Here is a 128905-nt window from a genome sequence, read left to right on the forward strand (position 1 = left end):
TCGGCATATGTGACAATACCCTGTATCTTGATAAAACGTTTAGCTATATAAACAGTAAATAAGTATATATAAAATATACATAATACCACGTGTTGTGTTTTATTGTATGCGTCATTTGAACAGACTGAATTCTCTATATCTAGGACTGCAAAAATAGGGCACTGATTTCGACTGGCTAATAGTTCTATACTTTTAAGGCAAACCAAAATAATCTGAGATATTTTGTTTGTTAACGGGTTTATATGCTTGCAACAACTAAATCATACGACAACAAATTACAATTGGATGTCATATAACGTCATTGTCCACGGATACAGGAACCACAGAAGGGCTCCATCTAAGGTACAGGGAGAATACTAGAGTAGCAATGCCCAGAGCGAGTAGATCAACGGTGCTTGTGTATTTACTGTAAAGCTCGAAACCCAACAAATTGAACCGACCCAAAAATCTGCTGGAGAAAAAAAACAGAAAGTGGGTAAGACAGCTAATTTTCCTTTCACTGCCGTTTCGCAGGCATTGCTAAAGTACAAGAAGGCGAAAAAATCATATATACGTTCATCTTATTGTACCGTCACCGACGTTTATTAAGCCTTACTGTCTTAATTCTGAGATCTCTGTGTGAAGTATGAAAACTCACGAACTCCTCAAAGCAAGATCTATCACAGCCAGTATATGCTTAAATGTGTTATCAATTTCTTTATTAAATGATTTTATTTATTTAGCATATCAATCCTTCTTAAGCAATTATTTTGTTCTGTTGTTCCTGAACTCGCTTTACTACGTTATAGACCTTTCTCATTTTGGGGTAGACCTTGCACGGAGCAAGGAGACCGATACCTCGACAAATAAATACATGGGTCATTTCAAAATAATTTTATATGGAACGTAGCGTATAGGGTATGTCAGAGATACTGCTTTCTCTGGGATAGAATATCAAGTCTATCTTTTCCCTAAACAACTACCACCATCTATTTTCATTGTCTGATGGAGAGTTGGGTTGTACAAATTCTACGTCATATTAAAACAACAAGAATGTCTGAAATAAAGCCACATGAGACTGAGTTGTCTCTTGAGAAACGTGTTTTAGAAAATCGCGCATTAGGAAATTAAAGTATATCATACATTTGAACGTGTTCCTCTAAAGATCTCAGCGCGCTCTTTTTAATTGAGTTTGTCTAAAAAAGACCGGCGTGTGTTTTTATAACTAGACTAGAACTGCAATATAGAAATACATTTTCGAGATAAATAGGTGAAAATCAGAATATTTACGAGAATTTTGGACTATATCAATATGTATTTGCAACTATTTGTCGAAGGTGACAGCTTAACATTATTTGATTTGTTCTAATGTAGGAACAACTTTGCTGTTTCCTGACCGACCCACTAAAAATGGAATCTATTAAAACAAAAACAAAAATATTTTGATGAAAAAATGGACTGAAACATCGCTGAAAGTTATCGTTTTCAAAAGATCATCTCTACATAGTGACATAACCATTATGTGAAAATTTCATTGAATTCTGCTGGTTGATTGCGAAAGGGTGGAGTGAAATAAAGGTTTTGAGATGTTCCCTGAATTTACTACTCTCGGTGTCCGTCTCTGACTCCGTGCTAGGTCTGCCTCAAAATAAGAAATGTCTAGTAAAAGGACGATAATCAACTGTACATACGTAGAGGCCGGAAGACAAAAGGCTAGTTAGCTTAAGTACAACTTCGTGCACAACTTAAATGATCAGAAAAAATTTAAGATCAATAAAAAAACTTCAGTCGCATGTATGTGCACAATAATTGACCATCCGAGGGTAAAGAAATATATGAAATGTTTGAGAATTTTCAGAAATTACTCAAATAATCATTAGTTTGCATTAACGACACGTTCAGCTGATCAGCCCTTAAACATGTCGTTAAATGTAATTTTAAAATCGTGTAAAAGGTAGACTAGTTTTACTAATTTATAGGACGTTCAATTGACATCAACAATAACATATCTCTAAAACTGCCATGGGCCTCTTGTATCTTATATTGAATCAAAACAAGTTCAAAGAACATCTGTGACATTTTCAGTCAGTACAAAAACGTGCCTTGATTTTTGAACAGAAAATAAGGAAATAAAATTGATCCATCATTGGAAAATGTACGATATGTGATGAGATTGTCGGCTTTAATCATGATAGGTAAATAAGCAGATAACGCATAGTCAATACACAAGGACAAAATGTACCGCTTCGTCAATACACAAGGACAAATGTACCGTGTCGTAAATAAACAATAACAAAATGTACCGCATCGTCAAAACACAAGGACAAATGTACCGTGTCGTAAATGCACAAGGACAAAATGTACCGCATCGGCACAACACAAGGACAAAATGTACTGTGTCGTAAATACACAAGGACAAAATGAACCGCATCGTCACAACACAAGGACAAAATGTACTGTGTCGTAAATACACAATAACAAAATGTTCCGCAGCGTCAATACATAAGGACAAATGTATCGTGTCGTAAATACACATGGACAAAATGTACCGCATCGCGTAAATACACAAGGACAAAATGTACCTCATCGTCAATACACAAGGACAAATGTACCGTGACGTAAATAAACAATAACAAAATGTACCGCATCGTCACAACACAAGGACAAAATGTACCGTGTCGTAAATACACAAGGACAAAATGTACCGCATCGTCACAACACAAGGACAAAATGTACTGCATCGTAAATAAACAATAACAAAATATACCGCATCGTCACTACACAAGTACAAATGTACCGCATCGTCAATACACAAGGACAAAATGTACCATTTCGTAAATAAACAATAACAAAATGTACCGCATCGTCAAAACACAAGGACAAATGTACCGTGTCTTAAATACACAAGTACAAAATGTACCGTGTCGTCAATACACAAGGACAAAATGTACCGCATCGTCAATACACAAGGACAAATGTACCGTGTCGTAAATACACAATAACAAAATGTACCGCATCGTCACTACACAAGGACAAAATGTTCCGCTTCGTCACTACACAAGGACAAAATGTACCGTGTCGTAAATACACAATAACAAAATGTACCACTTCGTCACTACACAAGAAGAAAATGTACAGAAAATGTACCGCATCGTCACAACACAAGGACAAAATGTACCGTGTCGTAAATACACAATAACAAAATGTACCGCATCGTCACAACACAGGGACAAAATGTACCATGTCGTAAAAACACAAGGACAAAATGTACCGCATCGTAAATACACATAAACAAAATGTACCGTGTCGTAAATGCACAAGGACAAAATGTACCGCATCGTCACAACACAAGGACAAATGTAATGTGTCGTAAGTACACAAGGACAAAATGTACCATGTCGTAAATAAACAATAACAAAATGTTCCGCATCGTCAAAACACAAGGACAAATGTACCGTGTCGTAAATTCACAATAACAAAATGTACCGCATCGTCACAACACAGGGACAAAATGTACCATGTCGTAAAAACACAAGGACAAAATGTACCGCATCGTAAATACACATAAACAAAATGTACCGTGTCGTAAATGCACAAGGACAAAATGTACCGCATCGTCACTACACAAGGACAAAATGTACCGTGTCGTAAATACACAATAACAAAATGTACCACTTCGTCACTACACAAGAAGAAAATGTACAGAAAATGTACCGCATCGTCACAACACAAGGACAAAATGTACTGTGTCGTAAATACACAATAACAAAATGTACCGCATCGTCACAACACAGGGACAAAATGTACCATGTCGTAAATACACAAGGACAAAATGTACCGCATCGTAAATACACATAAACAAAATGTACCGTGTCGTAAATGCACAAGGACAAAATGTACCGCATCGTCAATACACAAGGACAAATGTAATGTGTCGTAAGTACACAAGGACAAAATGTACCATGTCGTAAATACACAAGGACAAAATGTACCGTGTCGTAAATACACAAAGACAAAATGTACCATGTCGTAAATACACAAGGACAAAATGTACCTCATCGTCAATACACAAGGACAAATGTACCGTGTCGTAAATACACAATAACACAATGTACCGCATCATCAAAACACAAGGACAAAATGTACCGCTTCTTCAATTCACAAGGACAAAATGTACAGAAAATGTACCGTATCGTCACAACACAAGGACAAAATGTACCGTGCCGTAAATACACAATAACAAAATGTACCGTGTCGTAAATACACAATAACCAAATGTTCCGCATCGTCAATACACAAGGACAAATGTACCGCATCGTAAATACACCAGGACAAAATGTACCGTGTCGTCAAAACACAAGGACAAAATGTACCGCATCGTAAATACACATGGACAAAATGTACCGTGTCGTCAATACACAGGGACAAATGTACCGTGTCGTAAATAAACAATAACAAAATGTACCGCATCGTCAATACACAAGGACAAATGTACCGCATCATCAATACACAAGGACAAAATGTACCATGTCGTAAATAAACAATAACAAAATATACCGCATCGTCAAAACCCAAGGACAAATGTACCGTGTCGTAAATACACAAGTACAAAATGTGCCGTGTCGTCAATACACAAGGACAAACTGTACCGCAAAGTCACAACACAAAGACAAAATGTACCGTGTCGTAAATACACAATAACAAAATGTACCGTGTCGTAAATACACAAGGACAAAATTTACTGCATCGTAAATACACATGGACAAAATGTACCGTGCCGTCAAAACACAAGGACAAAATGAACCGTGTCGTAAATACACAATAACAAAATGTTCCGCATCGTCAATACATAAGGACAAATGTATCGTGTCGTAAATACACATGGACAAAATGTACCGCATCGTCAAAACACAAGGACAAAATGAACCATGTCGTAAATACACAATAACAAAGTGTTCCGCGTCGTCAATACATAAGGACAAATGTATCGTGTCGTAAATACACCTGGACGAAATGTACCGCATCATCACTACACAAGGACAAAATGTACCATGTCGTAAATACACAGGGACAAAATGTACCACATCGTCACTACACAAGGACAAAATGTACCGCATCATCACTACACAAGGACAAAATCTACCATGTCGTAAATACACAGGGACAAAATGTACCACATCGGCACTACACAAGTACAAAATGTACCGCATCATCCCTACACAAGGCCAAAATGTACCATGTCGTACACAAGGACAAATGTACCGTGTCGTAAATACACAATAACACAATGTACCGTATCATCAATACACAAGGACAAAATGAACCGCATCATCACTACACCGCATCGTCAAAACACAAGGACAAAATGTACCATGTCGTAAATACACAAGGACAAAATGTACCATGTCGTCATTACACAACGACAAAATGTACCGTGTCGTTAATACACAAGGACAAAATGTACCATGTCGTAAATACACAAGGACAAAATGTACCGCATCGTCAATACACAAGGACAAATGTACCGTGTCGTAAATACACAATAACACAATGTACCGTATCATCAATACACAAGGACAAAATGTACCGCTTCGTCAATTCACAAGGACAAAATGTACAGAAAATGTACCGTATCGTCACAACACAAGGACAAAATGTATCGTGTCGTAAATACACAATAACAAAATGTACCGCATCGTCAATACACAAGGACAAAATGTACCATGTTGAAATACACAATAACAAAATGTTCCGCATCGTCAATACATAAGGACAAATGTATTGTGTCGTAAAAACACATGGACAAAATGTACCGCTTTTTCTCTACACAAGCACAAAATGTACCGTGTCGTAAATACACAGGAACAAAATGTACCGCATCGTCACTACACAACGACAAAATGTACCATGTCGTAAATCCACAAGGACGAAATGTACCACATCGTAACTACACATGGACAAAATGTACCGCATCGTCACTACACAAGGACAAATGTACCATGTCGTAAATACACAAGGACAAAAAATGTACCACATCGTCACTACACAAGGACAAAATGTACTGCATCATCACTACATAAGGACAAAATGTACCATGTCGTAAATACACAAGGACGAAATGTACCACATCGTCACTACACATGGACAAAATGTACCGCATCATCACTACACAAGGACAAAATATACCATGTCGTAAATACACAAGGACAAAATGTTCCGCATCGTCAATACATAAGGACAAATGTATCGTGTCGTAAATACACATGGACAAAATGTACCGCTTTTTCACTACTCAAGGACAAAATGTACCGTGTCGTAAATACACAAGGACAAAATGTAACGCATCGTCACTACACAAGGACAAAATGTACCATGTAGTAAATACACAAGGACAAAATGTACCATGTCGTTAATACACAAGGACAAATGTACCATGTCGTAAATACACAAGGACAAAATGTACCTTGTCGTTAATACACAAGGACAAAATGTACCGCATCATCACTACACAAGGACAAATGTGCCATGTCGTAAATACCCAAGGACAAAATGTACCGTGTCGTAAATACACAAGGACAAAATGTACCACATCGTCACTACACAAGGACAAAATGTACCGCATCATCACTACATAAGGACATAATGTACCATGTCGTAAATACACAAGGACAAAATGTACCACATCGTCACTACACAAGGATTAAATGTACCATGTCGTAAATACACAAGGACAAAATGTACCACATCATCACAACACATGGACAAAATGTACCGCATCATGACTACACAAGGACAAAATTTACCATGTCGTAAATACACAATAACAAAATGTTCCGCATCGTCAATACATAAGGACAAATGTATCGTGTCGTAAATACACATGGACAAAATGTACCGTATCATCACTACACAAGGACAAAATGTACCATTTCGTAAATACACAAGGACAAAATGTACCGCATCGTCAATACACAAGGACAAAATGTACCATGTCGTAAATACACAAGGACAAAATGTACCGTGTCGTTAATACACAAGGACAAAATGTACCATGTCGTAAAAACACAAGGACAAAATGTACCATGTCGTCACTACACAAGGACAAAATGTACCGTGTCGTAAATACACAAGGACAAAATGTACCATGTCGTAAATACACAAGGACAAAATGTACCGCATCGTCAATACACAAGGACAAATGTACCGTGTCGTAAATACACAATAACACAATGTACCGCATCATCAATACACAGGGACAAAATGTACCGCTTCGTCAATTCACAAGGACAAAATGTACAGAAAATGTACCGTATCGTCACAACACAAGGACAAAATGTACCGTGTCGTAAATACACAATAACAAAATGTACCGCATCGTCAATACACAAGGACAAATGTACCGTGTCGTAAATACACAATAACACAATGTGCCGCATCATCAATACACAGGGACAAAATGTACCGCTTCGTCAATTCACAAGGACAAATGTACCATGTCGTAAATACACAAGGACAAAATGTACCGTATATCACTAAGCTAGGACAAATGTTACCTCATAGTAAATACACAAAGACAAACGTTATCACATGGTCAATAATTAAAGTAAAGTATACTTCATAGTCAGCAAACAAGAGCAAAATATTAGCTCATTGTCGATACAAAATGTGCGCTATTATCAATTCACAATGACAAAATATATCACGCCATCATTAATTACACAAGGACAAAATCTACCAATGGACGAGGAGAAATTCAAATACATGGTCCAAACTGCCAATATACATAGACGAATCTGAACTCATTGTAGATACAAAAGTACCACATCGTCAACACAGAAGTTCAAAATGCGAAATTTTGTTTATACAAAGTGTACTACATCGTCAACGAACAAAGACAAAGTGTACCACATCGCCAATACACCGTGACTAAATACGAACCCGTAATAGAAATAATGGGACAGGAATCAAGGAGACACCAAATCAAAGAGCATACATTACAACGACCCATGAAAACGGAGGTGGATTTAATATTTCGAAGGGGAGGCTTTTACTGTACTTAAAAAACAAGATATTCCGAAGGGTGAGCGTATCCTGTACAATAGTTATCTAGAATTTAAACGGGTGCGCGTTTCCCTGTACGAGAGAAACTGTGTTTTCCAAAGTGAAAACATTTCCTAGACTAGAGCAATAGAGCGACTAGGTGCTCTGATGGGTACACGTTTTCAGTACTTTATAAACTAAGTGTTCTTAGTGGTACGCGTTCCTGTATTAGAGAAACCAGGTGTTCCGAAGGGTTCGCGTTTCCTGTACTAGAGAAACCAGGTGTTCCGAAGGGTTTGCGTTCCCTGTACTAGAGTAACTAGGTGTTCCAACAAGATTATTGACATTGCTACCTAGACACATCACTGTTTGAGTACAGACAGTTAACACTTATTATGACGTACATCAGAGATCATATAAGTGAAAATATTTGATCTATTTTTCAAAGGCATCAGGAGCCCAACACTTGTTAATGAAGGTGTTGCGGACGAGTTTGAAATGTTTCCAGAGCCGCGGGTATCGATTGTGATGACTCCTGTGAAATCAGTATGTCGGTCACAAACGATCTGATGGACATGTTCTTCATTACGACAGGTATTGTTTCTGTGTTTCTCTAACATTGTCGTATCGACTATAATAAAGGATCCCCTTACCACTACCAAGAACTGTGACTAACTACTGTTAACAGGTTTTTTCTGACATAACAATAGCTTTTATCATTTCCAAAACAAAAACAAAGCAATACCTTGTAGCACTTTTGAAATAGTTTCGGTTGTAAAATTCAGCGAACACTGGACTTCCGGCTGATACCTACTACATTGTACATGTATTTCTCTAACAGACTGAGCAACCAGGTTGATACAGTTATATCTAAACGGAAGTAGGGGGAGGTAACTATATAGCAAAAACACAATGTAATGGGGCAGGGATCCTTTATTGAAGTCACATTCTTATCATTCGGTATACCAAGTTTATCATTATAAGGGAATACTTGCACTCTAATGAGAACTATTTTTAGAGTTTGGTAATGAAGTACAGGTCTATATTGTATTGAACTCCAATAACTTAACAAACATGTCAAACAACAGTTAATTTCAGTTTCAAAGATCATCAGTTTTATCGTCATTTTGACCTGATGGTGATATCTTGAGATCCAAAGAACATGTAGGTTTTTACTTTATTTTACGTTGAAATTATTTCGAAAATATATCAGATAGATAGATGCTACGAACAATATAGTGTATCTCATTTCACGTTAGTAAACACTCAAGGCTAGCAACATTGTCGTTCGATATCACGAGATTCTATAAAGGCACAAAGATAAACATCATACGCGTTATTCATATCAGAATATGTAACGTACATAACAGCTCTTCCTGCCATTGATTTCATATACACAAACAATATACTATGAAGTGCCATGCATAAGCCATAGAAAATGAGCCTGATCGTCGTACGTTATCATTAATCACCAAGCATCGGCAGATGGTCTATAAACCCGACTTAAAACGCTTGGCTGCAGACAACAACATATGGTGACTATTTTATTTGTTTGTATTAGTTTATTCCTTTCTGGTTGGAAAATATGTACATAACATGTATTTTGCGATGAAACAATGGCAGTACCTGTAAACCTGTATATACGTGTACTATCATATATCTACGCAAACCATGTATACTGTCAAGTGTCCCTTTCAACTCTGTTGGGTCGGTAACTCACGGAACATATTACTGAGGTAAAACTTTCCCAAAACACTGGAAAGTTCATTAGCTCTAACTAATTCTTCAACAGGAGAGAAGTAACTTCACGCAGTAGATAATCCACGTTTTTTGTTTTCTTGCAAATTGTGCGACAAAAACTCCATTCCTCCAAAATATAAGCACTATACAGCAGCCATTCAATTAAAATTATTTCTTATTTTATGTTAATTATTATGAAATATTCTAGTAATATAAGCACCCCAAGAATTTCACCGTATTATCATTGCCTGGTAATACAGGTCTGTCAGTCCGTCATTATCTTTTCTTTTTTAAAGATTTCTCCCAAAGAAACATACGGCACACAGTCAACAATTAATTCAAATTTATAGACCAAGTTTCAAGGTCATGTGGATTAAGTGTATTAAATACGTCCGACAACTTCATCTACATTACTGTGAAGCAGAGAGTCATGGATGTTTTACTGTAGATTCTTTGTGAAAAGTGAAGCATCCCCTTCGGAACTATGATGACTATACTCATGCTATTTATTTGGTAGCTTGCTAGAGATTATAGTTATGAAGCTTGTGGAATCATTAATCGACGACCCTCTTGACCAACTTACAAATGACTATCAATTCTATTCAAATAAAAGACATGTATTACTTTCTAGGCGGTATAGTTTAAATATGTTAAACGTTTAAACAAAGTAAAACATCCTCTATGGAACTCCGATGACTATGCTCATGGTATTTGCCTAGTACATGTAGCTTGCGGGAGATGATAGTTATGTAGTTTGTGGAGTCGTTAATTGGTGACCGGCTTGACCAACTTACAAAGTCACAGACGTCAAATGTGTGAAAACTTCACATATATCTTCTAGACTGCTTTACAGGGAGTCGTCAAAGTATCTTACATACTATGTCCAAATAACCGACATTCAACTGCATGTATTTTATAAGTACTTTACACACTTCTATACATTGATTCTATTTGATAGAAAAAATATATGTTTAAATATCCGTACCCTATTACTTCTTCTACTTCTTCTAAATGGTACTGACCAACTTCAACAATTTGAAGATAAAATGTCAGACGAGGAGTGAAACATGGAAAGAGATTGTTTTTAAAAGATACGAGATGGTCTAATTTGCGTTTGAAAGGTGACGGTAGAGGGCTGATTTGAATAATTCCGTTGTGCTAGTACTTTTATCAATATACCGTTTGTGGTAACATTATTGTATTAAGCTGTATTTCACTTTCTGAGTTTGTGAAACAATCACAACTTGCATTCAGTGATAATCTGGTAATACTGGTTCTGCTTTCATTACAGGAGATGATTCTCATCCTATTCTGTATTATGTGGAGGGCGTGTCATACCTTTTTCTAGAGTGAATTCGGACATTTCCGGTTTGCCATCTCCAGTGTGGTTGATGACACTTTCCGTTCCCCCGATGTGCGATGTCCCATTAGAAATGCTTGTCCATTTGTCACCGGTGTCCGACATTTTGTTCTGGTGTTGCGGACCGTTGGACATCGCCCTGCACTCTCGTTCGTGATTCCCTGGTCACGGGACGCGGCACTAGTGTGAGTAGTACTCTTAGTCCATAATAAAGCTGACGGGCGTTACGGGTCCCCGTCCTGTATAGCAGCTGTACACAAAATTATCATCAAGATCCTCTTGAGTAATGTATTTGCATGTTATTAAGTTGTATGATGTTGGATTTTATCCTGAGAGCTTTGACATAGTATACGGGTTCACGCGTATATAGACAATTACACACAACATACATATATATATATACACATCTAACTGGGAACATGAAGTTCAATTACTTGTCGTATCAGCCTGCTCGCTCGAGCAGAACATTTAAAGTTTTACTTTTGGATAAGCGATAGTGTCCGAAATAACAGCGCTACCCAATATAGGTAATGTCATCCGTTGCCTCACAATTATCTTTTATTCTCGAATAGTTTCAGGTTCCTTCTATGTGCTGTTGCACGTAAGAGCAGTACGGCTTGGTGATTTAGTTACTTGTATTTTCTTGTTACTTGGAATTTTGACTTATTAAATGGAAATTCAACAGGGTACTAAATGGATATTTCGAGAAATAAACTCGAGCTATACAGGTGTATATTTTATTGCGTTATTCATGACAGAAATACTTAAGTAGGTATGCTACCTTCCTCCGACATGTATAGACACAACTCCTCCCGAAGTACTTCTACACATACAGAAGAGATCTTTTGTGAATTGTGATTTTAACATTCTTAGTAAATTGGCGAGGTTGGTTTGTTTGTTTTAGGAAAACACATGCACCCTACGTTTATACAAAATTGCATTCCTTTGACAAAGGATAATCTAAACATATTTGGTTAAAATCTCTCTATTCGTTCAAAAGGAGAAGGATATTAAAGTTTTACCTAAATCCCTCCCCCGCCCCCCTTACCGGCCCCGTCCTTTTACCCCGAGGGGCTACATACTCCATTTAAACAAAATTGAGACACTTTCTCCAAGATGCTCTACACAACAAATCCTCCCGTTCATGTAGAAGAAGATGTATCCTTATGTTTTTCCTAATTGGATAAAGTAAGCTAAACACAGGGAAGATGGGGGCGGGGCGATTTGACCGAGTAGTAAGATGTCTGACCATGTATGATCAGTAGCCCACCACCTTTGTCCTCTGATTCACAAACAGGTATGGCGGAAAACTGCCCGTATTTCCCTAAGTCGGCATTTTTGAAAACGGAAAAGAATATTGATGAGTAAATAATCTTTAGTAGCAAAAATGCATGGAATAGATATAAAACCAATTGAATATGAATTTTTGAACTGTTGAGATATTCGGTAATGTTGATATAATACTGCAAATATAGCCATATTCACTATATCTATGAAAGTGAAGGGGTTTCCCAGACTTAAAAAAATACTTTCAATTCTTTCCCATCCGAGGACCAACTTTTGAACAAACATTTTGATTCCGTGATGTAATATGCAAAAACAAATGGTATGACTGAAAAGAGGTCCTCCTTTGGGAAAGTGCTCAAAATAATGAAAAACTGGAATGATCAAGTTTTTAAAACTGCCACAGATGTTTCTTGGGTTAAAGCAGTTTGTGTTTCCCTTTTTGTCTATGTCCGATGTAGCCTAATGTATAACGCAGTTAGCTTGTGACCAGAAAATGTGAACAGTGTAGGTTCGAGTCCACATTCAGATTCACTTTTTTGTTTGTTTTACTTTTGTTTAATATTTAGGCATGTGATCATTTTCCTTAATCATGTGATAAATATTTTTCAAATCAATAGAACATTGTATTGATATTTTAATAACATACCTATTGATTTATCTTCTATGGAATCATGTCAACAAATCCCTGTATGCGTGTACAGTACAGCTACGACATCATTTTAAATGATATTTATGAATTGTTTTACCGTCCAATTGGCACTAGTATTTTTATTTATTATCTTAACGCAAACAAACGATGCCGAAATACAAAATATATGGGATTGCCGATTGGTACAAAGCAAAAAAAATGAAGTGTTATTATCGAAAAGATAATACCGAACATGCGGGAAAATTCATCGTCGAGGCCAGTCTCATTTGTTTTAAATGCAGGAAGACTGCAGCACAAAGTTAGGAGCGCAATACACGTGTAAGACAAGCTATTCGAAAACTATATGTCATTTTGTCATTCCGAGTTAAAAAAAAAATCAAAAAAATCAAGATGTGTGTTTTTAAAAAAAACAAGTAACAGCATGACGTAGCAGTAGTAATGAAAACTAAATGTACGAGCTTGTGTTTTATACAGCATAACGCGAAATACGCATGTATTAGTAGCCATGGCCTTGAATTCGTCTGTTTACAATAATCTATTCTTAGACACGGGATTCCGATCGAGCTACCTGTATAGAAATACCTGAGGACGCGTCATAACAGTGCACGATTGGAAGCGCGCACTATAGCGGATCATCGCTTTGGGGAAATAGGCATAGCAACCCGCCATAGCTCTTTTTGTCCGGCCTGTAGATAAAACAAGTACTCGACTTAATTTTATTTCATCTTGCAATAAATCATAAACCGCATAAACCATTAATTTCATCTTTTGATATGTTATGCAGACTAACCCTCCCCCTTTGTCTTTATCAACCCCTTTTTCCCAGGGAAAAGATGTCAAAGGTCAACTTTCGGGTTATCCGTAGATGTCAATATCAAATATGCTGTTTTGGGAAGTAAATAAATCCAGGTTCTTGATTATTGACCTGTAACATGCTGAGATTTATAGATTATCGCGAGCACATGGATAAAATCGAGAGGCCTCCGCAGGGGGACTCGAGATGTTATCTACTTGCGAGCGATGAGAAAAAATTTTCGAGCGACAAACACTGAAAATACTGTATGATAAACTATTTATCACTTATATACTACTTCCTCATATATTTCTCCATTTAAAAAAGTCAACTAAACACCATGTTTTCCAAATGATTTCTAAGCTCAATGGTCAACGACCGCCTGTGACAAATGTAAACAAATAGAAGTTGTGCGCGGAGAAATACAATTAACCTTAAAACTACACAGAACACTTATTTTTAAAACAATCCTGCCGTCATTGGCTTTTTCATATGTACATTTGCACCTGAAATGGTGTTGTTATTATGACAAAAATATTCCGTTACTTTGTATTGATATGTTTATGACGAGCTTTTTTCTTACGCGGATCACTTTTGTTTGGACCCTATTTCCGGTTCCGGACGTCATCTGGCGCGAGCAGAAATTCTTTTTGGAGAAGATACGTTCCCAAGGGCTTGGGAATGGGAAATCCGTTCTCAAGTTCTTCTCATGTTGTTCTCAAGTCGTTCTCAACTTCTTCTCATACTGACAACCAATGATAATGAATTTATCATGCTACCGGTAGGTGGTAATAGTAGATGTAAAATGCCGCTCTTAAGCCGACATTTTTCGTGTGGCATCGTGTGGTATTTTTGTATGTAACCTTGAATAGTTTCGTGTGGTATCGTAGGGTTCATATTTCGTGTGGTATCGTGGGGCTCATATTTCGTGTGGCATCGTGTGGTATTTTGTATATAACCTTGAATAGTTTCGTGTGGTATCGTGGGACTCATATTTCGTTTGTTAACGTGGGGCTCATATTTCGTGTGGTATCGTGGATCACATGTTTCGTATGGCATCGTGTGGTATATTGTATATAAATAGGAGTGACAGTGTTACAATGAAGCTTGACTAGTAGCGGAAACATAGTACAATTGAGACACCGCGTGAATCTTACAAGCTGTTACCTTAGAGGCGTGCATATAAAAATGAACCTATAACAATGTAGAACTGAAACCTGTAACCCCCCTCATACCGATACATATAGTTTATATACTAATGTCCATGTCATTATGGTATTTTGAAGTAGGGCGACTCTTTTACATACTAGTATTTAATTAAGTGAAACAACATATACACGACCGAAGTTATATAATCATCATATTTGATAGGAAATTGTTGAAAATGGATAATTTCAGCTGTGAACAGTTTTTTGTTAAAATGAAAGGTGCTATCTGTGTAACAATGGAAACAGAAGCTGCACAATTGGCCATGATCTCCATTCATAGTAACATAGAATATATTTTTTTTAATAGAAGTTATAGAAAGAAATTTAAGCGAAGAGAATTCGAAATTTGGAATGCCATTGATTGGAGTGACCTTATTGGAACCTAAATATATGTCCATCCAACAGGAAGGTGTCATATTAAATATCTGTTGCGACTATGAGAATAAGACAAAAACGACAAAGGTCAGAGTGCAGTTGTATGAAGAAGTCAGGGAAGTGATGAGATATGCCAGTTCATTTATCCTTGAACTGAACAACGAAATAATAAATGTGCCATCCATCGACAAGACACTGGTGTTCGCACACAACTAAGGTAATAGTAAGTTCCTCTACCTCAACTATCACCTATTGAAATACAATTGATACAACACTCAAATCTCGTAAATTTTTACCACAGGGATGACAATGTTACAATAGACATATAACAATATAGAACTTAAAACTTGTATCGCCCCTGGTTTACCCTTCATTCGAGCACATTAATTTACCGGCTTAAAATAAGTTTGACTACCTCTAAAAATGACGACCAACAAGTTATTCTGGGCAGAAGAATGTGATATCTGTACATATTTAAAGTATAACAGTAATATTATTAATTGTTCTGCTTGCAAAAAGGACCTGTGCTATGATTGCTACTTCAGTTTGAGATGCCCTGAGCGTCCCCGCGAATATATATATGTCCGAAGAAATGGCGACGGAGGCCAAAAATAACTTCAATGCTATATTTTATCTCGTCAACGGCTTCCGCTTTTTTGAACAGTATTTTTTAGTCAGTGACGAAGGGCAAAATATATGAGTATATGGAATTGGGGGATTTTTAGGAACGCTGGCAGATGTATGATCAAGCATTTGCTTGGAGTTACATTAATGATCAGATGTCAACATTAGCTCTCATAGGTAAGATGTAACAAGGTAAGCCAATACCATGTCTTTGTATTTAAGAGAGACTGCACATAATAACCGTCATAAAAGCTTTTGTTTGCCACATTATAGAGCTCCGTCAAAGAGTAATAAGATATTTGAATGACCACACCAACAATTCAGATATAAGAAACATTTACTTTTGACCGTCTATTGGTTTGCTGATGAGCATAGCAAAGTTAACAATTCAAGTGAAAACATCTCGACTACATAGCATATTTTAAATGGCTAAATAGTTTTTAGGTGTATATGCATTTACATTTTTGTGTCATTCTAGCATATTTTTTTTTTTTTTTAATTTCATGTAATCAAAAAAGAGGTTCTAGTTGATCACATATCAGACCATCATCTATTGTCAGAAAAATTGACCATTCACTGACTCTCAAAAACACAGTAGGCACAAAGTGCTATTGTCAGAAAATTGACCAATCATCTACTGTGAGAAAATTAACCATTCACTGACTGTCAACAACACAGTAACACAAAGCATGGACTAGGTTGCTAAATCATGTATTTTCACTAGGTGTATAAGGTTGACAGATGAACTAGAAAACATTTGATTTCGACCTTGGGGAATGTAAACAGCAAAGTATAACAATTCTATAAAAATACTGAAATTGAAATCAAGTGTCACAGCTAGTGAGTACTTATCTGCATTGTGCTGTTAGAAATAACACATCCAAATATTAAAATGTCTCGACACATCACCGTACCTGAGGAGTGTAATTCTTTCACGCATACCTTATTCAAAAGAGGAGGAAATGATGTGCTGAATGTGGAAATTGATATAATCAAAGAGACACAAACTATGAACGTAAAGGTGACCCTATGTCAAAAACTTGTAAATTTAGAAGAGGACAATTCTAACACAAGTGAATTCATGGAATGTTTTTCTATAGAGCAATCATATAAGTATTGAGGTAGGTAGATTTTAAAGTTATGCAATCATCATCAAATATACTTAAACTAGCAAACTATCTAAACTATGAAAAGTAAAACAAATATCTATAATACTGACACATGATGTAAATATTACAGTAGAAGGGATATAACTTTTTTAATAATATTGAAACATGGTGCGAAAAATGCAATGATAGCTTACAGATGAAGGGAGATAACTGGCTTTATAAAAGCAGAAACTTTATCATCATCACAGACGCATGTTAATTTAAGTAATGCAATCATTATCAGATATGTATTTAATAATATTGGCACATGGTGTGAAAAATGCAATGATAGATTGCAGTTGGTACTGACTTCATAAAATCAAAATCCTTATCAGCATCACAGACACATGTTAATTTCAGGTGATGATTTTAACAATTATTACACATAAAACATATAAGTACTAAGGTAGGTGGATTTTAAAGTAATACAGTCATTACACATCAACATCTATCTAATTAATAAAATATTTCTAACTATTTAATCAAATATTGACACATGATGTAAAAGTTTTAATGAGTTTTATCAAAAACACTCTTTATTTTAGTGCATGAAATGGAAAAGTCATAAATCTAGAAGGTCATTAATAACACTTGCAAAATTTAGGGAAATGTTTGCTTTTAAAGGGAAAGATGAAAGTTTTGAAATAAAAGATAACCTTATCAAATATAAAACAGACCTGAGCACCAACAATCATCAAATATCGAGAGTATTATCAAAAAAAATTAAACATCTAACTATCATTGGCACATATCATTTAAAAGTAGGAATTATCGAACGCATGTAAGCTAAACCTGAGCATTGTCTGAATTATATACATCAATCATTTAACAAAACTAACTACATAACAAATTATGGTATATAAAATACTTTTGGTCTTTTAAAATACTGTTTAACTTTCATACATGCAATGGAATTATATGGGAGGTATCAATTTAGGAATGTTCATTATCAAAGGGAGATAATATTTTCGATAATAAAAGCAAGTATTGAGGCAGATTTTAAAATATAAGAAAAGGAATTCTTTTGTCACAACCTGAATAAAAACAGAACCTGAACACCAATAATCATAAAATATCTTGAGTATTATCAAGATTTAACAAAACTAACTAGACATCAAATGACTTTCATAGGTATACACAAATATAAAACAGACCTAGGCACCAACAATCATCAAATATCTAGAGTATTGTAAAAAAAAATAAAAAAATCTAACTATCATTGGCACATGATATCATTTAAAAGTACATGTACTATTCGCTGTGCGATGCCGACTAAACTGTAACCGTGAGAATGTTCACCTGAATATAGCTTTTTACCAAACGACTCTGGGAAATAATCTCTGACAGGTATTTGCTAATGAAAGGTCCATGCGAAGGCCACATTTCTAATGGTCATTATTATCAAAACTCTGTCGGACTCGCTGCGTGATGCCAACTAAACTATAACCGTGAATACCAAACTTTTTTACTTTTTTTTTAAATGACCTAGGAAAAAAGACAGATTGTTACTTAAATTAAACGTGGTTGGAAAGCTGCACAAGAATAACGAGGAGAAAGCGTTAACCAATTTTGAATTTGAAATACAAATGCCGGTAAGTAATCATTAGATATCTGAAATAAAGGACTTTTGTTTCATTATAATTGTTATTTTAAAGTATGTTGTGTTTTATGATATGAATTTTGTCACATTGTCATTTTTGTAATAAAAGGTCAAGGAGAGGTTGACTATCACGTGATGTTGACAAGACGTGAAAGTTTAACCTGTAATTGGATTGTTACTGCTAACCAAAGGTCCCACATCGTGCTTCTGTACTAAATGCTGACTAGGCAATATGCAACCTATCACGTGATAACCTTAGTTCTATATGTTTGGCGATAAGAGTGGCTCTGTCGCAATTGGACATTTTTGGTGCCATGGCACAGGCTAATCTGTATGGTATACGAATATGAGTATTGAATATGAAAGGGATGATGGGAAACACGTCAGAAAGCTTGCTCTTAATGTTAACAGTACGCTAAGCGTGAATGTGACATATTTCGACAAAACGGACGAGTTTTATCTACACCTGAACAAAAAGAAAACCGATCAAGCATATTACCTCCCCCTGTCGTGGGGTGGAGGGTGGGGGGGGGGGGGGNTGGACGGATTGGAAACTCTAAAAAAGAAATTTGAAGAGCATTTGGCGTGCTTGAAGGATGGTGTAAGTAGTTAAATTATTGATCTTCATATTTTATGTAGTATTATGTCTCACATGCATGCATATATATAAAGACTAACTATTGTTTCATGCAGGTCAAACAGGAACAGGAATTGGTAAGTTGAAATTTATGTCACAATCTCCCATATTTTATTAATCATATCACATATTCTTACTAATCATCTGTAGTCTTTAGCTTATTAATCATAAAATGTATATCTTATTTTAGGCAGCGCCTGTTAAACAAGAAGTGGTATGATTAGTCTTTAACAAAGCATGCCTTATATCATCGATAATGACATTTTCCTTAAAAACACTAGACTTCTTCAAATTGATGAATAATGCCGTCTTTGGTTAAACCATGGAGAACGTTCGCAACAGGGTCAACATTAAACTCGCTCACACACCCCAAAAACAAAGTACTGCGTAAAACCTTCTTTTCAAAATTCTACGTTCCCGTGAAAAAAACTGAAATCATAGACATGGAAATCGATATAAAGACCGGCAAAGGAGACCCTGTTTCATTTCTTAAAGGACGAGCGACGGTTACACATCATTTTAAACAGTTTCCGTTTTTAGCATGAATTTTTCAAAGATGTACGTCCCTAACGTAGGGAAGTGGATAAAATATTACCAAGATGTGGCACAAGGTAATGAAAACAACGTGAACAGGAACGTTAAACAATGGGGTGATGGTCTATCACAGAATTCTAACGAATTGATCAAAACAGTAGCGAAGTAGAAAAGTCTTTACCAGCCCCAGACGTCGACGTTAACATGGTATCGCCAGCGCAGCAAGTCGTCGAACAGGTCAAATCTCAACTGAAAAAGCATTGGCGTTCGTCCAGTCGTCATTTGTCAGCAAAGCGTCGTCGTGTTCACACCTCCAGAAAGCAGATGAAAAGACGTAAATCGATTATAAGAAAGAAACAGAGCAGTTTTAAAAAGTCAACAAAAAAGTCTACTAAGAAGTCGCCTAAGAAGCGTCATACCAAGAAATCTAAAAAAAAAAAAGACGAGTAAAAGCCTCATATCGCAATGGCTACGCTAAACAAGGATTTTTTAGAGAAGCACAACAATCGGAATTGGCTCTGTTCGAACTAACGCCCCCCCCCCCCCCCCCCACCCANAAGTTATTTTTACCTGCTTTATTTTCACAAGTGGACGTTACCTTACAAGGAAAGACCGTCGTATCGACAACAAACCATTATGCCTACAAAGCCTACCTCCAAGTTTTAATGAAGTATGGCAAGGACGCCAAAACGTCGCAATTGTGTACTCTAGCTGTGGGAGCTAGACGTTGAAGGTAGCATGGACGCAGATAGTCCCAGAACGGGTTCTAATAATGCACTTCTCGATAGAGAAAAACGATTCGAAGGGGGAAGGGTGGTGGACATGGTAGGACCGCTCTACCACGATTCGTTCAAGATGGATAGGTATCTGTTAAACCAAGTTAACGTCAACATCAAACTGTACAGATTGAAACCTGAATTTTGTCTAATGTCGGGTAATGTCACGGCAGATTATAAGATTGTGTTTGAAGACATTCGACTGCGCGTGAGTAAAGCCAAAGTTTACCCCGCCGTCATATATGCTCAAAGTCAAGCTCTCGAACGGACTAATGTTAAATATCCATTTACCCAGACTCTCATCAAACAGATGACCATTCCAACAGGTTCCACCAGTTTCACCTATGACAATATAGTTCAGGGTTTGAGACCGAATGTAGTCGTGGTTGGATTTGTAAGTGCTACAGATGTATCGGGTAACTATGAACAAAACCCCTGTTTGTTTTCAATCTTACGACATTTCATCCATCGGACTTTACGCAGATGGTATACCCGTTGGTGGTAATCCCCTGAAGCTAAAGTACAGCGACAATGGAGGGCAGACTATCATCTTGAGTATGCTACAATCCACCGGTAAATGGCTGAGTGATAGCGGGTTTAATTTAGAGAGAGACGATATCGGACTGGGCTATTCCCTTTACACATTTAACCTAGAACCAACATTCAGAACGAGTCAGTATCTTACCTTACTCAAACAAGGAAATGTGAGACTGGAGGTAACATTTGGGACTGCGTTGACGGAAGCCGTTGCTTGTGTCATCTACTGTAAGTGCCCCGGCTATTTTAAAATCAACGCTGCAAGGGACATCGTATCACCGTGAACACTCGTCAGTTTCTTGATGTGATAAATTCAGATTCTGTAATGAGAAAAGTAGTCAGTGGAGTGTTTGCTCGAGATCAAATACCTCACAAGTCAAATGGTTTCCCCTGTGGCTTTATTGTCAACACGGACTCGAGTGATCGTCCTGGAAAACATTGGTTGGCTTTTTATATGGAATCGTCTACAGAAAGGTTTTTTTCGATAGCTATGGCCGCTCACCGGAATACTATTCATTCAAGGCAAATGCATACAGCGATAAGCGATTACAGAGTAATGTTTCAAATGTTTGTGGCCAATATTGTTTTTTTGTATTATCTATTGAACAGATGTAGAGGTATATCTATGAACTCTATCGTGAATCAGTTTGGAAATAACTATATAGAAAACGACCATTTCGTTTATGATTTCATATCAAATGCATTCCCATGTCATGTTAATTCTTGTGCTAATAATTGTGCTGCCATTAAAGTGTAAATAAATTCTTTAAATAGTCACATTTTGTGTGGTAATCTTCATTTTATATTCGAACGAGAGTCTAATCAAGTTCCACTCACCATGCTGAATCATGGTATGCGGGGCAAGCGGAAGCGGTAAGACATTTTTGACTAAACATATATTAGAACATGCTGGTGGTATGTTTAGCGAAGCGCCTATCAAGATCATTCTCTGTTACGATACATTGCAGCCAATGTTTGATCAATTACGTAGCAATCTTAAGGAAATAACATTTCATCAAGGACTGCCAAACGAGGACCAGTTTGAGGAATGGGGGGAAATCGGCGGTCACAAGTTACTAGTGATCGACGATTGTATAGCAGAAGGTGTAGACAGTCCACATTTAATGAAAATGTTTTGTGTAAAATCTCACCATCAACATTTCACAGTCATGTTTTTAGTACAAAACGTTTTTCAAAAGGGGAAGGTCATGCGAGCGCTCAGTCTAAACACAAAATAGTTCATCTTATTTAAGAATTATAAAGATCAGTAGCAAGTGGAAGCTCTCGGACGGCAAATATTTCCGAGACAAAATGCCTTTTTTAAAGAAGCATATCAGTTAGCAACATCACAAAGATTTGGTTACCTGTTAATTGACGTTTCACCTTCACCTCCTGACGTAAACATAGTCAGCATTTCATCTCCACTGCCTCCACTCCGAAGTAGCATCTTGCCGGGAGAGAATACGGTGTTGTATTATCCTAAAAAATGAAATGTTTGATCGAATTTTGGCTGACGTCCTCGGACAAGCAAAAGAAAGTGGTTTTGTTAACGTTAACCGATCAACAACTCAAGTTCCTGACAGAAATTATAGACAACATAGCAGCAGATAATATTGTGCTAACTACGGAGGATAAAAAGAAGCTGTCCAAACATAAATTAGGCATACGTAAAGTGTTAGACGAAGGAATAAGTCGACGTCAGAGATTGTTAGCATTGAACAAGATATTGCCCAAATTTTTTATGGACTACTTGAAATGGCAAGAGAATTAGTTTTGATACCAAAAGCAAAATACAAGCAACTGTTAATAAAGTCAGAATCAGACGAGACAACAGCAGACGACAAGAACAATAAAACTCACAACACTGAGGAAAATGCTAGCCCTGAGAAGACCAGCGGTCAAGAAGAGGTGACTGAAGAAAACAGTCAAGGAAAGGTCAAAACTGAAAAGCCCGACATTCAATTAAAAGGACATCACTGAAAAGCCTAGCGGTCAATCAAATGTCATCACTAAAAAGCCTAGTGGTCAAGAAAAGTTCACTGACGTTAGACGCAGTGCACGCCGGAACAAAGGTCAACACAAAGGTTGTCTCGTCCGCTTCTGTACGAGTTTTACTACAAATATCTCAAATCAAAATATAAAGACGGGATAAAGTTGTTATTTACAGACACCGACAGTTTTTGTTACCACGTGCTATGTGATGACATCTTACGTCGACATGTTACAGGACAGGCACTTGTTTGATTTATCAAATTATCCCCCGATGCATTTCTGTCACGATTCGACTAACAAAAAAATATCTTGCTATTTTAAAGACGAAACCGGAAACAAGCCCATTGCAGAGTTTGTAGGACTCCGCGCTAAAATGTATAGTTTTCGATATGCCATACCAGAAAGTTTTACATATTAAAGTACGAGAATCACTACCAATTCGTTCCAATAAAAGCAGGTCGCCAAAGGCATTGCCAAAACTACCATTAAGCGTGACTTACGTCACGAGATGTGCAGAGAATGTCTCTTTAGCAAACAAAACAAAATGTGTGAAATGCACTCCATTAGGAGCGATAGACACCAGTATACACCAGTACGTGTATAACATCAACAAATCTGGATTGTGTTCTTTTGACGACAAGCAGTGAATCCTACCAAATATCTGCGATAGCTATGCCTTCGGACATTACAAGGCAAAGACGACATTGTAAAGCTTGCATCAGTTTACTTGTATATAAAATGTACGTACGTTATAATAACTTTATTTAAGATTTAAACTAATTAGGTATTTGCAGAAATTGACAACTTGTTTTAAAATACCTGGTTTTAATTTCGTATGAAATATAAGTTTATTGACAAGATCTAATTATGTATTTTGAAATATTTGATTGTGAAATATAATTTTATTGGCAAGATCCAGTTATGTAATTTGAAATATTCGATTGTAAATATGTATGAAATATAATTTAATTAACATGATCTGTATATTTGAACATCATTTAGTTTAAAAAAAGGATTATATGCGAACAAATGAGTATACATTTAATATAATAAAATAATGTAACTACATATATGTGTTAGTGTTTCTAATGAATCATTTAGAGGACATTGTGTCAATTTTCATATTCAAAATATATATATATAACTCGATGAAATAACTTTATTTAAGATAAGGTCCGATTGTGTATTTGCAGAAATTGATACAAAAACATTCATTGTAATCCTATTTTAAAACAAAATGATTTTATGATGAAAATATAGTTTACTTAATTTAAGAAAAAGAAAAAAAAATGTCATTTACAAAAAATAATTATTGAATATCCACATAACAAAGATTGATTTTTACTTGGAAATATTATACATGACGTTTAGTATTTGAAATAGAACAGTTTAACAATACAATGGTCTAAAATCTAGGCTATGTGCTATGTATATATAACGATCTGAAAAATTTGTTTTTATTCTATATATATATATATATATATAAGTTCTTAACAGATTATATAACGGTGAATGAAATTATTAAAAGATTGCATAATTGTACATAAAATAATAAAAATGTTATAATAGATAACTTTGTTTTGCTTTTTTTATTTTCTTTTAAGGAGCATTGTGATGTATATCAGTAGAAAATATTGAAAAAAAAGCAAAACTATTTTAACATAAACGGTGAATCAGATGTTTTAATAAAAAAAACCTATCGATCAGATGTTTAAATATATATAAAAAAAACTGTTAATCAGATATTCCAATGATGCGATTACTATGGTCACAATGCTCCTTAAGAAATTAATAAAATACAAAGTCGTCAAGGTGTTGCTGCTGTTGTTGCGACAGCTGTTGTTGCGACAGTTGTTGTTGTGGCAGTTGTTGTTGTGGATGTTGTGACAGCTGTGGTAGTGGCTGTTGTGTTGCTCGCTGCGGTCGCTGGTAGGGGTGCATCCTGTATATAAACGTGTTAAAATGATGTGGGAAGTGAGACGAAAGAAGTCCAGAGCGATTAAATTATCAAGAAAACAAAAATACAAGTGTTTTTAAGGAAAATGTCATTATCAAGGATATAAGGCATGCTTTGTTAAAGACTAAACTAACCACTTCTTGTTTAACCGGCGCTGCCTAAAATAAGATACACATTTTATGATTAATAAGCTAAAGACTGCATATGATTAGTAAGAATATGTGATATGATTAATAAAATATGGGAGATTGTGACATAAATTTCAACTTACCAATTCCTGTTCCTGTTTGACCTGCATGAAACAATAGTTAGTCTTTATATATATGTATGCGACATAATACTACATAAAATATGAAGATAAATAATTTAACTACTTACACCATCCTTCAACCACGCCAAATGCTCTTCAAATTTCTGTTTTAGAGTTTCCAATCCGTCCACTTCGTCTATCCCCCCCACCCCCACCACCACCACCACCACCACGACAGGGGGAGGTAATATGCTTTATCGGTTTTCTTTTCGTTCAGGTGTAGATAAAACTCGTCCGTTTTGTCGAAATTTGTCACATTCACGCTTAGCGTACTGTTAACATTAAGAGCAAGCTTTCTGACGTGTTTCCCGTCACCCCTTTCATATTCAATCTTTTTGACTATACCATACATATTAGCCTGTGCCATGGCGCCAAAAATGTCCAAGTGCGACAGAGCCACTCTTGCCGCCAAACATATAGAACTAAGGTTATCACGTGATTGGTTGCATATGCCTTGTCAGCATTTAGTACAGTAGCACGATGTGGGACCTTTGGTTAGCAGTAACAATCCAATTACAGGTTAAACTTTCACGTCTAGTCAACATCACGTGATAGTCAACCTCTCCTTGACCTTTTATTACAAAAATGACGATGTGACAAAATTCATATCGTAAAACACAACATACAAAAATGTACTTTTATAACAATTATAATGAAACAAAAGTCCTTTGTTTCAGATATCTAATGATTACTTACCGGCATTTGTATTTCAAATTTAAAATTGGTTAATGCTTTCTCCTCGTTATTCTTGTGCGGCTTTACAACCACGTTTAGATTAAGTAACAATCTGTCTTTTTTATCGTTACGTTGCTTGATATAGCACATTCATCATTCAAATGTCTTTTGTGAACAAATCCTTTGGTGTCATTTTCGTTCAGAATTATATTCATGATGACAAACCAAGAGAGAATGTAGCGAAACAGAAGAAATGCGACGGTTAATTTTGATATTCACCTTTACTTGAGTTTGCCTCTCCAGGGCAATAAACATAATTACAGAAAAAACTTTTTTTTTTTTTTTTTTTTTTTTAAAGTTTGGTTTTNTTCAGCTGAACAATCTCACGGGCTCAGCTTAGTTGGCATCACGCAGCGAGTCCGACAGAGTTTTGATAATAATGACCATTGTAAATGTGGCCTTCGCATGAATCTTTTATCAGCAAATACCTGTCAGAGAATATTTCCCAGAGTCGTTTGGTAAAAAGCTTGATATTCAGGTGAACATTCTCACGGTTACAGTTTAGTCGGCATCGCACAGCGAGCCCGGTAGAGTTTTGATTATAATGACCATCAAAATATAACATTCGCGCGAACCTATAAATAACAAATACCCGCCCTAACCCTTGAGTCATTTGTTAAAAAGCTTGATATTCATGTTAAAGTTTTATATAGAATCAATGATATTCTGCTTTGAATTAGCATTATGTGATAAAGCGTGCTTTATTATGTCGAAATATACGCTCATATTCCGGGTGTATTACGACTAATATTCTCTCAAATCCTGAAATCCTTACGGTATACAGCCTTAAAACGTCCACTTCCAGTAATCCTGTCAATTACTGAAATCCTGATAGTATACTTCCCCAAAACGCCCACTTCCGGTATTTACGTAAGAGAAAAAAGGCAGTTAATGGCGCTAGAAGTCGTCAAATTCCTAGCGCTTTTAACGCTTATTTCCATGCCGTGCTCTTCAACTGAGATGGAATTGTTGCACTTTGCTGTTTACATTCCAAAAGGTCTAAATCAAATGTTTTCTATTTCATCTGTCAACCTTATAGTGAAAATACATGATTTAGCAACCTAGTCTATGCTTTGTGCCTACTGTGTTTTTGAGAGTCAGTGAATGGTCAATTTTCTCACAGTAGATGATTAGTCAATTTTCTGACAATAGCAAATGCTTTATAATACATCTGCCAGCGTTTGTGGTGGATCGTAAAAATCCCCAAATCCCATATATTCATATATTTTGCCCTCGTCATTGACTAAAAAATACTGTTCAAAAAAGCGGAAGCCGTTGGCGAGATAAAATATAGAACTGAAGTTATTTTTGGCCTCCGTCACCATTTCTTCGGACATATATATTCACGGGGACACTCAGGGCACCTCAAGCTGAAGTTTTTGCAAGCAGAACAATTAATAATATTACTGTTATACTTTAAATATGTACAGATATCACATTCTTCTGCCCAGAATAACTTGTTGGTCGTCATTTTTAGAGGTAGTCAAACTTATTTTAAGCCGGTAAATTAATGTGCTCGAATGAAGGGTAAAACAGGGGCGATACAAGTTTTAAGTTCTATATTGTTATATGTCTATTGTAACATTGTCATCCCTGTGGTAAAAAATTACGAGATTTGAGTGTTGTATCAATTGTATTTCAACAGGTGATACTTGAGGTAGAGGAAATTACTATTACCTTAGTTGTGTGCGAACACCAGTGTCTTGTCGATGGATGGCACATTTATTATTTCGTTGTTCAGTTCAAGGTTAAATGAACTGGCATATCTCATCACTTCCCTGACTTCTTCATACAACTGCACTCTGACCTTTGTCGTTTTTGTCTTATTCTCATAGTCGTAACAGATATTTAATATGACACCTTCCTGTTGGATGGACATAGATTTAGGTTCCAATAAGGTCACTCCAATCAATGGCATTCCAAATTTCGAATTCTCTTCGCTTAAATTTCTTTCTATAACTTCTAATAAAAAAATATATTCTGTGTTACTATGAATGGAGATCATGGCCAATTGTGCAGTTTCTGTTTCCATTGTTACACAGATAGCACCTTTCATTTTAACCAAAAAAAAATGTTCACAGCTGAAATTATCCATTTTCAACAATTTCCTATCAAATATGATGATTATATAACTTCGGTCGTGTATATGTTGTTTCACTTAATTGAATACTAGTTTGTAAAAGAGTCGCCCTACTTCAAAATACCATAATGACATGGACATTAGTATATAAACTATATGTATCGGTATGAGGGGGGTTACAGGTTTCAGTTCTACATTGTTATAGGTTCATTTTTACATGGACGCCTCTAAGGTAACAGTTTGTAAGATTCACGCAGTGTCTCAATTGTACTATGTTTCCGCTACTAGTCAAGCTTCATTGTAACACTGTCACTCCTATTTATATACAAAATACCACACGATGCCATACGAAACATGTGATCCACGATACCACACGAAACCATTCAAGGTTATATACAAAATACCACACGATGCCACACGAAATATGAGCCCCACGATACCACACGAAATATGAGCCCCACGATACCACACGAAACTATTCAAGGTTATATACAAAATACCACACGATGCCACACGAAATATGAGCCCCACGATTACAAACGAAATATGAGCCCCACGATACCACACGAAACTATTCAAGGTTATATACAAAATACCACACGATGCCACACGAAATATGAGCCCCACGATAACAAACGAAATATGAGCCCCACGATACAACACGAAACTATCCAAGGTTATATACAAATTACCACACGATGCCACACGAAATATGAGCCCCACGATACCACACGAAATATGAGCCCCACGATACAACACGAAACTATCCGAGGTTATATACAAATTACCACACGATGCCACACGAAATATGAGCCCCACGAAAACAAACGAAATATGAGCCCCACGATACCACACGAAACTATTCAAGGTTATATACAAAATACCACACGAAGCCATACGAAATATGAGCCCAACGATAACAAACGAAATATGAGCCCCACGATACCACACGAAACTATTCAAGGTTATACACAAAATACCACACGATGCCACACGAAATATGAGCCCCACGATATCACACGAAATATGAACCCTACGATACTACACGAATTTATTCAAGGTTATATACAAAATACCACACGATACCACACGAAATATGAGCCCCACGATAACAAACGAAATAAGAGCCCGACGATACCACACGAAACTATTCAAGGTTATATACAAAATACCACACGAAACCACACGAAATAAGAGCCCCACGATACCACACAAAATATGAGCCCCACGAGACCACACGACACTATTCAAGGTTATACACAAAATACCACACGATACCACACGAAACATGAACCCTACGATACTACGCGAAACTATTCAAGGTTTTATACAAAATACCCCACGATACCACACGAAATATGAACCCTACGATACTACACGAATCTATTCAAGGTTTTATACAAAATACCACACGATACCACACGAAATATGAGCCCCACGATACCACACGAAATATGAGACCCACGATACCACACGAAATATGAACCCTACGATACTACACGAAACTATTCAAGGTTTTATACAAAATACCACACGATACCACACGAAATATGATTCCCACGATACCACACGATGCCACACGATAAACGTCGGCTTTAGAGCGGCATCTCCTGGTAATATGAAATAAGCACTGCCTATAAGCGAGCGCACATAGTCTGGTAACCTTAACCTTTGTGATGATAGTATAGATCTCGGGCGCCCCAGCTAAGGGATTTAAGGTAACAAAACGAACAGAATCCCTCCTTAGGACATACATGTAGGTGCGCCAAATATTCTGATATGAAAATGAAATGAATGGTGGTTATAAAAATAATGGTATCTTAATTAAGAAAACCTGCCAGATATTTCATATAGGCCTTTTTGTTGTTACTGATTAACTATTATTTCAACACCTTTGGCAATACATATCACCTGATCCCTTAAGCACCAACATTTCTCGAGACAAAATGACAGAATTATGATCTACTGTGTAAAGAAAATATTTATTAACAAGGCAATGTATTGCAAGGCAATCTAGAGTCCCCCACCGGTACAAATTGCTATATTTAACAAACAGTACACTTATGTCTGGAAGCATAGGTCAGAGAGAGGTTATCGTGAGATACTTCCCTCTGCCATCCCAAGATGTCCTTGTAAATTACATCTGGTTACTCCGGATTGAATAGTATATAAGAAAAACATTTTCAAAAATGAAGGTGTAGTAGTGTCATTATTTGTCATTATTACTTTTAATATATTTGGTATTCAGCTATACGCGTTAGAATGTAACGGAAATCAGCCTTTCGTGTAATTTTGTACGTCACGCATTGCGGCAAAACTTTTAGCGCGCGCGCGCGGAAATAGCACGCGTAAATGCGAGTAAGGTACTGAGCGAATTTATTGTAAACCTGTTTGTCCAGTACATATTGTCTATGTATAGAATTCCTAGTGTTGAATGTAGGGTAATTTACCTGGTGCACTGGTCACTTTGAACAGAGCGGCCAGAGCGAGCACAGTGAACATTTTGTACTTACACCTATATCTTTACCTAGCCAGCATAGGAATTAGAAGAGGTAGCGGGCACTAGAGCCAAAAGCAATAAACGTAAGTAATCGTGTATAAATATAAGTCTAATTCATTATAGTATCTATTGAATAATATATTTAATTAACGTAATATTTTTATTAAAAGTAAAGTTAATATTTTGGAAGTCTTTGTAAATTTAGAAATTGGGCGTGGTCAATTTAGTAGACAAGTGATTTCGAAGAAGCAAGTTTTTAATATATATTGTTTCCTTTCATAGCATTCATTGAACGAGTAAGACCGAGGACTCGGCGGACTTTGTCTGAGAAAACCCTTTTCACATTGAAGGGGTGGGTATTTTAATATATTTGTAATTATGCTGTATTTCTATATAATATATAGATTGAATGTAACAGTTGTAATATATAGATTCAGCTATTGTAATTTATGTAACTGGCTACGGCCAGGTAGTTGTTTGACATATTTTAACTTATGCGATTGTATGAATGTTTCAATATGTATAGTAATATGATTTATTTCATGTTACAGGGTTTTTACTTACGTAAGAAATAACCCAGGAGTTGTCGTATATCCACGATAAAAGACGACTATTACAAAGGTCAAAGGTCAAGTCATACGTCACAGTAACCTAAACCTTGCACTTTGCACTCAGCCATCCCAAGATGTCATTGTGCACCAAACCTAGTTACTGCAAGTAAAATGGTATAGAAGAAATGCCCCAGGACAAACATTTTCAAATGTAAAGGTCAAAGGTCAAGTAATTGATCAGTTACCTAATAGTCTGTACACTCCATGGCCATCATCTCAAGATGTCCTTGTACACCAAACCTGGTTACTCCATGTGAAATAGTATAGAAGAAGAAGATAGTTAAGGAGGTCACAGTGAGGTCATAGTGACCTTCTTCTTGAACTCTGCACTCCGCCATCCAAAGATCAGAAGATGTGTAGATATGTCCCTGACACACTTTTCTGTCTTGGGGACGGACAGACAGATTGCAAACCTAGCCCCCCCCCCCGCACCCCATAAANATCAGTTCATGAAAAATCTACACGTTTGCCTAAATTACCTAGCCCGATGCCCTGAACTAGTAAAAACATGTCAATGTTTACTATGAAACATAATTAAAATGAAGTTGGGCTGGAAGGGGCTAGCGTGAGTGTTTTCCTAGGTGGTAACTGACCTGGGGGAAACTTTGGTACTTGTCTATAATAATAACAATAATTTGAGGTTCTTATATACCGCTTTATCACAACCTAGTTCATAGGTTGTCTCAACGCGGTTGACAAATTATAATCCGTGGTTATAGGGTCTTTGTAACCAGCCAATATATTTCTCAACTCCCTGGGGAGCATACAGCCGGTGCTGCCATTCCGGCGCTCACAGCTAGCATTCAACAATTCAACACTGCCCAACCACGTACCCATTTACAGCTGAGTAGACTGGAACAAGCGGAGTAAAGTATCTTGCTAAAAGATACAACACAGTGCTGTGCCTTGACTCGAACCCGCAAACCCATCGGTCACGGGTCCAGCGTCATACCACTAGACTACCGTGCCTCCGGATTGCCAGTAGGTGATTATGATTATCGTTTTAGGACACTGATTTCAACCATTTCAATGTTATAAGGTCACCATGCTGGGGTGACAGGACACTGGGAGCAATCACAGTTAGTATGTGTATCAATCTTTTTATGACCTGCAAAGAGCATGGTCATGCATTTCTAAGAACAGACAGACAAACAACAAAGAACTTATGATGTTACAGCATCCCTCATTTACAAGCTTTACATGGTATGTAGGTGATATGCAAAGGCAATAAAATTAGCTCAAAGATGATTCTAAATCAGTATTAAGTAGTTATGAAAGATGATTCTAAATCAATTTTTCAAAAGTAAATATATTATTCCCATTTGGTAGCTCTAAACCAGCATTCAAATTTTCAATATTCCAAAAAAGGAGAAGCACTAGCTGCAGTATCGATTTCAAGTTTTTGTAAATGAGTGTGTGGTCAGTTTAATGCTTCCTGTCTGTATATGATTCTTTGGGCGACAAAGAGTTTGTATATTTGTCCTTTATATCATGTCCGAGACCTGACCATGAAGTCTGACACCTAGTATAGTATATGAAGTCTGACACCTAGTATAGTATATGAAGTCTGACACCTAGTAGAGTGTATGAAGTCTGAAACCTAGTAGAGTACACTGTATATGAAGTCTGACACCTAGTAGAATATATGCAGTCTTACTCCTAGTATAGTATATGAAGTCTGACACCTAGTAGATTATATGCAGTCTGACACCTAGTATAGTATATGAAGTCTGACTCCTAGTAGAGTACACTGTGTATGAAGTCTGACACCTAGTATAGTATATGAAGTCTGACACCTATTATAGTATATGAAGTCTGACACCTAGTATAGTATATGAAGTCTGACTCCTAGTAGAGTACACTGTGTATGAAGTCTGACACCTAGTATAGTATATGAAGTCTGACTCCTAGTAGAGTACACTGTGTATGAAGTCTGACACCCAGTAGAGTGTATGAAGTCTGACACCTAGTAGAGGACACTGTATATGACGTCTGACACCTAGTAGAGTATATGCAGTCTGACACCAAGTAGAGTATATGCAGTCTGACACCTAGTAGAGTACACTGTGTATGAAGTCTGACACCTAGTATAGTATATGAAGTCTGACACCTAGTAGAATATATGCAATCTGACACCTAGTAGAGCATATGCAGTCTGACACCTAGTAGAGTATATGAAGTCTTACACCTAGTATAGTATATGAAGTCTGACACCTATTATAGTATATGAAGTCTGACACCTAGTATAGTATATGAAGTCTGACACCTAGTAGAATATATGCAATCTGACACCTAGTAGAGCATATGAAGTCTGACACCTAGTAGAGTACACTGTATATGACGTCTGACACCTAGTAGAGTATATGCAGTCTGACACCTAGTAGAGTATATAAGCCTGACTCCTAGTATAGTATATGAAGTCTGACACCTAGTAGAGAACACTGTGTATGAAGTCTGACACCTATTAGAGTGTATGAAGTCTGACACCTAGTATAGTATATGAAGTCTGACACCTAGTATAATATATGAAGTCTGACACCTAGTAGGGTATATGCAATCTGACACCTAGTAGAGCATATGCAATCTGACACCTAGTAGAGCATATGAATTCTGACACCTAGTAGAGTACACTGTATATGACGTCTGACACCTAGTAGAGTGTATGCAGTCAGACACCTACTAGAGTATATGAAGTCTGACACCTAGTATAATATATGAAGTCTGACACCTAGTAGGGTATATGAAGTCTGACACCTAGTAGAGTACACTGTATATGAAGTCTGACACCTAGTAGAGTATATGCAATCTGACACCTAGTAGAGCATATGCAGTCTGACACCTAGTAGAGTATATGAAGTCTGACACCTAGTAGAGTCTATGCAATCTGACACCTAGTAGAGCATATGCAGTCTGACACCTAGTGGAGTATATGAAGTCTGATACCTAGTAGAGTACACTGTGTATGAAGTTTGACACCTAGTAGAGTGTATGAAGTCTGACACCTAGTAGAGTACACTGTATATGAAGTCTGACACCTAGTATAGTATATGAAGTCTGACACCTAGTAGAATACACTGTATATGAAGTCTGACACCTAGTAGAGTATATGAAGTCTGACACCTAGTAGAATATATGCAGTCTGACACCTAGTAGAGTATATAAGTCTGACTCCTAGTATAGTATATGAAGTCTGACACCTAGTATAGTATATGAAGTCTGACACCTAGTATAGTATATGAAGCCTGACACCTAGTAGAGTACACTGTATATGAAGTCTGACACCTAGTAGAGTATATGCAGTCTGACACCTAGTATAGTATATGAAGTCTGACACCTAGTAGAATATATGCAGTCTGACTCCTAGTATAGTATATGAAGTCTGACACATAGTGGAGTATATGAAGTCTGACACCTAGTAGAGTATATGAAGTCTGACACCTAGTAGAATATATGCAGTCTGACACCTAGTATAGTATATGAAGTCTGACACCTAGTAGAGTATATGAAGTCTGACACCTAGTATAGTATATGAAGTCTGACACCTAGTAGAGTATATGAAGTCTGACACCTAGTATAGTATATGAAGTCTGACACCTAGTAGAGTATATGAAGTCTGACACCTAGTATAGTATATGAAGTCTGACACCTAGTAGAGTATATGAAGTCTGACACCTAGTATAGTATATGAAGTCTGACACCTAGTAGAGTATATGAAGTCTGACACCTAGTATAGTATATGAAGTCTGACACCTAGTAGAGTATATGAAGTCTGACACCTAGTATAGTATATGAAGTCTGACACCTAGTAGAGTATATGAAGTCTGACACCTAGTATAGTATATGAAGTCTGACACCTAGTAGAGTATATGAAGTCTGACACCTAGTATAGTATATGAAGTCTGACACCTAGTAGAGTATATGAAGTCTGACACCTAGTAGAGTATATGCAGTCTGACACCTAGTAGAGTATATGAAGTCTGACACCTAGTAGAGTACACTGTATATGAAGTCTGACACCTAGTAGAATATATGCAGTCTGACTCCTAGTATAGTATATGAAGTCTGACACCTAGTATAGTATATGAAGTCTGACACCTAGTAGATTATATGCAGTCTGACACCTAGTATAGTATATGAAGTCTGACACCTAGTAGAGTATATGAAGTCTGACACCTAGTATAATATATGAAGTCTGACACCTAGTATAGTATATGAAGTCTGACACCTAGTAGAGTATATGCAGTCTTTCGCCCAATTGCTTCTTCCTCATCAGTTCTGACCTTTCCTTACGACTCTCTATGTATACCGAGATGTGCGATTGTTTGCACAGTTGGAATTTCTTTGACATCCATTTTACAATTTAATTCCTTATATATGATTTTTTTTATATATTATGCAGACACTCTTGGTTGGATTGATAGCGTCTGTTTATGTGACTAAAATATTCCACATTTTCCAGCATCGAATCAACTTATTACATATGTAAGTAGAGTGTGATAATAGAGCAAGGTCATCAATCGTTGTTACCGGTTTTTGTCTCTTCAAATTTCGTCCAATTCGATGAGCAAGGGGTTGTTATATGCATATAGTTTGTAGTGTTTGGTAGACAAGACTTCGTCCCGACTAACCCCATGTTTGATATTAACTGGCTTTGAAATTGTATCCTTTCATTTCATCACGGTGGTCATATCCTAGTCATGTTTTTAAGGAGTACCATTCTACAGAGCCTATGTCATAAAAATAGAGATTCTGAAGTAAATACTGATGATCTACCACATCAAAAACTTTTCTTGTATCAAGAGTTGTAAAGAAATATTGGACAATCTTCAATAAAATTAAATCTAAAAACTAAACAAAAATTCAATAAAAAGTAGCTTCAGAGATGAATTATTTCCCTTTTTTTCTAGAGATCAAATACATTGTAATGAATGTTTGATACGTACAAAAATATCAGAAGATCGCAAATTTCAATCAGATTTATAAAATGTATGTTTATACGTTTGACTAAAAAAGTACTAATTTATTCGGAGTCCAACTACAAACACTTTGAAATAAAATGGAAGCTTACCGCATACAATTGTACGTTGCGTTACTCGACATGTGTTGTCGAGGATAGCCACTTATTAGAAGCGACCATTGAATTACGTGCTGAACGGTTTTCTGTTCTACAAATTCAGTACTTAAACGCGAATTAACACTTTTTGACTTTTTATTTTAAATGAATTGGTCGTGATAACATTGATTGCTAGATTAAAGGCCGAGAATCGGCACTACAACATGATATTTCAAAAGTGATATTTTCTCTCGATATGCCACAAATCTTATATGCTTATGCATGCTTCACTTCTCAAAAACGTTAATCAAGACCGATTGCCGGATGGAGTATCTGAACAAAATTATCCGACAGTCTCACTGAGCCAACGCAGACTGTCATGTTTGTGAAACCATACGTGGAGCTACCCTATCAGGATGTGTTTTCTCAACGTCAATGTGCAATCCATTATTAATTTGACCCCACAGTCCATCGATTTTACATCAACTAAAGCATCTTCTGCCGTCTAAAGCTGACAAGAAAAAAAAAGCCACGACCTGACCTAAACGCAAGCAAATGGTTCCGGCATAAACAAAAAGCACTGTATTCATCCGCAGCGAGCAGTCCAGCTTGGAAAATAAAGGCCTTTTTTTGGAAACTCCAGCTACCTCGATTATAAACACAAGTGGCTGTTTTGACGTTTGGAGGTTGCCATTAACGTCGAAAAGCATCTTTTAATTCGGAACATATTTTGCAAACTGTTGTTCATGAATTTTCGAAAAAAAACCCACTAAAAACTTCTTTTTTCGGATTTATGTTTTGGGGAGGGTGGATGAATAACTCAACAAGAAAATAAAGTCGGTTGTTTCACTTCTTAGCACGACACATACAGATTAGCAGCCCAAAGGGCCACCAATCCAAATATATACTCAAGCTAATAAGCTAATATTATTTCATCAGATTTCAAAATTTTGTTTTCAAAATTGTTAATTTGAACAGCGTTTAACCCAAGTCCGAAAAAAACTGAGCTGCTAGATAAACTAACCCTGGATAATATTGATATGTTCTATCTAGCAAAGTCTGAATATCGGTACCCTTCTTTTAGGAATGCATACATCAGAGCCGGATTGAAGATAATGGTTAGAGATATGTGGAATTGAAGTGTGTACTCGTGTTAAGTTTCCGCTCTAACTTGAGATATGTGGAAATGAAGTGTGTACTCGTGTAAGGTTTCAGCTCTAACTAGAGATATGTGGAAATGAAGTGTGTACTCGTGCTAGGTTTCAGCTCTAACTAGAGATATATGGAAATTAAGTGTGTACTCGTGTTAGGTTTCAGCTCTAACTAGCCATATGTGGAAATGAAGTGTGTACTCGTGTTAAGTTTCCGCTCTAACCTGAGATATGTGGAAATGAAGTGTGTACTCGGGTTAGGTTTCAGCTCTAACTAGAGATATATGGAAATAAAGTGTGTACTCGTGTTAGGTTTCAGCTCTAACTTGCGATATGTGGAAATGAAGTGTGTACTCGTGTAAGGTTTCAGCTCTAACTAGAGATATTTGGAAATGAAGTGTGTACTCGTGTTAGGTTTCAGCTCTAACTAGAGATATATGGAAATAAAGTGTGTACTCGTGTTAGGTTTCAGCTCTAACTTGAGATATGTGGAAATGAAGTGTGAACTCGTTTTAGGTTTCAGCTCTATCTATAGATATGTGGAAATGAAGTGTGAACTCGTTTTAGGTTTCAGCTCTATCTATAGATATGTGGAAATGAATTGTGTACTCGTGTTAGGCATCAGCTCTAACTAGAGAGATATGGAAATGAAGTGTGAACTCGTTTTAGGTTTCAGCTCTAACTAGGGATTTGTGAAAATGAAGTGTGTACTCGGGTTAGGTTTCAGCTCTAACTAGGGATTTGTGAAAATGAAGTGTGTATATGTGGAAATGAAGTGAGTACTCGTGTTAGGTATCAGCTCTAACTAGCGATATATGGAAATGAAGCGTGCACTCGTTTTAGGTTTCAGCTCTAACTAGAGATATGTGGAAATGAAGTGTGTACTCGTGTTAGGTATCAGCTCTAACTAGAGATATATGGAAATGAAGTGTGCACTCGTTTTAGGTTTCAGCTCTAACTATAGATATGTGGAAATGAAGTGTGTACTCGTGTTAAGTTTCAGCTCTAACTAGAGATATGTGGAAATGAAGTGTGTACTCGTGTAAGGTTTCCGCTCTGACTTGAGATATGTGGAAATGAAGTGTGTACTCGTGTTAGGTTTCAGCTCTGACTAGAGATATGTGGAAATGAAGTGTGTACGCGTGTTAGGTTTCAGCTCTAACTAGAGACATGTGGAAATGAAGTGTGTACTCGCGTTAGGTTTCAGCTCTAACTAGAGATTTTCAGCTCTAACTAGAGATATGTGGAAATGATGTGTGTACTCGTGTTATGTTTCAACTCTAACTAGAGATATGTGGAAATGAAGTGTGTACTCGTGTTATGTTTCAGCTCTAACTAGAGATATGTGGAAATGAAATGTGTACTCGTGTTAGGTGTCAGCTCTAACTAGAGATATGTGGAAATGAAGTGTGTACTCGTGTTAGGTTTCCGCTCTAACAAGAGATATATGGAAATGAAGTGTGTACTGGTGTTAGGTTTCAGCTCTAACTAGAGATATATGGAAATGAAGTGTGTACTCGTGTAAGGTTTCAGCTCTAACTAGAGATATATTGAAATGAAGTGTGTATTCGTGTTAGGTTTCAGCTCTAACTAGATATATGTGGAAATGAAGTGTGTTCTCGTGTTAGGTTTCCGCCCTAACAAGAGATATATGGAAATGAAGTGTGTACTCGTGGTAGGTTTCAGCTCTAACAAGAGATATGTGGAAATGAAGTGTGTACTCGTGTTATGTTTCAGCTCTAACTGGAGATACGTGGAAATGAAGTGTGTACTCGTGTTAGGTTTCAGCTCTAACAAGAGATATGTGAAAATGAAGTGTGTGCTCGTGTTATGTTTCAGCTCTAACTAGAGATATGTGGAAATGGAGTGTGTATTCGTGTTAGGTTTCAGCTCTAATTAGAGATATGTTGAAATGAAGTGTGTACTCGTGTTATGTTTCAGCTCTAACTAGAGATGTGTGGAAATGAAGTGTGTACTCGTGTTAGGTTTCCGCTCTAACTAGAGATATATGGAAATGAAGTGTGTACTCGTGTTAGGTTTCCGCTCTAACTAGAGATATATGGAAATGAAGTGTGTACTCATGTTAGGTTTCAGCTCTAACTAGAGATATATGGAAATGAAGTGTGTACTCATGTTAGGTTTCAGCTCTAACTAGAGATATATGGAAATGAAGTGTGTACTCATGTTAGGTTTCAGCTCTAACTAGAGATATGGGGAAATGAAGTGTGTACTCGTGTTAGGTTTCAGCTCTATCTAGAGATATGTTGAAATGAAGTGTGTACTCGTGTTAGGTTTCAGCTCTAACTAGAGATATGTGGAAATGAAGTGTGTGCTCGTGTTATGTTTAGCTCTAACTGGAGATATGTGGAAATGAAGTGTGTACTCGTGTTAGGTTTCAGCTCTAACTAGGGATTTGTGAAAATGAAGTGTGTACTCGTGTTATGTTTCAGCTCTAACTAGAGATATATGGAAATGAAGTGTGTACTCGTGTTAGGTTTCAGCTCTAACTAGAGATATGTGGAAATGAAGTGTGTACTCGTGTTAGGTTTCCGCTCTAACTAGTTGGTGTATACTATAGTGGGAACTAATATATAAAATACCCAAGAATAAACTCGCCTAGGAAGATGGCGAACCTCGGTATCGTACGGAGACAAGGTATTTTCTGTATATTTGAATACGGGATTATTTTTTTCCAAAACATCTCGGTCTTACTGCAGGTAACATGCCGAAATCCCCGATATTTCCCCGAGATTACCCCGAGATTTCCCCCTGGTTTCTTTACTAAACCTTGATGACATACAACAGTGACCTATATACAGAAAAATCATTCTACACAATGATTTGTCTCAAGAAAAAGGCTGTTTTTTATAATAAATAACCAGCAAAACATCATTTATTACTAGCTTCCCATGCATTCTAGTGCTTGAGGCCCTAATAGTTTGGTAATATGTCTCTAGTTGCACCCTTTGGTCCTTTAATCTGGGCAGTATTTCCAATCTGTTCTGCCTTTCATCGTAGCGTAGACCGTAACAATTGACGTCATGATGTCTTGGATTGACATGATGTCCATTTCTTATAAAAGGTTTATAACTGTAATGAAAATAAATAATAAGTATTATACAGTGAGTTTTTTTAGTATTTATGTGTATAGGAGTGTTGAGTGTCTATACAGCATACACAACCAACTAAGTAACCAGTGGAGAAGTACTCGTTTGCCTATGTCTATAAGAATATTGGAGATATTGCTGCTGTCTTTTTTCTGTCCATACACGACTTTCCTTTCCTTTGCAGAGTAAAATTGAAGAGTTCGACTTCGAGCAATATTTTCACTATGGGATAATAAACCGCAAACCAAATATTGTCAATTTCTTAGAAGTTCTTGATGAAACGGATGATTTGTTTAGTAAGCACTTCCGGTTTAGAGTGACTGTATTTGAGAGATTACTGGGAATGATCTATGAATATCTACAAAGGACTTTTAAAGGTAGATGCTTACGAGTCAAATCAAAGCTAAGACTTGTGGTATTCTTATTTGTACATTACTAACCAGGTGGCCAGAGAGAAATATCCAATCTCTTTGGCCTGAGTGAATGGCTGGTGAACACTATAATTAAGGAGGTTTCAGAAACCTGCACCACTACTAGTCGTACTTTAATGAGATTGCGTGATACTGGAGAACAAATAGATATCTCATGTTACTTATTACAATGGAAAATGTAATATTGAAGGGATAATTGGAGCCTCAGATGGTACTCACATTAGATTAATTCATCCTCCAGATGGAAAATAAGATTTATCACATTTTTACCAGTGAAATATTGAAAATTATTCATTATATAGAATTACATTTTTTTCTAATGAAAAATATCACTTTGCTGATTTGACCAATCAAAACACTGATTACAAACTATCAATGGAAAATCAACAAATGGCCCATCTGGTAAAAGCCTGGTTAGCTTAACGATACGCATGCCTCGAGAAAATCCGTCTGATTCATCAGCCCATTCAACTTCCCAGATGAATCATCTGTTACCTATCAAAGGAAAATTATTCTCTGGGGGAAACACAACTTTAAATTTCACAGTTATCTTTCAATTTTTGAAAGCCAGCAGACTATGCAGGTAAGCAATTCTTGATTGAAGAAAAATCTTGTCAAATGAAACACGGTGTCAGCGCGTCTCCATGTCCCAAGTAAGGCTTTAAGCTATTGGCAGAAAATATAAGAGAACCAGGGTCAAGTACAACTTACAGAGGTGGGGTTGATGTTTTATCATCAGGATAAAAAGTTGACAAAACATCCCTACTCCCCACAATTTTAGATTCGGCGCTTATCAACAACATTTACTGATCTGAGTTGATATGACGGTTTTTTTCTTCTAAATAATTAAATTATGATAGCAACTAGGCATACTTTATAACAAATATGAACTTAAAGAAATTAAGTAGCTTAAAGAATTTGATTATGAGTTTTTACATTTATTAAAATTTTGGCAGAGAGGACTATATTTTGTCGCATAGGGTTATCTAGACAAACAAGCGGTTAAAGGGACCAGATCAAGTATTGCCAGCTTGATGTGTCGTTTTGCGTTCCAGAGTAGGTGTTCGTAAAGAAAGTAATAAACAGAATATCTAACTGTGGCTTCAATAATACCAAACATATTCCACGAGTGTGGCTTATATTTTATATCGTTCACTCGTGGGCAGCACGATTGAAAGATGTCAAAATATTAGTCACATAAGCGAAATATATTTTGTATTACTGAGGACACTGTTAGATATCCTCTATACATTTATCCCAAAAGATACTCCTCCATACAACTGCAATTGGTGATTATCAACAATCTTCTTATATTTGATGCTTACCCTGGATGGCCAGGATCTTGTCATGATGCACTTGTCTTCAGAAATTCTTCTTCATTGTACCACGTGGTAGAGTCTGGTACAAGAAATCTCAAAGATTTTCGTAAAATAAGAGATCCCAGAGGGATCTTGGCGCCCACCATCGTACTATCGTCATCAGTTCTATGTCAGTTTGATCTGTTCTCTTCTATTTTCTTATCTGTTTGATCAATTTGCCTATTCGCCATCTTAATCAGTTTTTCCCTAAAACTTCCTCCTCAGCAGTGACTGCTCAGTGTTTAGGGTCATTTGATATGTGGAGCGAAGTGGAGAGACGGAAACTATTATCTTGGAACAAATTGTGTTTAGGTGGTGCTAAGTTTTTATGGAAAACACTTTCTATTATTAGACTATGCCAATTTATGTATGGTAGTTCATCAACTACTCAAATAGGATTTCTGCCTGATATATATAACATAATGGTTAAATTTAATATAGAGTCATTTATCAATGACTATGTTCTAAATATATTCGTACCACCGATGTTATGCTGGAAACGTTTCATTAATAGATTTGTATATGCTTTTTATTACATAAGGTGGGAAGATAAACTAAATACACGTGATGAGCATAAGAGATATACTGCTATCCATAGTGATCCGGGAATAAATCCAATATTGCAACTAAGCACTAAACAAATTTCTCAACAACATGTATGGGATCTAGTAGAGTTATTTAAGTACTCAATATCTTGTGAGGATGAAGTGGTTATGCATGTATGTAAGATATGTAAGAAAACAAGTAATGATATTGTGTTGCTTTTTAAATTAGAATGTCCAGGTTTATACTTAAGCCGTGATAAAATGATGGATGGTGTTGTAAATGCTATAGGAGTATTGTCATATGTACAGTTGTCAGAACTAAGCATTGAGGACCAGTGCAGTTTTTACTTGGCGATCATTCACATGTATACTTGACTGATATAGAGTGGGAAACACTAATGATTAATATGGCTGGAAATATCAAGGGAATGGTATGTGAGATGTAGAGGTCTCTATAATTAACGTATTGATGTATATATAAGTGTAGACGTATATACATGTATGTAAAAGTTGTATGAGGAATATATATTGTAGTGAACATTTTGTATTATGAATTATATAATGCAGTTATATGAATGTCAAATACGTCCATATTTAATACATTTACTTCTCAAAACTATGTTTATATATAAATTAAGATACATTTTGTAAAACTGTTTTGACATATGAAATCTCCCAAAGGAGGAAATAAAGAATGTCTGTCTGTCTGTCTATTCGCCATCTTAATCAGTTTTTTGGTCAACCTCAAAAGTTAACATGCACAACTAAGGACCAAGAGTAACCTAAATATTATGTCTGAGAAAGATTCCTCCAGTACATTCTGAGAAATAGCAATAACAAACAAACTGTAACAAAATGTAAGAAACAAGAGGAACCGTTATGTGAAATCTGAGAAAGATCCCTTCAATACCTTTTGAGCAATAATCAGTGCGATCACCTGCCGGTCATCTTGGTGTTGCAATCATCCCCCAAAAGCAAAATGCGGAACGAGGAACAACGGGGAACCATCATGTGAAATTTGAGAAAGACTCCTCCAGTACTCTCTGATAAATAGCGCTAACAAACTTTAACTCTCCAATTCAAGATGGATTGCTCACGGCCATTTTGGTTTTGTGATCTGTCCCAAAAAAAGATATGCATACCTAAGGACCATGGGGAACCTTTATGTGAAATATCACTAACAAGAATTGATCAAGGGTGGACGGAATGACGGACGGACGGACGGACCACGGACGCAGGGTGATTCGAATAGCCCACAATCTGATGGTGGTGTTGATAGCGCATATGTCAACAATCTGTGTTTATAGCGCAAATGTCAACAACCTGTGTTTATGGTGCAGATGTCAACAATCTGCGTTTATACCGCATTTAAAATCATTCTGTGTGTTTATAGCGCATTTATCAACTACAGTTGTATCTGTGTTTATAGCGCATATATCAATAAGCTGTGTTTATACCGCATAATAAACAATCTGTGTTTATACCGCATATATCAACAATCTGCATGTATAGCGCATTTATCATCATTCTGTGTGTTTATAGCGCATTTGTCAACTATCTGTGTTTGTACCGCATTTATCATCATTCTGTGTGTTTATAGCGTATTTGTCAACTATCTGTGTTTGTACCGCATATGTCATCTATCTGTGTTTATAGCGCATATATCAACAATCTGTGTTTATACCGCATATATCAACAATCTGCGTGTATAGCGCATTTATCATCATTCTGTGTGTTTATAGCGCATTTGTCAACTATCTGTGTTTGTACCGCATTTATCATCATTCTGTGTGTTTATAGCGCATTTGTCAACTACAGTTGTATCTGTGTTTATAGCGCATATATCAACAAACTGTGTTTATACCGCATAATAAACAATCTGTGTTTATACCGCATATGTCATCTATCTGTGTTTATAGCGCATATGTCAACTATCTGTGTTTATACCGCATATATCAACAATCTGTGTTTATACTGAATTTATCACCATTCTGTGTGTTTATAGCGCACTTGTCAACTATCTTTGTTTGAAGTGCATATGTCACCAATCAATGTATATCTTCGTAACAGATATATGTAATGAGCTAACTATTTCTGATGTATAAGAGTTGTTGAAAGATGTGCCGAAATTCCATTTACCTGCACTGGTTGATTTCCGAAACAAAGGTCACAATGTTTAATCGTTAACGACCAAAAGGACTGGAAACTCTCTTTAACCGTAAATCCTATTTTGTTTGCGATGTCATACAATGCTTTTTTGTTGCTGACTTCCAGAAAATGTAGGTTATGGCTTTACTTTCTATTTCCATAACGAGGCTCATACAACCATAATGAACGAGATAAAATAACGGATCATTAAACCTGTCTGATGCCGACGTTTCTACGGTTTTCGTATTATATTTCAAATTGATTTTATGCATTGTGTGCAGAATACATGCATCTTTCAACAAAATAATCAACAAAAGTCTTCCATGTATACTGTGAATGTTTTCAACCTTTCACAGCGATATAAATACTATTTCTAAATCAGTGCATGGTAGAATTAAGATAATTCCTAAGCTGTCTGCATAGCTGCTATATAGTTTACGCTGGTTTCTTAAGAACAGCATGCACTTTTCTAGACAGGTAAGTGCACTCCTAGGCGGGTTTTTATTTTGAAATACATGAACAGTTTATCGATACAATAAATTAGATATTGAGATCACAATTCAATGATGTAATTCGAATGATATTTCGTCTTCATGTTTGACTCCAATTTCGTCGCGAGGTTGAATACAATGTTTCGATGGATACAGTCTCTATAATTGAAAAAGTGAAAAAAAAGATGTTTTTCATTTGTTATTATCTTCTCGGGAGGGAACAGTGCTAGTCTGGTACTGCTTCCAGGTATAAAGCTCCTCCTACTGGATGCTCCAACAGTACACTCGTTCTACTGGATGCTCCAACAGTACACTCGTTCTACTGGATGCTCCAACAGTACACTCGTTCTACTGGATGCTCCAACAGTACACTCGTTCTACTGGATGCTCCAACAGTACACTCGTTCTACTGGATGCTCCAACAGTACACTCGTTCTACTGGATGCTCCAACAGTACACTCGTTCTACTGGATGCTCCAACAGTACACTCGTTCTACTGGATGCTCCAACAGTACACTCGTTCTACTGGATGCTCCAACAGTACACTCGTTCTACTGGATGCTCCAACAGTACACTCGTTCTACTGGATGCTCCAACAGTACACTCGTTCTACTGGATGCTCCAACAGTACACTCGTTCTACTGGATGCTCCAACAGTACACTCGTTCTACTGGATGCTCCAACAGTACACTCGTTCTACTGGATGCTCCAACAGTACACTCGTTCTACTGGATGCTCCAACAGTACACTCGTTCTACTGGATGCTCCAACAGTACACTCGTTCTACTGGATGCTCCAACAGTACACTCGTTCTACTGGATGCTCCAACAGTACACTCGTTCTACTGGATGCTCCAACAGTACACTCGTTCTACTGGATGCTCCAACAGTACACTCGTTCTACTGGATGCTCCAACAGTACACTCGTTCTACTGGATGCTCCAACAGTACACTCGTTCTACTGGATGCTCCAACAGTACACTCGTTCTACTGGATGCTCCAACAGTACACTCGTTCTACTGGATGCTCCAACAGTACACTCGTTCTACTGGATGCTCCAACAGTACACTCGTTCTACTGGATGCTCCAACAGTACACTCGTTCTACTGGATGCTCCAACAGTACACTCGTTCTACTGGATGCTCCAACAGTACACTCGTTCTACTGGATGCTCCAACAGTACACTCGTTCTACTGGATGCTCCAACAGTACACTCGTTCTACTGGATGCTCCAACAGTACACTCGTTCTACTGGATGCTCCAACAGTACACTCGTTCTACTGGATGCTCCAACAGTACACTCGTTCTACTGGATGCTCCAACAGTACACTCGTTCTACTGGATGCTCCAACAGTACACTCGTTCTACTGGATGCTCCAACAGTACACTCGTCGGAACAAGCTTGTATCCAAAGCCTTCCTAGGAACTTACATGTAACATATTGTCTATATCACAAAACTGACCTAAATAGGGTTACATGTTGGTAAAATAAGTCAAATGTTGTTTTTTATGGAAATCGTTTGATGGATATTGACGTCACGAGTGTGAGAGAGTAAATTCGTTTATAGATGTATACAAAGATTGTAAAAGGAATAAATTCTGTGTATGCTAGACTGTAGCTGGGACACCCTTCCGAGGTAGCCTAGCGCTATGATAGCATAGTTATTTCAGAAAAATAAATATATATATAAAAACCAACAAAATTATTCTTTATATATACAAATGTAGTACATGTATTATATATAGTACATGTATTATACATAGTACATGTATTACATAGAGTACATGTATGATATAGAGTACATGTCTTATATAGAGTACATTTATTATATATAGTACATGGATTATATAGAGTACATGTACTCTATACAATACATGTACTCTATACAATACATGTCCTCTATATAATACATGAACTACATTTGTATATATATAGTACATGGATTATATAGAGTACATTTATTATATAGAGTACATGCATTATATAGAGTACATGTCTTATATAGAGTACATTTATTATATATAGTACATATATTATATAGAGCACATGTATTATATAGCGTACATGTATTATATATAGTACATTTATTATATATAGTACATCTATTATATAGAGTACATTTATTATATATAGTACATATATTATATAGAGCACATATATTATATAGAGCACATATATTATATAGAGCACATGTATTATATATATTACATGTATTATATAGAGTACATGTATTATATAGAGTACATGTATTATAGCATGGCTGTTGAGATACCGACCTTAGTGCTTGTGATTAGCAATGATGGATTCTTTAACAATAAGTTAGGATGCAGGGTAGATCCACCGAGAGAGAGAGAGAGTGCGGGTTCTGTTTTAATGGGTATACATAGTTTTCATTATTTGCTCAAATGTTTATTGAAAATGTCAGCAGCTTATTGTCCTTTTCTGTCAATTTCAACAACGTGAAGCTTTCACGTTAAGACAGAACATTTTGTTGCCTCTTCCTACAAAGTTTGTCGATTAAATGTATATCCATGCACAAATGTTAGGTCGATACCACTCTCAAACTTGTAAATGAAGTGTCATGCCATAATTTAACAAAGTCTTTGATGATACTACAGACAAAACGTTCTGGCTTCCTTGGCTTTGTCAAGATGATTAACTATTTCATTGTGTACCTGTGTGATTAATTAATAACGGGGAAACAGTTGAATCCTTAGACAAACAACATGATTCTGAAAAACATTTTATCACGAGAGATATTTGAACATGAGTTTAAAAATAACTTTAAGTAGTTTGCTAGAATAAGGAGTGACAGAAATTGGTTCAGTAATTTGATTAGTCATTTATGACAACATTTCCCTCGTCCTTTTACGGGTGTAATATATGTATTTTACCATGGAGTAGTTTAATTGGATAGTAAATATAGAGGTCTAACAGGAGACTTGGAGACTTGGATAGGGGTGGGGTCAGGACCAGAAGGTTTGTTAGTATATATTAAGTGAGTGAAGTTGGTCACTGTTGTCCTGAGTATGTCGATTGGTGACCAGTGATCCCCTAACGACAGAGCCGGGGAGGGGCTATAGCGTTACAGTCGTACGTGCGTTCACCGATCAAGAATACTTCGAACGGGTTCCATATATCAGCGGTCAAAAGTCACAGACACCGCTACTATAAAGATATTTTTTCTCATCGCTCGAGCGACTTCATTTCGGCTAGATTTTGATAAAACATCACGTATGAGTCATACATGAACATACCTTGAACGAGTCATGTATCAACGGTAAATGGTCAAGGTCGCGGTCGCCGTTCCTACATATAGAGGGTTTTTTTCATCGCACTTGCGACTTCATTTCGGCAAAGATTTCGATCAAATGTAAGGACACCTCGAACGAGTTTGTGTTGCAGCGGTCAAGGTCAAGGTCAAGGTCATCGTTACTCTTTGTATTTTGTTTTCTTTTTACTCTGGCGATTTCTTTCCTACACGGACTTTGGTCAAACTTCAGTTATTGGTCAAACATGAAAATATCTAGAACGAGTTTGTATTTCAGCGGTCTATGGTCAAAGTCAAGGTCACCGTTACTATTCATAGATTTTTTCTTTTTATTGCTCCAGCGATTTCATTAATGCATAATATAATTTTGATCAAAGTCATATATTTGAACAAGATTGTGTTTCAGTTTCCTTAAGTCGAGTTCAATCTTGTCATTTCTATTTTTGGTCCCTGCAGGTAGGGCGTAAGAATTGTACCTGATGCCCCCATTGTATGATCGTAAGAGGCGACTAAACTTGGGATCTTACTTTTTCTCTTCTTTCTAAACAATTTTCTTCTTCCTAATGTCTCCCTTGATAATGCCTCAATTTTGGCCTTTAGTTGAGCGTTCGCCCCTTTGAGGAAGGCTTAGGGTTCTGTCCCCTGGCCGAGACATACCCGAATCTGTAACAATAGTAGTTTCTACTCCGGCTTAACGTTCAGCAATTTAGGAATTGAACGACTGGTTCGCCCGTTGTCAGTAAAATGTGACCGGGTGGGTGTCCTGCTGGGTGTCTTCGGCAGTATGTTTCAGTGAGGTAGCACTTTAAAGTCGGCATCAGTTCCGTGCTATCACAAGGAGACAAACACGAACATATCGCCGCCTTCCAAAACACACACGCATACACTACACGCATGCATCTTGCACACAGGGGAGACCGTCCTTAAATGACCATACCTGTTAATAGGACGTTAAACAATACTAAACCAAACCAAACCATTTCTATTTCTAAAACATCTTTTTCGTGACTCTAGAAAATGTATTCCTGCACGGAATTTGACAATATATATATATACTGGTTAAGTTTGAAAATGCCTCAAATGAGTTTGTGTTTCTGAATGTTTTTTATTTAGCTCCCTTTAGTGGTGAAGTATAAGAATACCTCAAACAATTTTGCACACTGTAGTGAGGTACTGTTAAATATAAAATCTTAAACCACACACGAGGGGATTTGTTTCGTTTGCGAATCCTTATATTGCCGTTGGGGAAGTCAAGGGTAAAATTATAAGCAGTCTTTTCATAAACATGTATTTATGTCATGCAACTATTAGACGTTTCAGCTTTATTTGTGGTATTTTGAGTTATCCATTAAAACCTGTAACAAAAAAGAGTGTTTTTCTTGAGACTGTTATTTAGCTTTAAAAAGCTGACGGTATCTTTGTCCTTATTTTTACTATTATAGTACCGTTAGCCACCCAAATATCACCATTAGGTACATGTGTCATAGTTGTTACTTTTTCATTGGACACGAATATAATTTAGTATAACCTCGTAGTTTGCAGGTTTCAGTCAAAAGACGTAGGTTACTCTATTCCACCCCTACATAGTCAATGATTTGACAAACAAACCCCCTTATAGTCACGTTTGGTTACAGTTTTACAGTAAGCACTGACTAACCAGAAGGTAAAACACGAGAGATGATCACAGCGGTATACTTAATCAAGTTAACGTATAGTATTATTAAAATAGCAAGCGGCGTTGAAGTAACGAAATAATTATGGCAGAATATTTACGTGGTTCCATATTTACAGCCGTTCAGGATAAATCTTTGCAACATTTCTTTGAAGTTCGGGCTGCTACCGTGTTTGTGTATGTGAATAAGCCGTTTCCACTCAGGTACAGCAGTTGACCTGACCCAATGTGTATACACTGTGTAGTTTAGACCAGGGGGGGGGATCGAAATGTATAAACCAGTCAAACAACAGCTTTTAAAAAGATATTTATTCGTAGATTAACAACAGTTTAATACATGAACATAATACGACCACCCCAGTTCTGCCCTTACCTCTAATACTCGTTCTATTACTCTTACATTCAACATACATTGCTTCAACAAGCTAAAGATAGCCTGCTATTCTCCTCTCCGGCTAATGACCGATTCCGACATCACATCTCCTTTTTTCTTACCCTATGTTCGTGTATTTTCTATTGGGTTGGTTGGCTCAGAAGGATCAACTTAATATTGTTACCTCCCTCAATCAATAAAACACGAAAGTGGCATACACATTTAACACTGATTCAGTAGCACTGATGTCTGATACAGTCTTCCTGTAATCGTGCCACACCATCTTCATCATCTCAGTGGACAAATGACAATATGAAATGCGTTAACATAAATCAAATATTACAAGCAATTATTGTTTTTATTATCGTACAAGAGTATTACAACAACATACATTTGTAAATTATTAAAATTCTGTGCAAGTGTGCCAATGTAGGCAATAAGACTGCCCATTTCCAGTTCAGATGGTTGCTATAAATAGCACCGAGTTGGTCTTTGTAACAGTAGTATTATAACTGTAACATTTCAACTGATTACACCGGATAATTGTATGGAGGACTGATATGACTGCTGACGATTAACAACTACAAAGACATCTAAGCAAAAATATCATAATAATTTCCTGATATACAAACATCAATAACAATATAACATTTACAACTATTAAGTCCTCAAAAAGACAGAATGGTCAGTGTAAATTTCAACACTGTGAAAAGTCATATTCAATACAGCGTTTGAAATATGTGAATTGAATACATTTAGTTTGACTTAAGTAACTGAAATAATATAAATCTAGGTTGGGTTATTCTGAATTTGTTTTAATGCTTTATTATTGAAGTTATGACAATTCAATCTTTTTCGTAACTAATTTGAATGTAACAAAGTGATAACTAACATAATGTACATAAGTCATTATAAAATGTTTCAGTAACGTATATAAACTGTATATAAATATAAATGTAAATCCGATAGTCTTTTGACCTCGATTGTTAAGATTTACACGTCATTTCGTAATAATTTAATCTCGCTTTTAACAAACCTTTTCATTGGCCTAAAATATTATGTTATCAGCCCATAACATAAAAAAATGACATCGCCGTTTTGTAACGTCGCTTTTGATTAGCTGATACAGCGGCGTAATAATTTCTAAGAGAAAAGAGTCCATCAATAAAAGTTGATTTCCACAGGGACCGTGTATAGTAGATTAAATTATAAGCGGTTTATGATGAGAGTATACTCCGGTTTTTTATGTTATCGCTCCATAACATAAAAAAAAAAAAAAAATGTACGACGAGAATGTTGATAAAATACCAAGCTTAATTAAAGACATCAGCCTGCATGCCTTGTAACGGAATTTGTTCCGTATCTGAAGTGAAGTTCACTTTTACCAAATTATTTATCTAAGTACGACTGTTAATTGGGTATCAATCATTGAATTGAAATTTACCACTTTACCATCTTACAAGGACATTGTTTCAGATATGTTTTCAGTCAATGCTATCCATTTTCTATGCGCTGATACAGGAAGGGCAGGTGAAGAAAGACGAACCTTCACCTCGGCTTGCACGATAAAACAATAGATTTTTAATTTTCCTATAATTCGTAGAGTGACTATTTATTAGTTAAATTTATTGCTTATGCTAAGAGAAAAACTACTTTATGTTATTCAGGTACAAGTTTTTATTTCGTTTTGTTTTTAGTTTTTTAAGGTAATATTTGTCTGGAGTAACCGTGTGAGAATTTTTAAATACTGATGCTCCAGGTTTCCATTCGGCACAGGGAGTCTACAATTCCTTCAAATGTGCAAATATTTCTACAGAAAATAATCGTATTTAATGGTTATTATTTAGTTTTTGTTAAAATGTATAAAACGTAGGTTGCTTGAAAGTTTGAAACATTTTATCTACAATCAGTATATACGTGCAAACATCATGAAACAAATCTCTGAAAATTGTCCTTTTTAAACAGATTGACATCAATGTATCTACATGTGGAACGTATTTCTTGCTATAAAGGAAACATGTCAGAGAACATGAGTAGCCTGAACGGTTTCGTGAATGAAAAACAGTAAAAGCACAGTTCATGTCGACTAATCAACGACCATGTCACCTCAAGCATGCTGTGCCATCGTGATGATATTAATGTCCTACACTCCACACATGTTTGTCGTAGCAGCGTGATCCGGAGGAGGCTGCATGCGAACGTGACTACTCGGCGACAAACTAGACGGTAATAACCAAGAGGTCCGCATTTCACCTTTTCCCTGTCGAATACAAAAGTTCAGTAATTACATAAAATACTATGACATGAAATCACGAGATGACAACACTAGTAGTTATTAACTCGTTGTTTGGTGGACATTTAATTAAGTCTCACCGATGCAGTTCGGTCGACTCTCTTCAATCTCTCACATGTACCAACACTTGCCACACTGTTAAATATCAGCAAAACTCCATTGTCAGCACTGTCAACATAATGCCTTTTAAATATGGCATTTAGTCAACTTACCCACATACTGTGTTTCTGTGTTTTGCAACCACATAGTCAGCAGTGTCTCATTAACAACGGTTTAGATAGAACAGCACCTCTGACTGTATGTAGTACATGTATGACGTATCTGGTTTTCACAAAACCATAGATGACAATACTAGTCATGTCTATACTTTATCTAGGAATTTCTTCATTGTTTTACTGTAATATTTTAATGAAGAATTTCCTTAAATTGGACAAGATCCAATATTGATAAAAAAAAAATACCCAATCGATAAACACAAACCGTTCTAAAAGCAACCATATTATCAAACTCAAGGGGAAGAGTGAAGACGTTATGTTCCTCCAGGGGGCTCTCTAGGATACAAAAACATGCATATGCCGTAAATCGAGAAATTTTTACGTAGGTTATTTCTTGCAAATTTCTCAAAAATATCCGTAATTTTAGTTTTACTAGTCTATTTTGTTGCGAATTGGAACTATGAGCAAAAATATAACTAACGTTAAAATATCGCAAGTTAAGCTTTTTGAGCGATTTGCACTTCATAGATTATCTGAGTGTTGCCATGCTCAGCAGCGTATTTTCCTACTTTAGCCCTACATCCTCTTTTTTAAACGAAATATGATCTGGTATTGACTCATTTATGCAGTCATAAATATGGTCGTTACATGTAGCTGTAATATCGTCGTCAAAATGGTTAAAACAGTGAAGGTCTGTTTAAAATTTGTACATAGTTGTAAAATGTACTGGTCAAACTTTTCGGCCATTTCGGACTATGCTATAGAATGCAATTTCTAAAAGATTAGATTGGTGCACTCACGGGTAAGACTAGTTGTTAGTCTTGACTCAGCGATCTTCTTTAGAAACGAGGACTCGCCGAGTTTTACAGGTAAATACTTAACCATCCTACAATACATAACTAGAACCTTATAGATTATCGCTGCAGGCTTAAACCTTTCCAGCTTCTGTAAACACAATTCAGGTGATCTGGTACTCTGACACGAAGTTAACGAATAAAGCTTATTAGAGGGTATTCTTTTACAGTCATTACATTTTTGCGAATATGAATCTTGTGCAAAATACGCAAAAAAAATTACTAAAGTAAAATATCCCAATTTAAGGTATATATCTTTAAGTTATGATGTCATAATTTGACATGAAATTAAGATAAGCTTAGTGACCATTTTCAGATATTAGAGGGTAAAGTTTGGGGACCAAAGTTGCAAATGGCTTCTTTTGGACAAAACCACATAATTTGTCAAACATAATTCACAATTTTGATGTCTATTGTTGTAATGAAGCAACAAATAATACAATTATATATTTGTTACTTCATGAGAGAGACCATTTAGAGTATAAATATAATTAAAATACACACAAATAAATATGAACAATATATATATTATTCTTCCTTTCAACAATTCAGATGATCCATTGATGAATTAAATTTTCGCGAAAATTGAGTAATTTCTTTCTTTATTAAATTTTTATTTATTTACGATTAAAATCCTTCACCACATAATGGAGTACTTTGAAAATTAGTCACTTTTGATATATTTATTTTGTGCTGTTCTTTAAACAGAAGGAAACATTTCGTCATTTACCAGGACTTATTCATTACGTTATGGTATCCTGCAGTAGTTACCTTGACATCCACAAACCCCCTCTCTTGTGTCTGAAAGCAAGGGAACCGGTGTAATGCTTCCACAGTATTAGAACTTAACTGTATCTTCTGAGCTACAAACAAAGTATAAGATCAATCAACATAGATATGGATTGAACGACGTATTTTGTTTTCTTTTCTTAGAATCTTACATCCCAGAGACAACAAACAATGGTCAATGGACATGGTAACATTCCAAGTCGTTCGTTTGGTGTCGCGTACGCGCAAGAGCTGAGGTCATGTGTACATCCTTGACACTCCTGGAAATACGGTCACTTTCCAACCCTGCACTCTGGAATATGTAATAGCAAAATTTAAGGCACGCGGTTAGCAATAAGATTCGTCTCGGGTAAAACAAAATGACCAATCGCTAGGCTGATACTTTTTCTTTGAGCAACACCCGACTTCAAAGCTGTAAATTTTACCGTTCTGCAACCGAGATATTCTTTTGTTGTACTTCAAGTTAGCGCAACCCCTGGAGTATCGAGGATGTAAGAAGACGGGTGCCGTAGTAGACACTGCCAAAATAAAGAGTAGGTTACATACACAATTCCCAAATTTTGCGATCGGGGAAAAAGATAAAATTTGCCTTCTGTGATGTCCATTATGCGGTCAAGAGGGAAGGAACACATATCAGTCGTATGAGATATGTTCCATCCGCTGTGGTATCGGCAGTCAAATCTGGGAAATACTATTTAAGACATAGTGAGCAAGTCTCCTATCATGGTTTATTCAGAGTGTTGCCCAAACGAAGAAGATACAACTTTATTTAGCCACAAAATTTCGCGCTAAGAATTGCAAAAGGGTTTATCGTATTTTCTGTCAGCATATTATAGGGATTAATGTGCCCCAAGCAAGTCATCCAATCCTCAGACAGAAAATGTTTAATGTAAGGCATGGAATGTCTTTTATTCACCTAAATATAAAAAAAAAATGCCGTACTGCCAATAACGACTTTACCGCACTTACCACCACTCTTCCTTAACTAGAACATGTTGGCTTTTAGTATTCACTTTCGCCGAATGAAAACTAAACTTATTCAAGATATACAGTTGGCACTCATGTTTGATTGACTGTTGCATCAATTCAATCGGAGCTCTAAGTAGACGATGTGCTTAACACTCCAATTCAAAAAAGCATGTTCCTGTTATATTTGCTTGCTTATAAAATAATAACTTCAAATCACATTTTTTGGCAACAACCATACAATTCATATTTTATCCTACATTCCAAAACAAAAACAATCAATACAGTGATCTTTACTATATTTTGATTGATATTCATTATACTGAATGCATTGATGATGTATCATCCCAAACAATATCATCGATGCAGGAGAATCTAGAGACGTGTCGGCCCCGTCTTAAGTGATTCAAAATAATACATTAATTTGAATTCTGCACATTGAAAAATTTGTTCAAATAACTTTTTTGGGATAAACTAAACATTAAATAAAAAGAGGTATGCTGTACATTGTACCTCAATTACTAGTAAAGGGTATGCTTTAGCGAATTCTTATGAGAAAAGGAATCACACATGCATTATTAAACACATAATCGATTTCAGTTTACAATATTATGGAAGTGCCTGGCACATATTCGTTAATTATCCTTATACTTCACTTACGTTTCCCCGTGGATTCCATGCGGGACGCTACGTTGACAGTATCCCCAAATAAGCAGAACCTCGGCATTTTGACGCCAACCACACCCGACACTACAGGGCCTGTAAGACAAAAACAATGTCCGGCTATCGTGACATCATCATCACACATATTAATTCGCATCCAGTATGTTAAGCGCTAGAATATAATGTAAACACAACTAACATGGGCAAAAAAGCTTGAGCAATCGTAATGCCCTCGCTGTTTGGTCATCACTCTTTGTCGCTGTTTGGTCATCACTCTTTGTCGCTGTTTGGTCATCACTCTTTGTCGCTGTTTGTTGTCGCTGTTTGGTCATCACTCTTTGGTTGTCCTGATTGCTGGGAGTGTTAATGCATACAATGTTTTTCTTTTTTTTAACTTCTGCATTCTTGTGAAAATGATTCGCAAACAAGCACCACGCCATGCTTTTATCATTATAAAAGTGTTAACAGTTTATCTTGCTAAACCGTAAAATAAACGTATGACGTCATCTTTGCTCAGTGCTTACTTCCAGTTTATGTCTTATCAGCGGACTGATATACTGTTTTCTCTCGTTTAAAGTTTGTGTATTATTTTGAGATTTATCGTAGCAAGACTATCGTACGTAAGGTAGCAGTGTGAAGTAGAGGGTTGTGGCCATACGTGATATTTTTGTTAAATGGCTAACCCCTGTATAATGATATGTGAAAAAATTATAAAAATAAAACTATACTAAAATTGGTATAAGCATGATGAAGTGGGCTATGTAAGCTTCACATTTGTAAAATAAAAGAATAAAATTTTGGTTCGAGCCCAAATTTTGGCCATAATCCGAAAGGGTGCCTACGCATGCAAAGCTAGCTTTACAGGAGGTAAAATTCTGTGTACTATGTTGATATTAAGGTTGGGCTGCACACATGAGTGTAGTGTTAATGACTGGCACAGAACAGACAGAAATTTTAGTGATATTATTATGCTTTCATTTTGTGTGTTAGCCAGGGTGCCCTCTACTTCCCTATCAGCTACAGCAGGTCTCAGCTTCGAAAGTACCGTTCTTTCCGGTCCTTGGTACTTGTGCTGTATGACATCCACCACGTTCTTTTGGGGCCTCCTGATCTTGACGGGAACAGTTTTAAAAGGCGAGAAATTTGGGTCTGATGAGCTGCCAGATCTTAGATCAACATTACATGCAGTAGGTAATACTAATTTGTGGTCCCTCATTCTTGCAGTAACAATTTTCATACTTCTTCTTTTGTGCCAGCTGTTTTTCCCCATCATTAATTTACTTCACAGTGTTGTTTATACTTGTTTATAGTGTGTTGCTATGAACAAGTAATATTATGATATCATTGAGCATTGATGACATCATAGATGCTGAATCTGATGACCTCCACAGCATTGATGACATCACAATACCTGTGATGTCATCAATAAAGAAACCCTTATCACAATAGAATCACCATACTTTTGTGCTATTTACATGCAAATAATGTCACAGAGTCTCATTTTACCCAAATAAGAATTTCAAACCTGAAACATGTAAGTTTGTTGACTTTTTTCATTTTCAAATTACCTCCCTTGGCATTGTTTTGAAAAATGGTGTTCATAGTGATTGGTGCTTTGTTTATGTAATTTACAGTGAATTCATGTGATATTCATATCAGACATGGGTTTAAAACTCTTACTTACTGTTTAAACTACTTCTTTGATCATATTTTGACTTATATAATTGCAGGAATCAGGAAGAAATTAGTGTAAAATAGCATTTTTTCATGAAAAATTCCCATTTTTAGGAAAGAAAATCAAAAGTGAAACCTATTTGTAGTGAAAATGCACTTTATTTTTTCAGAATTTAAAATACTGATAATAAACCTCTGTGGAAAGTGTGAGGGAAAAAATATGGCAGTGTAGCACACATAATTATTACAATCTAAAATACATTACAACTTGCACATCTTGTGCTAAATTTCAAAGCAAAATTGCTAAAAAGGCATGTCTTAGGAGAATGCATGTTACTCGATCACTATTATAGATGGAGTCAATATGGATATGTCATTGTGTTCATAATCTCATTTTCTAGACATCTAAAGGGTTTTCAGAGAAATTTCAGAACAAATAAGTGATGTATAAGGTAGGTGGGAGAGACTAGCTGTATCTCACAACTTATAATTGTTAAAGCCGAGTATGTGCAGTCTGTCTGTGAATTATGTTTTTTTCCTTGACTATACATTTGGAGGGGTGCCAATTTGGGCCTTACGGTGGTTTCACCGATACGTTTTTTTTTGTATATACCTACCTTGGGGTTATGCCACATGATATGACATGAAATTAAGGTCAACTTGGAGACTTATCGTTGAAAGCCACCAGAAGGCCCAAATTGGCAGCCCTCCTATGGGAATATCTGAATTCATCAATGTTACGGACTTCACTGTGTTATAGTAAGGGTCACGTGGCGCGTGTTTGTAGGGCACAGCGATAATCATGTGACGAGGCGCACATGTACAGGTGTACAAGCAATGTTGGTAATTGGAACTTTTGCTATAGTGGGAAAGCAAATTACCGGGAGGATACTGTATATACGAAAATCCAGAGTGCGGTGGGTAGGGATATTTAAAACACTATCCAGCAAAAATGCAGGTGTGCAGTTTAATTAAGAAGACTTACCTGTATTTACGCCGATACGAATGCTCAAACGGAGTGTTTTATTTGCAAGTTCTTGAACATCAAGTTTGTGTGTAGCATCCAAAAGATCGAGAGCTAAAAACGCAATCTCACTGACGTGGAGCTCGCCGTTTGTCTCCGGGATACCGGAAACGACCATGTATGCGTCGCCTTTTAGGGAATAAAGTTAATGACATATCAGAAAATATCATTCAGATATACACACATCACATTAACACAGATGAAGCGGTTATATTAAACAGTATTTCTTATGAATAAAGCCAATCAATTTTATGTAAATATTCAAATACGAATGAAACAGACACTGCATCAAGCGTTTAATTGTTGGTACATCATGAAAATTGGCGTATTTACTAATAAATTGCTTAATGTGAAAAGTCAACTGAAGGCATGCCAGTAAAGCCAATATTCCTTTCGAGTGGCATATACGCAGACGCTAACAGACAACTTCCGCTTTTCTGTTTGCTATACTAATTTGCATACAACCAAATTGTTTTTTCATATTGGCATTGCCAATTCTTTATAGTACAATTTGCTATAGAAGGTTAAAATCCTAGAACAATGTATTTATTTTCTCCCCGTTGGATGTTGCATTGCATCTTCAGCAGTATCAATTTATTTCCTATTTCCCCCTTATTCCAAACTGACCGGACATCAAAGTTAAGGAAATGACGGAACATTTAAAATCATTCCTTATAAGAAACCATTTAACTTCCTGCTTTAACTATATCCTGAGTTTTATAAGTATCAAATAACGCTACTCCTTGGAATGACAATATGATGTAGTTTACGCAACGTCAGACGAATATACAAGAACATACGTCGAGCAGTGTGGTTGATGTTATGATAAACTTTGTTTGTAAATATAGAAAACGAAGATTTGGGTTTGGTTTCATAACGTTTAATTGATATATACTAATGTATCAGAAGGAGGTACCTACCGATAGTTTCAACTTTGTATACGTCGTATTTTTCAAGTCTTGAGTCATATGTGTTGTACAGAAGATTCAGTAAATCTACGACCTGGAATGGTGTACACCCGGAACATATTGTGGTGAAACCAACAATATCAGAGAAACACACGGTCGCTGATTTGTACAGTCTGGGTTCGACTTTCTCGTTTCTCATCAGTTTCCTAGCCACAGAGACAGGCAGCATCCGGCACAGAAGATTCTCACTTCGCTTTCTCTCCTTTGATAGTGATGAAGCTTGGTCTTTGAATGACATCGCCACCAACTGGATCTCCTTTGTAAGTTTGAACACCACAAATAAAACGGTCGGGTACATTAGAATTGCACCAGTTAACAGTCCAAAGCTCAGTTTGTAGTTTAAACTCACTTCCTCCATTTCCTGTTGAAGCTTTATCAAAATATTCTGAAATGATTAGAGTACAGTAAATAGCACTTGTGGCATAGACATACAATTTTCTACAACAAAACTTGTTTACACATATATCGCTTGTTTACACCTACTTCACGTGTAAATAAGTCATGCTTCATTGCTCGATTGTGAATTTTGATATGAGGTCGAAGTTCATTGATAAATACAGGGAGGAGGGGGTGTATGGAAGGAGCTTTAATAATTCAATAATGGATTTACATGGAATAGTTTTGTGCAGTGGGCATTATAATGATGAAATTTCTAATCCTTATCGGTCATTATAGCTTTATACAAAATGTAATGCGCACACATATATCATGTAGATAAAACAAACTTTTATTTTTGCTGCAATGACTGTAAATGTTATGGTGTTATGGTGTGTTTATGATGATCGGGTGTGTTTATGGTGTTAGGGTGTGTTTATGGTGTTAGAATGTGTTTATGGTGTTAGAGTGTGTTAATGGTGTTAGGACGTGTTCATGGTGATAGGATGTGTTAATAGTGTTAGAATGTGTTTATGGTGTTAGAGTGTGTTAATGGTGTTAGGACGTGTTCATGATAATAGGGGTGTTTATGATGTTAGGATGTGTTCATGGTGTTAGAGTGTGTTAATGGTGTTATGGTGTGTTTATGATGATAGGGTGTGTTTATGATGTTAGGATGTGTTTATGTTGTTAGGGTGTGTTTATGGTGTTAGGGTGTGTTCATGGTGTTAGGGTGTGTTTATGGTGTTAGGGTGTGTTCATGGTGTTAGAGTGTTTAATGGTGTTAGGGTGTGTTCATGGTGTTAGGGTGTGTTCATGGTGTTAGGGTGTGTTTATGGTGATATGGTGTGTTTATGGTGTTTGGGTGTGTTTATGGTGATAGGGTGTGTTTATGGTGTTTGGGTGTGTTTATTGTGTTACATTGTAGTGTGTGTTTAAGGTGTTAGGGTGTATTGATTGTGTTATAGTGTGTTCATGGTGTTAGGACGTGTTAATGGTTTTAGGGTGTGTTTATGTTGTTAGGGTGTGTTTATGGTGTTAGGGTGTGTTTATGGTGTTGGATGTGTTTATGGTGTTAGAGTGAGTTTATGGTGTTTGGGTATGTTTTTGGTGTTAGGGTGTGTTTAAGGTGTTAGGGTGTATTGATTGTGTTATATTGTGTTCATGGTTATAGGACGTGTTAATGGTGTTAGAGTGTGTTTATGGTGTTATGGTGTGTTTATGTTGTTAGGGTGTGTTTATGGTGTTAGGGTGTGTTTATGGTGTTAGGGTGTGTTTATGGTGTTAGGGTGTGTTTATGGTGTTAGGGTGTGTTTATGGTGTTAGGGTGTGTTTATGGTGTTAGGGTGTGTTTATGGTGTTAGGGTGTGTTTATGGTGTTAGGGTGTGTTTATGGTGTTAGGGTGTGTTTATGGTGTTAGGGTGTGTTTATGGTGTTAGGGTGTGTTTATGGTGTTAGGGTGTGTTTATGGTGTTAGGGTGTGTTTATGGTGTTAGGGTGTGTTTATGGTGTTAGGGTGTGTTTATGGTGTTAGGGTGTGTTTATGGTGTTAGGGTGTGTTTATGGTGTTAGGGTGTGTTTATGGTGTTAGGGTGTGTTTATGGTGTTAGGGTGTGTTTATGGTGTTAGGGTGTGTTTATGGTGTTAGGGTGTGTTTATGGTGTTAGGGTGTGTTTATGGTGTTAGGGTGTGTTTATGGTGTTAGGGTGTGTTTATGGTGTTAGGGTGTGTTTAAGGTGTTAGGGTGTGTTTAAGGTGTTAGGGTGTGTTTAAGGTGTTAGGGTGTGTTTAAGGTGTTAGGGTGTGTTTAAGGTGTTAGGGTGTGTTTAAGGTGTTAGGGTGTGTTTATGGTGTTAGGGTGTGTTTATGGTGTTAGGGTGTGTTTAAGGTGTTAGGGTGTGTTTAAGGTGTTAGGGTGTGTTTAAGGTGTTTGTGTGTGTTTATGGTGTTAGGGTGTGTTTATGGTGTTAGGGTGTGTTTATGGTGTTAGCGTGTGTTTAAGGTGCTAGGGTGTGTTTAAGGTGTTAGGGTGTGTTTAAGGTGTTAGGGTTTGTTTATGGCGTTTGGGTGTGTTTATGGTGTTTCGGTATGTTTTTGGTGTTAGGGTGTGTTAATGGTGTTATGGTTTGTTTATGGTGTTTGGGTATGTTTATTATGTTACATTATAGTGTGTGTTTATTGTGTTAGGGTGTATTGATTGTGTTATACTGTGTTCATGGTGTTAGGACGTGTTCATGGTGTTAGGACGTGTTAATGGTGTTATGGTGTGTTTATGTTGTTAGGGTGTGTTTAAGGTGTTAGGGTGTGTTTAAGGTGTTAGGGTGTGTTTAAGGTGATAGGGTGTGTTTATGGTGTTTGTGTGTGTTTATGGTGTTAGGGTGTGTTTATGGTGTTAGGGTGTGTTTAAGGTGTTAGGGTGTGTTTAAGGTGTTAGGGTGTGTTTATGGTGTTTGGGTGTGTTTAAGGTGTTCGGGTGTGTTTATGGTGTTATGGTGTGTTAATGGTGTTAGAGTGTGTTTATGGTGTTAGAGTACATTTGGCTCGCTATTAGTCAAATTAGTCAAAACTTATTTTCGAATAAAACAACTATAGCCATATGAATATATTTTGACAATTCATGTCTTGATGAAAAATCCTGTCATCGCTTTTGCTATAGCATCTCAAAACAGCGGATATGTGATGTTTTCGGCAGGTTGTTTTTATTAAACAATCATGGGTATTCATATTGTTATATAAAATCTTCTACTAAAGCAAACACTGAGGAATAAGTAGTTCAATCCTCTTTGGGAAAGGTTATTATTATTATAGTAATTAAATTATTCATGGCCCATTCACACAGAAGACTCGTGCAATTATGACAAATAAAAGATCGAAAAGAGACGTTAAAAGAGATGAAATCAGATCAACTAAAACATAACAGACAAACGTCATATTGTAAAGTTAATATATACCATTTTGCCAGACCTACATTTTCAGGTAGTTTATAAATATAGAGATATATACTGTTTCTAAAAGAGATTTGCTATTTGTCATATTTATATAAACTATTTCGTGTTGGCAGAAGATCAATGTAATCTAATTACAGGTGTTCCATATTTGATAAATGGTTCGTGACACGGAAAATAGTGAAAATCATTAAAAGTTAACAACTTGGCAGTGCGATATCGAACCTTAGCGGAGTTGTTCTTATAGAAAATAGAAAGGGTAGACATACCAATTAGAGTAGGATAAAAGTTTCAATAACATTTTTGCTTTAAAAAAGAATTGAAAGTTCGAAGTTATTTTGGTACCATAATCAACCTGTGTGACTGTTACAAGATACCTTATTAATATTTCGTTGATTAATTCCAGCATAGTACCACATTATCATTTTGTTTTAAATAAATAAATAAATATACAATATTTGATAAAGCGCCCTATCTAGCTAACATAAGCCACTCTAAATTCGCAGGAACTGCCTTATCAAGCATATGCCACCTGGCTAATATCTCACTATGTGTGTATGTGTGTGTGTGTGCTGGAGATGTATTGTGTTCTGTTTGTAGTGGGACCGTGCTTCCAACGGTATAATTTATGGTGCCACCTCACCTGAATGCTACACTCAGATACCGCAACACCCATCCCAAACCATTATATACCCCACCTGGGTTGTTGGAGTTGTGTGGGCAGGAGAAAAACACTTTCTCTGAATATTCCATGCGTACGCCGACTTCGGGGATCGAACCCCGGCCGCGTGTTTGGAAGGCCGGAGTGTTAACCATTCTAAAAATACCAACTTCCGGTCAAGATGGCGGGAATGAACTGAATCCTACTGACCACTACAATCTCTTTGTTAATTCGATCTTTACCACCATGTTCAGAGGAACCCGGTTCTCCTGGAGAGCTACCAAAGAAGACACCAAATATATCATACACTGGTTCGATATAAATAAAATGAAAGCAAATCCTGACAAATTCCAAGCACTTGCAATAGGTAAAAAGACCTGGTCACAAAACATCGATCTCCACATCAAAACCATTTGTAGAAAAGCCTCACAACAACTAAATGTACTCTACATGATTAGAAAACACCTGAGCAGACTAAATAAACTCACAATTTTCCACACCTTCATACTATCACACTTTAATTTTTGCCCACTCTCCTGGCACCTCTGTTCGGAAACAAATGTTATAAAAAATTGAGAAAATTCAGTATAGGGCACTCAGATTTATTTATGCTGACTTCTCATGCAACTACGATGAACTTTTGGCCCGGGCAAAGATACCTACTTTGAAAATTAGAAGAATGAGGCAAATGGCTATAGAAACCTACAAAATCATACACAAAACCACACCGCCATATCTCCTCAATATTGTCACACCCAAGTCTCAAAATTACAGCTTCAGATATACAAACATTTTGGACATCCCACATGTTAAGACTACTACATACGGTAGTAAAAATCCTTCAAATATGCAGCAGCCTGTCTTTGGAATAATCTTCCTGAAAACTTAAGGACCACAACACATAACGGCAATTTTAAATCGTTAATATCTTCCTGTAATGGAACCCAATGTAAATGTGCAGCCTGCAAATAATAAATATCTCACCTTATTCTAACCTCATCTTCTCTTTTTCCAGCCTACGGTGTCTCCATTGAAAACTTTTAATTTCAAGCCTTGTTTTGATTTATTTAATTTAATTTAATTTATTGATAAATGGTATATGGACTTTGAGTGTTGTGAAACACTATACCTATTATCATAGTAATATATGAACAATATGTGTGTGATATTAGTAACTGATGTCTTAATGTATTGCATTTTATGTACCATGTATCTGTATAATAAAATTTATCTTATCTTATCTTACGACCAATCCGCCATGGAGGAATACACTAGATAGACACAATGGTCATACTTCTAACATGACAAAAATGCCGTGTTTACTTAGTGCACCCTGATTGATATGCGATATTGCACCATAAAAATACTTCGTATAAGAGAAGAGTCGGGTAACTTCGTTTAATCTGGTGTTCCTCTCGTTCTGAATGGTCACGTGACTGTTTTGGTCTCTTATCTTATTCGGTAATGGTCGTATGGAAACGTCTCAGAACTGAAGAAATTTATTATTTTTGGTGTCTTCCTTTTTTATTTACAGCTTCACACTAAGGAAATGACTCTCAATAACGGTTGGGGTTTCTTTACATACGTGAACACGATTGTACATAATTCGTTAATCCAGGTATGTAAATACTATACTTGTCATTATTCAACTGATCTCTTAACATATGACGAGCTCCTATATACATTACAAGAAATTGAATTAAATCAGCCCCCCCCCCTCCCGCTCCCCTCAGCCCATTCTTACTCAAAATTAGCAGTAATCGGTCAATTTTAACCATTAATAATAAACAACTGTTGTGATTTGTTTTTGTAATCCAGCGAATGTAGTAGTTAACAACTACAACCATGGTGGCTGCATACAGTGTTCAGCTTGTGACGTCACAGCCAAAGAGCGTCACATTCGCCAGAACTTACGATTTTCCTAACCAGTATATTTCGAAGTAGAATGACAGGTGAAAATCATTGGCTTTTACACGACAATATCTTTAATAGATATATACAATATATTTAGAGTACCCTTTAATGTAACCTGAGAGTGAAAAGAATAATATATCCTGCTATTCGTCTCTGTTACATTGCTTGTTCGGGGGAAAGAATAAGCCGCTGTGTCCCACTGCATAGCACATAAGCCGACAGAGGTCCAACCATCCACCCGCCCTTAAAATATGGGTTTTGTTTTGGTTTTATTTTGCTCAACGTCCTATTAACAACTCAGGTCATTTAAGAACGTGCCTCCATGTGTGTTGTGTAATCGTGCATGTGTGTATATGTGTCGGAGGGAGGGTATATTGGAATATTTGCCTCCATTTGTTGGCGTGGATCTGATACCGACTCTATAGTGCTACATTTGTATCGCACCAGGAAACCATACTGAAGGCACCCAGCACAGCATTCCGCCAGGTCACATGTACTAACAACGGGTGAACCAGTTGTTGCCACTACCTTAATACAGAAGCTGGGTATCATAATTGCCATTTTAAGGACGTTGGCATGTACTGGCCCCGGGACAGAACCCATTGCCTTCCTCACCTTGGCGACCGTTTAACATTAACAAGTCCAAAGTGAGGTATTGCCAATCAAGGCGATAGGAAGTAAAAGGATGAAATTTAAAAAGATCCCAAATATTGTAATGGATGCATCTGTTTTATTTAAGGCAAAATGGAGGGCACAAAAGCAAATTCCCAATTCTGCAGGGGTTTCCCACATCAGTCGCTTCTTACGATAAATTAAGTTGGTAACAGCAGGTGTATTCCTTTCTCGATCCCCCACCTGCTTGGGTATTTCTGCTGAGATATCTGCTTTAAGACCTAGTTGACTGCTGGGCTGGATGCCTTGACAGGTATGTTATTTCAGTGTGTTAGCACTTTAATATTGGCATCAGATCCACACTATCACAAGGAAGCAAATGCAACAGCACACTCTGCCTCCAACATACACATGTACATTATACAAATGGAAGTACGCCCTTAAACGAAATAAGCAATTAATATGAAGCTACACCCATTCGACAAATCAAACAAAAAGCTTCTTAGAAAATAGACTTAGATGAGTTTTGATATCTTGTTTATGAAAAGGAAGATTACATATACGTGCTAACGCTATCAATCAACCATTCTAAACCGAATTATTCACCACGAGACGGGCAACGTGAGAAGGAGTTACAATAAAATTGTATAGATATATCCTTTTACACAGAGAATGACAGAATGTACGACGTAGTACATAAGTACACAAAAGCTCTTATCCTTATATATTGACAATAATTGCCATTTTGAAAACCTTCAATAAATGACTATTTGATATATTGGCTTGATAGAGTCTGCCAACCGTCATCATAATACCTTTAATGTTGCGAGGGCGTTAAACCCAGACAGACAATGTTAGTACGGCTGTACGCAAAAGGTCAATATAATGTAACGACACATGATATTGATTAAATATCATGTTTAATTAACCATGCTCGTGTATGTTAATTCCTCGGTCAACAAATTTTCTGGGTATTTGATTTAGCATTATCTCTGGTGATCGCAACTATATCGAAATTAAATTGCCCGCTCAGTCAACAGGAGGATCAAATTCTTCTACGAATGCTTTCAACCAAATAAGATTGATATCAATTTTATAGGAGAGGTCGTTTTAATCAATTTGACAAAATTATCTTTTTTTGGCCCTGTCCCTAGGCCACACAATGTGTACGATACTAAATATCAACAACCTTAAGTCTAGTTTAGTAAATTATCAATAAGCGTTTCCGAATAGGTCGTTTACAAATATTAATGGCGGACTGAAGACGGATTATACGGTACGGCATGAGCTAAGCTTGGTACCTCTGACCGGGTGACCACAAAAAACCCTAGTTAGGGCCAATTCAAAAAAGCTTCTTTTGGTTATTGTTTTACCCGGTGTTCAACAGTTTCGACCAATGCATGGTCGCGTTGTTTCGATAAATTGTAATATGATATGGTAAATCAATCATTTTATTGGTCTTGTAACTGTGCTGTCATGTCTGACGTGACAACCAGTAACTTGCAAATCTATAGATACGTAATGATAAAATAAACTGATTAAAAATACCGCCTTTAAGTTCCACTAACAAGCGAACGGCTGTGGTTATTCTAGGTAGCTTCATCTTGTCATGACAAAACCAAACAAATGCCATGATTTAGTGATGTAAAGGGGAACCAACCTGGTGATCATCTTGCTGTCCACGCAACACTGAATTGCAGTAGGGCAGATCGTGCAAGGAAAGAAGTGAGCTTCCGGGAATTCCACGAAATTTCAATACCAGATTTCAACAATGATATCCAGTCTTCTTTCACCCTTCAATCTACTGAAGGCGGGGTTGATGATCTTGTTGAAGCATACACATCTGGTATAGAAGCTCTTATACAGAAACACGCACCTCTGCAAACTAAGGTGATAAATGTGAGACAGAATGCCCCGTGGTATAATGAAAATCTTCGCGTAGAAAAACAGAACCGTAGAAAAGCAGAGACAGTGGCGACGGACCAAATTAACCGTTAACCAGAAAGGTGAACTTATCCTACCAAGCTGTAATACTGAGGATATCTCTGTCATGACTGCTTTCATTGAATTTGATGGGGAACCATTGACAAAGCTCTCACCAACAACCCAGGACGAGTTGCGCAATATCATCATGACCACGTAATCGAAGTCCTGTGAGCTTGATCCGCTGCCTACAGACCGGTTACAGCAATGTCTTGAAGCACTGCTTCCTTTGATTACCTCAATCATGAACAATTTATTGGCCGAGTCAAAGGTTCCATTGTGTTTTAAGAAGGCACAGGTTAGATCATTGTTGAAGAAGGCTGGAATGGACAAGGAGGAGTTGAAGAACTACCGCCCAGTATTAAATCTGCCTTTCCTGTCTAATATCTTGGAGAAGGCTATGTCCCGGCGTTAAGAGGTTCATCACCATGCAAACAGTCTCCATGACAACATGCAACCGGCCTAACGCATGGGACAATCTACTGAGACGGCCCTCCTACGTGTACATACATGTAATTACATAGTGTCTGCTTTGGATATTAACTGCAGAGCAGTGCTTGTCATGCTTGTCATGCTTGACTTGTAAGCTGCATTTGACGTCATCGACCATGGCATACTATATAAACGTCTGGAGCACTCTTATGGTGTGACTGATACCGCACTATGCAGGATACAGTCCGATCTGAGTGAGCGACGACAGTGTGTTGCCATCGGATCAGCCACTTCACATAACAAAATACTAGATGTCGGGTTTCCTCAAGGGTCGCTGTTAGGACCATGAAAAATAATACCTGTACTCCAAACCGATTGGAGCGATTTGTCGTCGCCATAGCCTTCGCTATCATTGCTATGCTGATGCCACACACATTTACATGGTTATCAAACAACAGGACAATTAGGATACAATTTCAGAATTCTGGAAGCTTGTCTGACAGATATCAGTATCTGGATGAACGCCAACATGCTAAATATCAATTAGGAAAAGAAGGACGCTTGGTCTTTTACCCAAAGTGGCAGCAATCAATGGACCTCCAGCTCAAGGTCGGTGCCAGGACTATCGAGACTGTCCAAGCTGTTTAAAACCTACGAGTAACTTTGAGAGTTCACTTAAGATTAAGAAACAAGTGAAACTCCTAATCCTGTTACTTCCAGATCAGGAGCATCGGCTGTATTCGGCAGTTTATATCTGCAGATCTATGCAAGAGTTTGGTGCATTCGCTTGTTACCTCTCGGTTGGAATATGGTAACGCTCTGCTCTTTGGTTTATCTGACAAACTAACTAGTCGTCTGCAGAGGGTTAAGAACACTGCAGCACGGCTGGTTACTCGTACTCGAAAGAAAGAGCACATCACACCTGTGCTATATTCATTGCACTGGTTACCTGTACGATACAGGTCGCAGTACAAAATGTTGGTGAACACATACAAGGCACTGAATGGAACAGCTCCCCAGTACATATAGGAGCGTGTTACACTGTATCAGCCGTCAAGTTCACTGCGGTCGGAGGCAGAATCATTGTTGTGTCCCAAAATCTTGTACTGAGACTTATGGAAACCGGTGCTTTAGGAGTGTTTCGGCCACGTTGTGGAATAGCTTACCGACTGTTCTTAGAAAGTCAAATACCCTGGCCAAATTTAAGAGGAAGATCAAAACTCAACTCTTCACGTTTGCATTTAAGGCTCTTTGCCCATGTAAATACTACCCTTTATTTGCTCATTTATGTGTATATATAAAGCGATTGTAAACCTTTGTTTTTGTTTCACAGTTATAACTAATGCTATTTTCGATACGTTGTAAAGCGCTTTAGAGTAATTTTACAAATTATATAGGGCGCTATATAAATGTTGTATATTATTATTATTTAAAATTATAAACATTTACATAGCCCCTGGCTTCATTATTGTTACTGTCAATATAAACTTCCGCAAAAGAAAATGTCTTCCGACAAGTATCACTAATTTAGGTGACAGGCAGGGTATTCGTGTTTGTGCAATTGCCTGTTTTACGAGATAATGTCGGTTAGTGATTACGAATGCCAGAATGACTATCCAGGGTCAGGGCCAAAGTATTCAAAAAGAAAGCTTAGTGTTCTTAACCCAAATTTTCAAATTGTGGTTTTAAGAACCATGTTCAAAATCTCTTCTTGGCGTTTTGGTTTTGTTTTGTTTGTGTTGACGCCTTATTAACAGTTATGGTCACTTAAGGACATGCCAGGTTTTAGTGGTGGAGGAAAGCCGGAGTTCCCGTAACAAAAACACCGACCTACGGACAGAACCTGGCGACTGCCCCACGCAGGCCTCGAATCCCTGACCCAATAATGGCATGACACGACGGGAGAGAGAGAGAATATGTTACTTATCTTTTATTCTTATTTTTTGAAAGGTCTGATCTTAATCCCTCTACGCTTTCTGCGCACACTACTGTATCATCCAGTTGGTTCCACTAAAGCGGTGTTTTGATGAAGAAGGTTTTCTTGTATGCTTCCTGTTTGTATCCTTGGATGATTATTGGCCTTGAGTTGTTGACAATGTTCCTGTTTAATATTGTTGATGTTTCATAGTTCTCATAACGCTTTGTGTTTGTTTTTCGCGTCCTTCCGGAGTGCTGGATTATCTGATCTGGGGGTATGGCTGGTATTAACCTCTCAACTACTTTGTACATGAATACTAGCCGCTGTGATTTCCTTCTGTTTTGTAAGGTTGGTAGTTTTAGATGTTGTAGCATTTCTGTGACACATCCTTCATTCCGACTTTTGTAATTCTCAGTAATTAGGCGAGCTGCTCTTCTTTGTATTCTCTCTAGTTTTTCAATGTCTGATTTTAGATGAGGGTCCCAAATAATGCTGCCATAGTCCAGAATTGATCCAACAAGTGATATATATGATGTTGTCTTACACTCTTTTGGGCAGTGTATCTTCTCAAAAAGCCTAAAGTTGAGCTTGCTTTCCTCGCGATGTTGCTTATATTGCTCCATTTGAGGTCGTCTGATATCTGGAGTCCTAGGTATGGATTGTTTTGTACCTCTTTCAAAATGTGGTTATTCAGACTGTAGAATTTTGATGACCTTTTCCTAATTGACATGATGTAGCGTTTTTTGGCATTAAATTTCATGTCCCATTTATCTGATCATTCTTCAAGGTTTTGTAGGTCATTTTGGAGGATGTTATGGTCATTAAATGTTTTGATTTGTCGATACAAAAGGCAGTCGTCGGCGTAAAGGCGTACTTGTGGTTTGACTGAGTCTGGTAGGTCATTTATGTGGCAGAGGAAAAGGAGTGGTCCTAGTACCGTCCCTTGGGGCACTCCAGAGGCGACGTGTTCTACCTGGGACGTTGTGCCTTCAAGTTCAACCTTCATTTTCCTCTGTGTTCGAAATGACGTCAGCCAGTTGTGCACTTGTCCTCGCACGCCGTACTGCGCGACATTATGCAAGAGTTTCTTGTGTGGCACGGTGTCAAATGCTTTGGAGAAGTCCAGTATTGCTACATCCAACTGGTTCCCATTGTCATGCGTTTTTAAGAAGTCATTTATAGTCAAGAGTAAGGAGACACTTAGTACGTTTGTTGCCTTGTGATGACCTAACTCATTCACTCCTGCAGCTTTATCAGAAGCTATTCCATCCTTTGAATTGGATGATTCAAATATGTCTTCATGAGTGAATGAGTTAACGCATACGGGAGAAATAAACATATTGTGCAGACGCTTGGCTTCTGCATCAACCGATTTAATTCTTTCATAGAAGCTTTAGTTATCATTAACCTACACCTCCGAAGAAAAACTGTGTATAATCGAAAAAGATCGGCTCAATTTTCAAAAACTCATCTACAAGGAGACATCAAGTATTCTATATATTCTGCAGTATACATTTGGAGTAGTCATGTTGGTTAATATACTGAATAAGCTGTTTATTTAGGTAAGCAGAGAACAATTTGTCACTGTTTAAAATGCTGTATCCACACCGGTAGATGTACTCAGGACTACTTCAAAGTGCCGCCACACTGGGAACAACATCCGGGTACGGAAACGGAACAACCTCCAAACACATTTACATTTTAACATTGGAAACTAAAAACACAAGGGTGTGTAGACTACATGGTACGCACCCTCCTACTTTTGTCGAAAAGTGCGCAGTCATTTATTTGTTTGTGTGTTTATCTGACAAACTAACTACTCGTCTGCAGAGGGTCCAGAACACTGCAGCACGGCTGGTTACTCGTATTCGAAAGAGAGAGCACAACTGTTATTTTTGGAGCGTTTATGCACAAAACCAATAACCAGTGACGTTTAACAAATTTGTATAAGAGATATTAATGTACCTCCCTCACTCATGTGAAGAATCTGAAAGTGCCTGCAGTCCAGATTTTGGATTAATGAAAAAGGGTATAATACCGTCAAGTTGTTTAGTTCATATGCATGCAAAATGTCATTTAAATTACTGAATATTTATGTAGCAAATTACTGCACAAACTTTCGCATATTATAGACCTTAATAGACCTGGGGCATTGTCTTTAAAATTTAGCATCTACAGGTAAACAGCTAGACTGACAGACACGCAAAATTCAGCACTGTTCCTAATATCTGCATTATAGAGAGGGGAAGGGGCAGTTATGAACTCTTAAAATGCTTTAAAATTTTGGATAAAAAAATATTTTTATTAACATATGCAATATGAAACAAATACATTTCTAGATTTGGAAATAGTCCTTAAGATGAATTATTTGAATGCATGATATTTTTTGGAAATACTTGTTACAGCAACATTGAAGTCTGAGAGTGGTTAAATGAAACTACGAGAATGTTTGATAATCTTTTCCCGACAAGTTGCAGTACAGTTCAAATAATTAGTTCTTGTTCATAATACTTAAAAATAAATGTGAAATATATTTAGATATAAGGTTTGGTTTGGTTTTATTTTGTTCAACGAACATCACTGGGCATTCAAGGACTTGACTCTGTGTGTGTTGTGTAAGCATGAGTGTATGTATACTGGGGATAGGATATGTTGGTGTACTTGCCTCCTTGTGATAGCACGGAATTGATGCCGACTTTATAATGCTATTTCAATGAAATACCATGCCGAAGGCATCCAGCACAGCATCCCGCCTGGTCACATTATACTGACAACGGGTGAACCAGTTGAAGTCATTACCTTAACTGCTGAACATTAAGCAGGGAATAACATCTACCATTTTTAAGGATTTTGGTAAGACCTTATCCTTAGCAGGTGTATTTTTTTCTAAATTCCCAATTTGCATGGATGTTAGATATAAGGCCATCCAAAGACTAATAAATGGTTCGATAGGAGGAAGTATTGATTTGTTTTTAGATATTTTAAGAGAGGTGTCAAAAGCATTGTATTTAAAAATTAAATGGCAATAACTCTCTTAAAATTAACCCGATAAAAGCAACACTAAACCTTCTTACAAAGTTTGAAGTTATCAGTTAAAGATAATGAAAATATTAAGCAGACACCGAGAAGTTTACCAACAGTGGTAAATGATACGACAATAATTATCCTTAAAATGACTTGATAAAAACAGATATTAAACTGAGGGAAGATTTTGTAGCATCAACTTTCTTACCAAGTTTAAAGTTAATCGGTTTATAATTACTGAAGATATTGAGCAGATACCGAAACGTTTACGGACACACGGACGGAGGGTATACCATGATACGACCAGTCGAGACGGGCGTATAAAAACTGAGGACACCTCTCTACCTAATGAAATCCAATTTCTTATTTGATATCCATTATAGAAACCCTTTTGTCAATTAATAAAGGAATGTGCCCGTCAAAACAAATTGTTCCAACTAATTTAAATTTCGCGTTTGACAAATTTTACACAAGTAAAAAAAATATCATCTTTTAAGAAACTACTTTAAATTACATAGAGTTTACTTTAAATGTTTTTTAAAATTTAACGAGTATTTGAAGCAACCTTCCCATAGTTTTAATATCATTCCGTATATGATCACCAGCAATTCTTACCTGGCCGACTATGTCCTGTATTTCCTTTATGATGTCTATATAGGATGTCATATTATCAAACCACAAGATGGACGTATTGGCGGACATTAGATGGTCTTCCCTATTTGTGATCATTCTGTGCATGTCATTCAGGGATCGAGAAAGTTCAGAATTAAGTAAGTTGGTTTCTAACAGCTGCCGCACGTCGTCCGAGTAACGGCTGCTCAGGTCCAGGTAGTGCGTTGCCGTAATTTTTTTCTCAATGAACAATGCCAATTGCTCCATCGAAAATGTTTCTGCAACATTAAAGAAATAAAATGTTACTTTATGTATGTAATCTGTATGTTATATGTTATTATGGTTATTTTGTAGTCGAGGTCATTTTTAGTTCATACTTGAAACTAATTTGTATTTTCGCAACTTTTATTACTCGTCATATAAAATACGTTTATACCATGAACTATTTAATACATATTTTGATTAATAGCGTTTGGTCATTTTACAAGTTGTACTCACAACAAGAATTAGACTACTATAAATATGTGTACTGCCTACTTGAGGATTAGCGCTATAAAGTGATAACGCCTTAAACGTCCGTATATTTTGATGTGAAATATATAACTGTGTTGACGACACCGGATATTGCTACCAGCCAGGCGGTGATCACACGAAGTTGGCTTCTGTTGTAGATGAGTTTTTTTTTAATTTTCCTCACTTCAGAGGCTTGTCTGTTCTTAGGGGTTTTCGGATCAATTTCTAACATTTTCAGCAATGGCTTAAACCACAGAAAGCATTCCTATATGGCTAAATATGTCTTCTAGACTTACAAACACGCCGCCTGGTATCGGCGAAAACTCGCGAGCGATATGTATCACGTTTCTGAATAAATATTTGTAGTGTTATTTTTGAACAAATTTCACTACCTATAACTAATTAATATGTATATGTATTTATATATTTATCGTATTTTCGAACTCGTTTTTAAAGTATGAGAAATATAATGACATAATTTCATATCATTGTACGGCGACTTACAATTTGCATGAAGCCGTACAGTAATCTAAAACAAACAGTCAAGTTGCCGTACACCTCGACGAAATATTTTTTTGACGATATCTCATTAAATACAATGCTTTCACTGACACAATGAATGTGTTTAATGCTGATACATCTTGATTTAATTATAGGCAGTAAAATATGTGAAGGGAAGTACAACAAATGTTAATTCAGACACATGATAGTTATCACTCATATTTTTTCGCCGATACCAGACGATGTGTTTGTAAGTCTGGAAGTAATATTGACCCATATATGAACGTTTTCTATGGTGAAAGTAAACTCTGAAAATGGTAGGTATTGATCCAAAAAGCCTTAAGCACATGACAGCCTCGGAAGTAAAGAAAATATAGAAAAAAATAACTTCCAACTGCAGTCCACCTCGTGTGATCACCGCCTGTCTGGTAGCAATATCCGGTGTCGTTAACACAAAGTATATATATATCCTTTTATGGTTATGATCTTACATGTTGCATGTACTACACAGTAAAAAAACAACTCAACAACTAACAGCATTGCAGTTCATTGTTACCATAGTTGTTCACGACAAATATGTACAATGTAGCCTCTTAAGGGTTTGGAAAGACTTGATTTGTGTTTGGGCGAGTGAAGCGGTCCTTAAACAGCCAGGATAATTTAGGGACGTGCATCCATATGGCAAAGCATTAGTTTGAAATACCTTATTTAAGATGTTCAAACCGTACGAACTTGTTATACATTTCATTCTGTGTTTACATGGGTGACATTGTTTTGAAGGTTTTGGGCAAATCATTCAAACGATCTTATTTTATTTATTTAATGTACAATTTCAAACATTTTTTCCGAGTTAAGCTACCTAATGCCCTTATAAAAATGATCTACATAGTGCTTGTGGTATGCTGTTTATGTAATGCTAAAATTTAACAATAAAATACGTATGAAGAACTAGGAGATGGTTTGGTTTTATTTTATTCATTTAAGGACGGGTCTCTGTGTATGTTGCGGATGCGTACATGTGTGTATGTGTGCTGGAGACAAGGTATGTTGATGTACCGTCCTTATTATATTATACCGACAACGGGTGAACCAGTTGTTGATATTCCCCTTTTTGCTGAACATTATGCAGGGAATAACAACAAGGCATTATGCGTTGCTCTATGACTGCATTGATGTTCTTTAATTTAGCAAATAATTGATTTGACATTTCCAATTAATACCTCGTACTTTTGCAGCATGAAACAAACAGTACATTATAATGGTGGATTTGACGATATTTAGGCTAGTAACTGACATGTATAGATATAAATACATTTAGTTGCAAGAGGAACACCACATTAAGGCCTAGATTAAAAATAATTTCTTTTACATGTAAATGTATTCATTATTGGCTATTCCACTGTGTTTCAAGACTGCAAAAAATATTCTGTTCTTTTTGTGTCTTTGAATGTTCTTTGTTCTGTTAAAACTGGGTAAACACGGAATTACTTATATATGTACTGCGTAATGTAATTTTTATCTTGTATATTAACATTAGACATATCACTGATAAAAGTAGCACCGATTCCGAAGTCAGATATTCGACGCTTTTGAATGCATGTATTGACAAACACTAGTATACAACATGTGTGTTCGTCAACTTCTTTATTTCCGTTCTAATAATGATATCAGTATTTACCTTACCATCTGAAGAAGGCAAACAGAAATGATTAATGCTAACAATTATTTTTGACTCCATACAGCTTCTGATTTGAATCCTTCTTTCTGATTTCTTACGGCAATGCAGCAGATCAATAAAATGTTTCTGAAATTGCTTTTAACAAGTGTTGCTAGATCCGTTAAAATTCCGAGATGTTCATTATGCAAAGCCATTCATTTTGTTGTCCAGACCATATAGTCTTCATTGAAATTGCTACGAATGTCCAGCGTGAACCTCAGGGTCACTTTTAAACAGACTGATATTTCGATAAAAAATAATCTGGTCAGTAGATGTTTCATATTTAACTACAATTGATGGAAATAAGTATTCAATGAGGCTAGGTATGTATGTTGTAGTTAGTGAGTAGATAGAAGAGAAGTGATAGGTAATTTAAGAGCGATTGATATGCAATTTGAGAGTTTTGATAGGTAATTGTGGCCACAGCAGTGGGTTGCAAGGCAATTAATTATTACAGGGGAGAGTAGAGATACTGTAAAAGTCTATATAGTATTTATGCATTTATAGGGGGTACATATATATTTATGATATACTGCTGAGGCTATGTTATGGCTACATAAAGTAGAGAAGACATACAGTAAAGTGTACTGTAGTACCAACACCGTTCTCGAATGGTAATGGTCAAACTCCTACATGAAGAATATGTGATTTGTATAGGCAAACATTCCCACGACAGTTATAGTGATACATGTATGGAGAACTTGTCTAAAGATAAGTTATCTCAGTACAAATGCCACACAAATGAAACAAGAGAACTAAACGGAGAAAATTTAAAGACACTTTCTGTAGCTATAGAGGCATTAGATCAAGGTCGGCGTCTGCCGCGTCACATGAAAAGGTTAGCAATAGAGTTTTACTTGGGAATGGCGACACTTAATAGATGTACCTTACCTATGGTGAAATATGTGCTTCCTATGGCACGTTCCACTCCGACCTCGTCGCTGGCTAGAAGGAGCATGTGGTAGGCCACTAAGGTTATCCAGAGATCCCCCGTCATGTAGAGTCCGATGTTGGCTGCCGCCCAGCTTATGATCACAGAATTGTCAACCGAGTACTTTCGGATGGTTTCCTCTATCGTCACATTGTTAGACATTACCCTGTTACGATATCCTTTAATGCTTTCAACATAGGTAAATTTTGATTTAAAATGAGGCGGATCGCCCACTCCTAACGTAGGCCATTTACTTAAATGTTGGATGACGTTATCTGTAGCTTCGTATTTCTCCAGTAGTTTTTCGAATAGCTTGTTATCCGAATTTGAGCTGAGGTAAAGAGTGCTCATCCCGCGCTCGATCTGGGTGGAGCGTAACAGAAGTCCGGTCTCGAGACTGAATTCAATTCCTTTCTGAATACCTTTTTTTACGGAAAGTTGGTATGTTTTATTGCTAACGCTTAAAGATGTAAGTACACTTAGCACCATAATTGGAATCAATGTCAACGTTAAAATTTTGAATATTTGGGAACGCTGACCTTGCGTTGACAGGATGTTATATTGGCACCCTCTTGTCCAGCAGCCCGAGGATACCGTTACTTCATTCGATATTCCTAACGATGCTTGGCTGGTTATGCTCATCCTGATAAGCAAAAATTTATATTACTAATAAAATAGTGACCAACATCAGCGACATGATAGTATAGTGCGTGGCACATACGTTAGAGCTGGTATCCAAAGCTCTGTGCATTATCTGATTAATGTTTAATTGAATTTATATTTGGTTCTTCATTATGAATGAAAGAAACATGTTTTTTATATCTGTTATCGTACATTTCTTCCAATAATACATAGTAAACGAAATATCTACAAATTATAAGATACAGCATTAATTGCCTATCATTGAAATATGACTTCAAACAAAACGAAATAAAAAGAATATTTCGGGAATTTTTCACATAAAGAAAAATGGCTTTTTGCATCTAAGATATACAACCTGCCAAACCTAAACGCTAATATAATTCGTAAAGTATAACACACCAGGTCTTTAAATTGATTACACTAGACATGTAAAGAATACAAATGGCGTGTTAAAAATCCATGTATTCGAAACAATTATACAGTAGGTTCCATTACCTATCCTTTTATATGCAAGTTCGCACCTTTTCTATCTGTAAACAAGCACGTTACATTTACTTATCCAGTACCGGTGAATTCGTCAATCAGATGATACAATCGCCTGGCTCTCTGTCAACGAACACTGGTGACGTTAAGTTTATCCAACAGGTTACCACTCCTCCTTCACCAACATAGCAGCATTATCGATCTGTGTAAATCACTGAACAGACAACAACGTAGCAGCCTAACTCTTAGACAAGACTGTCGTGAGTGCAAAACATGCATACTACAACCTATGTAGAGGACTTACGTCTTTGAAGCCGAGTTGATCATAAAAGCATGATCAAACCATCTAAGTAGCATTTAGCAATGTCATTGCACGTCAATGAAAAGTAGGAGAAAAATATGTTTAAATTGGTATCGACATGCTCATGTCTACGACGGTTGTCATTGGTTGTTAGAATCTGACGTCCAAATACATATACAGAGGATCATCACGAATGGTGGGGACACTCAAGGGCCACTTAAAAAGCGCTATTTCACTGAAATTTGATTACCTGGACACTGTTTCATGACACGACATCCGGTCATATTTACTGACGGGGTCTAATAGAGACGACGCATTTAAGGCTATCCGCCGAGGTGAAAGATAAGTTTCTCCATAGACGGCTGAAGGCTAAACTAGGTTTTACATAAGCTGTACTGTGGGTAACAGCAACTATTTTTTCTCAATCTCCGACCTGCAGGTTCATTGAAAAATGTATCGCGCTGTACAATCATTCATACTTTTAGTCATAGTAGAAAATCATTTCTCTACCTAGCAGCGTAGTGATTTCTGGACGTTATTCCTATGAAAACCCTAACGGACATAGTGGTAAACAGAACATACCATAGTCGAGTATCTATTTTCATTTATAATCTTACCTGTCAAAGGTGAAATATTGTATTCCCTTGTCCGGGTCAGAACCTCTTTGTTTGGTGTTTACCAACCTCGCAACAGCTGTGGTCATATGAAAACCTTGACACAATAACATGGCATTGTCAAATTATGTACAATAGGGTGATACTGGTCAAATAGATGAAGTGCCGGTAACCAACAATTTTAAACAAGGTAAAAAAATGTATCAAACGAAATGATAATGTTACCAAGTGCTGCTTTGGCTTCAACTGCAGTTTTGTTTTGTATACTTTAATACAAGGACATCCCTGCAGGTTTGGGGGTGAAGATATAATAGAATGAATTGTGGCTTTACTTATGTTTCCTTAATTTTGTAACCAAAAACGAACACATATATTTGCTACACCGATTGCGATTTAAATTTTCAAACAAATTTTAAAAAGCGTATGCACACAAAGGTGTAAAATGTGTACGAGTTGTCCACAAAATCGATGTTGATTCGGCTACGGTGTAAGCGTATGTTCAATAGTTGTTATATATGTACCGAAATGACTCGATTCAGCTACATAAAACCATACCAATCAATACAAGGACATGCGAACTTTTGAGCCTCTTATCTGATAAAATCATCGGTTACAAAGCTTCGTTAACACAATTTGACGAGCCGTGTAATATAATTTTTAATCAGATGTTCGACCTTCACAGGTAAAATCTATATTACCCATCACATGGAATGACTATAGATGGTAAGTTAAATATCAAAATTCGCCCTAAGGACAAATTTGCCGTCATTTTGGAGGCCGAAAGAGAGAGTGTTAAACATTTTTCAATACAAATATCATGATCACGCACATTTGTCTGATCAGTATTTCCAACATTGATGCCAGCGATGGTCGGAAGAAATAAGACAAGTCTGAAGAATGTGAAGGTTTAGTTGTCATAACAGGTTGCATTGTAGTTATATATGGATTGAACGGCGTTTTTAAGTTTTCATGCCGGTAATATTGCAAATCAGTTACATCCATATTGCATGAAGACCTAGCTTCATGTTTAATATGAATGTTATCGACTCGCATTCATACCGGCATGAAAAAAACCCGTTCAATCCATATATTTACCTTTTTATTATACAATAATTATGTTATTTAATTTATTTGTTCTTAAATAGTTTATTTATTTACTGCGTTTTGTATATGCGTCGTCCATTAAACGACATTGGCGAAACAGCCCTGTTTAAATAAAATTGGCGCCAATAATTAACCAAAGTTATTCATTCTCCATGTTATCCTAAGCGAAGCGACAAGACTCACTGAGCAAGGTTAATCTATGACATCATAATTAAACCACGCGTCACATAACAAGAGCTTTTGCTTTGATACTCAAATGGAAAGCATTTCTCTTGGTAATGTTGAAATAGTGGGTTGCAGCGCAAATGTAAATGTCATACTGGGTCATTAAATAGTCTTAATAGCCCGTCAACACAACAAGGTCTTAAGTCTTAACAGCCAATCAGTACAATGGGGACTTCATGGTCACGCAGTCGTCTGTACAGTTCAAAAACATGGAAAGGTGATGACATGTCGTGCAGTTTGTTTGTAGGGGTTTGTTACGTCTTTTCAAAGCCCATGGTAATATTAAGTTCAAGGGGAAGTAGTGCTGTAATGTTTGGTCACCTTAGTGTCTCACTAGGTTACAGCCAAGGTAACTCTATAACATGCTACCATGTGTGTAATGTACACGTGTGTGGTAGAGGTAGGATAGTAGTGTACTAATATCATCTTCAGAGCACTTAAATACCATACCGTAGCACCCATCACAGTATCTTACCCAATCACAATATACTGACAACGGGCTTATCAGGTATTCAGATTTGCCTAATTGCTGTACCTTCAGTATGGGATACCAACTTCCATTTGAAGGGCTTTGTGATATCCCAGCCGGGGAAACAAGCTCTTCTGCACTTGGGCGAACGTTCACCACTAAGGCCAACAGTACGGCATACCAGGCGAGCGCTAGGTACTCAAAAATGTTGCAATCGGTGCCGCAGAATTAAGTTGATCGTTTCTCTGTCACCAAGAAGACAGCATGAAAGCAAACGACCAATTCTGAGAAGATTCCATCATTAGTTTCTCTTACGACATGCAGTGGGGAACAGCAGGTATATTTTTTCTCTGTCTCCGACCTGCAGGGGGAAGATTGGGTAAGCGTAAAAGGAAATCAATTTAAATCCCTTCAAGAAGACAAGCCTTCGATTTAGGTTAATCTATGATATATATCGGTCAAATCAAAAATGTGCTCATTTGGTATAATTGAGATGCATATATCAGTTATGTGTATTAAAACGGAAATTAAAGTGTCACCTACTGTCACGATCGCATGTATAACTTTATTACATCATGTGTATTGGTGTGGAATTTACATTTAAAGTTGTATGTGTTACACGAGGGAAAGTAGCTAGTTTAAGTAACCCGTGCAATGTCGTCCCTGCAGGTAGGACGTAAGAATTGTACCTGCTGCCCCCATTGCATGATCGTAAGAGGCGACTACATTTTTGATCATATCTTTTCTCTTCTTTCTAAGAAACCTGTTTCTTCTTTGTGTCTGCCTTGACAATGCCTCAATTTTGGCCTTTAGTTGAGCGTTTGCCCCTGTGAGAAAGGCTTTGGGTTCTGTCCCCTGGCCAAGACATACCAGAGTCTGTAAAAATGTTAGTTTCTACTCCTGCTTAACGCTCGGCAATTTAGGAGTGGGACGACTGGTTCGCACGTTGCCAGTATAATTTAGGCGAGTGGGATGTCCGGCTGGGTGTCTTTGGCAGTATGTTTCAGTGAGGTGGCACTATAAAGTCGGCATCAGTTCCGCGCTATCACAAGGAGACAAACACGAATATATCTCAGCGTCCCAAAACGTTGGAAGGTTGTTTTTTCTATTTTATGCATGCTTTTAAAGCCCATCTGTACACTTAAGCTTATAACAGATTGTAAACAAATTACACTTGTCTGATCGTAATTCAACATTTTATCATAAATATAATTCTTCTTGTGAAACATATAATAACAACAGATAAGGAATTTGAATACTTCAACAGATTGCCAAAGGCAATACTGATTCCTTATACATGGTTTATCACACATTTCGTAAAATCCGATTTTTAAACGTTTCTTAACTAAAGATCACCATGTCTTGGTGTTTGCCAAGGTTCCTAGTTGTGCACTTTTAATTTTGAGACTTATCGGATAAACTAAATGGCCGACAGGCAGACATCTTGCATTTTACAGTGAAAGTTTGTTATTGCCAGTTCTCAGTAAGAGCTTAAAGGATGTTTTTCAAATTTGATATGTAGGTTCCCATTGATCCTTAGTTGTGAATGATATCTTTTGAGACTGATCGGATAACGAAACTGGCCGATAGGCAGCCATCTTGGATTTTGGCAGTGAAGGTTTGTTATCGCTATTTCTCAGGAAGTACTAAAGGGATCTTTCTCAGATTAGTTATGTAGGTTCCCCATGGTCCTTTATTGTGCAAGATGCCCAACAGGTGACTTTGAAGTTTTATTGGTGCTATATCTCAAGAAGTGCATAAATGATCTTTCTCAAATTTGATATGACGGTATATGATATGAAGAGCAATGATCCTTAGTTTTACATGTTTTATTTTGAGAGTGATCATAAAAAACAAGATGGCTGAAAGAACAAATTAACAAATGCTTCTCATATAATAATGACCGGTTCTATTTCCAGTAAATATGTGAAACGACAAACTCACTTTGAAGGTTGTCTTGTATACACAGTAGTATTAAGTTCAAAACAAAATTTACCTCTAGGTGTGTTTACTGTAAACATGGCACGATAAGATTTTTCATATACATATTCATAAAAACTGTATAATTACCAATAGAAGATGGCATTCCTATCAGCCGTCCGACCATCAATTGTGCGTCATTTTGGCAATGCATGCGCGTAACACACCATTTCATTGTAAACAAAATTGCTTGCTGTGCAAATGTTAGTGAGTGAAAATTGTTATAGCGTCAGTAAGTTACAACAAGTTATTGAAGGTCGAAATCATCATAAAGTGCCTTAGCAAACGGAACGTGTTCTTTATTCTTCTGTATAGTTGGTATAAGTAGTTGATTACAGCTGACTTGTTATCAAGTTTATTGGTGGGTTTTTTTGTGTGAATAATACCGAAAAGTATATATTTGGCTAATATGGGATACGAATAAAGACACTTTGTTATGTAAATGGCCATGTCCATATACTCGATGTAGGGAAGAGATCAGTTAGCTTCTGGTTAGCATGATGTTGCGATGGGGCCCTTCGGAGGATAATTATTGGTATGAGGTGTAAGAAATAATGTGGTGTTGTTTTTTTTAGTCTAATGACAGATGCAAGAAAATGAAAATGACGGTCCGATATGATAATACCTGAAGAGGATAGACCCTAATCGGATCACGTACATACATATGTAACAAAAACACTCTTAAACCGTTCATGCCAAAGTTACTGTTGAAACATAAAGCAGAATTAGAATGAATAGCCGTGTTACAAATAGCATCTGAAGACGTATTGAAAACTGAAACAAAATTGTTTGTTCACGTTGTAAAAATGGCGCGTGCGACCGTGGATTATGCCTTCTGTTTCGGAAAATAGGAACAAATTCAGACTATTGCAATACTTTCATTTATTGAAAATCTAGCGATTAGTAGGAGGGAGGAGGGGGGCATTTTTTTTAATACCGGGATTGGACCGATTCATATTGTTTTTACTAAAGTTTAAGTTCTTTGGCCAGGAAAATAATAAAAAAAAAGCATAAAAATGTCCCTCGCATGCTGTTGTGTTCCGAAAGCCAATGTCACATTACAAGGGAACAGATTATGTAAAAATTAGATCGTCATAAAAAGATTCGTTTCAGATATGATATAAATTTCCATATGATGCATATATGATCGAGGGCTGTCTGACAGAAGAGTATGAAAAGAGTGAAATAGGAATACATGAACACATGAATTGCCTGGAAAAAGTGTTCAATGGCTTGAATATTTCTCGAGAAAGATAAGTCTGTCCCATGGTCATGTAAGGATTTTAAAAGGGGGCTAGGGGTGAACGATGTATTCATTTGAATATTGCCATGTGTACAACTAACTTCCATATGATAAGTACCACTGCTAATGTGATTTGATCCGTTTCAACACGGACGTAAATGGAATCGTTTTCTTGGTTTCAAAGCGGGATAAAGAAATACAAAATGCATCCCTCTCTCATTCGGCTCCTTTGTCACTGCTTGTGTTTATAAATGATTTTGCCCCGTTCGAAATCACCACGTGACGTAATCGGAGCTACATTTAAAGGAGTTTTCCCGTACAAATCGAGTGGTCAAACTGGACATTTTAAAAAGACTGACTTTGGGGATGCCAATGAAAGATAACTGACAGTGCAGACAACACTACATTAAATAACTGAGATATTTCTGTTAGAGCCATGTCCCTTTAATGGACAATCAATACCAAATTGGTAATCATATCGAGCACGTTTTATCAAAAAAACTGTTCTATTAACGATATTAAAGTATTCCTTTTGAAAAGAACGCAATGGTCGTGACACTTGAGAAGTCAATAACGATGTAATTATGGCAGCACTGAGGATCAAAGGCAGCAAATTAGACGAAAGACAAACAACAACCATGGTCGTAAAACCAAATACGTTAACATTAATAAAAGCATTAAAAACACAGGAGTGGCCAATTTTATTTAACGGAATTGTCTCAACTTTGATGATTTAAACAGATTAAATCTGGTTGCATAATGAAAACAAGGTAGCTCAAGTGACACAAAACACTTCGCATACACATGGAGACTGACACATTTACTTGCAAAAAACTACTATTAGAATTGCGACCTTTTTGTATCATAGAGCAAAACATCCGTCTCCCTTATGCCAGATACTTTTCTATGTGTCAGTACCGCACAGGACAAGAATGTAACTGACGGAAAAATTGTGTATTACTCAACAAACGACGACAGTTCGGAACTCTTCTTTTAATGTACTACTATCCTTGGTCTTCATATTTCGTAACGTCTGGCTTGGCATTACTTCAATTGAAGCTATATTTAGACCGTTTGCCCATGTCGGGAAGTCCTTGAAATGTTGCGTAGTCATTGCTCCGCGCTAAACGTTCAGCGTCGGTAGGCACAGCGACTGGTTTAAAATTTACCCGTTGTCAATATGTGACAGGGTGAAGTGATAATGCTGGATACCTTCGACATTGTCTTTCAGGTTGCACTCTATATGTTAGCAAAATCATTGCGTTATCGCGCTATCGTAAGGAGGAAAATACACCAAGATACCGTCTTCAACGTAACGCTCCTTCGTACATTTCACACATGGAGACACGTATTTAAATTTCCTCCTCTATTAATAGGACGTTTTACCCAACAAGAGAAACATAGTCATATGGTGTGCTTATGACAACAGTGTTTTATACGATTGAGTTGACAAAGATTTTTAATCTTTATGTGAAATCGATTAATTTAAAAAATATCTGAATTATTAAATACCTGTTATTATAAGATCTGACCACTCCACTGGGTGCTTAGGTTAGCAGATTTTAACATCTACCATTAAGTTCCTATTGGTGTAACAAGTTGTGTTAGTAGCCTTAGTATTGTTAGGCCTTTTATGGCTTGACCTTTAGTAGGCCTTTTAGCAATTAACTAATCAAGGACAATGTTACATTAGAAGACCTCGACGAAACTGTAGAGAAACAGTTCATTTTGGCGGCACGATCTCTAAACAGTATGAAGGCCTACGGAAACAAACTATGCCCCATTCCTACCGTTAGATTTGCTGAAGAGGTTATCAATGCTGAAACAACAGCGTTGCAAAGTCCTTCAATTACACTTTAATATATATCTACTATCTACGATGTTTAAATAACAAAAAAGAATATGATTCACCAGGCAACAGATATATACATGTAGCTTCCTGAACGTGAATTCAGTGACGCTAAAGCCTCTCCTTCATCACCCGCACTCTTCCTCTTTTAGCCCACCATCATCATGGTGGGTTACGTAGTCCCTCAGACGTCCTTAAACAATTCGTGTTATCGTTGTTACTCAAGAAGTACTGTTTTGAACTTTTCAGATTTCTAACGAATGCTTCCCTGTGCCCTTTATTGTACATTTTTATTTTCTGACGGATCGGAAAAACAAGAAAGCCACCAGGCAACGATCTTGGATTTTGCTAGTTTAAGTTTGTATCACTCTTTCTAAAGACATACATGACACGTCTTTCTCAAATTGAATTTGTATGTTTCCCGTGGTCCATAGTTGTGTATGTTTAATTTTAAGGGATACGTTTGATACCGATATTTCTATAGAAGTAAACATTGACCTCTTCTAAAAATAGGACATTCTCAAACCTAGCTGTATGAAATGTTACTCAAGATTGATGGTGGTAAAATCGAAATCTTGATTTTACCACAAGATGCATTTACTGCTGACAAAACTCTAAATCAAACAGAAAGGAAAAATGAACAGAAAAGATCAAACTTACATAGGACTCATGAAGTTCCTGGGATGATGAACACGGAGCTCCCTCCAAGCTCTCTTCCGTTTAACAATCAATCCCATAAAGCTAAAAACCCTTTGATTCCGATTGTTTATTTTCCATTATGCTTGATAACAACATTCCTTCTTCCCAAACCGGCGGAGTTTATATGTCGCAGACGATTCGGTATCTAAGAAATTTCTCAAAATATTATTACCTAAGCGATATATATCGACTGCTGACTGACAACCATACAATACAGGGAATTCTGGAGGCAGGTTGATGAAGACTATGGTCAAGTTTAATTGTCCCCACCATGAATGATCTTAATAGATTAAATGTTTTTTCTTTGTGTGTTAGAAGGTCGATCATATTGATTTTGATGTCACTACCGAAGTTCACACAATGTAGTGTTACATCGCTTGGACTTGGCCGAGGGCTACATGAAAGGATTTGTTGATGAAGTAAAAGACGCCGACATTTCCAGAGCAACTTGTTAAATTGTCCTTTTGTCTTTTAAGGGTCTTCATGTAAATCTTTCCTTTGTTCATATCGGTCAGTATTTTTCCAAGTATTGTTTCTTTTGAAAATTCAGTATTTTGTTTTTACAGGTTTTAAGTTTTCTTAGAGAATCTTAATGTAATCATCTTATCTTATGTATTTATAACTACATCCGTAAAATTGACTGATCATACTGTTGGAATTTAAAGCGTATATACAGACCGTTTTAATGAAGATGTTGAGTACTTTTTTTGAGAAATTGTTATCAAGAAAACATAAATACAACAGAGACGATGTTTGTGAACAAATCATTTGTATTTCGCTGTTCCGTTTATAATGTCAAACTGATGATGGAAACGCCAAACATTTTCTCGTTTCTAACTGCAAATGTGAAATTAAAAAAAGAGTAAAATCAATACATATTCAAAACCAATATCATTTTACTATATTTGGTTAGTTCTATCAAAAACAACTAAGCCATCCATGTTTATAAGTTCGTGCAAATGCTATATTTATCAAATATGGTCAATTGAGATAGGGTGGTATTATGATAGGCCTTGCAGTATTATATACAACAGAATCTGTCTCACGTTACATAAGTTAGTGTAACTATAAGACTCGTAATAGTTGATACACTGGGTCCAGTCACTTTATAGGTTAATGTAAATAAAAGGAACGCTGAATTAGATTCACCGGACCCAGTGACATGTTATATAGGTTAGTGTAAATATAAGGAACGCTGAATTAGATTCACCGGTCCCAGTGGCATGTTATATAGGTTAGTGGAAATATAAGGACCGTAGAATTAGATTCACCGGGCACAGTGACATGTTATATAGGTTAGTGCAAATATAAGGAACGCTGAATTAGATTCACCGGTCCCAGTGGCATGTTATATAGGTTAGTGGAAATATAAGGACCGTAGAATTAGATTCACCGGGCCCAGTGACATGTTATATAGGTTAGGGTTAATAAAAGGAACGCTGAATTAGATTCACCGGGCCCAGTGACATGTTATATAGGTTAGTGTTAATAAAAGGAACGCTGAATTAGATTCACCGGGTCCAGTGACATGTTATATAGGTTAGTGTAAATATAAGGAACGCTGAATTAGATTCACCGGGCCCAGTGGCATGTTATATAGGTTAGTGTAAATATAAGGACCGTAGAATTAGATTCACCGGACCCAGTCACATGTTATAAAGGTTAGAGTAACTATGAGGACGGTAGAAGTAGATTCAGCGGGCCCAGACAAATGCTAAATAGGTTAGTGTAAATAAAAGGACCGTAGAATTAGATTCACCAGGCCCAGTCACATGTTATATAGGTTATTGTAACAATAAGGACCGTAGTATTAGATTCAACGCCCCAGTCACATGTTATATAGGTTAGTGTACATATAAGGACCGTAGTTTTAGATTCAACGGGCCCAGTCACATGTTATATAGGTAAGTGTACATATAAGGACCGTAGTTTTAGATTCAGCGGGCCCTGTCACATGTTATATAGGTAAGTGTCCATACAAGGACCGTAGTTTTAGATTCAGCTGGCCCAGTCACATGTTATATAGGTTAGTGTACATATAAGGGCAGTAGTGTTAAATTCACCGAGCCCAGTCTTACTGGACGTGAGTTCGTGAAAGTAAAAGACTGGTTGTATTTTATAAGCAGGTTTTCGTCACACGAGAAAGGGTTTGTGAAGGGCCAAAAGAAAGTTTTAGTTTCTTGAAACATAAAATGTTGATTCAATATTTCTCAATTTATAATTTTGTTTGCATATCTCGTAACATAAAATCTTAAAATAATATTTATTTACTTTTTGATAATTTTGTTTTCATATCTTGTCACATAAAATGTAAATAAGATGACCTTTAATAATGCTATAATAGTAATTGTCACATAAATTGTTAAAAGATATGTATTTCTTTATAATTTTGCGTACATATCTTGTAACATAAAAAAAATAATACAATATTAATTTAATTATTGATTTATAATCTTGTTAAAATACCTTGTGACATAAAATTATGATTAAATATTAACAAATTGGTTTACAATTTTATTTACATATAATTATTAATAAGGTATTAATTTCTTTGAAATTGTGTTTACAAATCTTGTAACGTAAAATGCTAGATAACGTACGTCTAATGTTCTGGAGATGAAACCGAGGGTTTGGCCACTGGAGCTCCGACCATGTATAATTTGTGGCTGTTACACATCGAGCTGATAATGTGCGTGTGTTTGGCCACCTGGTCACTGGTCAACTGCTCCTCACCGCCGGACATCATAGCCATCATTTGAAGCTACAAGAAAAAAACATGACTGTAAATGTGAAGGAAGGCAGCGCATATTTAAAAAAGGGTCAGTACATATAGACAATCATCTCAATTATGTGAGAAAATACTTTTAGCACCATGTGGCAGTTTCGTCATATAGGTACACAAGATCAAATAATAAAACAATTCGTTGTGAAAATGTTCCAAAACACATGAGTGGGAAGACAATTTTCATTTATAAATGTTACAAATTGACAACATTTTCCCGAATCGACATTTTTTTCAGAGTAATAATTTATGGAAACCACGCGAGAATAAGTTACTGCAACGATCGAAAACTGATAGTCTACTTGCAGAGTCAACCACCTTTAAATGTAGAATAGTTCCTAGATACACGAACTAAAGAAGTAATCATTTATCAAATTGACGTCAGTAAGTATTTACTACACTATATGACCATTTTATCCATTAAGAACTCATCAGCAGTGATAAGCGATATGTCACCATGATCATGTCGTGAAAATCAGTCTGTTGACCATTGGAAACTGCGATGGTCAGGGCTGTGGGCATTTATCGGCTTGGTGTTTTGGTTGCGGAGATCGCGAGCTCCGAGTCCCGGGCAGTCGAAATATTGTCATCCTTTGTAGCGTACATATATATTGATGCATTATAACCCATTTGTTTATATTCATTTCGAGAAACGAAACCGTTGGGATTAGTGACATCAAATGCATGCCTTTCACAGCGCATCCATTTAAATGATAGTACATATATATATTGAAATAAATGTGACGTTAATACGACACTTCATAAAATCAAGATAACTATATAAATTAATCCTTGTAAAGCAATTCTTCTTCAATCGTATTTAAGCATACCTCCAAATTCTCCAAACCATGATTGTGTACGCTGGTCTGCTGGTCGGTGGTCAAGGGCATGAAATAGCAGGTTGAGTGGGTACTGGATATCAGATAGTGCTGTAAATCATTATAACGCTTGTTATATATCATGCGCGATAGACGTAATGTATAACATACACGTAAATACACTATAAATATATTAATTTCCTATATGTAAAATTTTAATCAATATTATTTCATAACGTAAAGAACTTTGTTTTTCATTGGGTAATATGTTCTGTCATTGGAAGAATCATATGTAGTTTTTATTGTAGTTTTATCTTACATTTTCCCGTTCTTAAATTCGACAATGTGGTATACAGTTTGAATATAAGGAAAACGTCTATCTTACATTATCAATCATAGATGAGAGAAACGTATTTCTGATTACTTTTAGTAATGTCGGCAAATAGAACACGGTCAAATCGCGGTATACAAAAAAAAAATACAGGCTTTAAATTCCATAGTATAATAAATGATTATAGTACAAGCAAAAATCGGAAATACTTTCTAGTTTTAGCACATACCGAATCGGGATCGTAAACGAAGTTGACTGAGCCTTGCTCTGGATGCTCATGGTTACCACCGGAAATGAAACCCCCAGGATGATGGTGGTGGAACTGAAAAAATGTTTTTCAAAGCAGTGACGCTAATTTTGTTTCAAACCAACGAATGCATTATTACGTATTGATAATAATGAAGCCTCGATAATCAAATCGCTATTCTCATCAAAACAAACCCAGCTTCCGACACTCATACACACATGCACGCATACACAAAAAACATGGAGGCTCGTCCTTAACTGACCTTAGCTGTTAAAAGGACGTTAAACTTAATAGACTAAACCTCATTAAAACTAATTTGGAACAGAGACAACTGGGTTTGTTTAGTTTGTTTGTGTAATGTATGTGTGAATGTGTCAAGTAGACAATATGTTGCAGTATTTGCCCCCTTGCGAGGTAACAATAACCTGGTGCAGATCGATATAAGAGTGCTACCTTATTGAAAAACTTTGCTCAAGGCACATAGCACAGTATTCCGCCGAGTCACATTGTTATGACAATGGGTAAACCAGTTGTTTTGATTATCTTAATTTCTGAACGTTAGGCGAATAAAAGCTACCGTTGGTGACTGGATTTTAAGACAGTTTTTTTTATATATTGATATAAAATATCATGAACTGATAGTGACCCACATAACCGGTTATGAATTTATCGAATCTGAAGATTTATATAATTAGTTGCATATTTTTCACATTGAAATTATGAAAAATTAGCGTCATTTATTTTTGTAAATGAATAAACGAAATTAAAGAACAAGGGGTAGCTTGAATTGTGAAAATTACACAATATTGTTTTTTCCCTTCTCCAGTGTATGCTGTAAAGGAGTATTGGTATTGATTGATATACATGTTCACTTACTTTGCCAAGAACAGTACATACTATCCTCGTTTATTTCTAAAGAAAAACTTGCGTAAACTATAACTGGTTTACAGATAAAGGTATAAAACTATTAACAACCATTTATCTTAAATATTTGATGTTGGAAATAAATATCCTAAACGAACATACCTGGCATACAGCTAGGGAAAATAAAGTGATGAGTACGGCTGGTCTGAACATGTTGGCTACAGCGATTCAAAAATGACCTATCACTAATATCGTGACATATAAAGCAAAATGTTGACAAACAGTCAAGGACATGATCAGCATATCCTTATCAGGTGTCCTACATATAGCTGATCACGTGGTCTTTGACTTACGATCATGGATTTGCTTACAGTTACATGAGAATTTTCGATATGATACCATCAAAGTCAACAGCTGTCATATTCGGCAAACACCTTTCTGTTGAGGTGCAATAATTAGAGCCATGCTTAGGAATTAGTTTCTCTGCAATATCCCATTCCTTGCTTACTCAAGAGGATTTCGAATTGGTTCGCTGCAGTATCGGGGGTTGTCTGTGCTTTTAGCATAGGGATGTGCAAGAGTGATGAGCCTACCTTCAGTATACCCGATGGAACAGTTACCGTTTTCGTATCATCTTGTATAACCTTACTGTTGTAAATGGCCGTAAGACTTCTAGTTTTAAATCACTATTCCGGACACAATGTTCGAAGTTAGGTAAAAAATAGACAATATTTAACCCTTGCGTGTTACACCTACTCTCAGCTTAATATTTCACTAAAATCAAACCAAATCTTACGATGGCCGATAGCAGCCGACACAAAACAACTACAATATAAGACATTTGTGTACATGTACACTTTTTAAAAACTGTACATGTACACAATACAACTACAATATTGGACATTTGTGTACATGTACCCTTTTAAAAACTGTACATGTACACAATACAACTACAATATTGGACATTTATGTATATGTACACTTTTTAAAAACTGTACATGTACACAATACAACTACAAGTGCTATTAACATTCCTTAACGGTTCGGGTCAACTTGATATTTCACACGTGCCTGATGCGGCGGTGAATTTAAAGACCAAACGACAAGGAAAGGGAAAATGTTCATAAATCAGCGAAGAGGCGATAGAGGTCACCACACAGTGTTGCTACATAGACTGTACAAAATATTTCACTAGTTGATGCTTGAAGGCGACTTAATATCATCACCTGAAAATGGATATACTAGAAAAGTTTGACATGAGTAATTATCAAGTGTTTAATTTTCTTAATATTTTCTTTGTATGTTGATTGGTCTTATTTCCTATTTTTAATTTGAAAGAAATGTAACAGACATAAACCATCGTTATACGCATATCTATGTGGGCTTTACCTAATGTATGGATTGGAGTCATAAAGTAGAACGTTGCCTTGTTCAGTGTGAATAGTTGAGTGCTAAAGTCAAATATAATATAATACTTACTGTAACAAAAGTTGTATGTAGATTGTTCTGAGAGAAATAACTAGTGTTTTATACCAAAGGCAATAGCCTCCAAACTTGTGAATATGTCACATGGAACACTTTAAATTACGTATTTGGGGTTATTGAGTTAAAATTATAATTCTACATACAAATTAAGTAACTACATGTTTTTGTTTTGTCTCCAACCATTACTCCAAAATTCACATACAAATTATATGATATTTGGTATACCTCTGATTTGTGACCGTCTAGTACTGTTTGACTTCTGTGGAATCTAGTAATGTCCTTTTCGTTTATTAGCCGCCGTATCAGACACGTGTGAAATATCAAGTTGATCCAAACCGTTAAGGAATGTTAATATCACTTGTAGTTGTATTGTGTACATGTACAGTTTTTAAAAAGTGTACATGTACACAAATGTCCAATATTGTAGTTGTATTGTGTACATGTACAGTTTTTAAAAAGTGTACATGTACATAAATGTCTTATATTGTAGTTGTTTTGTGTCGGCTGCTATCGGCCATCGTAAAATCTTGCATTTGATATTATAACAAATGTCATATTTAGTTTGGAAGATAACGAATCAACACTTTTTGACTTCAAAATAAACGTTATTCTTCAGTTTCATTTAAGATCAAATCCGACAAACTCCATTTACCAAAGTGTCTTCCATCATAACTGTTTAACGTTACTTGAAATAAATAAATGGCCGATTCCATCGGTTTGTTGTCGATTATCCCAAGTGCTTTAAGATATTGGAATCAGATATTTCCACAACATGATGTCAAACAGTGCCTTAGTTGTCTCCAATGATCATTAAGTTGCTTGCGATCAATATTTCACTTCACGCTTAAAGTAAATCTACTGTTTAACCTGCCGAATTTAAGACGTTTTTCTTTACTTGCACTATATCTTTACCCGCACTATATCTTTACCCGCACTATATTTTTACTTTTTCAGTACTCTACCCGTAGCATCATGTTGACTGATTGTTCTAAGGATGGATATACAGTCGCTGCAGCATTTCTTCCGGGTGATGTCTCACCATCTTGTCGACTTCGTTATGTTGCTTCGATTTTCATAACCGAGGCAAGGGTTATCAAACTTTGCAATTTAATCACTGCTTACAAGGAAACTCGAAGAGCTAGTATATGCTCTGGTTCAGTTTTGTTCTTTTTAGGTCCTAAATATATCGTAACCTGAAAAAGTCATATCCAAAAACTGCTAATTAGACTTCATTTGATATCTAAAATATATCGTGTGATCCTTTGCTGGGTACCAGGTCATGTTGGAATCGTTAGAAATGAACGAGCGTATGAGACAGTAAAGCTGGCCTTACACAACATCAAACCACCATGAAATTATCATATTCAGATTTCAGACTGTATATTGATTATTTTAATACACAACTGATATAGGCGATGGACGGAGTGTGATAATGATACACCCTTAAGAATATCTAACCTTTAATAAATAAGCGGTTTCATTTTCAAAGGAACGGTAATGAATGGGGAGGTTGTTTTTGCTCGGTTCAGAACGAGACATACATTGATTAATCATGCACTTCTACTTAAGGGTGAAGGTCAACCTTTCTGTTTCGCTTTGAGTACTTCATTTAATGTTAAACCTTCCATGGTCAGGTTGAGTGATATGAAACAGGTTCGTGGTATATATCTCGATGAACAAAGCCTGAAAGACCTTTTTGAACAATTCCATATGGCAGTTATTATTGAGTACATTCAGCAATAAGAATTATATAATAAAATGTAGCTTTTATACTGCTCGTATGCTACATATTGATAAAATTGTATCAGTCGTGACCTCTGCGATGCATTTGATATATATGGAAAGTCTTTTTATGATTTGTTTTTATTCTTTGAGCCCCAAATAACCTTTCGTAGAGGTGTCGTTAAGCTTGAACAAACAAACAATGTCATCAACCAAAACACAAAGATGACATATAACAGTCCTTAAAATGATAGTTTTAATCTCTGCTAAACGTTAAGCCTTTAGAGTTATCGCAACATTTGATTTACCTATTGATGATGTGAGCGGGTTGAATACTTGTTGCAGTAGGCTTTGTACTGCAGTGAGATACATTGAGCATTCTAACGTCGGAATCATATCCGCGCTATCGTAAAAAGGCCATCAAACCAAACAAACCGCGTCAAACACATATTCACACATACACACATACATTTAAAACATTGAAGCACGTCCTTGGATGACTTTAAGATGTCAATAGGACGCTACAACTAATCAAATCAAACTCCATCTTCTGATTATGGTTTTGATATTGATGATACTCTCATTGTTCTGAAACCGATAACGATACCTTGATGACGGATAAATATTTTTTTAACAATAACAATGTGCAGCGTGCCGTAATTATGTCACTGTAACCTTCATGAAAAGGTCAATTAAAGAAATATTAATGAAACTGGAAATGAACCTGTATCACCAACAAACAGTGAACCGGGTACAGCAATGATGTCTCCTCAAGAGTAAAGATCAAATGAGCGCTAAAATAATTCCTTACAAATGGTCTTTGCTATACTTTTTAAACCGTTGATGATATGGTATTGAAAAATAAAGGGCATCTATATTTAGAGTAACCACAACTACTGCTTTACACTTTGTCAGTATACTGCGAACGTGTGGAATGCTGTGCTGGGTGCTTTCGGCATGATATTTCAGTAAGGTAGCACTCTAAAAAGAGCATTAGATCTGCGTTATCGCAAAGAGACAAATACACTAACATACCCTGCCTTCAGCACACACGCATACACTACACACATGAAGGCGCATCCAAAATTCCCGTAACTGTTAATAGGGCGCTAAACCCTACTAATTCCGATAGAAAATAAGCACCTGCATCACCTACTGAACTGACCATTATACACCTTTTATGACTTTTGATATTCAGTGTCGGATAAGTGTTGATTTTTGTCCTGATAAGCATGCTGTTAAGACGGTAAAAGATTTCAGGATTAGACCCCATTTGAAGTGTACCACCACCTTACAACTAAGATGTATAGTTTACCCTATTTAGATGCAAATCAACGAAAGACGTACGTTTTTGTTCAATTAAATCAATCATCTAGTTACAAGGCGTCTTTATTATCGCATATCGGTATCTCTATTAATGGAGCAGTTAAATGAATAAATTTACGACGTTAAGCTTCTCTATTTAGACAGATACAGTTATGCAATAACAAAAGTGATTAATTACCAGCGTTTTGATCTTACTGAACAAAAACTAACGTTGGTCTTTTCCTCCAAGTCTTGAATAGTTTTCAGCACGAACATGCATTCACATTTTGTGGTTTACAACAAATAATTTCTTTAACAAGCACAATTGTGCGATGACCTGTAACGCTAAGCTTCAAATCAATTCCCTCTGATGCTATTGATAAATATATACAAAAATACAATGAATCAACAACTGTATTTCCAACAGTCAATGCAAACCACCAACGTGACGCCCTTTGTACTGTTTTGAGGCAGAATCTCTCTTATATGTCAATATAAGTATGAGTACGGCAGTTGAAATTTATATTAACTGATGAACAGTGCATGGTGTCCGCCAGTCCGATTGAGTGGTATTCCTATGTAGGGCTTAATGTCCGCCAGTCTGATTGAGTGGTATTCCTATGTAGAGCATAATGTCCGCCAGTCTGATTGAGTGGTATTCCTATGTAGGGCAGGGTGTCCGCCAGTCTGATTGAGTGGTATTCCTATGGAGGGCATGGTGTCCGCCAGTCTGATTGAGTGGTAATCCTATGTAGGGCAGGGTGTCCGCCAGTCTGATTGAGTGGTATTCCTATTTAGAGCATAATGTCCGCCAGTCTGATTGAGTGGTATTCCTATTTAGAGCATAATGTCCGCCAGTCTGATTGAGTGGTATTCCTATTTAGAGCATAATGTCCGCCAGTCTGATTGAGTGGTATTCCTATGGAGCGCATGGTGTCCGCCAGTCTGATTGAGTGGTAATCCTATGTAGGGCAGGGTGTCCGCCAGTCTGATTGAGTGGTATTCCTATGAAGGGCATAGTGTCCGCCAGTCTGATTGAGTGGTATCCCTATGTAGGGCATGGTGTCCGCCAGTCTGATTGAGTGGTATTCCTATTTAGGGCATGGTGTCCGCCAGTCTGATTGAGTGGTAACCCTATGTAGGGCATGGTGTCCGCCAGTCTGATTGAGAGGTATTCCTATGTAGGGCATAGTGTCCGCCAGTCTGATTGAGTGGTAACCCTATGTAGGGCATGGTGTCCGCCAGTCTGATTGAGTGGTATTCCTATGTAGGGCATAGTGTCCGCCAGTCTGATTGAGTGGTATTCCTATGTAGGGCATAGTGTCCGCCAGTCTGATTGAGGGGTATTCCTATTTAGGGCATAGTCTCCGCCAGTCTGATTGAGTGGTATTCTTATGTAGGGCATAGTGTCCGCCAGTCTGATTGAGAGGTATTCCTATGTAGGGCATAGTGTCCGCTAGTCTGATTGGGGGGTATTCCTATGTAGGGCATAATGTCCGCCAGTCTGATTGAGGGGTATTCCTATGTAGGGCATAGTGTCCGCCAGTCTGATTTTTTATAAACCACGTAGATTGCATAGTGGAGAGCTGCTCGTCTTTTAACATTTAGTATGTTCACATTTGCAATGTCTGATTTTGTTACATCATTTTACCTTTTTGTATATTTACAATTAGTTCGCCTTAAATTAGCTGTTATGAATACGACAAACCATGAATACGTGTAATATAACTTGAATTATTTTATTGATGACGGAACGTTCAAACTTATCATAAAAAAATGTATCTAATTAAATTGTTTTGGCATCCGGTTTGTTCTGGATTTTTCGTTTGGTTAAGTCAGGCGCAGCTACCTTGCTTACTAAAATGGTTTAAACTCGAAGGGGTTTAATTCATATATTGAGTTTATATTGTAAGATTTAGGATTCTTACCTATGCTTTAAAAAGCAATCATCATACCTATGTATCCAAACTATAACACATCTTTGCACATGTATGTACATGTATGTACATGTATGTACATGTATGTACATGTATGATGCTACATTTCCATAGATTTTTGCAACTTTGTTTTGCAGGAAATAGCAACATTAATGTGCAAGTTTGATGCTAACGACTGTTGAGAAGAAAAGAAAACGATAAATTAACAGTGAAACACTTTGTTAATAAAATGTTACCTTTAATTGCCGGAAAGATTAACATAGATAAATACTTCAAAACCAAAGAAATGACGTCACTATTTAAATATTCGAAATTTAATTTGCGGATTCAGAAAACCAAATAAAGTAATATTTGTATTGAGGCAAAGGGCCGTTTCAGTGGTACATAGTGTCAAAAGAATGCATGATAAAAATCTTAATTGTTCCAAAGATTTTAATGGTAAGCAAAACATGGAAGCTGCCAATAAAACGCTTAACAGCAATACAAATTCACGGTCTTTGGCTTAAACAAACAATCTATATTTAAACTAGCTTAATAACGGAAAGTGGTCTTAAACCGTTGTAGTCAAGGAAGTTACATGAATGAAAAAACAGAGCCCAGTTGTTCAAACGTGATTAGCTAAATCAGTAATTAAAGCAAATTTAGTTTTTGGTGTATCGTTAAAAAGTAACCATTCACTGATTTAAAATTTTCCAGATAGCTAATATTACATCAGAGTAACTTACTCGCAAAATATATAGGCTTTACCTTGTATATTGACTACATTTTTAGAGATTGAAAAATGTCGTTAAACAATGATTAAGCTAGTCATCTTTTGAACAACTGGGCCCAAGTCTTTTACGTAGATTTATTGTTCATACGACCGATATATCGCCTGTCTCCGGATGTAATATAAGACATTGTAATGTCGCGAATGAAAGGGATCAGTGAGAGGCCTTGGTAATGCTGAGAAGTGGTTCTGTCTTCAGACCTCGGAAAGAATCAATGTCCATATGATATAGAGGGTATCTATTGGTTTCATATTGAAAACCATCTATATTTCAGGAGAAGGCAGAATATCGATATGTTTACGAGTGAAAAGCACGAGTGAAAAGATCCGTATTTTCTGATATATTATGAGTGGTATATATGAAATACATAAAAAAAGTTCTTCTTACTTCTACGAAGGAAATACTTCATTCAAAATGCACGAAAAGCTAAAATAAAACACCTGTAGGTTGAACGTTAGATAAATCGTTAAATACAAATACAATTGGTAAATTGGCAACCAAACAAACATATCCATAACAAAATACCTACTACATTAATACACAAATAAATGAGGTATTGTCAGATCAGTGATAAAGAAACTTTTCAAAAATGATTGATTGATATATAAAAAAGATTTACAACAGAAAATAGAATTGTGACACTACAAATTCCCAATTTGTATTATCAAATATTAATTATGCTGGATAATACATTGATCAGAAGTACATTTACTTCTGTTTATATGTAACAACAATGGTAGGGTACAAATGATAGGCAACAATACAAATTACAGTCAACAATTCAAATAAAAGCTGGCTCAAAACTAAATAAAAAGGGGTGGAATAAGGGTGGGATTAAAGTAAACAATATCCCAAGCACAACTTATTATTCCAAAAATGTGTGGAGCTCCGCAGCAGAAAATATTTTGTTATCGAAGTGATGCAGAGGGGACGCGGACATACTCTAGAGGTGCGCGCATCGCTGATTGGTCAAGCTATGTCCCTTGACCATAGGACATGATGACCACACGAGCTGATCACGTGTACACGCTTTGCTGATTGGTCAAGCTTGACCATAGGGAATGATGACCTAATAAGCCGATCACGGACTATCCCTTTGTAACAAGGGTGTGGTCATCCCATTAACACGTGATAATTATAAATAGATAACAGCTGGGTGCTGTTCTGGAGCAGGGACAACGTATTTAATATGTAAAACACAAGTATGTACTGATCGAGTGAACCAATTATACATAAAGCTACAATCTTTCACAAATGTATTTCTTTTACAAAATTAATTTAATAAATGCCTATTGTTTTGTAGGACTTTGTCAATTCTTCGCCATTGGATATTACCGATACGTCTCCATTCCCTTAAAAGTTGCTTTTATATACATTAGCCCATAGTGTTTAACAAAACCACCTAGTTGTCTGATTCAGGGTTATATTCGTTCAATTAACATTATAATTGATAAAAACTACTATGCAATAAAATGCATTTCTGTTGAACGTCTTTGGTATTTCGCTGCAAATGATATTATTCAATTATAGCCTTTGGCTGAGGTCGATACCTGGATTTATCAACCCGAGAAAAGATATATTAACCGAGGACGCAGTCCGAGGTCAATATTTCTTTTCTCGGGTCGATAAATGCAGGTATTGACCGACGTTAAAGGCTACAATTGTTTTATTATTTTACAAAACAGTAGTGTAAACAATCTGAAAAAAAAACCACAACAAAAAAGCTTCGAAAGTGAGACTGTGCATTGTTCTGAGACACGTGATAATTCTATTTTTAGAAACACCCAGACCTTCAACAAAAATCACGCGCTCCAAGTCAATAACGGTTTTTCTCGGTGGACACGTGATGCACTCCTGGCCAATCACTTGTCGGGAATAATATGAAAAAAAAAAAAACCAGTATATATTGTACCTGTAACATCAATGAAAGACAAATGTGTGCCAAGTTGACTGATAAAAGCAGATAGTTAGCATATTTAATTAGTTTTATCTACATGACATATCGATATTTGTGTAACAGGTAGAATTTGTCCCTGATGGTGAAGGCAAGCCCTTTTCGACTATACATATATATTGGTGATATTGTAACACTCGTTGATCTATTCAGATCATGGTTTCTTTGTTGAAAGAGTAAGAACATTAAACTACTACAGGTAAAGATAAGCAGACCCTATATATAATCTTTCATTAACACACTATTTACCGTCCCGAACGTCAAGAGCTGAACTTAGTAAGCGCTATCCCGATGTAGTTGTCTGTGATAGATGTGTCCGTGAGTAACACACAGCTGTTATATACACGATCCAGTGACACCATTTTCACCGACTATCCCGTTAACAGGTCGTGTTATGTCCGTGTAAATACTGTTGTTAAGGCACTGGATACTACATGTATATAGAAGTTTAATGTTAATGTAATGCATGTGTTTTTCATTGTTTACTTCTATAGATTGATGACCAATATTGATATGAAAATCTGTCTTTTTAAATAGAAAAGAAATAACCACATTAATACAACTTGATTTGAGAATTGAACAATATGTATTGGTTAATACAGATATAGTTTTATATGATCCTACAATTCAACAATTGCAAACTAGGAAAGAGAAAGAGAGAGAGAGATATCTTGGCCAGTAAAAAAAAAGAAAGTTATTTAAGAAAATTTATCTAGGAATCGAGGAAAGACGGAGAACATGGAAAATATTAAAAGCTGTTTTTACCTAGGTATTATTAAAATTACACTTCTGTATAGTCTCTTATTTTTATTTATTTTCTCCATTCTTTCTCAAATCTATTCTGTGCAGAATCACCTTGACTGTTTACAATATATTTTTGAACAGTATAATGTTCTTTAATCGTGTTGATTAAGGCATTTGGGCTCAACGTTTGATGTCGACATCTTGTCTTATAGATATAAAACTTAATAATAATCAAAATTTCATTGTCAATTCTACTATATATCATATTCTCATTTGGTACCAAAAATCCAAAAAGAAAACTGTTTTTATTAAATGAAAATAGGTTTAAAAGTGCATCTAACAATATTTCAAAAAATCTCTGTACTTCTCTACATTCCCACAAAATTTGACTGATTGTTTCTTGTTCTAAATTACAAAGTGTACAGAGTGGACTTGTTACTATTCCTACTTTAAACATGGATGAATTTGTTGTCAAAATAGGTTGAACAATTCTATACTGAAACCATTGTAGTCTTGATTTTTTTGTTATTCTAAAAGGGGTCCTATATATATCATTACAAGTAAAACTATTCAAATCTAATTTTTCTTCTCATTTTCTCCTCCCAGTAGCAATAGTATCTTTTTTTACCATAAGATTATAAAAATCTTTTATCCCTTTTACTCTTTTTATGAAAAATGTAACATTACAGGGTATGATAGGGTATACAATAGCATCCTTTTTACAATCAATTTTAGCTAAATATTTCCTTATTGTAGTTATACACCATGATATTGGAGAAACTTAGTATTTACCAGATAAATTTGAACAAATTCTTGAAATGTGTAAAAAGTACAAGTCTCAATGTCTTTTATCAAATCATAAATTATATTCACTCCGTTTTTATACAATGTCTTGAAAAATACTGATTTCCCCCCGAAAAGTAAAATTCCTATTGTACCATAATGGCATTTTCCAGTTACAACTTTCATTAATTTTTTTCACTCACTCCCTATCATTAAACCTTCTCCATGCTTAAAAGACATCAGTCCAAAAATAATTTATTAAGACATATTGAAATATAATCACTTCCACTATGAGATAGCATATGTAAGTAAATATGTGTTTCTAAGATAACTTGCCACTTGCCTGACTTCTGATATAATCTCGGTATCCATCCTAATTTTAAGGAATCTATGAATGTCCTTATATTAACCATTTTAAGACCCCCTTCAAAATAATTTTGAAATATCACATCTCTCATTATTTGATCATTTTTACTGTTCCATAAAAATTAAAGAGAATATTATTAAATTGATTCAAAACATGATCATCAGGGTTTGGCATTGCTATAATAAATGGTTAAATTGTGATATCATTAAAGTTTTTATCAGATGGATTCTTCCTATAGGAGTAAGTGATCTTCTGTTCCATGTTATGATAAGTGCCTTAGGTTTAATTAACTTTTTATCAAAATTGGAATTTCATGAAGATTGACACTAAATTCTATTCCAAGAAACATGAATTTGTCCTTCCCCTCTGCAAGTTTAGATCAGGTAAAAATGTATCTTCACTATGTATTTTGCTCCCTATCCAAACCACCTGGGTTTTGTCTATATTTAACTTCAAACCAGATATTTTAGCAAAAATATTCAATTCTGCTATAGATTCTTTTAAAGACCTTTTTGAACCATCTAAATGATAATAGAAATATCCTGGAATAATGGCGGAACTCATTGCACTCGTCACATGTGAGAACGTTCCACCTTAAAGCAAAACTGGGCCAAAGGCAAGCACCTAGCATAAAAGGGAGATGTAAATTACTTTTCGTGTGGTCTCTCCCTCTCGATAAGTTCGGTGTGGTTGTATCTTCCCAGCATAATTCTTACATTCGTTAAAACGCCGGTGGCAATCTATTGGGGTACAAACCCCAGTATCATTAATCAAATCTTTCTTTCTTGAGATAATTTGGTTTAGTTTGTCAACATATTTAACCATTGTGATCTTGAAATAAGCCTTTTAATATGACAAAGTCTATAGACAACTATCTCAGCTTAGGCACTTACTGGTATGATCATTGACCGTTAGATCGTCAAGAAGAAATATTTAAAAACTGTTTACCGACAGACGATGGTAGACCAATGTTTCACAATACCTTAAGCTAATGAACTGTGTGCCACGAGAGCTAATAACGAATAACTCACTTTGTTTCTGAAGACAATTTTATTACATAATTACATAATAAACCAACAAACATCTGTTTTGAACATAAGTTAGGTCAGTGTCTGTAACCATTATTGTTCTGAAACGAAACAAAAAAACATTATTAACAATGTAAATATTTACTTTAATTAAGGGGAAACGCAGCTAGAATGCTCTCTTGCAATTACCAGGAATAGTAAAAACATGGTATTCCGGTGTACCAGGATAACAATATCCTCAAATAATTCTGCTTTATCATGATCAGGTGAGGACACCAGATTTTGTTGTAGGTTCACGTAATGTGTTTTGTCGCTAACGGTTTATTACATATCGCATTTAACTTATGAAACTAATAAACAGGAATCCCCAAAAATGTTCATGATACTATATTGTTATCTGATTTAAATGTGTTCGCAGTCGAAATCAAATTGCCATAGACACTAGGGAACTAGGTAGAACGTTGGTATTACTATATATGCAGGTAATTCATTCCTAAAAAAACTAAAGTTCAAATCTATATTTGATAGTCAGTATCATGTAGCTTAAATACGAATGGTCCTATTAATAAATTAACGATGTATTTTTTCAGGAACCACCTCTTTATCGTTTACATAATTTCATATATTAAAATTAGCCAAAGAGTGATACATAGCTCAGTTATTATGATAGAAAGCACATTTATACAATAAGGAAGTAAAGTGTTCATACCTCCAACCAACGGTGTAGTAACCATGACAGGGGGCCGCGTAGATACCTCACCGACCATGTACAATTTATGATTGCGGCACATGTAGTCAACCACGTGAGCATGATGTAGAATCTGGTCTGATGTCATTTCTGTTTCCCCACCTCCAATCATTTGAATCATCTTCAGCTGGTGGATAGGACAAAATTATGTGATGTTAATATACACAATAATGTTTAAATACCTTCAACACGAAAAAAATAGAAGGTCAGGTGAAATGACGTTAGACACGACAGAGGACACACCATGGTGTTTTTACTATAAATCGTTTCAACACCGCGTGTTAAGAGTTAAGATTATTTCAAATGATACAAAAATCTTGGAGTACAATGAATGAAACAAGAATTTTCATGATTACTGATACAATTATAGTCGTTTTCATCACGGCAAATATCAAAACAATCATTATTTTTTATCGGCTAGCCAAATTGTATAGTAAACTCTGCTCCCTGACAAGAGTGAATGAAGATGATAAAATGTGTTGCATCATCGGTGGTAAAAATATCTTCATTTTCTAGAATAGTAATCTTTTCTTGTCATAAAATCGTATCTTATGTGTAGAGGAAGCTAGTAGGGAACTCGATCAACTCGACATATTAACCAAATGTCACCGAAAGGTCGTCCGTCAAGCTGTTCACGGAGTAATACAAAACCTAACTATTAGAAAACGTTTGTGTCTTTTCTTCATTAAATACAGAAACTGCTGTGCCTATACCGTACCTCGGAAGCTTCCAGTCCCGTGTTAGTATGGACATCGTGCTGTTCGTTAGCGCCGAGACTCATGAAGTAGCAGTTGTGCATGGTTCTTCCTATGATGTAGTGCTAGCAACGTTAAAGAAAAGTTGTTTTATGTTTTCATTACAAACAAAGCGTGGATCATCACCATCCGTATTTAACAACCAACCGATTTGCAATTGATATTTGTTTCCACTTTAGTAACGGTTCAAATCATTAAATTTTGGATATATTTTTTCTATGGTGTTCTGTGACACTTAATTACTAAAGTTTTCGACAGGCCGTTAAACAATACAAAATCAAAACGTTGATTGTACAGGTTTTAACGTCCTATCAACAGCTTATGAAATCAAACAGAAAACAGAAAAAGACATTATCACAATTCTATCAAGAGTACGACAAACTTGCCAACGTTTTAACTGTCTGATCTTTATTTAGTAAACGATCTATGTCTTTTTAAATAGAAAAGAAATAACCACATTAATACAACTTGATTTGAGAATTGAACAATATGTATTGGTTAATACAGATAGAGTTTTATATGATCCTACAATTCAACAAATAACGTCTTTAAATGACCTTAGCTATTAATAGGACGTTTAACAAAATAAAACAAACCAAACTAATTCAACAAATTGGTGGTTGTGAAATACTACATAAGGTAACTAAACATAAGTGGAAACTTGACAATAAGAATAGGATCACACTTGGGTATCAGCACTATGAGTAAACCAGAAGATCCGAGTATAGAGTTTAGAAGGGCAAGGAGTTTATAAGTGTCAGAAGTGTTGGAGAGCTGTAAGCCGGGTTAAAAGAGAATGAAAATATCCCAATCGGTCCTACCTATAGCTAATGTAAAAACATATTACTTACCGATGTCGGGTCATAAAAGAACCTGAAGGAACCGAGTTCAGAATGTTCGTGGTTCCCAAAGAGATTGAATATCTGAAACATATATATTTGTAAAACATTTAAGTAATGGTGGTCATTTTGAATAAAAAAAAAAGACTGTTTCATTTTTCATTATTCATATTCATAATTTATTCTTAAATGTAAATAATGAAGTGACTTTATTATTAGCAATATATATAGGTAAATAACCATGCATGCATTTAGGCCTACAAGTGTAAAAATAAGCAAAAACATTTAAGATGCTTCAACTGAGAGGTCAGCATCCCAAACTGTTAGCTTATTAACCCCTGACGAGCACATTGTATGTATTGGTTGACTGTACTTGCCTAAAAGTGTTTTTCTGGGAGACGTTGGTAGTCAATGCTTAGGGTACTATATTTTATGACGGTCTACTTAAGGTCCCAATTGTTAAAATCCATAAAAGCACATAACGCAGTTAGAACAATATTCACAGTTAATTATTATACCTACAATACAGAGGTTTTGCTCTAAAACATTATCTTATTCACCATTATATTTACGATTCAGATTTTGTCTTTGTAAATATAACAAAAACTAGCCTACCGAAACAAAAGAAAATATTAAACAGAAGTTAGCAGATATTTCTGCTTGCGAGGGACAGACGTGAAATTAAATTCATGAAAATGGAATCCTTATAAATATTTGTTCTTAATTGTAACAGTAACAGTAATAATATGCTCATTTATAATTATGTAAATGCTTCATATATCTTTTTTCTGGTACTTCACACGAGTCTTACCTGTGCTGTAGCACATGTGGCCAAGGCCAGTACACAAATAAGTCGCAACATGTTGGTCTTCTGTGGTCCTCAGCAATAGAATTATCTTAAACCAAAGATAACGCGTATTATTTATATGTATAATATTGTCCACAGGGACATGCTAATTTGTGAATGTAGGAGTGCATGACTCTATTTTGATGTGATGAGAAATATTCGACATGTAAAGAGTTTAAATGCACTTGATGAAAACATGTCACCCTTTAGAATGTTGTTACAGAAGTGGAGAAGGCAGTTAAGGTCTTTATATCGACATCTATCGACACAGTCTAACTTTCTTGTAGTGAAATTCAAATAATTCACTGGGTATAGAGAAAGACTCTGTGTCGTTAAATGGATAAATTGTTCATTCAGTAGTTCTATATCAACGTAAAATATATCATCTATATGCAGACATGATCTCCTTTTATTCGAGACATATGCAGTCTTTCCAAACGATATGTATTTTGCTACGAGAAAGTAAGTTTGTTTACTACGCCGAACGTTTCATCATTGTAGAAGAGGATGTATACGATGGGGTGGCAATTCTACCGAGTGTTGATATTAGTCTTTTCTTAATTGATATTAGTTTCTGTACATCAAAACGTGTGCGAAAATATCTACAGAAAACAAATCGTATGTTCCTGTTACATTATCGTTCATTGAACTACTTTACTAGCACCCTTTACTTATCTATTTTCGTATTACACCATAGTCCACGTAATCACCATCGGCCGTTCCTTTGCGTGTTACAGTGAAGCCTATATTGAACGCCCTCTCCTCATAGATTGTCACTACCGTAGCTGTTAAGAGGCGCACACTATATCAATTTGTAATCATAGCAAAATTTGTAATATTTTTATATTTTTTTTAGCAAAAATACAGAAATTATTTTTTCCAGTCTATCCCATTCGCACATCGAGACACATTAGGTGTTAATAGGGCGTCAAATTCAGTTCAGTCTGACGATTGTACTTTAAACGGTGACCCATGTGAGAACTGTCAACATATTTCTTGTTTAAAAGGGTAAACGAACGCATGATAACTCGGGCAAAGAGGTGAGAGTCGACTTTGTAAAAGTGAGTGTTTTATAATCAAATGGAGGTTTTCATAATAATGTATAGACACAGAGGTTAGAGTTAGTCTTTTTATGGTCAAATGAAGCTAAGGGCTAAAGTTTTCAATCAATTGTAGACAAAAGGGGTAGAGAACGTTATTTTCATATAATCAAATGTAGACATAGAGGTGAGAGTTAGTGTTTAAAAGTCAAATGTAGACACAGAGGTTAGAGTTAGTGTTATATAGTTAAATGTAGACACAGAGATTAGGTTAGTGTTATATAGTTAAATGTAGACACAGATGTTAGAGTTAGTGTTTAATAGTCAAATGTAGACACAGAGGTTAGAGTTAGTGTTTAATAGTCAAATGTAGACACAGAGGATAGAGTTAGTGTTATATAGTTAAATGTAGACACAGAGGTTAGAGTTAGTGTTTAATAGTCAAATGTAGACACAGAGGTTAGAGTTAGTGTTATATAGTTAAATGAAGACACAGAGGTTAGAGTTAGTGTTATATAGTTAAATGTAGACACAGAGATTAGGTTAGTGTTATATAGTTAAATGTAGACACAGATGTTAGAGTTAGTGTTTAATAGTCAAATGTAGACACAGAGGTTAGAGTTAGTGTTTAATAGTCAAATGTAGACACAGAGGATAGAGTTAGTGTTATATAGTTAAATGTAGACACAGAGGTTAGAGTTAGTGTTTAATAGTCAAATGTAGACACAGAGGTTAGAGTTAGTGTTATATAGTTAAATGAAGACACAGAGGTTAGAGTTAGTGTTATATAGTTAAATGTAGACACAGAGGTGAGAGTTAGTGTTTAATAGTCAAATGTAGACACAGAGATGAGAGTTAGTGTTTAATAGTCAAATGTAGACAAATGGTGTAGAGGTGGTATTTTCATTAAGAAATGTATACAGATATGTTAGAGTTAGTGTTCAATAGTCAAATGTAGACACAGTTATCAGAGTTAGTTTTTTATACTCAAAAGTTGACACAGAGATTAGAGTTAGTGTTTTCAAATAAAAAGTAGACATTTACATTACATTAGAAAAATAATTATTGTAACAGACTCCTTGTAATTTCTAAATATAACGTAGGTACAGTACCAGTCATTTGGCCCTCGACTCTGTAGTAACAACCAGTGATTGGATTGGTCTCAATGTATAGTTCCAAATAATGTTAAACAAAAATTCAAAAAAAATCATAAGACTTATTCAAAATTGAGCGACATCTGTAGGCATGATTAAGTGTTCCAGTTAAGACTTACCAGAGGGAAGCGAGCACATCAGACTAATTTCTCTCCGTTTAATAATAATAATAATACTTAGAGGTTCTTATATAGTGCTTTATCACTATCTAGTTCTTAGGTCGTCACAAAGCGGTTCACAAATTATTACCCGTGGTTATAGGGCCTTTGCAACCAGCCAATGTCTTTCTTAACTCCCTGGCGAGCATACAGCCGATGCTTCCATTTCGGCTCTTGCTAGCTTACTAGCAACTAGCACTGCCCAACCACGTACTCATTTACAGCCGAATGGACTAGAATAGCGGAGTAAAGTATACTGCTCAAAGATACAACACAGTGCCGTGACGTGACTCGAACCCGCAGCCCTTCGGTCTCGAGCCTAGTGTCCTACCACTAGACTACCGTGCCTCTATGGCACATACAATTCATGCCTCCTTCACGTATTTAGGCAAACCCAATATTTACTAGGGATGCCCACTAAACCAGAACAACTGTATTGAACATCCTTTGTATGACAACCCTTGAACCTTGTAACTTACAAACAAAGCAGAAAGTTCTTCTGTAGCAATCAATTACCAGACTAATTGCCCCGTTGTTTAGGCCCCACTACATACCTAAAATATGACACACGTGAAAATATACGCCGTAAGTAATTTATCACCTTTCCAATGTCTGCGCATACAGATGATCAAATTTGCAACAAACTGATCAAAAATATCAACTGAATAACCTAAATTTAATCGTATATCTATATTTATTCATTTTGTAAAATATTAAGTGAACTCTATGAATATAACCGACGGAAAGGAGAAATGATTCCGGCCCACTAAAAGGGAGGAAAAGTATATATAGAAGTACTGTAAAAATACATAAAAATAGTAGAATACAATACAATATGATATCATATAACTTATATTTAAACACAAATATTTACATTTGCATGGCATTGTCACTATATAGCCTCTTTGAAAGCTGTGTCGTTGATGGGACTTTAATTACCATGCATCACGGGACACAACTATTAGCGTATTAATACAACACTGACCGGAACTACAATATCCAATGTAAATAAACATGACGGCTGCTGAAATATCGCTGGACATTGTGAGATTTGACAATGTCATTGTAAATTTATGTGCAAAATAAAAAATAAAATAAAAAAAAACACTTGTATAACAACGAAAACAAGACCAAGGTCTGCAATATCGTACACAATGCACATCGGTTGAAATCACCAATGCCGGCATTGGAAACAATTTTACGCTCATGCAATGTATCAGAAATATCGTCTGTTACACTGCACTGATCAACAGGGGTTCGTTACAAATGTCTGAAAAACACATATTCTATAGACCTACTGACACATATGTAACAGATCTACTGATATGAGTCACAGCACACATAAACATTTCAGTCATTTGTAACGAACCTGTGCTCCGTCGCAAGATCACTCACCTCAAACGCTATCAGTTTCACACGTCTCGCATCTACGGTTCCTCAGTTTCTGACGACATGTGAAATAACGAAGCTGTTATTGAATCTACCGACTATTGTCAGGTTCCCATACAATCAACAAATACATTCACGCCTGGATTCTTCACAAAATGAGCAAAGAGAAAAGTTCGAATTAACTTCCAAATATCACTCCCTCGTGGAGGGCAAGGTCGGATTTACGCATAGGTGCTCGGGTTCTGGAATATATGTGATATATTGTCGCACCCACTAGATATCGCACCCCCTTATACTAATAAATCATATAAGTATAAGGGATGCGATATCTAGTGGGTGCGACAATATATCACATATATTCCAGAACCCGAGCACCTGTGGATTTACGGTGTTCACTGTATTTGTCCATGCGCGAAATTTGTTCCGGGGAAAAATCGAAACAATTTAAAATCTAACTTTCAGCTCAGAGTTCTATTGATAAACTTAAATCACCCTATAGACATATCATACGCAATTGTATTGATACTGAATTGTGGAATAAAATTGAATTATTTGTTAAAATTTCAAAGTAATACTTTGTTTGCCAATCAGCACGCGACAATTCGCTATCCAAACTATCGAACGAAATTATGTGGACTGTCGATAAGGCGAGCATTTTTAATTTTAAATATAAATTATAAGTTAAAAAAGAACATAAGATGCAGAGAAAATGTAAATATAAGTATTGAACCGTTTTTGTATGGTATTTATGATCTATTTGAATAACACAGCTAGCGCGCATTATGTTGTTTGCTTGCAAAGCTGTGTCATTCAAATAGATCATAAATACCATACAAAAACAGTTCAATGCTTAATTATACCTTTCATTTATACATTTGGAAAAAAAAAAATTCGGCTAGCGTAATTGCTATTCCATCAGGATGTGTGGTTGTTGAGAGCCCTTTTGCAAAAGGGATATTGGGATAAGTTTATACTCTCTCTTCAGGATGGGGTTATTGTTATATAAACCAAGGGCCTCTCCACCATGGCAATAACCACCATTTCATGTATATTCATATGTGTTACATTATGTATCTCATTGACATATGGATATGTGTTCATACTACTATAGCAACTATTGATAATGAAATCAAATAAGGGGGGGGGGGGGGGACTAAAACAAAATTAAAACAATTAAAATTAAAACGTCAGCAAAACATATTTCGAAGGTCATCTTAAAAGCTAACAAACCATGTCTGCATTTGATAATAAAAAAAGTCGCATCTGGTTCGACGTTATCATACCTTCTCCTTTAGGAAAAATCTCTCTTTGATATATTTGTCATGTAACTGGGGCGATTTTCCACACGGGTCACCATTTATAGTCCTATCTGAAGGATTGTTTGTTTGCTATGAAAGCAAATTTATAAGCTTTTTGTTTTTACTCCTTCACTTCTCTTATCAACAACAGTAGCGATCAGAACATTCCGAAAGGGCGTGCGTATAGGTTCTACTGTAACATAAAAAGGAATGGCTGAGGCGATGACGTAATGTTCTTCCTCACATCGTCTGATGATTATTTTGACCAATTGAAATGCGTTCATAGTCACATGACTACGGTGTCATAAGACGGCAAAAAACATTGAAAAGTTCACCAGACACAAATATCACAGGAATATGCGAATTATTCCTGGGCCTATCCTTCAATGTAAAGAGAAATATTAAACATTTTAAGGGTTGATCTCAACATCGGGAAAACGCCACCATCTTTAATGGTATAAAGGCCTTCTAAAGGGATGTTACATTCTAAAACCACTAATAATACTCTCCATATCAAGATAGGTCCCGGCACACCTAGGTTAACAAATTTGCGTGTCCCTGTGTATAATGTTGCGCATAAATACGCGTTATCTTTGGTTTTTAGTTCAGTTGTATTGCCGTAGACCATCGATGACCAACATGCTGCGACTTCTTTGTGTACTGGCCTTGACCACATGTGCTACAGCACAGGTAGGTCTCGCGTCAACCAACAGACATGCGGCTTCAGTATATTTTATCAGACTTAATTATTAATTATAATTCCAGTCAGAAAATAATATTTTGTATAAAAAATCATTCGCAGCGACCAATTTGTTAATACAATTTAGAACGAATGGCTGTCTGTGAATCAAAATCAATATTTTTATGTTCATAAGGGTTGTATTTAACAACATTTCATCTACTTGAATTGAAGTAGCGTGTGAATACTTTTCTGTGAGATATAACTGTTTTACGTGTATTGCAACATCTTCCAGGGTATCAGCCCACCACCACCTTCAAACTTCAAAACTGTGTTTATTCTCCATTTGATTCTGACCGAACGCTTCTGTAACGCTTGGTATAAAACTAACGTTTAAGGTGCTAATGCAAAAACAAACTAGAACTTGTCGAGGAATCAGTTTAAATCATATTAATTAATTTTCATTTTAAAAGTATAGGACAATGAATCAATTTTTTTAAATAAATTTCGATAATAAAATAAAAGGATAGCATTGGTTTATATGGGTTTCTTTGTAAGGAATTGTTTCATTTCTATATAGTGACTGGTCTTCGTAATTTGCTCAGTGACGACAAATGCAGACATCCGGGCTCACTTGTAACTAATTATCAGCCTGGTAACGCTGATGTGTATTATCATCAATTGCATCACAATGATACTGTATTAATATTGTTCATCGGTGATGGAACACATGTAGTTATGGAATATATTAGCTTGACATAGTCTTCATATCGTATTACAGCCTTGTAGCATATGCCATATATTAATTTCGGGTCTGTCTCTAGCAAAAAGAAATTCTTGTCTATTGTCGTGAATTATAATTTTAATATTCAATATTGTTTTGGTAGGTAAGTAATTTTTATATAGTTCCTCAACTTATGGCGACTAAATATGTGATCTCAAATGTTCCTGGTACAATATAGAATTGGTCTATACAAGTCCTATATATGTGATGACCAATTATGTATTGATTTTAATAAACAGAAATTAATACTAACTTCTTTTATGATTCAATTATTTATATTTGTATATATTTAATTAAGAATGATAAAACAGTTATTATCGATCTGACCTTTTATTACTGTTTTCTCAAATATTTATGTTTCAGTTCTTCAGTCACCTTGGGGACCACGAACACTCGGAACTAGGCTCCTTCAGCTTCTTCTATGACCCGAAATCAGTAAGGAACATGGTTTTATACTAAAAACTTTGAATGTACATGATATAGTTAAAAACCGGTTGGGGTATGTTCAAGCTCTATATACCGCTGCTTCACGATCTTCGTGCTTTACTAAAAATTCTGTTTAGAAACTTCTTCTCCTCCGAAGCACGACCTTTGGTTATGCTGGCCCATGCATGGTGTTAATGTTTATCAACTATTAGACTATCAGCAGATAATCTAAGCATAGCGAAAAGTAAACATGATAATATTTCGAGACATAACAGAATGTGTACATACTTCAATTAAGCCGAAAATGAAGATGAATTCCACTTTTTTCTTAAATGTCCATTTTATTCAGATTTACGCCAAAGAAATATTCTTTTCTAAAACCTAGTGTATTCAAGCTATTTCAGCTATAAAGTGTAAAGGAACTAAATAAAATGATAAAAATTTGTACATTTGGCATTGAAAAAAAACAAAAAACATTGAAGGGCTAATTTTAATACTGTTTCATTTAAGCATGAAAATGACGGATCACTCTCCGTGTGTTTGTATATAATGTTCATATTCATTTTGTGTTTGCAATTGATGGGCCGTAAGGTTTACGGATAAAGAACATGGAACATTAAACATTGATAACCTAGTAAAATAAATGTTTAATTGTAAGGTCTCCTGTCATGTTAAGTAACCTAGTGTATGATTTCACTGCCACCTATTTGTTGAATAGTAGATTTATATAGAATTATACCTAAACTATCCATTATATATGTTCAATTCTCCGTTCAAATCGCATTCATGGGGTTTAACTTGTATTAAAAGCAACACATATGTCGATACAGAATAAACGGTTAAAACGTTGGAAAATTTGTCGTACTTTCGATTAGAATTGTAATAATGATTTTTTCTGTTATTTCATTTTTGTTTTAGTTCTGTTAAACGACCCGACAAAAATTGAAGTATTTTATTCTTCAGCAACACTGAAAAAACGACGTACACAAAAATTATATTAAGCTTTAGCTAGAATGTTAAAAGGTAAAATAAAAAAAAAACATAAACTGCAAACGAATTACTTGCGTGATTGACTGAAGATTTTTTGCTAAAATATCATATGAATGTTTTAACGTTGCTAGCACTACATCGTAGGAAGAACCACACACAACTGCTACTTCATGAGTCTCGGCGCTAACGAACAGCACGATGTCCATACCAACACGGGACTGGAAACCTCAGAGGTATGGTATAGGCACAGTAATTTATGTATTTGATGAAGAAAAGACACAAACGTTTCCTAATAGTTAGGTTTTGTAGCACTCCGTGAAAACAGCTTTGCAGATTATCTTTTGACGACACCTTTTTTTAACTACCCAGTCGATCGAGTTAAAGTTTAAAAAATGTCATGCCATAATCAATATATATGGTAAGATTGATGTTGGGATAGCTGAAATACAAAAATACAGGGAAACTATATATTTTATTTTACATCAATTAGGCAACAAGTGTTACCAGCTCATATCAGTCACTCTTGTGCGATGCGATGCAATTGGTCCAAACCGACAAAAGCTAATTAAAATATTGTAAAAATCATATATCAGAATACATGAGAAAGCTATTATATAGGTTTTGCTCCGATGGATATAAAGTTGTAAGTAGTTGAATTAATCTTTATACTACTTACATTGCATTTGAACATACATAGGGTAATACAATTGCATATTAAATGACACATTCACAGTTATATAAACTCACTAAGAAGCACGTAGCAGTCATTGGCGTTGTGATATGTGTTCCCGTTTCCATGCTTCCTCAGGGAAACGTTATTCATCTCAGAAAACATTGATTAAAATGCTTTATTTTAAACACGACTCTTTTACAAAAACGAGTCGTGAGGGTTTAGATACGTGAAACCAAAATCAACAGCTAATCAGCAGTATTTAATGCGTCTGAATAATGTTTCCAAAGATGTACACATTCGCAATCATATCTCATTGTGACGTGGTTACACAATGTAGTCAATTATATATTGTAACGAAAATTTGTCAAACCCTATTGTGAATTCTTACCGTAACGAGAGAAAATATCAGCAACCATTTTTGACAAGACAATGTTAACACTCGTTATAAAGAGGAAATGTCAACTCTCACGTTGATGAATAGATGTCAGCTCTGATTTTGACGGGGAAATGTCATATCTCACTGTGACGAGAGAACTCTCGCCTATCATTGTCAGGGGAAAATTTGAACATTCACGTCAGAAGAAAATATGAACGATCGGGCACGCTTATTGAGACGATAATCTATTAAGGGTATACAATCGTGGATCCTTGGTTGCTTTTATTGTCTTTTCGTGTCGTCTTGATATACTGTCCTTTTGTATCAAAGGTGTGGTATATTTGCTATACATAAGTTATAATACTATTTAGAGAACGCTTTTTTATTATAATCACATAATCTTGTCCAATCCACCAGCTGAAGATGATTCAAATGATTGGAGGTGGGGAAACAGAAATGACAACAGATCAGATTATACAGCATAGTCACGTGATTGACTACATGTGCCGCCATCATAAAATGTACATGGTCGGTGAAGTATCTACGCAGTCCCCTGTCATGGTTACTACACCGTTGGTTTAAGGTCTGAACATTTTACTTCAATCTATGATAATAACTGACCATGTCATAAGTCAACACTGGGTATTCTTGTATATACAAAATATACCCTTTTGTCATGGTTACCAAATTATTTTGCCTAAGGCGTGAGCTATTGTAATTTGCTTAAACATTCTATCTATCATAATATCTTAACTCCTGTTTGGTTAAATAATATATATAAACAGTACTGTAAACGAAAGCGAGATAGCTCTCCTGAAAAACAACATCTCATTGTTATTAGTCTACATGCATTTCTAGATTTAATCGGTTAATTTTTTTAAAATCAGTTCATATCTAATTTTATTCACTTTGGGTTTGGTATGAATAAGAGTTCAGCAAAACTCGCCGGGTAACGTATAATAGCAAGGTGGTAACGTTAATGCATAAGCTCAAGGCAACGTTTATTAATAACATCTTAAACGCATTGTCTGCTGGTATAACTGCTTCGTTAATCCAACCATACGCACTGAGATACAGTATACTGACTCTTATATATAAATCCTAATCACCTATATATAAATAAAAACCTTCTACCTTGTACCCTTGTTTGCATTGTAATTTATTTAACCTTGCGCAGGTAGCGGAGAACGCGTTTAAATTTGGTATTAATAAAAACATAACAACTTTAAAATGTAATAAATTCTGGCATTCAATAATGAATAAATACTTTGCTTCATTTCAGAAAATTTCAAGTTTTGCACGCGGACATAGTTGAACCACCCGGATGTTAATTCGTGTAAACAGGCAATAAAATTGTATTTGGAAACAATATTTTGGTGTTGCATGATTAGTAGTATATATTTTTATCAGGTACTTGTGTTTTTCCCTTACAGGGAAAAATCATGTCTTTTGTGTTTAACTCAGCTGGCAGGAAATGCCTGTTACCTTATGTTACACTTGGTTTATCATTTTTGCCTAAACTAGAACTGGCATGAAAAGTAAAATGCACTGACGCTCAATTACCAGCATAATTTACTGCTGTTATCGTTTGTTTGGCCAAAGTTTATGTGTATATATATTTCTATACACAACTTCCATGGCCGTAGGAACGGTAATGATCACAATGTATGTTAACTCTCAACTGTTCTTCTACAACAGCAACATGTTTACATTTACAATATCTCTTCACTTACCGTATATGAAGCTACAAAAGGAACAAATAGATTTGCTTCTTGAAACTGTGACGTCATTAATATGTTGTCCTAAATTAAACATTGGCGATAACCGGAGTGAATCTGTGCAATGACTTTCTTTTGGTTGAATATGACGACTTGCATTCAATACGGAGATAATGTTAAATGATATCTTAACTAACAGTAAGCACCATTCTAAATATGACTGAATTGTACTTTGGTTTGTGTCGGGTCTTATAGAATATATATGCAAATCACTAAAACCATACTCGAAAGCATAGCCTATAAACTGTTCATGCACACATGTATTCAAAGTAAGAAAACGAGATGACGATAATAACAGGACAACCGGGCTTTGTTCCACGAAAAGAATATCTACCTCTGAAGCACAAGCATTGTTAAACTTCTTTCCCTTCTAGCTTTGAAAAGGTATTCACATTAACTCGATGCTCTCTGCTATCACTATTGGTGCGAATCTTGAAATTAGACTTTACACGACTTGACCTACGTATTATAATTTTCTGTTTCTGTTATAATTCTGCGTCATTGAATACACCCATACCACAACCTCACGTAAGTCAACTCCGCTCAGTGGTTTTAGATTAATAATATTTGGATATTTATTGAAATACCAGAATACGGTAACGCTTTTCTTTATGCATCCACCATTTGTTTTAGAAAAAAACATATATCTGCAATGTAAAGTTATGAATTCGAATAGCATATAACATGGGACTATCTTCACGTCAATATGCCCACCGGTAAAACATTTCCAAACAAATCAATGCCGTGATTCAAAGTTGAAAGGAGTTACTTCAAACGAAAAATCAAGTGATGAAATCTGTGGTTCAGGGAAAATTCTGCGCACCCCTCTGCCTCTGTCTCACCTGGTTGGAGAGAGAGGTCGTCATCCGAGTCACCAATATCAGTGTCAAATGTTACCGACAAAAGTAACCGCTTACGATGCATAAGTACACCGCATACAAATTGAAAATGAAAATATGACACGCGGAGCGAAGGAAAGGAAACCGAAACAGACACACTGCTGAACCAAGCAAAAGGGCCTAGCGAACGTGCGAAAAGTAAGATAACCTTCCCTTCGTGGTTTAAGGCTAGTCACGCACCCTGACTGACAAAAAAAGCGTGTGTCAAGACTTGGTCGTGCCTTTTTATATGGTGACCTCGCATGAAGTCAGGCACATGCGGTGCCCCTTGAATGGATATTTTTCAACTTTGAACTTCAGTATCACGCACCCAACAGGTTGACAGTGCATATTATTTAACTCTCCAACATCCGGGCTTATTACAGAGGACCCCTTTCATCCATCGTGATACTTGGATGAGGGAGAGGAATTTTGTTATGTTTTTGCAAGTTTATTAATAAAAAAGATGCCGTACTTAATTAACAATATTGTGACATTGTTATATGTGTGGCAGTAGGAAGTCCATTGGTCACTGTCGACGTACCTTTATGGTATTAAGCGAGAGATTCTTTGCTCTGCCTGTGTTCGGTGTAATTCCTAATGACCAGCTTCCAGTATGGTATTAGTTTCCATTACCATTACTGAGTGAACAGCTGGGCCCGTATTCATGAAACCCGTTATTGTGTCTGTGTTCAAACCAACATTCTTGTTACTCACTGAAATCATGTCAAACGATCAAAAAGTCACGTTAAAACCTTGAAAACAGTATTCGGCTTTAAATCTCTTCAATTTTTTTCTAAATAATTGACAGAATAAGTTTTTCTTATCCATTTACAGCCAGAACAAGAAATTGGGTTTAAGCACAAAATGCATGCTTGAGCATGAGAACGGCTTCATGAATACGGGCCCAGACTTACTTCAAAATAAAAGACCAAAGAACAAAAGACGCATGCAATTATTTTTACTATCACAAAATAATTAAGATATTGCTCCAATAAAAGAAACATAAGAGCGGGTTGGCCATAACGTGTGATCATTTCGTCCCAGTGGAGTGCATCTGTGAAAATATGAAATTAAATTTATTTGAAAGATAATTCTCTAGTAAATGTCACATGTATTATATGTAACCATTCTGGTGTGATTGTTTGATACAAATATCATGGCGTATATTTTTGCGCTTGTTTATTGTTAGTTTAACTGTTTTCGGGATACATATATACATGTAGTTGTCTTTTTTTTTTTAGCTGTGAGTGATTTCTGTCTCCCTGTAGTATGACAACCAAAAGTCATAATTATGTCAGTAAATCAATTACAAATTCTTCATGAAAACACTAGAAAAGTTCTTCTTCTTCTTCCATTTACTGCGGCAGATCTCATAGATATGAGTGCCGTTGCCGCAATTTTAGGTGTCCTTGGAGGTGGCATTAATGTTGTTGTTTTTTATGATAAGATAAAACTATAAACATGCATGATATTTATAAGAGTTAATATAGAGTTTTTTTAGGATGAAAGGCAGACAGAGCTGATTTGAAATGGTTCAAGTCAGGTGACTGGGCTATATATTCGAGCAGAGAATTCCATGTACTGATAGTTCTGGGAAAAAATGAATTCCGATATTTGTCCGAATTAGTAAAAATTTGTTGGAGTTTGTGGGCTCCCCTAGTTCGGCGGTCTGACACTTTAACATGATCATTAGGGGAGATGGCTACTTTGTCACTTAAGATTTTGTACATCACTGTAACCCTTGCTTTTGCTCGTCTCTGTGCAAGTGGTTCCCAGTTCAGTGATTGTACCATGCTGGTGACACTTCCAGGTTCACGGGTCCTGTAGTTGTTATAGACATATCGAGCAGCCCTACGTTGGACGGTTTCCAACAGTACAATGTTTTCTGTGGTGTACGGGTCCCAACATGTAGAGGCATACTCGATAGTCGGTCTCACTAGAGTGGTTAACGTTTGTGATTTGACTTTCCTGGAGCATGATGACATATTGCGTCTCAGGAAGCCCATTGTTTTGTTAGCTTTACGTACAGTGGAGTGGATGTGTTTACCCCAACTTTAGTCATCCGTTAGAGTAACCCCCAAGTACTTGCTAGCTGGTAGGTTATCCAGCAGCGTGTTATGAAGCTGGTAACCGAACCTAACTGGGACTTTATTTTTGGCTGCATTGATTATACAACATTTGCTGGCATTGAAGTTCATTTGCCAGTCAGTCTCCCATTGTTCTAGCCTAGCAAGGTCTGCCTGGAGTTGTTTGCAGTCGTCCTCAAACATTATCTCCTTATAGAGTAGACCATCGTCTGCAAACAGTTTGACCTTGCAGGAGACTGACTGTACCAAGTCGTTTATGTAAACGAGGAATAACAGTGGCCCAATGGACGTCCCCTGGGGTACCCCAGAAAGGACAGGGGCCTTGTCAGATTTGGTCCCATTTAATAAAACAAGTTGGTCTCTGTTGTTTAGGAATGATCTAATCCAGGAATTTGTACTGTTTCGAATGCCAAAGAAGTGTAGTTTAGAAAGAAAATGTTCATGAGGGACCTTATCGAAAGCTTTAGAAAAGTCTAATAGGGCAATGTCTGTTTGTGATTTGTTGTTTATGTTCCTAATGATGTCATCTACCGTTAGAATTAGTTGCGTTTCCGTAGAGTGTTGGGATCGAAAGCCGTGTTGAAATTTGGTGAGTATATTGTTGAGGTCTAAGTGATCCATGACATTGCTATGAATAATGTGTTCTAGTAATTTACATGTGATACAAGTTAAAGCGACAGGACGATAATTTTCTGCAGCTTGTTTGTCACCTTTTGTTAAAGACGGGGACAATGTGTGCCTCGCGCCAATCTTGCGGGACTGATCCAGAGTCTAATGATATTTGGAAGAGTTTTGTCAGTGCTGGTGTAACTTCTGCAGCAAGCTCTTTTAGTATTCTGGATGGAATGCTATCAGGACCAGATGCCTTGTGTATTTCTAGTCGCTTCAGGAGCTTAAGGACACCTGGTTCACTAATTTTGATATCTGGCATAGATTTATATTTGCTTTCTGGAAGTTTTGGGATGTTGGATTTGTCTTCCAGAGTATTGACCGAATTAATTGATTGTTCAGAATTTGGACCTTTTTTTGTAGGTTCAGTTCTTTGGATATTTAAAAAAAAAATGGAAATATACTTCTATAAAAAATACATTTTTTGCACGAAATATAGGATAATTGTGAAACAATGTACTTTTCAATATTCATTATGAAGGTGTTTTTCCTATTTGTATTTTTTTTTTTTTTTTAAATTTAAAAATCTAATTATTGATTTTAAATTATATGTTACTATCTTCTTATACCTTTGTATGTATCCGACCATTGTTTACTGCGAGCCGCCGACAGGTGTCGTGGTGGGTACTACTTTAGGTGCTGGTGTTGTGGTGCGGCCCATTGGATAGGTAAATACGGTAGGCGCCACCACATTGCCGACCTTGTAGAGAGAGTGATGCCGACACACTATATCAATTAGGTGTCCGTGTTTTACCATATCGGCCGAGTTTAATGTATCCTCTATACCACTTATCATTGTGATCATTCTCATCTAAGAATAGAAATATATATATATATATATATATAGGTATTAACAAGCAAATGTACTCATAAGGATGTACTCGAATATAGTACTATGATTACACTAATCGATCATACAACTTTATTAAGTACATCTTTAAAAAGATAACGAAAACGCGAATTGCTTTGATGGTATTATTGCACATAAGACATACAGGATGAATTATACTTTGTTAAATATCATAAGGACACAATATCAAAAAAAAAAAAACGTTTTATGCACGCATTTTGTAACAACCACTTAATCATGTTTATGTACGTTAACTAGTGTATCCTTCTTGTTTAAAAAAAAAATCAGAAACAAGAATGAGATAGTCTCCAATGTCACACAGCAAACGTTTATAAATATTAATTTCGTTAAAGTTTTCAATACATAACCATTTCCCATTTACCAAAATAACAATTGTAATGAAACATAAATAAAAATGTATATAAATAAAACCAGTTTCTTTTTGAACGCATAAAACTATTAAATATTCATCCAAAAAGATACCTTTACGCTTTTTTCAAAGACACAGAAAGAAAATTTTGAAATATCTAGTTTCATTACTGATATTGAGAGTAAATATATTTAGAAAACATATAAACTACTTTATATATGATAGATATATATATGTGTGTGTTTACTGGGCATGAATGATATTATACAAACATAGTTTCAATTACAGTGAGGGAGGGTTAAATGTCCTGGGATTCGGACGTCCTCCTCCCTATATAGAAACAAGAGTATAAGAGAGAAGATAATGAAAAGAAGGGAATTCAGATTTCTAAACAATCGTTGGTTGAGAAAAACATCTATATAATACCATCAATATGTAACCGGAAATTCATAGGATACCTTTAAAATTTAGTTTCTTTATCTCTTTCGAAATGTTAGATCCATCCCGATTATGATTACCTCTGCTGCCTCTAATCCCACAGGTGTGTGAATGGTTTGAAGGTTGTCATCGCCGAGACTCATGAAGTAGCAGCTGGAGTGAGTCCGTCCAACTAGATAATGCTTGTAAGAGGAAATACGGTAACGTGATCAGTATATTATACAACTGGTGGGAAATTATTTATAGAAAAGAGATGAAATACTCCATACAAATTACTGTTAAAAAACAGAAAGAACATGAACTTTATAAAGTGGTTGAAGATATTTCACCCGAGTTAATTCAGAGCGACTAAGTGCTTTTTACAACATTCAAAGTCGGGAGGTAAGTTGTAAAGAGGATACTCCGTTGTTCCCAGTGACTTGAGGCAAATAGTGTCACTGTATTTCTACTCAGAGAATATATTACTTTTTCCTTATAATTGCGTCTTCCTCAAAAAGAGATGTTTCGAAATGAAAAAAAAGTAGAATAGATGTGATCTAAAAACTGCAACAGTCAACAGCGGTGGTTAGGTCGAATGAAAAACACGTAGTCATTCTACAATTATACAAAAGTGTGTTCTGCAGCAGTTTGATATCGCAAAGACTAGAAAGGAAATGTGCGTACATGTTCTCCGCACACTGTGGTCCTGAAAACTCCGTCCAATAACGGGTATAAAAATGGAAGCTAATGGTGAAATGAATTCTCGCCTTTGATTTTAAACTGTCTAGCAACATTTTATAACTATGACTTTTGTCGACACGCCAAGGTGACGAACCACCTTCAGAGAGGGCGTAGTCCATTAAAACAAATGATCGTAAATTGCACACTACCAAAGCAAATAGTGTAAAAAAGGGGAATTTTGGCGGTTTCGTTAAGCTTGCTCTTTCACCTTGGGTAAATTAACACGACGATATCCGCAAGCAAATATTTATGGATAATATAGCTTATAAATACTGTATGCCGGGAAATTTTCGCTGCAGTTTAATTTTCCGTAATAAGGGAATTTATCATTACATTTGTTAACAGCATAATGGACATAGTAATTAAATGCGAAGGGCTAATTTGATACTGGGCGAAGATGGATTTCAACGTCGAACGGCGAAAATGTCCTGGTATACAGTATATAGAATATCATAAACAACAGATTCATTTCCAACGCGAAGATTTCTACGCCGCCGACAGTTTTAAAGAGTTTTTGGAGGCACTGCAGTGTAGTGGTAGGACGCCGGACTCGTGACCGAAGGGTTGCGGGTTCGAGGCACGGCACGTCACTGTGTTGTATCTGTTCCATTCTACTCTGTAAATGAGTACGCGTTTGTGCAGTACTGGAATTGAAGAATGCTAGCTGTGAGCGCCGAAATGGCAGTACCGGCTGCATGCTCCCATGGGAGTTGAGAAAGATATTGGCTGGTTGCAAAGACCCTATAACTACAGATAATAATTTGTGAACCGCTTTGAGACGACATACGAACTAGGTTGTGATAAAGCGGTATATAAGAACCTCGATTTATTATTATTATTATTATAAGAGCTCAACGGAAAGATTTCAACAGTATGAAACAAATTTTATGGAAACCAATTCATGTTCATCATGTACACTTGTTCACTTTTTTTAGTATCTAGTCAATACATGTAGTATTCGCAGTGTCTCTTTTCCACGCATTTACATTCAACATACGATTGCTCGTAGAGAGCGCCACTGTCGTGTAGGAAGACATGCACCTATGCATTTAAATGTTTTATATTGTGTTGAAAACTAACACAAATATAAGTATTTTCGTGACATAACTTGTGTTCAAAACTTAATACCGCTTTGCGAATGTTAATTTGTATTGTTAAATTTTGTTGGGAATCAATAGGTATAGTCAGAAAGAGTTTCCCGATAATGTCTGGGACATTTTGAGGCTATAGTTGTTACCAGTCCAACACCTTGGGGAGGTTTGTTAATTGACTTACCGACGTCGGGTCGTAATAGAACATAACTGATGAGTGCTCAGGACGATCATGGTGTCCGAAAATCTGAAGTTAGGGTAAACAAATTTAGTCTGTGAACATTAAAATAGCGTGAATAAAAATGGAAAGTTTTAACATAACTACAGAACTATGTTATATAACACAGTTTGATGATAATACTTATCATTTGATAGTGTAATAACGCTGGTTTGTAGACAACTCCGAATATATAAATATTTGAGTATTTCGTCTTATTACCAAACAGTCAATCATTATACATCTGTACATTGGATTCCCTCTTTTTTCAAAGGGTTTTCTAATTGTGTAGTCAGTTTAATGTGAGAAATATCACTAACACAATAGAAAGATATCAACTTTATTTTCAGCAGAAAACTCTATAAAGAAGTAACAACTGGCTGAACCTTGTACATATGTAATATAAATCAATTATAAAAGTTTGTTAAAAATAGGTAAATTATATTAATTTCTTAAGAAAATCTGCATGTTCAAAGAAAAGTTTGAGTTTGGAGATTAAAAAGAGTTGCCAAATAACTATAAAAGACATATATTATGCTATTTATAAACCATAAATCATAAATTATCCGAGACTGCGAGATGGAATGGTACTGGACGTCCAACTAACATATGTACTTTCTGTGACAGCGAATGAACAGGAGACAAGTTACATTATTTACAAGAATGTCGGGTACTATCCGACTACAGGAAGTATATTCAAGTAATTTATACCGTTCTCTGAAAAATGTTTGTGTCTTCATAAAATTATTTTTTTCAAAAGGATCTGTCCTCCTTAAATCATTTGTGTGTATATTGGGTGGGATTACTTATGTATTTTATGTCTTTATTGCTTAATGAACACATAATATCTCCGTAAATAAATTGAAAATATGTTTTCCCTTTGCCCTGCTTTTTGAAAAGAGAACAACATGTAATTGTTGCTATGTCTATTAAGCTTTAGGTTATGTGGGGAAAATCTGTTTTAACATTAACAATAAAAGCTATAAATGTAACTATTTTAAACTAGTATGCGAGCTAAATCAAGTCCGAATTAATACCCTTTTTTTCCCTGTTGAAAACATATATTGACCAAAGGAACTTTGAACAGTGGCTGATAATATCGTCAATTTTAAATAATTGGTAAAAATGCGTTTATCTTAAAACAATACCTGAGCAGACACACAGGCGACGAAAGCTAACAGGCAGGCGTGTTTCAACATGTTGGCCTTCTTTATAATTGACTAGGAGAGTGTGAGGACCGAGTGTGTACTCTCCTAGGGTCACGGAACACCTTTGCTATATACAAGAAGTCACTGGATAGTGGTGTGTCCTATCTACACTGTACAATGAACTATATATATAGCATAGTTTTACTTTTTAAACGGCTATTCTCACTTAAGTTGGACTATCAGCAAGTTCAAGTCATTATTCGGTCCGGGGCCCATATCAATAAACCATTCTCATGCTCAAACTCTGAGAATGTGTCGTTTTCTAATCTTATTCTAATGGATAAATAAACAAAAAGGCAATTTTTGTCAGCGAATTGGGAATATTTTAATTTGGTAATGTCGTTTTCTATATTTAATCTTGACATCTTTCTCATTTTACACTATTTAAGCCAATTCCAAGAAAATTGGTTTGAACACAGAATCCATGCTTGAGCCTGAGTATATGTCCATGAATACGCTCCCTGACTCAACAAGAGACAACAGAAATATCACTCTTATAATTGTATTTCTGAGATGAAACAACAACTTTTACAAATTGAATTCGGCTCATATTTATTAAATTTACAATATTTATTATGCCTGTTTCGTGACGAGAATTAGTGAACATAGTAAAATGTAACTTACCCTTTTTTCGGTCTTGTGTCAAGAGCCGAATATTCTTTATCATTTTATCATTAATAGGTTATAGCAAGAAACATTAAATTATGTAATATTTATTTATATAACTAACAGTGATAGAAGAAAACAAATATCAATTAAATATGCTTAGCTTAGCTGTTAGGTTTTAGAACTATTCATAGCTGGGGTTAATAGTATAAGGGACTCGGGCATCAAGGTCGGTAGCAGATATGAGAGTGTAAGGTTGGGAAGGTTTGGTACGAACATGTCATCGAGACAGCGAATGGTGGGAGCGAACAGATTTCGTGTGTGGAAGGTTATATCCGAACATTTCGGCGGGGGGTGGGGTGGTTCTTTAGAGGTAAGGACGAACAGATCAGGGGTGGGGGTTTAGAATCGGACACTTCGGGAGGGACGGA

At 36.2% G+C, this 128905-nt stretch overlaps 6 protein-coding genes across 6 annotated transcripts in view; 1 reads left to right on the forward strand and 5 right to left on the reverse strand.

Annotated features, from left to right (window-relative positions):
- Window positions 1–11435, reverse strand: part of LOC110463965 (transmembrane protein 163-like) — a 37525-nt gene extending 26090 nt beyond the window's left edge. The window contains exon 1 of the mRNA XM_021518936.1: window positions 11098–11435. Coding sequence (XP_021374611.1) covers window positions 11098–11254 — 157 coding nt within the window. The 5' untranslated portion in view covers window positions 11255–11435. The remainder of the gene's footprint in view (window positions 1–11097) is intronic.
- Window positions 11436–52533: 41098 nt separating this feature from the next.
- On the reverse strand, window positions 52534–60876 carry LOC110463966 (atrial natriuretic peptide receptor 2-like). Its single transcript, XM_021518937.1, has 5 exons — window positions 60471–60876; window positions 59512–59679; window positions 56850–56948; window positions 55206–55297; window positions 52534–53332 (listed from the first exon to the last, which is right to left on the reverse strand). Exons 1-5 carry the CDS (start codon window positions 60874–60876, stop codon window positions 53216–53218), a joined length of 882 nt encoding a protein of 293 aa, XP_021374612.1. The 3' UTR covers window positions 52534–53215.
- A 28142-nt stretch (window positions 60877–89018) lies between these two features.
- On the reverse strand, window positions 89019–93580 carry LOC110463994. Its single transcript, XM_021518983.1, has 5 exons — window positions 93471–93580; window positions 92427–92519; window positions 91879–91977; window positions 90867–91027; window positions 89019–89103 (listed from the first exon to the last, which is right to left on the reverse strand). Exons 1-4 carry the CDS (start codon window positions 93519–93521, stop codon window positions 90869–90871), a joined length of 402 nt encoding a protein of 133 aa, XP_021374658.1. The 5' UTR covers window positions 93522–93580; the 3' UTR covers window positions 89019–89103; window positions 90867–90868.
- Window positions 93581–105406: 11826 nt separating this feature from the next.
- Window positions 105407–113749, reverse strand: LOC110463992. The gene is made up of 6 exons (XM_021518977.1): window positions 113617–113749; window positions 108557–108641; window positions 107758–107829; window positions 106870–106971; window positions 106113–106278; window positions 105407–105504 (listed from the first exon to the last, which is right to left on the reverse strand). Exons 2-6 carry the CDS (start codon window positions 108605–108607, stop codon window positions 105497–105499), a joined length of 399 nt encoding a protein of 132 aa, XP_021374652.1. The 5' UTR covers window positions 108608–108641; window positions 113617–113749; the 3' UTR covers window positions 105407–105496.
- A 484-nt stretch (window positions 113750–114233) lies between these two features.
- On the forward strand, window positions 114234–118931 carry LOC110463972. The gene is made up of 5 exons (XM_021518942.1): window positions 114234–114321; window positions 115458–115529; window positions 116642–116743; window positions 117977–118142; window positions 118842–118931. Exons 1-4 carry the CDS (start codon window positions 114262–114264, stop codon window positions 118139–118141), a joined length of 399 nt encoding a protein of 132 aa, XP_021374617.1. The 5' UTR covers window positions 114234–114261; the 3' UTR covers window position 118142; window positions 118842–118931.
- Window positions 118932–121165: 2234 nt separating this feature from the next.
- Window positions 121166–127940, reverse strand: LOC110463970. Its single transcript, XM_021518939.1, has 5 exons — window positions 127809–127940; window positions 126628–126690; window positions 124713–124814; window positions 123544–123785; window positions 121166–121272 (listed from the first exon to the last, which is right to left on the reverse strand). The coding sequence occupies exons 1-4, from the start codon at window positions 127857–127859 to the stop codon at window positions 123567–123569; spliced, it is 435 nt and encodes a 144-aa protein (XP_021374614.1). The 5' UTR covers window positions 127860–127940; the 3' UTR covers window positions 121166–121272; window positions 123544–123566.
- Window positions 127941–128905: the final 965 nt, after the last annotated feature.

The sequence above is a fragment of the Mizuhopecten yessoensis genome, unplaced genomic scaffold, assembly GCF_002113885.1.
Source record: "Mizuhopecten yessoensis strain PY_sf001 unplaced genomic scaffold, ASM211388v2 scaffold10949, whole genome shotgun sequence".
In the NCBI taxonomy this organism is placed as follows: Eukaryota; Metazoa; Mollusca; class Bivalvia; order Pectinida; family Pectinidae; genus Mizuhopecten; species Mizuhopecten yessoensis.

Bases quoted from the DNA above. Each gene is read 5' to 3' on its own strand.
- LOC110463966 (XM_021518937.1), bottom strand. From the start codon at position 60,876: ATGGAGGAAGTGAGTTTAAACTACAAACTGAGCTTTGGACTGTTAACT. The intron at 55,298-56,849 runs GTAAGTGAAGTA...CTTTGTTTGTAG, and splicing joins CATGGAATCCACGGGGAAAC to CTCAGAAGATACAGTTAAGT. The intron at 53,333-55,205 runs GTAACTACTGCA...TGTATTCGACAG, and splicing joins GGGGGTTTGTGGATGTCAAG to GGAAAAGGTGAAATGCGGAC.
- LOC110463970 (XM_021518939.1), bottom strand. From the start codon at position 127,859: ATGTTGAAACACGCCTGCCTGTTAGCTTTCGTCGCCTGTGTGTCTGCT. The intron at 126,691-127,808 runs GTATTGTTTTAA...CCCTAACTTCAG, and splicing joins TCGCCTGTGTGTCTGCTCAG to ATTTTCGGACACCATGATCG. The intron at 123,786-124,712 runs GTAATCATAATC...TTCTATTCTTAG, and splicing joins TGGGATTAGAGGCAGCAGAG to ATGAGAATGATCACAATGAT.
- LOC110463972 (XM_021518942.1), top strand. From the start codon at position 114,262: ATGACCAACATGCTGCGACTTCTTTGTGTACTGGCCTTGACCACATGT. The intron at 115,530-116,641 runs GTAAGGAACATG...TAACGTTGCTAG, and splicing joins TCTTCTATGACCCGAAATCA to CACTACATCGTAGGAAGAAC. The intron at 116,744-117,976 runs GTATGGTATAGG...CCAATCCACCAG, and splicing joins CGGGACTGGAAACCTCAGAG to CTGAAGATGATTCAAATGAT.
- LOC110463994 (XM_021518983.1), bottom strand. From the start codon at position 93,521: ATGTTCAGACCAGCCGTACTCATCACTTTATTTTCCCTAGCTGTATGC. The intron at 92,520-93,470 runs GTATGTTCGTTT...ACATTTTTTCAG, and splicing joins TTTCCCTAGCTGTATGCCAG to TTCCACCACCATCATCCTGG. The intron at 91,978-92,426 runs GTATGTGCTAAA...AATGATTTACAG, and splicing joins TCGTTTACGATCCCGATTCG to CACTATCTGATATCCAGTAC.
- LOC110463992 (XM_021518977.1), bottom strand. From the start codon at position 108,607: ATGTTGCGACTTATTTGTGTACTGGCCTTGGCCACATGTGCTACAGCA. The intron at 107,830-108,556 runs GTAAGACTCGTG...TATATGTTTCAG, and splicing joins CCACATGTGCTACAGCACAG to ATATTCAATCTCTTTGGGAA. The intron at 106,279-106,869 runs GTACGGTATAGG...CCTATCCACCAG, and splicing joins CGGGACTGGAAGCTTCCGAG to CTGAAGATGATTCAAATGAT.